Source organism: Anser cygnoides, chromosome 18 (assembly GCF_040182565.1).
Source record: "Anser cygnoides isolate HZ-2024a breed goose chromosome 18, Taihu_goose_T2T_genome, whole genome shotgun sequence".
Lineage (NCBI taxonomy): Eukaryota > Metazoa > Chordata > Aves > Anseriformes > Anatidae > Anser > Anser cygnoides.
Genome location: NC_089890.1, coordinates 10,872,286 through 11,015,476, shown reverse-complemented (window position 1 = coordinate 11,015,476; position 143,191 = coordinate 10,872,286). Strand labels below are relative to the sequence as shown.

At 49.0% G+C, this 143,191-nt stretch overlaps 2 protein-coding genes and 3 long non-coding RNA genes across 8 annotated transcripts; all 5 read right to left on the bottom strand.

The window, feature by feature from the left end:
- Positions 1 to 45,328: 45,328 nt before the first annotated feature.
- On the bottom strand, positions 45,329 to 65,466 carry LOC106046829 (uncharacterized). Of its 3 annotated transcripts, none has more exons than XR_010825767.1 (5): positions 62,986 to 65,466; positions 59,135 to 59,404; positions 58,116 to 58,219; positions 56,307 to 56,404; positions 45,329 to 45,721 (listed from the first exon to the last, which is right to left on the bottom strand). It is a non-coding gene; the product is annotated as an uncharacterized lncRNA (long non-coding RNA). The 3 variants fall into 3 exon arrangements; XR_007167092.2 differs by lacking the exon at positions 45,329 to 45,721 and adding an exon at positions 49,499 to 51,631; XR_007167091.2 differs by lacking the exon at positions 45,329 to 45,721 and having other exon boundaries at positions 52,603 to 56,404; positions 62,986 to 65,464.
- Positions 65,467 to 74,891: 9,425 nt separating this feature from the next.
- On the bottom strand, positions 74,892 to 92,527 carry LOC106046830 (uncharacterized). Of its 2 annotated transcripts, none has more exons than XR_001213458.3 (4): positions 91,718 to 92,527; positions 78,071 to 78,138; positions 77,478 to 77,715; positions 74,892 to 76,666 (listed from the first exon to the last, which is right to left on the bottom strand). It is a non-coding gene; the product is annotated as an uncharacterized lncRNA (long non-coding RNA). The 2 variants fall into 2 exon arrangements; XR_010825788.1 differs by having other exon boundaries at positions 77,526 to 77,715; positions 91,718 to 92,524.
- A 5,340-nt stretch (positions 92,528 to 97,867) lies between these two features.
- Positions 97,868 to 104,577, bottom strand: LOC136786612 (uncharacterized). Its single transcript, XR_010825773.1, has 4 exons — positions 104,130 to 104,577; positions 99,009 to 103,677; positions 98,690 to 98,759; positions 97,868 to 98,327 (listed from the first exon to the last, which is right to left on the bottom strand). It is a non-coding gene; the product is annotated as an uncharacterized lncRNA (long non-coding RNA).
- A 975-nt stretch (positions 104,578 to 105,552) lies between these two features.
- Positions 105,553 to 114,233, bottom strand: MRM1 (mitochondrial rRNA methyltransferase 1). The gene is made up of 5 exons (XM_013198085.3): positions 113,242 to 114,233; positions 112,671 to 112,764; positions 110,669 to 110,789; positions 106,401 to 106,520; positions 105,553 to 106,278 (listed from the first exon to the last, which is right to left on the bottom strand). The coding sequence occupies exons 1-5, from the start codon at positions 114,039 to 114,041 to the stop codon at positions 106,235 to 106,237; spliced, it is 1,179 nt and encodes a 392-aa protein (XP_013053539.3). The 5' UTR covers positions 114,042 to 114,233; the 3' UTR covers positions 105,553 to 106,234.
- Positions 114,234 to 115,431: 1,198 nt separating this feature from the next.
- On the bottom strand, positions 115,432 to 141,452 carry DHRS11 (dehydrogenase/reductase 11). Its single transcript, XM_048074170.2, has 7 exons — positions 141,261 to 141,452; positions 128,327 to 128,536; positions 121,885 to 121,979; positions 121,225 to 121,354; positions 120,449 to 120,541; positions 119,545 to 119,610; positions 115,432 to 118,519 (listed from the first exon to the last, which is right to left on the bottom strand). Exons 1-7 carry the CDS (start codon positions 141,390 to 141,392, stop codon positions 118,478 to 118,480), a joined length of 768 nt encoding a protein of 255 aa, XP_047930127.1. The 5' UTR covers positions 141,393 to 141,452; the 3' UTR covers positions 115,432 to 118,477.
- Positions 141,453 to 143,191: the final 1,739 nt, after the last annotated feature.

The window sequence follows — 143,191 nt, the reverse complement described above, 5'->3', positions numbered from 1 at the left end:
TGCTTTTGGAGGTCTATTAAAACTGACAGTCACCTTAAGAAAATCAAGGGAGAGAGTACTGCTTTTTTTTTAAAAAAAAAAAACAACTTTGTTTCCTAGGTGTCATTTTGCAATAGTACAGTTATATGAATGTATTTCTCTGTTGTGAAATTAACCAAAGTGCTCAAAAATTCCTCTGGTGCACAGTAAGCTGGAGGTGCTGGGCCTCCACGCTGCTGTGCCCTGCGATCTGGCTGCAGAGGAGGCTTATCGGCCAGCTGATAACTTTTCATTCATCCCTATAATCCATTCCTGACCCCAAAGCTTGTATTGGAGGCTGCAGATATCCAGGAAAGCCCCCCAAATAAACGCACACATGCAAAGTAAATCCCTATCTCGATGGCACAGGGGAAGCAGGTGCAGGGCATGCGGCTCGTGGGCATCTCTTCTTCCTGGGTCCCCACACAGGTTTTGCTCTTGTGGCCCGGTGCAGCTCTGACACCCGCTTTTAAAACAAAAAAACCTCTGCCGAAATCGCTGTTACACCTGCTAGAATTTCACCCCGCAGCCTGATCTCTAACAGGCCTGTGACCAAACGAGCATTTATTACAGTTACGCTGTGACACCAGGCAGCAGCGGCGAGCTACGTGGAGCCTACAGAGTCTTAATGTAACATGTAGGGGGAAAACGGCCACAATATTAAATATGGACCATTTTGCCTTCTGCCTGGGATACAAAACAGGCTGGACTCGCCATCGGGCAGCGAGGGGCACCCACCAGAGGTGCTCTTTGTAGGTCAGGGAAAAGCAAACCCCAAACTTTCCCTCGGGGTGCAGCACCCTCGGGTGTCCCACGGGAGCCCCGTTCCCCTCACAGCACCCATTCTGCAGCCTGGACCCCCCCCCAGTCCCACACCAATGCTGAGAAGTGAGGGCAACGCAGGACGAGCTCAGTTGCTCAAAGGGCACAGCGTGACCACCCCTACCTGTTAAACTCCGGGGTTTGGAGCCGTGCGTTAAAATATGGGTGACACAAAGAACGGAGCCGTAGTAATTACACTCGCTAGGAAATGTTTTAACGCAGCTCAGATGTAACAGGAGCATCACTAAACCACTGGGTAAACATGTAGGCACGAACACACCCCTCCACTGCACGTTCATTCTTCATTCCAATGTATATTGCATGCATGAAGCTACTTTACCGCAAAGGTACGCTTTAAAATTGTTTATTAGCTGAAATTATTAAAAAAAAAAGCCTTGTATGAGCAATCTCTACCTGACGGGGCAGATCCTAAAGCTACACAAACCCTCCTGCAAAGTCACCGCAGACTTCGTGATAGAAATTCTAACTAAATGATTTAAATTTTCATTTTATTTTTTATTTTTTTTTAAAAAGCTTTCCCACTTCAGTTTATGTAGGCTTTTTTTTTTTTTTTTAAGAATATATCTTTCCCAAGATCATTTACAGGCCTTTTAAATAAAAATTAAATCTCTAACAGCTCCGAGGTCAGTGCTCGAACACTGACACCCATTAGCCCAGGGCTGCCACCGATGGCCCAGAGCCGTGCCCTTCCCAAAAGCTGGGCGAGGAAGCAGAAGCAGCTTTGGCCTCGCTTCCCTCCCGCACATCCCGCTCGCATTTCCCGTGCCTTTTGCTTCACAGATCCCGCTGAGTAGCCAAGCTTTCCCGCTGCACGGTTTGCCGAGGTATTTCTATTTTCGGCGAAGATGGATGGTCTATTTTGAGTTTAGTTATTGCATATGGGATTTCTTCTTCTTGTTGCCTTTTCCAGAGACTTTCCCCTGGCAGACTTTTGTCCGCGTTTCTGCGGAGGAGCCCCTGGAGAAGGAGCATCCCGAGGAGGCTGCGGGCGCCTCGTTAGCATAATCGCCCTATCTGCCACGAGTGGGCTGGGAGGCAGGAGGGGGACGGAGCAGACTTGCCATTATCTCTGCTCTTTTTGCACCTTCTTTTCAGTCTCTCTCTTTTTCCCCTTACCAGCTTTGCTCCCGTCTATGAAAAATCAGCAAATAAAAAGTTACATTAACCCCACCCTGACCTCTCCGACATAATACACTGTGGGCTGATGGGCTGCCTTTGGAGCTTCGTTGAAAAGCTGTCATTCTTCGGCATCCCAAGTACAGCCTAGGGAGCATTTACTGGATAATTAATATATTAAATGCATGAAAAATAGTTACACAGGTTCCCCCCCCGCCTTGGAAATCCTTCTCCCCCCACACACATATACTGCCATCTTTTTCAGGGAAAGAAGGGACGCAAAAAAAGAAAGGAAAAAAGATAGATACAGCATGCGTACCATCAATATAAAAGCATCCCCTGAATAGCCATCATAAAAACTGTTCATAATTTTATAGCTTCATTCGTGCTGGAGCACCATAAAGGCAGGCCATATTTTTTACACTCAGGATGCCTCATAAAAAAAAAAAGAGAAAAGGAAGGAAGGAAAGTTGGCATGGGAGACATGGAAGCACAACGCAGAAGCCATCAGCTCACCTGAGGACAAGAGCTCAGGAGAAAGTGGGTTGAGTTTGTCCTCTCTGACCTGTGAGGTTCTGAATCCCGGCAAGGCCATTGGAATAATTATTAATTGGGATGTCTTTATCTTTTTTCTTCCTTTTTTTTTTTTTTTTTTTTGCTGACTGCATATTTGCCTTTTAAAAGGATGACGGAAGGCCAGGAAGGCAGCCCTACCCTCCACCCGTGTCCTTCACCTTTAAGGGGGCCAGCAGCGGTGCTGGTGCTCTGAGCCCCCCTCCCCTTTTCCTCCACCTCCCCAAATGCAAAATTCATGAGCTGGAGCACGGATTAACAAATAAATTATAATGAAGGCAAATGGGCAGCAATAAAAAATAATAATAATAAAAAAGGAGGCCTCACCTTCACGTGACAGAGGCTGAGCAATATAACAAACCAGCTCATTTATTTTCAACCAAAGTCTGCTCGGGAAGGTAGGTTTTTTAAAGCATTTTATCCTTTATTTCCTGTAATATATTTGGACAAGGTAGCTGTAAATCTGAGGCAAGAGGAGAAATCAAAGAGTGGCAGGAGGAGATGGGGGTCGAAGGGAAAGAAGCGGCGTTGGTTTGTGGATATGGCCCCTGAGCCTTTGTGATCCGGGGATTTAGAGCGCTCACCTACACACGGTCCTGCCTCCGTGCAACTCCACTGCTGCTGCTGCAGCCACCTCCGGGAGCTCGAGACATGCCTTTGTTATAGATGCCTGTGCACGGTTTTAAGCGTGATGTGTACAACAGGAGCGACGTCCCTTAGAAGTTCACGCACTAGCCTTGTTACCCAGCGGATGTCCTAGAGCCCAGGGAAACCATTACAGAAATCAGGTGTCATGTCTGTTAAAGCAGAACATGCAGGTTTTAGAGAAGCCCTGGCAAAGCCATTCTCCCTGCTCTCACAGCTCTTTTCTCCTCCGGTGACATAGACCCAGAGCTATACATCACGAAAAGAATGCTTTTCGACCACAGGAAAACTTCAAAGAAAAGTTCATTTTCAGGAAAAGGCCAAAATTTTGTGTTTCATTTAAAAACATCTAATTTCCTGCAAAGAAGCATTTAAAAAAACCCTTTGATATTTGGTCCCAAGCTCTGTTTTCTGATTAAAGAAGGTTTAAGAGGACTGAAAGAAAAGGAAAGGAAGAGATATTCACTGTTTCGGTGCCTTCCTTCAACCAAGCCTGACCCCACAGCTTAGGTGCCAAGAGGGCACCAACAGCCCTGCGTCTGCAGCTCTTTGCAAAAATACCTGTTGCTTCTGCCTCTACAGAGGCTTTTTTCCTGCCTCAACCATGAAAGCATCTTCCAAGAGGCAGCTGGGAGGGTCTGCAGGGCACGTTAACCCATGACCAGCATCACTTGCTGATAGCCAGCTTCCCCTCAAGGCCACGTTTGTCAGCAAACCCATCTCTACTAACCCCATGCGCTCGGAAATTTAAACTAATTACAGTCCAGAGCAATTTCACTGATTTCCCTACATCTGTTTGAAGTCCACATAGGTTTCACTTGGGAAAGCCTGACCATCCCCAGAAAGCAATCCAGTGCTTGCAGGGCTCCCCAAAAGCTGCGGGGAACATGCCTGGTTTGCCAACCCCGGTGTGGCTGGGCCACATCATTTACACTTGGGGCTCCCAAGCACCAGAAGAAGAGGTCTGAAGAAGAGGTCCAATCCCAGGTTCTCCACGAGGACCCCAACCCACGCCCGAGGAGCAGCCACCTCTCTCAGCCGGGGCGCTGCACCCACCGGGGGGAACCCCGCCATCTGCGTGCGGTGCCGGGCGGGCAATAACGCACGGCTAGCTGCAAAGCAAGCGCCAGCGCTGCCTCATTTGTCTCTTTCATGTTTATTCATGGCGAACTCTGACAGAGGGATACGGCTCCATTCGGGAGTTGTCAGCAGGTGGCCTAATAGTGAGAATTAGTGAGGCACACAGCAACGAGACATACTGGGGCTGCCTAATGCTGCCGATATTAATGCACGCTTCAGAAATGAATAAAGCTTCTTCGAGGGGAAAAAATAACAATAATAAGAGGATGAAGAGGAATAGGAGGAACCAGGGGGGAGCCCAATATGCTGTGCTAAACTTGGCCAACGCTCAGTTATCGAAGAGGTGTCCTCCTTCCGCGTGGGTGCCAGCCTCAGTCCCACGTGCACAGACGACTACCAACCACAAGTGGAAAAGAGAAGCATTTGGCTATCAAACAACCACGGATCTCACATGGGCAGAGGCTGAGAAGGACCTTCTTCCCACTCCAGACCTCTGAGCATCACCATCCTCCCTCCCCCTCCTCCCTTTCTGCGCAGACGGCCTCGAGCCAAGCAAAACGGTTGGCCCCAGGTCTCTGCCAACGCCATCTCCTGAGGCTTTCACTGCACTGGGGAACCTGGCTCACTACCCCTGTGCTTTTGGTGCAATTTCAGCACACGGTCTGCATCTGGAAGCAGTTAACCCTTCAAGAAGAAAAACAAAATTGTCACCTAATAGTGGTAAGTTTCCTTTGCTGCATCAGCTCTTTTCAGTCTCTTTCACCTGTTCTTTCAAAATCAGGGTCCTAATTTTGCAACCTGCTCCCTAGCTCTGCGGTCCCAAAAGCAAAACGGAAAGATGAAGATGCAACACAGAGAGCTGAACAGCATTCAGCTTTCACATAGAACAGGAGCCAAAGGTACACACAACCATAAGGGGGTCCCCCCAAAGGTCCTTTTTCAGATTTAGCCATGTCACATAACTTTCAAAAATGATGGCAGAAGCCGACAGCCTGCTCTGAGAAGCAGCACGTCTCAGTAGACAATTTCCTTATCCCTTTCCTCCTACGCACACGTCCCCAGTAATCCTGGACATGACTCTAGCCACATGGATTTAGAAACAGGGACCCCGGAAAAAATCAGAGGATCAAATCACGCCCCTGTAAAACCCACTATAAAAAAAACAGTTCCAGCAAGTGCAGGATTAGGCCGTAGTAGCAGCTTCCTCCTTCCCCCTCAACACGCCTGTGACACTCGCATTAGCATTGCTGGCAGCTCTGAACGTGGGGAGAAAAATGAGCGCTGCCCTCCCATGTCCCCTGCCCACGGCAGGCCGCTGCCTCCAGCCACTGCAGCCCGGCGAGAAGCACAAATAACGGCAGGAAAATTTTATTTCTTCTGCCTGCAATTTGTTCCCATTAGAAATTTTAATTCTGTTTTCCCCCCACAGACTTTCATCTCTTTAAATGCTAGAGATGTGTACAAGTTGAAGAAAATACCTTGTCCTCGCACTGCTGTTTCCTGCTAACAGGAGTGGCACACGTGCATCCCGCACCCGTCCGTGCGATGCCAAACAATTCCTGCACCGCACTGCACACCCATCCGACTGCACACCGTTTTTATGAATTAGCTACCAAGCTGTTTATTTTTCCTTTTGCACTTCCTTTGGATTTTAAATAGCTCCCACACCTGGTCAGAGGGAGATTCGGGTAAAATACTGAAAAAGCACCAACTAATTTGAAAAAATATTTAAGAAACTCCAAGTTCCCCGCCATTTTTTTTTTTTTTTTTTTTTTTTTTTACTATCCTCTGCTCCATAATTACATTGCACTGCCTGATATTTTCATGGAACATTAACTGAAGTCAGGTGACTGCCCCCTTACAGTCTACGCCTATCCGTTACCCATAAGACCCCCATGGACCTTGACATTATTAATAGTCCTATTCATTAAGTATTACTCTTGTAGAATGAGTAGCATAATATTGGCCTGGAGATAGGAACAGGCAGAAGGAATAAGTCAAATTAATTTTCCGCAGCAAACGCCCCGATTCTGTAAATGACATTCTATACTGTTAGCATTTTAAATGTGACACAAATGGCAGGAGATACAATTTGAAAGCAAAATAGTAGAAGACATGGCTCAGGGTGTAATGTGCTGCATAAAAATCCAATAACATCAGTTACATGAAGGAAGGGAATGAACCAACCCGACGGAGGGTTTTAATTTGCATTTGTTTAAAATGGCAGGTAAGGGAGCAAGAGGAAGGCTGCAGCTTCCTCCCCTTCCGCCCAAGACGCGGTGCAGAGCTGCGGAGCGCTGAGCTCCTCTCCAAGCCCTCAAGCACGCTCGTGCCTCCTACCAGCCCCACGTGCCACCGCCACGACAGGCTGAACGTGGCCAAGGGGAAATTACAGGCAGGCCCAGCAGAAAGGCGCAGTGAAAACCCAGGAAAAGCGTGCAAGCTCAGCCTGCCGCGTCTTGAGTCCCTTCAGGCACCTGGGCTTTAACTCCAGCCCAGGAGAGAGGATGGGAAGAGCCAGAGGAGGACAAACAGCCACAGGACAGTGAATGGTCGTAGGATTGGAAGCCCGAGGACATGGCCTGGTCTCGCTGAGCACCACCAGAGATCTGCTCCGAACTGATGTGTTTGATCTACAGCCCCTCATCCAGGAAAAAACAGAATCACGCGTCCCACCTCGACCAGATTTCTCCCATGTCAAAGCTGCCAACGCCGCCTTTAGGGGCGGACAAAAAGGCCGGCTCCCAGCTGCAGCATCTTTCTGTATCTAGACGGAGCGGGCCAACTTTAAATCTTGATTTAAGTCAAGCAAGTCAGGCTTTTGGGGAGGTCAAACCCAGAACTAGAGGCAAAATTAATGAGAAAAGGTCACCAAGCTTTCCAGTAGTTCAAATGGAGATCTCAAATCTAAAGACCTTAACGCCTGCCCAAAAGATGGATGGGACTGAAATTGAACATACTTCTGAATTCTGTGCTTTCAGCTTTTTTTTTTTTTTTTAATATTTAATTGCATCTACCTGAGGGAGGCACAAGGATTTCTGTCTCCAAGTTATGTATTTTTCTTCATTCTTTGTTGTTGTTTCCTTCCTTACAAAGATCACCATAGACCACTAGACAGGAGAGATCTGATCAGGAAAACAAAAATAAATGGAAAGTCTGACCTCCATTAGTTTTATTTAGGGTAAAGCACTGCACTGTAGCTTATTTATTAACAACATAAAAAGACATTGCCTATAGAACACAGAATAAATACACATAATTTCCCCAGAAAGAGCACTGAGTTGTCTTCCTGAGGGGAAAAAACTATCACTTAATTGAAGCAAGAAATGTTCAATCCAATAATCTATAATTAGATATTTTATGGAATATGTTACCTAGAGATGTTTATTTATAAAATGTTTCTATCAATAATAAGTTGTTGGGAGGGGGGAGAGGAGGTCCCTTCCCTGGTTGACGTGATGACCGTTTATGTTCGAGGGAATTTCAGGCAGTAAAGCTCCTCCTGCAGCTCACCGCATGGTGTACGCAAGTATCAGACAGGGCTGAAGTCCAGAGAATCCAAGTTTCTAACCACAGAAAGGCGAACGCTTGCGATCACCTCAAGATACCGAGTTATGAAACGGGTTTCTAGGACAAGGACTGAAAGCAGGCAAGGCCATCTGAGAAATGCCACTGGAGCCATAACCTGTGATATTCCCACTTCAAAGCCATCAGACCATTAAGAGACTTCCTTTCATGCTCACCTACTCCCAGAACACACTGAAAATTTCACGTTCAATGTAGATGTGAGCAAATATTTGAACGTGGTTCTCGTCAAATCAGCAGGACTTCAGAGACAAGGAAAGGGAAGGTGCCTCTGAGGAAGAGTCCCACCAAACTTATGGACCTGAACGACACACACGAGCCTCCTCTCACACCTCCTGAGTGCTGTTTTTCCTCCAGAGAAATTATTTCTGTTGGCTGCCACCCTACTGCAGTTCTTATTACAAAGGCAATTTACCCTCTTCCCTTTAATTTGGGCTTGCTCCACGGTGTTCACTGCTACAGCTACTTCTACGGCATGGAGAATTGTAAATTGTGTTTGAAACTACAGAGCACAGAATAAAGCAAGGGACTGAAGCAGTAAAAAGAAGAAAACACCAAATCTAGGGCTATAGGAAAAAGCTACTTCATCAAGGTACCAATATTTGGAAGGGAATATACATGTCAGATGAAATACAGGAGATAATTAAAACATATCCCACACAAGACTGTAGTATGGCATAAAAATACCTGGGCAGAACTGTCAGTGTGTTCCAAAAAGATCATACTTAATCAGACTTCGTACCATCTCTAAGCAGCGTTAACACTGTTAGCAAGTCACGACTAGCAAAGCAGTCTAGAAAAATCAAATTTGCACAGATTATTCAGAACTGGAGACAGCAGTAGTAGGTGCTCATGTCCTTTTTTTTTTTTTGGTCTTATAAACACACTTTGAAAGTGCTGGTGCATGGTGTACCATTTGTAGTTACTTGAGCAGAGCCTTTGATGTGCTGGGCTCACCCTGGACACCATCCACAGGGACACCGGTGCACGGCCAGCGAGAACAAAGCCCCACGGCCGAGGCACTGCTGAAAGCACCGGGGCTGCCCTCGCCATCGGCCTCCCCAGCAGGATGAACAGTCTGACACCTCGAGTCATCTGTGACTTCTGTTTGGGAACGCAACGTGGCATGTGTGGGGTCCCAGCGAGGTGGCACTGAGTTATATGGTGAACAAAACGTGGAGATCTTCGCTTGTTACGAAGAACAAACACACAGCCCTTGGTCCGAGTCCACCACGAAGTGCAGAGAGCAAGGGGAACACACCAAGCACAGGACAGGGACCTGAACTAGCACGGACACAAGGACCAAGAAGGCCATTTTCCAGACAAACACTCTTTGCCAGCCTCAGAAGAGCCCACCTGCAGCAATCCTCCATACCCAGGGGCTGTTGGCCCCCAGCCCCGCCGAGGTCCTGCTCAGCCCCGCGCCCTCCCAGCCACCGCCGAGCGAGGTCTCCGCCACCTCGGATCCATCCGTGGTGTTTACACTTGGCTCCCTCGCTCTGTGACGAGCACGAAATGGGGGGAAAATTATAATAATATCACAAATGAAATTGAATGAGTAACAACATTTTCCAAGAACAGAATAAATACAGTTGGTGGCGCCTTTTTTTTTTTTTCCAATTTAGTATTGTTTAATATGCATTTAATCAACCCATTCAGTATTATAGAGTCTATGTACCGTGACACCCTCCTATGCCACAGAGGAAGCATTCATAGGCCATTAGGCTAAAGTAATATGTATGAGGAACCACTTTTCCCCAGGGTGTAGTAACTATTTTTGCTCCCCAGTCGTCCCCATTAAATCATTAAACCTCATGACTATGCTTTCTGAACTCTACCCTGATCTTTAAAAAGCAGAACATTAAAGGGCAACTGTCACCCTCCATTGCACAGGCCTTGTGTTTTATATATTCAAAGCATTAAGCCTTTTGTCAGTCTATACATCATAAGCACTGGAAGACTGTATGCGCAAACAGGAAATGTTTATAACTGATGTCCCTTTTATAGTGGATGTGCGAATGGGCAGGATAAAAAAGCTGAGGCTCGGCTATTTTATGGAAACCGAAGCAACGTGATTTTCCCCAGCTGCTCGCAATAAAACCATCTTCGTTACTTATCTTTATGTGGCCAGTTGCAGGAGGAACGAGGAGCTCAGCGCGGGCTGAGTTGGAGGTCCGGGAGTCACGAGGGGTTGCCAACTTTGGACTCGCTGATCTCATCGTTCTCCAGTTCACAGCAAAAGTTTAATTAAGAGAACTGTGGTAGAAAGGACATCTGGGAGAAGGTGGGGTTGGACTCACACAGATCCTGCCAGCTCCCAAACACCCCTACAAGCAGAGCTATCACTGCTCAAGTGCACCTGTAACCTGGGGAGGAGCAGGACTTTAGTAAAGACTTAAGGGAAGATCTCCTTGACCACATCTGACAACATTAGCGTCCACCCATCCTGAAGGCTTTATCCGAAAGACCTCTCCAGGTAAGCTGCTTCGCCACCTCCACTTTGCTCCTGCTGAAACCAGGGGCTGCAGGTACCAGAACAGGAGAGGCCCTACCCGAAATCCCACAGCGGCTGCCCCCGGACACTGCAGAGCTTCGGCAGAACTTTTAGCGCTGAAAAAGGGCAGGCATAAAACTGCCCCTAGGAAAGGTTTGGGTACAGGTATGGAGGCAGACTACAGAAAACCAAAAATCAGCAGATACCTTTCAAAAGTAGGGAAAAAAAAGATCAAAATAAACATCAAGGTCAGGTGAGAGGCAAGGGAGGAAAATGCTTGTACGTTCTCAGGGTTTTATTCCATCGGCACCACCGCGCAGCTCCACAACCTGCCTCAGCGCATCCCCCAGCACCGCGCACCCTCCCCGTCCCCGGCGTCTGAGGACACTTCCCAGCTACCCGCAGATCCCTTGTAAAACAACGGGGAATGCGAGGTTAACACGACTTAGAGAGCGATAGTGTAGCTTGCAAAATGTCAGAGCTTTCATCCCGTATGTTAACTTCCCAGCCAGTGGTATCAATCTGCAGCAAAACACAGTTATTTCATCATGACATTAGTTCACCTTTAAAGGCATATGGTAAAGCCTGCTTTGTGGCTTGCAGCAGATGAGCTTCCTATAATTACAATTTGAACTGTTCCACAGGCAGCTCTGTAGATAGCGGATCAGTGATTAAAGTTGAAATCACAGGGTAAGTAGTTCTGTGACACCGTGAGTCACAACAATCATCAAAGACTCAACTCTCTGGTTTCTGATGAAGTGGAGATAGTGCAGTGATTCAAGTAGGGGACTGAGACTCAAGTGCTGCTACTTGGAGGCAGGAAAAGAGCAGACACATTCTTGAGGAAGATACTCAGTGCGTGCTATTGACTGGCCCCAAGCAAATCTTTAACCCTGCGTCTCCGCGAGAGCATGACTGTGCATCTCATTGCGGCGGGCCCCCGGTGTCACACCTGAGGATCACAGGCTGCGGTTAAACATTCTGCTCACCGATCCCTCCTTTGATTTGAGGAATAATGCATGCAGGGCACAGGGCTGCCGCGGCACCGCCAGGGCTCGGTGACAGGCTGGGGCGTGCGTTTGTTTTTCCCTGCAGAGCTTTCTTGCTCCCTCACTATCCCGTCGGCACGAGGCACGGAAGGGAAAGAGATGTGCACTCACACTGCTGTACCCCGTGCTGACCCCCAGCAGAAGAAAAGGGCTTTTTTTTTTTTTTAAAGCACAAGCAGCCAGCCTCTGGTCTAGTCTGCCTGGCAATGCTGAGAAAAACCCTGCTGCTGCCTCTCCTGGAAGAGAGCAGGCAAAAATATTCCCTTCCCCTACTGCATCTCCATTAAATTTTGGTGAAGTCGATGCTGAGAATTTTGGCCCAGAAAACTCAGTGGGTGGAAACTTGTAACAAACAACAGAATTACCACTGCCAAAAGAGCCACGCAAGGAAGGAGTCAGCTTCCCTCCAGCAGAGCACCAGCTCACTCATGTGCAGGAGGATGCACTACAGCACGTAGGAGGTACTGCATCTCGGATTCCTTTCACTATATTCGCTCCTTGCCAGACACCCAACATGCCCACTTTGGTAGTGTGCAAACGCAGCTGCTGAGGAACTTCACCGTTTTCCCCCATTTTCCAGACACGTGGGGACTTCCAGACACGGCCCCGCCACCGGCTGCACGGTGCCCACGGGCAGGAGGGGCTCAGGGGCTGCTGCAGGTAAGCACCCACCGGAGGACTCCAGCACCCTGCCAGGTCTTCTCGTGCTTTCCAGGTCAAATTCTGCAGCCAGCTCGCATCTCTGCACGCACCAGGGCAGATATTTTGAGGGAACTGTTTTCTTTACACTTTAAAGATGAAAGACATTTTGGAGGGAAGAGGGAAGGGTGGCGAGGGGAGCTGCAAAGCCACGAGCTGCTCTCCGCTCCACGAAGATCGTATCACAGCCGCTGGCCCCCTGCCACAGCCTGCTTGAGCATTAACCCCAGACAGTGACTGATGGGTGCCCACAGCGCCAGCTGCAGAAACCTGCCCAGGAGGGTGGGAGACGGCCTCCGAGCACAGCTCGAGTCTCTCTGCTAGGAGCAGGGAGGCAACCACCCACAGCCCCAGCTGGACAAGCCTGATCTCTGCACAGTGCTTTTGGGGGGAGGCAGGAATGGGGTGCACAGCACCGGTCCAGGTCAGCACCGGATCATCTGAAGGAGGCGTGCAGGTGTGGCAGCTCCGCCCAGCTTCCACACGTCACCAGCAGATGCACAGAGCTCACCGGCTTGCGTCTTCCACAGGTCATCAGTAAAAGTAATGCTGAAGGTAAGGAAGTGTCTGTGCTGTACGCTGGGATGGTGAGAGGCCAACAAACACAGGTAAGAGGAAAGAGGAGAAGGCAAAGTGCCTAACATCTGTCCGGCCCCCAAGCAGATGGGGATCAGCACCCATCAGCTGACAAGGAAGCCCCGGTCATAACGCACCTCAGCAAGGCAGTGCCGTGCTGAGGACCTGAGGCCATCCAACACAGACCAAAAGCAAAGCCTGGGTGCAGGGATCTGAGCTCCTGAGGATTTTACCACGAGGTTTGCTCCTAATTTCATAGCGCTCACTTTCAGAGGATAAACTGAGGCATCAACTTGCCTCGGAAAAGGACGAAAAGATATTTCACTGCAGGGCATTTGGGAGCAAATATTCAAAGAAGAGAGTTTCAAAACCAAAGGTTTTGAAAAACCTACCTATTTGCTCAAGCAATGAGAGGAAAGAGCTCTTCTCCCTTGTTGTCACCACTGAATTTCTCAGCAGGCTTTGGTGTCCTGCAAGATGCCCACAACCCGTGGGCCCGGCCAGATGCCGACGGCCCCACAGCACCCTACCCTCTGCCGGAACACGCCGCCAGCAGCGCCGGGCAGGGAAGGGTTAAGGCCTCCAGCAGCGCAGCACCAAGGTCCTTCCCTTCCCAAGGCTGTGGGAACAATGCTGCTATCCGTCTATATTTGCCCTTTGCCCCGGGATCATTTATGACTTATTCTTCACCTCTGATGACCACGGCAGCAAGCTTTCAATCTCTCGCTCCCTCGCCTGAAGCGAGAGCTCTCCCTCCCCCCCCCCCCCTTAAAACCCCATCATTTGCAATTAAAAGCGACTGCCAGGAGGAGGCCGCAAGCCCGTCTGCCCTTGCCCCTTTGTGCCCTTCGCCTTGCACAGACCGCACTTCTGGCATGATATCACGGAGGGGACAGGGACGTGGCGGTGGTCTGCTGGACCAGGATGGGAGCAGGGGAAAAAAAAAGCCTTGCTAGTCTACAGCTCGAGTCTATGCTTAGAGAAAGGGAACAAACTTGGGTGACCTTTTCCCTCCTGGGCTGTGCAGTAAGAAGGGATAGAGCTGTGATCCCATAGAGCCGTGACCCAAAACAAGCCTCGCTTCCACCACTCGGCCTCCTGTCCCCAGCCCCTGGCCTTCACGCGCTGCCTTACGGCACAAGCTCCGTGTGCTCAGCCCCCTGCAGGCACCAGCAGCACCCTGTGAGCAGCATCACCGGCGGGGTCAGGGACCCAGCCCACATCAGTGGGGCTGCGAAGCTTTGGCCATCACCTTCCCCCCCCTCCAGGTTCACACTAGGGCAGGGATGGAGTTGCCAACCACACCACACAGCAAAGGAGAGAGTTATTTCCGTACAATTATCCGGGCCTTCAAAGGGAAAGGAGCGAACCGCGGTTTGTAACGCTGCTGCCTTGGAAGAGGATGGCTGCGGTCACCACAGGCCGGTAACTCGGCCACTTGCCCTAAAACCAGAGCCCCACCAGGCAGAGCAGCAGGGCGGTAAGTCACGCCTGGCTGCACTGCGAGCACAATCCCGATGCCCAGCCACAGACCTGGGAGAAAAAGCACACAGGGGCTTCTCCAGAGAGCTGGCATGGTTTTTTTTTTTTTTTTTTTTTTTTGAGACATAGCTTAACTTATTTCATAGCCAAAGAAGTTCCTTGAAGTTCTCTCCCACTTCACAAAAAAACTGATGTAAGCACACAATCGTAATCATGAAGGTAAAGACAGAAGCCTTGCGCTTGTACCCTGTTCTGGGACGTTTCTGTCAGGACCTCAAGCATCTACCAACTGAGAAGGCAATACAGAAGTGCCCAGGAGTGAAACAGTCCAAGAGTTTCCACAGCTAATGTTAACACTGAAGCCTAAAATACAGGCTTAACATTTTCCTCGAATCTGCAGTGAAGTGTTTTATGGCCAACGTTTCAAAGCCTTGGACCTCAGCCACAGCAGCTCCGGACATCCGACGCCTCCCGAAGGTAAGAGGTTGCCAGCACTTTGCAGACAGGAGGAAGAGGAAGGTTAACCCACGATCTGTTCATCTCCTTTCACAGCATTAGGACTTGCACGGCTGAGAACTTTGCATTATTTGCAGTTATTCTCGAGGGCCCAGTAAGGACAGGAATTGCAGCACCTCGCTGGTCTGTTTGCCAGGACCAACGTCACGCTATAGCATGTGTGCAGCTTGAAGGCTTCACCAGCCCCCAGAGCAAACAAAAAACCCGAGGTGTACAGTGAGATCAGATTATCATCTTCCATTTCTCATGGTAATGAGGATACGGTGACTTGAGTTTTTTTTAGTGCCCACAACACTGCCTTTTTAGTGTTTGTTTTTCAAGGACCAAGGTCGATGAACTACATCAGTTCTCCTGCTGCTTCTTAGGCACAACCTCCCTGCCAACAGCTCCTAGTCCTGCTGGCCAAAACCAAAGCAAGCACTGCTTCCCTCCCTCACCCAGATTTTTGGGAACACAAGCCATGGACAAGCTTCTGCTCTTCAGGGCCCCAATCCTGTTAACCCCACAAACCCACCCTGAATTCATTTAAACCCATACAGGAGCAAGGGATGAGTCAAGAAGTCAGACTTCAAAATACTTTTAAAAAAACAAAGGCAAGAAATAGACGCACAATGAATTTGAGATACTCAATAGTGCCTTATAATGGGTATTTAAAAAAAAATCAGTAAATTTACATAACTGAGCAACACTAAGAGCCCCTTTTTATCCACATAGCTGGGCAGGGGATAGGAGAGGGAAGCCGGGCTGCAGGGATGCTGGAGACAGTCACTTTGCTTCCCCAGTGAGAATTCATGCATGCGATGCACCAGCACTCAGCTCCTCCTCTTCCCGTCTTACACTTGCATGCTCCTTGCAGTTGGTGAGCATCTGAGAATTCCAGCTCTGTAAACACAAAGGGGCTTGCAGGACTGCTCCAGCCTCACAGATTTCTAGCTGGTATTTTTCCCTCACAAGCCAAGTCTTATCTCCTCCAGCTCAGAGCACTGGAAGTTGCAAAGTAAAGTTTTTTCCCCTCAAAGCAAAAAAAGATGCTGCTATTTTCTGCTATTTTTTTAAAAAGCCAGTTCCCTCAGCTTTAACTAGCTAATTTTCCTGCAGAAACAGTACATTTCTTTTAAGTGTTAATTTTTCTTCCTCTATTTGCACTTCACAGCATGCAGTGACACGTCAGGCGCTGAGGAACAAGCCTCTGCCACTTTTCCTGAGATGACAAATCTTCCTGGTGCAGAAGACCTTAATGCATCCGTGAATTCAGCTCTATTTGGGCATTTTGCAGGAAGAAGCTTTTTCTAACGATGCAATTTTCACTAATGTAATTCATCTTGTTTTAACCTTTTCCCTCTTCATATGGGATTACCAAGGAAACATCTTGCTTTGGAGTCTTGCAAGGAGCTTTTCATCTGAACCACGACCCGTGATTCCCAACAACAGGTTGGTCAGCCCAGTTCTTGCTTGTTTTGTTTCCCAAACCCGAGACGTGCTGTTTGGAAAGAGGTTGTTTGTTCTAAAATACCCACCTAGAAAGTCATTTGTTTTCATCAGAGCTGTTCAAGTGAAACTTGTGGAAAATTCCCAGGCAACAGGCGGGTTGGTTTCTGCCTGCAACACCAGAAATAACCAGAGAAAGAGGGGCCCTGGTGGGAAGCACAACCATTCGTCTATAGGAGAGAAGCAAAAATCCCAAGTCAAGGTGAAAAGAGATGCCTGAAGTCTGGAAAGTGACAGCAAAAATCTCACAAGCCACTTTAACTTCAAAGCCCACTACAATTTCACCAAGTGTGCGATTCACCCTTGTTAGACAAGTGCTGCAGTCCATGGATTCGCACACTGCACACGCAGCCCACTCGGCAGGAGATCTCAGCTCAGAAGTCCCTAACAAGTAACCCCGCCATTAGCCTCACCCCCCGAACCTCAGATCCACTTCCAAAATACAGCTGCCCCCTCCTGCCAGCTCAGACAAACAGTATCCAGAGCTTCAGCACAGGTCTCAGACTGCAAAACCAGGCTTCGCTTTTTCCCCTCCCTGACCCGTCTCCTACTTGCCTGACCCTAAAATTCTCCAGCTGTACATGCCCAAAGCCTCACTGCCTCACATGCTGATAGGAGCGCTTTCCAAGGCCCCTCCGTACAGCAAGCCTTCCCCCCTAAGGAAATCAGCACTCCGGCAGGCAGCGGGTTTGGCAGAGCAGTACTGCATGGGGCTCTTACCTCTGTTTCCATCACCCACCCCAAGGAGACCCCCATCCCCAGCTCCCCTCCCTCCTGGTGCAGGAGGCTTTTTGCAACTGGATCGTGAAGGCAACTTCGCTTCCCCGCGCCACAGTTTGCTGAGTGTGAACATTCGCTTGCTTCCCCTCCGTGCCGCTGACAACTGTTAATTTCGTCACATCAGCCACTTCTGTGGGTTTAACTTTGCTCCCCTGCTCCAGCCGTTGCAGCTCGATAATAAATCAGGAGTCTGGAGGCTTCCCGTGGAACACAAAGGCCTTTATGGTGCATGTGAAGACGGGAGGCTTTACATTTTTAAGTAGGACTTCGTGACATTCATGAGGGGTAATAAAAAAATTTACATTTTGACTTTCAGGAAAAAATGTGGTGGTGGTGGAGGAAAAATACCGTTCTTCTAGCTTGCTCAGGACGCGCGACATGCCTCAGAGCTCCCTGAGAAGGTCATATTGGACTTCTGAGCCATCATCTCAGCTCTGCCAGGCAAAAAATGGTTCGCAACTTTCCCTGAGGATGCTGAGAGCCGACCTTGCAGGCAATGCCAGGTTTAACTTGAAGATCTCCCTCTGCTAGGTCTCCTTTTGTAATTTATGGGTCCCAGAACAGGGAGGACAGTAGGACTTACCCTCCAAGGCCAAGGTCTCACAGGCCAAGGCCATCCAGCAGGCAAATGGCCTATCCCACAGGATCCCATGAGCTTATACTGCCACGGCTGCGGTCTTATGAGGGACCAACTCCTTAGGAGGACGCAGGACAAAGCGTTCCTGTACCGGCTCCAGCAACACCGGGGCCCAAAGCTGACATATGCCTGCCCATTAGCCACGAGGCAGCATTTCCTTCAGCTTCCTCCTAGGATCCGTGTCAGCCTTGGCATCCCGAAGGGCACACGATTCCCTGCGTCACGCTGCAGCAGCCTAAGGGCACAGGGCCCGCACAGATGGCAGCAAAAAAACCCCGAAACGCGCCCGCGGCACGAAGGAGCACGGACAGACGGACACCTCCTATCCGCAGTGCTCCGAGAGAAGGGAATGCTTCACTGAAGGGGAGAAAATAACACAGCAGAAGCCTCTCCCCGGTCACCAGCTCGTGCAAAATGGGGCAGCTGGTTCCTTGTTCCCGCTAAAAGGAGCCTAAATGTGTGCTCAGGTGCAGCGCTGCGAGGGCGCTGAGGCTGGCAGCACCACCGCTCCCCGCGGCGAGGGCTGGCTGCCGCGGGCACCGCACGGCCGGGCGCTGCCGAGGTGCCAGCGGGGCCGTCACGAGGCAGGAGATGGCCCGGTGGGGAGGGCAGGGGCTGGAGCAGGCTGGGACCAAGGCGTGCGTGCCTAAAAACCCTCCCCGTACAGCCAGGCTTTTGGGGAGGCTCTCCTGTAAAAGGAAAGCTGCCGTTCAGGAGGCGCAGCACACGGTCCAAACCCAACGTTTTCCGCAGATTATCTCTTCCTGTCGCTCCCCTTCTGGACCCGGCTCGAGCCTCGCAAATGCCAAGGGTCCTCGCAGCGTGCACAGGCAATCTGTCCTTTAATGAACTCTGCCAGCTCGTGCTAAAGATGCAGAGCGTCCCTCGGAGCAAGGCAGGGGAAGAGAGGCAGCAGCCTCCTTTCGCCCTGTGGATGATAACCTCACACGCGTATTATTTCCCACCATAATCCTACTGTTTTTAATTAGTGCACTGTAAAAGGAAGAAGCACCACATCTCCGAGGGGAAAAGGAGGAGGGAAGAGGGGAGGAAAAAAAATCAGCACAGAGGATTCTGTCCAACTTTTCCAAAAGCTTAATAGATTTTTAAATGGGGTTATTAACACCACCTATGAATTATTTTAGGGACCTAATTATAAAAAACAAAACCCAGTTAATTAGGTTTCCTGAACTCACCCTGACACAGGTGAAACAAGATCTCTAAATGCGAGAGGACTGAAGAGTGAATCCCTGCACACCCCAAATCAATGAGCATTATTGCCGAGCCAAGCCAACAATTACACCTTTAATTGGCAGCACCCCACCACAGCACTTCTCATGCCCATCACAGCAGCCCCAGCCCAGCAAAGCGGCCCTGGGGGGCTCCAAGGGGGGGGTCCCACATATCCCCAGCCAGCCAAGTGCTGAGGAGCGAGCCATTTAAACCCCGCAAACACAGGCAGCGTCCTCTGTTGGAAGCTGCTGCAGGAAATTTGGGGAGAGTAAGCACAGCCTGAGAGCGAAGGTAGTAGGAGAAAGGAATCCTGCTTTATGTCAAAAAAATCCCCTTTGCATGTAGGAGCTAGAGTTTCTCTGCTCAAAGCTGACAGAACAGGCAGCAGGAAAGCAGCCTGCGCTGGGCACTTGGGTAACACTCCCAAGAAATCTGAGCCCAGAGGGGTCACGAAGCCCAGGACCTGCAGAGGTGAGCGCTCGAGGTGATGGCTGCCCACGGATCATGTGTCAGGCAGGTAACATTTCACCCCCTCTTTTTACCTGAAGTGGGTTTCCGAAGTACACGCCACAGGCAGAAGTGCCATCTCTCCAGCACTGACACACTGCATCTCGCCCCACATGGGGGAAGGTGACAAATGAAGTAACCCCATGACAGTGGGAGAACACAGGTGGTACACATTGCATTAAAGTAAAATGAGGGGAAGAGCTTATATTCTTCTACCCACATACATAGGCTAAATCAAAAAAAATCCTCAAGGCAAAAAATATCCAGTAACGTACAGTCATTCAGCTCTCACCAACAGATCACTCAAACATTCCCCTTGAAGCCAAAGGAACAAGCAGGGAAACAGGAGGCTTGGCCTGGCAGCAGGGAAGCGACACCTGCCTGATCCCAAACCGGAGCGAGTGGGCTCACAGCAGGCTCCAGGGCTAAGGGCTTTTTCCTCATGAAACGCCTGTTTTAAAAGCTTGCAGGATGACACATCCCAAGAACCACACTCCATATTTAAGTGCCGATAGCCAGATATCGGACCAGAAACACATCTGGTCCTTATGAGAGGCGATTTAAAGAACTGAGACCTCTTCTGCCACATGCCATTTTCCTTCTGTAAAAAAATCCTACTTTAGGCCACCTCATTTAAAAACACATTTCAAGAAAGCTGTCGTTAGCAGACCACATGATTTTACAAGTGTAAGAGCATTGTTGTTAGTTCCTATTCCTTTACAGTTCTATTAAGAGTTGATTCCTATCTAATTGTGACTTTATCCTAGAGCCACGATTTGATGTGACAACAAAGAACACCTGAAACCAAAACAACTGCTTGTGGACGCACAAATTTACAAATTCACCATTTGTATTTTTAATTAAACCCCGGTCTTCGCATCCTTATAAGCACTCCCTAAAGCCCCTCCAGAAGCACTCGTGCCCCCCTCGGCGCAGGGTGCCAGGGCAGCAGCTCCGCTCCCAGGCACCGCACACTTTGCGCTGCTCTCAGCCTGATGAAGAGTGGCAGCGGAAAGAGGAGCAGAGGTTGGCTCGTGTATGAGCTTATCTCCACCAGCGCTGGGCAAAAGCAAAAACACCCTTCACCGGTGATGTTATTAAGCTCTTGTCAAGCTACCAGCGCTTCCCGGCGAGTGCTGCTGCACCTCTCTGTACTTTAAGGAGAAGGGGGGGGATCGTTCAGAAGCAGCAGCCCGGCACCGCACGGCCCCCGCCCCCCCATTCTTTGCCATGCCAATTAATCTGAACCCGACTGTCACCTTGACACCCATCGGAGGCTCTCGGATCCAGAAATAAACCGATCAAATATGCAATAAGCGGTCAAGCAGTGTCCCCCACAGGCAAAGCGAGAGTGGGCTGTTTGTAAGAGACGCTCAGCAGCCACGAGGCTCTCTCCTTTCTCAGATCTGAAAGGGAGTTCTCTTCACCTTCACAACGTCACAGCAACTGAATTTAGCTTAAGAAAACACACCACATTAAGTGAGAGACCTAATGGTAGTGTACTTGTCCATTTTTTAAATTAAATGATGTTCATTAAAGGAACATCACCTCCCCATAATTAATTTTGCTTTGAGAAGGAAAGGCAAAAAGCTACAGACAATTAATGTACCATGCAAGCTCTGGTGGATGCTCCGTATATTCTCTCGCTACGACCACCCCTCCTCCATAACAGCAGCACTGCTCATCTCCCTTCCCCTTCCAAAGGCAAGGGCTGAGTTTTTGGCAGGGAGGCTGCACAATAACACAGCAGACCCCAGCTGCTTCCCCCAGCTTTCTCAGGCCAGGAGCGTTTCAGTAGGGTTACACATTCGTGTCCTGATATCTGCATATTCTCCTCTCCCCAAACTCAGAGCCAAGACGATGTAGCACTGCTGAAGACATCCCAAAAATGAAAAAAATGGGGCAGTGATCGGCCTTCACAGTCACATCCTTCCTGCCCCGGAATGAATAAAAATATCGGGTTGCAATGCAGTTGTGTCCAGGCAGGCTGGCAGGGAAGAGGGTGCACTCGGTTCTGTTTTGCTGCTGTGTGCATTTTTCAGAAGATTTAGGTCTGACAGAAGGAGCAAGAGCACGTGGCTGATGAGCCAAAAATAAGAAGGTAATCACAAATAAAATGAGATTATTCCTCAACTGTGAATCAGTAGCTAGCACTTCCTACAGGCCAGCACGCACAAGACAGTGACACATGTAAGGTCGTAGAGTGATAAAATCAATAATTCCCCAAGCAGGGAAGAAGAGCCTAGTGGTTTCAGCAAATGACACAAATTAGCCCTCTCTCCACAGCTCTTTTGGAAGTCCTCAGGAACGAAACCCTCCTCACCCCAGGAAGGTAACAGGATCCATCTCCGTGCCTCTGCCCCTCCCTGTATAAGAGCAGGGAGAGGGATGCTGCTCAGAGGTGTTTACTTCTATCAAGTGGCAAGCTGATTGCAGCTGCTGGATAAAAACAGTCATTTTGTGAACTGCACAGAAGAATTCTGCCGACAACTTCAAATCAGCCCGATTTGATTAAACTAACAAACTCATCTGGAGACACCTACAGATTTGCCACTGCTTTACCAAGCCAAACTTTTACCTGCTTGCCCTCTAAGCACATAGGTGTTAGCTAACAAGCATAGCTAGACTTGAGCAATTAAATTAAATCACATTTAAAAACCACTTTTAGTTAAATTGGCCTCATGCTGTATGGAAATCAGGCCCAAGGCTGCGAAGCTTCGAGCCCTTGTCACAAACAAACTCACTTCCAGAGCCCTGCACAGCACCGAACCACATGCACGGAGGGTTCCCGCAGGTGAGCAGCAGGAAGGCGTCCTCCCTGCAGGGCTGAAGCTCTCACACGCGCGTGTCACCCACACTCGGATGGAGGTCGGAGCAGGCTGACATCTTTCACGTTTTTCCACATCACACCACATTGCCAGCACAGCAGCCCCACAGCTTAACCTGGGGCTGGTGGGCAGGGTGACGGCTCTGTTCTGCCTCTTCTGCATGAAGTTTTCCCTTCTCTCTGCATAGAAAATAGGAGTTCACAGTGCTTAAATAGCTGGCCTGGTGTGTGAATCCTCCCTATGACTGCCAACACAAGTCCTCCTGCATTAACAGCTGGAACACCACTAAAACTCACTCCCGGCTAACTCCTCCTTCAGGTTTCTGCTCTTGGAAGGCTCATGGGGGTCTCCAGGTTTTTGGTCTTACTGAAAACATTACCTTCGATTAGGTGTAAGGAATTGCACAGCAGATTTAACTCAGATGCAAAGAGTAAGGCCCAGGGAACTCAGCCAACTGCAAGAACACCCACTGCTCCTGAGCCCAAACATTCCTGGAAAAGCCAGGAGGAGCACAAGGTCCCTGGACATTCACAGAGCTGCCACGGTGGAAGCTCTGCAGCAGACAAACCTGTGGCTGGATCCCTCATCACTCATCTTGAGACGACATGCTAGAGAGGCAGTTTCACTTCTCTTAATGCTTCTGCACAACTCAGGCCACTTTCTAAGTCTAAGCAAGACCTCAGTAGAGCCTAGAGAGCTTCTCTCCTTCTGGCAGTGACAGGCCCAGCTCTTCCCTCCGCAGAAGGATGCTGAGGAGCTAATCCCTCTCCTTTATGCACATCAAAACAGGCCTTTCGGATAGCTGCATCTCTGAAAGACTGTTTGCGTAATGTATGAAGACTAACTTGGACTCATGAATATTTGATTTAATATACATTTATTTCCCCTAAAGGAAGATACATTTTATTTAATACTGATTGCAGTTCTTATTACCTTCCTAAACCCAGCACACCACTCAGCATTCCAATTACGCCAGAACGCTGCAGTTATGGCTGAGAAAGCACTTTCATTACAAGCTTCTGTTTTTAGACACTTGTAAAACTCCCACCATTACACACTTCCCCCTACCTCTCCTACAAAACAGCTCTTCTAGCTGAAGATGCTCGAGCTGCTTCTGAGGCCAGAGTCAGATGTAAACCTGGGCATATCGGAACCTCCTTTCGTACAGATTTAAATGCACGACTGAGCACATATCCGACAACAGCAGAAGTATCCTATTAAAAAATTAGGAAATCAAAGGAAAAATAAAACCTCTCTAAGTTCACATTGTGATAACTGCTTTAAGTAATTTTAAATCTGTATCAACTTTAAGTCAGCCATGCAACAAGGTGTGGTACAAGTAACCCTAAATACAGGGATACAAAATCTGTAAGCCCCCTATGGTTGCTGACACTTGTTGGAAACACTGGACATTAACCTGAAGGATGAACTTTAAAGACTTGTTTTTACTGAGTACAGAGCGGTGGGTTGGTATTGCTTTGGTTTTCCAAGTACTTAAGCAAATCTGCATTAGTACAAAAATTACTGCAGAACAAAGCTGACAGTTTGGCCTCCCACTCAATTCCCTGGTTTCTTCTGACTTTGCAAATTCACTAGTTCCTTACACAAAGCAAGATCTGCATTTAATAAAAACACTAAAGCATACCTTTGAGAGAAGTCCTTTTCCAGTTCATACACTGAAGCAGAAGGGCAGAAGCTCACAGCCCTCCTTAGGTCACACTGCACATTGGTTTTTCTTGGAGCAGATGGAAGGTGGGTGAAGAATGCTGTGCTGCTTACTCAGTCTATGTAGATGATCTGCGTATGTATTTATTTTGTGCTTCCTTTCAGCATTATCCAATACCATTTTATGACTGCATTGCTCTGGCAGGAGGTCTTCCCAACACCTGAAGGGAAGCTGCACTTAAGCCATCACTGCCAAGCGATCCCAGCTGGTCTGAGGCCACCCACACACCTTATCCCAAGCCAGGGATCCGGCCTGTAACCTCAGTGCAAAGTCATACAGAAGAAACAGAAATCCAACAGCTCATATATTTTTCCCCACAAAGCTTTGTGTTGAAGAAATCCCTCCTCTCTCAGGAGATCAATTGCGTTTATGGAGCAGAGTTACTGCTAAAGAAGAGGCAACACTTCTCGAGTGACATTTTGCTTAGCATCTTTATGTCCCTGGGTGGGGTGCTGAGCACTCAGACCTGCACAGCGGCCTCCCAGCATCACCTCGCTGATTTAGGGCAGCCCCAGACTTGAGAAAAATACTTCCCACCTGTTATCTTCATGACTGCAGTCAATCTTGGCAGCCAACATTTGGAAGAGTTGGTTGGCTGGTTTTACAGCTTAAATGGTGCTAAAAAGAAATAGCAGAGGTCATTCTACTTCCTTTCACCCAAAGTGTTACAAAGCGCTTTATAACCTATCCTCCAGTTTAGGCTTGGAGAGTCCCTTCATCAGCTGCTGAAATGCAGCTATGTCTGCGGCAAAAAAAGCCACTCAAACACCTTGAAATACTCAGTGCTACTCATCCGAGTGAAATGCCCACATGCATTTAGACAGGAGAAAAGCAATTAATGCTATTAAACCCTGACCAGTAGTGAATAAACCCCAACCAACTATCCCAGCAAAGCGTGCCGGGGAATTTTCCGCGGTCCGTGAGCGGTGAGGGACCACATCCAGCACTGCTCTGCTGCACTGCGGGCAGGACAGGGGTGAATAGGAAGTCTGATTACCTGTACCAAAGCTCAGGAAAGCCAGGCAGACCCGAGGCAGCAGAACAGCACTTATTTACCTAACCAAAACCCGCAGCACCGCACCCGTCCCAGCATGGAGTCTGGTTACAAGCTGCAGGCAGATAAACCTCTCTCATCCCTAAGCCGGTGTTTTGGACACCTCCTCTCAAAGGAACTGAAGCGTGCAGGCCAAGATTTTGCTCAATAGACAAGCACAAGCCCTTTGCACTTGCACAGCGCCTTTCATCCCGGTGCTTCATAGAGCTTCAACAAACATAGATCAAATCTCCTCCACCCCTCTCCTGGAGAGCCACAAATCTCTCCATTTTACAGGCCAGAGGACCAAAGCACAGAGGGATTTAAGGCTAAATCCCACCAGCTTCGAGCAACTGAGCTCTTTTCCCCCCACCCAGGCCCGGGGTGCAAAGCCCCCCCGCCCCTGGGAGAAGGATCAGGCCCCCGGCCCCTGAGGCCAGCCCCAAGCCCTGGGTGAGGGCTCCCTCTCCTGTCCCAAGGGGCTGAGACCTCCTTCTTGCACCAAAGCCTCCCGTGGGTTGCACCCCACAAGGTGTGCACGCAGCTCCACAGGGCGATGCAGACTGGTAAGCACCCAAGGCCATATGAAAAGCGAAGGGTAACCGCGGAGCAGCGCGGATGATCAGGTGCTGGATTAGGAAACTCTCTGCAGCCACTCAGTTCCCAGCCCGGGGGACCCCTGAGATTCATCAGACAACGTGTAAGGAAGGAGGTCCTCAAAATAGCCATTTGCGAAGGTCAGGAAGGCCATGGTGAAGCGTCAGCAGGTGCCAGATCATTTGGGTTCCAGAATCAGAACCTGTGGCACTGCTTTGGCTCGGCAAGCCATTCAGAGGATAAGGCTAGTGCTTCCTCGCAGTCTTTTTCCTACCACAGCTGCTCCTTTGCAGCACGCACAAAAAACCTTTGATTCCTCGAGGTTTGTCTTACACATTTGTCTGGCAGGGGGAGGAGGGCAGCGTGGGGCAAGACAAGCTTGCTTCCTCGAACAAGCCCTGCTGTTAATGTGAAGCCCCCGTCCCTGCTCCAGCCCCAAGCACAGGTGCTCCCTGCCTCTGGGCTCCTCCTATCACACCGTTATTAATCTTTCCGGCCCGTGTATATTCATTAGATAAACACTGAAACTGATGTTGTTTATTGTCTGCTCTGTACACATCACAACCCTGGGAAGACAAGATGAATTTGACAGCTAATGTAAAAATTACAGCAGGCAATATATCTTAGATTTGGGTGGAACACCAAGATGAGAGTTAATCAATAAAATCCTAACTTAGGTATTGTATGAAATGGCACTTCATTCATTATTAGGAGTTGGTGTAAAGCATGATTTACTGGTTTGATATATTGGCCCTTCACCTCAGGGACCTATTTTCAAATCCAGTCCAATCCAAAGTGACTAAAGATCCCTCTAAGCCTGCGGGCTTTGAAAGGATACTGTTGCCAGAAATTTATGTGAGCTTGCTTATAATACAGAGTTGGTAGGCCAAGGAATGGCACATGGATGCTGGAAGGGTTAACCCTAAAATCAGCACATTCACTGAACATCAGCCACTTCCCTTAAAAACCATGAATTAAAAGTAAACAAATGCGAGCGTTTTTCTCTCCTCGTGGATTTTTCCCAATCCCTTGGCAGCACGTGCTGTGTCACAGCTCAGACTTTCCTTCTCCATTTCCTTTTTCTTACCTTCTTCAAGTTCCAGGAGGAGTTATGTGTGGTTTTGTAGACCTCAACATGAAAAGCAGCTTCTAGCCCCTAAAGGAAGATGCGAGCATTACAAAACCCAATGGGATACGACATCTCGGGCGCTGCCAAAAGCAGCTGCCCCAGAGGGTCACCACTTCCCAAAGGAGTCAGATTTACACCAAACGGTGCCTGCCCAGCATTAAATCCCAGTGCCAGGGATAAGCTCTGACATGGCACTGTGTTCTCCCAAACACCACAGATCTCACGAAAACCATAAAAGTCATGAGAATCAGTTCTTCATTTATAATATTTGCATCAGCTACATTTTAAGTTACCAGTTAAAATACTTCTAACACAAAGTTGTTTTTTTTCTTTCCCCTTATTAAATAGAAATAAAGCTCGATATTTGCAGTGCTTCATTTTGGGGGGAAGTGAGAGAAAGGGGGAACAAACCACATAGCTGAAACAACTGGCACTCCTCAAGGTATTAGGTATTAAGCTCCATTGGATTCTCCCAGTATTTTCAAAGCCATACAGACAAGCACCAATTGCTACAACAGCTCCTGCGTCAGTTGTATTTGAAGCCTTCTCCATGTAAATAAGACTTGGCTCCTACAACACAAATTTTATATTTCTCCCCCAAAACAGAACTATCAGAGCAGCTTTGCTGTGGAGCTTCTCTGCTCCCTGCCACTGCAAGACAGACAGTGAGGTACCCCAGTTAGAGAGATCCCAAGCATCCTTGAAGTATTCACGTTGTTTTTTTTTCCCTGCAAAATCCCTACAGTTTTTGCATCAAGGTGTTGCACCCCTACGCACAGCAATCTGTGCATAATATTTCAAGAAAAAAACTTTAATAATTCATAGAGAAAACACACGACAGCGCAGCCCATCCTTCCTGCTCAAAAGGCACAGAAACCAGTGGTTTGCTCCCCTGCTGTCTTTTTACAATCAATTGCTCCATGAGACCTTGTACAAAAGACCTGGCTCAGGTGTCCTATGAATCTGGTAGCCATCACAGCCCAGTAAACCTGAATGAGAAGTGGAATGATTTAGATGCTAATGACTGACAGAGTGATATCTGCCTGTGCAATTGGCAGCCACGCAGGAATAGCAGCGAGCATACTCAGGTCTTGGCTGTGCAGGAAGAAGAGAAAGATCCCTTATCACATTTTATAAGTTTGCATTTATAGGACAAATAAAACGGAGCATTTTTAAAACCAGGAAGCATTTCAGAGAACAGATTCCCTCCCCCATATAAAAATCACAGCTAGAATTCAACTTTAAATACTTTTCTAGCTAGGAAAAAAAAAATCAATTGAACTGATTACCTTGTTGAGTACCAGTGAAGATTTTAGTTGTCTATGTAATTGCACTTTTTCCTTGCTGGCTTTTAAACATAAAAGGAAAGTGACTTTACTGCTGTAGTAAAACCATGGGCTCCAGTCAAAATCAACAACGCAGAGTATTAACCCCCTCCACGCTGTTTCAATTCCACAAGAACCTTTCCAAGTTTTCCTGCTCAAAAGCTCAGGGGCAAATTCATCTCACGTGCCTTAAAGACAACACTTTTTATTCTTTTCCAAAAACCAACAGCTCATTCTGCCAGGCTCCTAAGATGACACAGTAAAGGGCCCAGTTACTGCTCATCGCCATCACGCTGCTGTCAAATGGTCATTTCTTTCTTGTGATTCAGCATTCCTTTGCGTACTGATGAGCTCTTCTTTGCTGCTTTTTATCTCCAGCAGCACGGCATCAAGAGCTACTGGGACCTGCATTTGGAGTACACTTGTGTACATTGAGTCTGAAAGGTGGATGTTGCCTACTGCATGGGCTGAAAGCTCTCAGACCCTACCGGCCTGCCACAGGGCATCCTACAGGCTGGCAGAGAAGGCAGCTCTCCCATCAGCTGGAGCTCCACACAGCCCTACCAGATTAGGTCCATACCAAAGGCTGAGACTTATTCGCCCCTTCTACCCCTCTTAATTAGAGGAAATTCCCAGGTTGGGACAGACTGTGCCAGTAGCAAGACCTGCCCTTGGCAGGCTCCAAAGGCTGCTGGCACCAGCACCCCCAGCACTCCCCCCCGCTCCAACACCACCATTCTGGCCAAGCTGGCCCACTGTGGACTCCCTCGGCCCCAGCTCACTGTACCAGCGTGCCTTCAATGCCAAAAGACCTTTCACACTGTCATCCACTCGTGAATAGCATTCCGCACATCTCTCTCCTGAGATCTATATACACTGCTCACCACTCACAGCAGACATTGTTGCAAGACAATCAGTTATTGGAACAAAAACACATTTCTGTAAACCAAACAGAGCTCAATGCTTCACCCCCCCCTCCTTGTTTAAAACCAGCACAAACTGCAATTATGGAAGTCGCCCTTGTGGGGTGTCTGCGAGTCCCATGTGTTCACCAGGTGGGGAGCAGGCCAGCAGGAGGCAGGGAGTGGGGCTAGAGACAGCTTCCCAAATAACCATCCAGGAGCTAGACAGGCTTTCCTCCGACAGACAAATAAGACTAAAATAGCAAGGAGCTCACCATTCAATAACACTCCTGGTCAGAATTGACTTGGCTTCTACTGTCCTGGATTCTCTAGACAGCAATTTATGTATTTCCCCTGCCACCTTAAATCACCACCGCTATTGCAACTCTTTCATTGTATCCCTGTTAGAAGGCACAGATGGGATTTATGTGCAAAGACGTGCTGAGGATGGCACGAGGGGAACAGCCTCAGCCCCCACCAGGCGAGGCAGGGGCCCACAGTCCACCTCACTTGTTAGATATTGCACCTTAAGACACTTCCATTGCTTTATGAACACCTAAACCCAGCTTGTGCCCCTCTCCGGACACTGCAGGAGGCAGCAGGGTAGGAAGGGCTGAAGCTGCCCTTTATTCTCTCTGGGGCTCCATATTTCCATTTCACTGCAGCAGTGACAGATCACACAGCTCCGAGGATCTCAGAGCTTGCTCTGGGACTGACAAGGAAGCACGGCAGACTTGCTAAACTGTTTACTCTCACCCCATAGCACAGGGCAGACGTGAAACCCAATCCACAAAGCGCTGGCTGGGCAGGAGATCAAAGGTGCACCTACAAAACAACCTAAGCATGTTTGTCTGGGCACTAAGCAGCAGTCATCCTTGCTTCTCCATTGGGCTGGTTCAAACCACCTAAAATATTAGGGAGATGCACCCTTTCCCAAAGCTATGGACCATTTCTCCTGTTTGCCTTCCAGATCACCGCAGCTGGCAGACCCACCAGCCAGCACCCAGAGGCTTGTAGCACACTGATGGGATTCACAGCCCAGATGTTCACGCACGAGCTCTGGCACCGTGCTTTCACAGGGCAGAGTGGATTCACTGAAAGTCTTCCTTTGGTAGAACAGAGTACACGAGGAACAGACAGGAGCACGTTGGGCTTTTTGTCCGAGCTCGCCCCACTGCCTGGTGCTTTGCCTGCTCTCAGACGGGAATTGGTAACAGCATTATTTGTGAAATGAGGCTTTGGGCCCATAGCCCAACTGTCCAGTTGGCATTAGAGAGAAACCAAAAAGCACCAACCTTCTCCTGCAAACTGGCCCGACGTCGATACACAGTGAACAAAAAACAAGAACAAAGAAAACCAATACTGACAAGCCTTTATCAATTAGTTCATCATTGCACAGAACTCCTTTAAACCAATGCTCATTAAAAAATACAGAATGAAAACACTTGGAAAACAACTGCCCTCAAGGATACATATACACATCAAATAAATAACCCTAAACCAAAGCAACTGAGATCCCAAAAACTATTTTCCAAGAAAATTAACCTTGGAAAAAAACGCTTCTATTTTGCATGCCAAAATTACATCTGATGTGCAATGCTATACACATGAACACACACAGACACAGTAATTTAATATCACATTCAGGAGGACTGAGAGTTCCTCTGTATTTGGAATAAGCTCTGTGTCCTGGCTATAGCAAGTCAAATAATGAATTTATAAGAGGAAGAGCAAGACCGAACAGTACGTATGTGCACACATTATCAAGCATCTTCAACACGTGGGTTTAAACAAAAAAACAATTCTCAGCTTAGTAAAAAGAACAAACAAACCAAATAAATTTAAACTAAAATATTGGATTGAAACCTATTCCAACAACTGCTTACACAATCATCCAACGCGCATTTAAAATGTGCTATTCACTTTGCATTAGCAGCAATCTGTTCTGACCCAGGCTTTGCAGGTAGGTCCCTCTCAAAAGCAGAAAACAGCCAAGCATGTTTTCTAAGCAATATCTAGCAACTTCCACATGTTTTATATGCCATGCAAGACCCTTTCACATTCCGTCTTCGGCAGAATCCTGCATGCAAGCCTTGTGCTGTCCTTACGCTGTATGTTTTTGCCCTCGTTCCGACTGAGGATTTAGCTCCTTGTTGTCAGAGGATGAATGTTTTTATTCTGTTTGCTCCCGGGCCAGTATCAAAAGCTCCCAGTATATGGGTTAACCAGATGATCCCTTAATACACAAAGGACCCCCAAACAGCTTAACCTTAACCCATCCGTAAAGATTCCACCCAGCCTGCTAATGCTGTCCTGAATCGTGTTCTCTATTATTACATCTGAAATCCGTTAAAATTTCACACAATTTCCTGCACAGCAGTGTATATAATAGTGCTGGGAGCCAATATGTTTCTATAATTGGGCCTGTAGTGGGGCAGAGTCCAAAGCAATTAATCCAGCCTCCTTCCTTGTTTGCGCCCATATAAAGCTGACAGGGTAGAGAGTAATTGGAAGTGAGCGGCCTCTATCCCCTACTTTAAATTAATATTTTCCTGTTCTGATTTAATTTCACCCGGTAACAGTGACACAAAGACACGCCATGTCAAGCACTAAGTAATCTGCAGCAGCTGCCTTAGGAGGAAACTTTTATTCATCAGTAATATACTGACCTGTATATCACTCCACATCCAGTACACAATATTCCTGTCAAACAGACAGCTGCATTTAACTCCGTATAATCAGCAGATACGGGAGAAAACTATATATATGGCATATATATAAGACTATATGTGTGCACAGAAGAAAAACAGACAAATTTAATTATGAAAAATTCAGCTTTGCAAAAGGGGAAAAAATTAAATGGCAAATAAAAAACATGCTAATCAGCAGAGCCAAGAATCCATGCAAATGAAAAGCCAGAAGTAATGGCCAAAACACCCAGGCCATTAAATCAAATCACTGAGAAAATAATGGCTAAACTCTCTCTTACTTGTAACACTCAATTTATGTAGTCAATATGGCTCTGAATGAATGAGTGAAGGTACTAAGAGCACAAATCTAAATTCAATATACATATCTTAGAAAAATCCCCAGCGCACGCATTCACACGCTGACAAGCCATATAAAGCGGGCATTGCTATTGCGTGCAGCACGGAGGCAAAAAAAGGCTTCATTTAGGATAATTCCTCATTTATATCAGACAAAATATCCAAATACGCATAGATTATTGTAACAAGCCCATGGCTGCCAAGGAATTTATGGGTGTCTGTGGCGAGCTGGAAACAGAAATTAACGGGGATAGACTCAGGACCCTTCTCCCCGTGGACATGAGCTGCTTCTCCTGGAGCTCACCTGGGACCACCCTCAGCTGTGATCTGTGCAAGGGCTGAGACGGGGGGGCACAGCTCCCAGGGCAGCAGAAAATGCCAGAGCTGGCTGCTCTTCAGCATATGGCATGCCCACATATAACAAAATACGCAATGTTTTTTGTTCCTCGATGGACAGACTGCTCGGACACGTGCCGAAGCAGGACCTCCCACCTGCAGCACCATTACTCCATGGAAGCGAGGTTTTTAGTTTCCAAGTAAATGGGGGGGGTGCCAGGTGTCACCCTCACATTTCTTTCTAGTCTCACTGAGTGAAGTTTGCAGAGGAATTTGAAGGCTACCATCTTTCAAACAGCCCAAACTGGAGATCACAGCTCACAAAGCAGCGCACAGCCTGGAGCAGACACATCCAGGTTTCAGCGATGCAGGAGGAGCAGCGTGAGGTTTACTTACACAGAAGTACAGTCTCAGGAGAATACCAAGACATGGCAGCTTAGCCCTCTGTGGATCAGCAGCTTATTTCCAGTTGCTTAAATTTTCTCCTCCTCTCTTGTTCTTGATTTTGCTGGATTTTCTTCCAGCTCGCTAGTATTACATTTTCATTTACAGGCAATATGCTTAGGCCAGAGATGATCACCAGCACTGGGGGCTAGAAATAGAGCTGACAGGTGCCTACCTCTAAGAAGTCCCCTGCATTACAGCACAGCTAAGCTGCCAGATGATCCCACAGCAGCAGCCGTACCCCCGAGAGCCCGCCTGTCTACCCTCTGGGAGCCGAGGCCACTGCCACATCACCACCAGCTATCGGGGTATAATCTCTTGCTTACAGAAATACATCCTGCTCTTGCATGCAAAGGGACTTTCAGAGAGCCCCAAAGCCCTGTGATCAGCTGCCTCCCCCCAAAAAAAAAACATCGCACCACTACAGCCCTGGCACAGGATTACCTCCACAGCTGCAGCACAGCTCCCACAAAAACTCCTAGGGCAGGGAACTTACCCCTAGAACCCCAAAAGCCATTGAATTCACAAAGCCCTGCAAAGTATAGTAGTATTTGGCCCTCAGCTGAGGACACCTGTGCTGGTGGCCATGTCACCAGTGTGTAAGGTGTTAATTCTGCAGGAGCATGAATGTTTGGTCCTGCATCTGGTTAGTTCTGCTGCAGCCTGTTTGTTACTGCTTCCATCACCTGCCAGTTCCATTTACGCCAGCTGAAATTTCTAAAATCTGAACTTTTTTGCACCAACATGAAGAAGTCTTTTCCGATTAATGCTTTAAACACAATAGCACAGCCCATAGCTCTGCAAAATAAGAAAATCACAGAGACCATCAAGAGGCAAGCTGGTTACTTATAGGAAAGCAAACCGAACAGTAACAGAAGTGCTGAGCTGACCCAAAATACACCCCCCTCACCCACCAAAAGCCCTGAAAGATAACCCAGAGGGGAGCAGCCGTCAGCACAACCCCCGCACAGGCTGGGCACCTCCGCACGTGGTGGCACCGAAGAAGTCCCACCAGGATGCTGCAGGAGCATCCTCCAGCAGGGAGCCGGGCTGGGGACACTGGGGCACGGTGCAGCAGCACTGCAAGGTGGCTCCTGAAAGCCTCCTGGCCCAGCACAGCGAGCCGAAGCACAAGGATCCTCTTTGTTTCCATAAAAACATGCACTGTCAATGCCAGCAATCTCTCTGACCTCATACACACCCGCTCTTGTTCAGCAGCTTGTCTCAGGACCACCCCAAAACAACCCTAGCCTTTTTAGGCTTGGTGGTGGCTTTTTCCCTCCCCTTAATTTTATTAAATTGTGCCATCAAAACCAGTAAACAGATCACACCAATTCTACTCCTTAGTCCCATTGATTTTAAGGCTGGATCACATTCAATTGTTTATTTACAGAAACTTTTCTTTTAAAAAAAATGCAAGTTATCTGTTCTTGCCCCAAGCTGCTGGGCAGCTTTATAACCAGCTGTTATCCCTCGCTCCCGAGGTGGCTGCAGTTACTGACAGAACAAATGATCCCTTTGTGCAGTTTTGCATAAATGTTTGTCAAGTGTCCCGGGCTTCTCTCACAATGCCGGCTATTAGGGAACAGAAGTAAAATTCCCAAGAGCAGAAGCGCATGTGGGGAGTTATCCACTTAGGCTAAAATCCTCATCAATATATTTTTTCTCTCCTGAGAGGCCCCATGCAAACAGGAGAATAAAGTCAGCAATAACCACGCGAGGGGTGGTTGCAGAGGAACGGGCGGGCGCAGAGAGCACTTGAGCAATGCTGCAGTGGCACCAACCTTCCCCGCCTGGCAAAAATGCTGGAGCCAGCATTAAAAAAAAAAAATTCAAAAGCTTTTGAGCATCAGCCTTGCAGCCAAGCACACCCAGCACACTTCGATTTTGATGTACAGTTTGAAACAAATCAATAGCAGTATAATAATACTCAGCACGCTGTGTAATTTTTATATCATTAGTTTTCATTTTCCGCTCCCCATGCATCAAAAAACTTACAACGGGCTCGTAAAGTTTATTTAGTATTCCATGAATTCCTAATCAGTTTCATTTCATAATGATTCAGAGCGGCCGTTGCCAGGGCCCCGGTGTCAAAAAATCGATAAAACCAACACACTTTTCCTGATGGCGGCTGCAAAAGGATCTATTGTAGGGGAATTATGATTTATGTCTGGGCTGCACCACGAGCAGCGGCAAGCGACAGCCTGGCTCAAGAGCTGAGATGTTCGCCAATAATGATTTATATGCATGCCTCTCCCTCCCCCAGCTCCCCTCGCACCACCACAGGCCCCATATGCCGCATCGCAGCGGCTCGGGCTCTCGCGTGCCTGGCTGCAGCTGGGTGCTGCAGGCACAGATCTGAGCACGGGGCAATCCTCAGGAGCCGCTGCTGGCCCCACGGCCTCGTCCGCAGGAGGAGGGAGCGTGGCGATGCCCCGTAACCCCCCCCCCCCCTCCCCGCTCCCCTTGTCCCCAGGCTCTCGTGACAATCTATTCCGCAGCGGCTCCAGATGAGCACAGGGCCGGTTCGATTTTCAGCCGGGCGCAGGAGGTGCCTATTTGTCTTGGGGCACCCATCCTGTCACGCCTGCCTGGGGTGGGGAGCACGGCACAAGCGGTCCAGGAGAGCCCACGCACAGCTGAGCATACGCGGACGTGTCCCAGAGGGTGAAGCAGGGTCTGCATGGGGACATGAGCACCGACCGCGTCCAGGTACCCCTGAAGTTAGGGACCTTTAAGGGAAAACCTTTCTGAAATGAAGCAACGCAGCCTGAGGGATGCTGTTATCCGCCTGTATTGCTCAATGTCCTTAAGACACAGGTATTCTGGGGTCAGGACAGTTATAACGAGTACTTTGGAAGTTGTGCCTATACCATAAGGAAGCTGGGACAGCACGGGGTTCTGCTTCATTTAATACGTTAATCAGCTTGCTGCCTCCCCACCAGGGACAGGGAAGGCCGGAGCAGAGGGTTTGAGGACAGGATGAGCAGGCACAGCTTGCTGTTGAAGTCCTGCTCACATGCTTCACCCAAACACCACCAAAAACTACTTCTACAGGCTCCACAACTGGCATGTTTTCCCTTTTAACTCAGCAAAAGGACCAGGACACGCAAGACTATTATCGTCAGCACCAGTTTGTAGCAGTGCCTGTATCAGTGATAAAAATGGTATTTTGGACACTGTGCAGTTACAGCCCGACACACAAATCCTGCCTGGTGCACCTGCACAGGAGTCAAGGCTCAGTTGGAGCTCTGGTGTTAGTTTCACATACTGGGGAAAGTAACTTTTATAAGCCACACACTCAGTGCCGTGCCTCCTCTGAAGACTAAAAGCAGAATGAGGTGCTTTAAAGTGAGCGTGTGAATATTAGAAATTGTGCGCTCTGGTTTTACAAGCATGCATTTAAATACAGGATGACAAAAGATTTGTGTGAAAAAAATACCTGAAAAAATCTCTTAAAATAACTAAGATTCACACTTAACTTGCTCATCACCTGCCTCTGGACCTTTGAGGCAAACATCACTTGGTCTCTCTATAAACACAGAGTTGGAAGGTTGGAAATTAAGCATTCAGCACAGGCTCTTCAGCAAGTCTCTAGTAAACAAAGGGGAAGTTTAAGTTGGAATTATGCCACTTGGTTAATAACAAGCAGTTATGATGAGATGATTCAATAGCTTGGGTGAAATGAAGGTCCCAGCGATAGTATTTCATCCCTTTATTTACATACATCGTGTTCACACACACACGCTCACGCTGTTTGCTGATTATTTCAGAGCAGCAAAGGTTGAGATCCCAGCTCCTCTTGGTCTCCCCCCTCCAGTACAAACAGGGGCTTTGTAAATTAAGAGCACATCACTAGGAAAGCACTCAGACACCCAAGGGTGCAGGTGTGTTTATCTGGGGAGGAACACTACAAAAGCATCGAGGGAGCACAGCATCCTCTAAAAGGAACGTGCTGGAAACCATTCTCCAGTTTTAGTACTCTCCGTACTCTTTGGCAGAACAGTTGACAGACATTTGCTACCAGCATGAAGCTGAATCTAACACCAGTAATTAGCCAACGGCTTTTTAAATTCATTTTTCTGAATCACGACAGATTTGTGTTTTTAAATTAAGTGGATGATTCACGGTGCTTTAGGGAAATCTCAGTGACACAGGAGGCTTTGTACGGCCGGTCAAGCCAAGAGCGAGTTCCACAACTTTCTCACCCACTGAACTCTGATTGCACAAGTCCAAAGGGAGGAGGAGAACTAGCACAGAGTTTAGAGGTGAGGAGCGGCGAGATGTGGCCTGCACTCAGAAGAAAAGGTAACCAAGAGGAGAAAGATGCATGAAGGGGTGAAAGCAGTGAGGACGAGGCTCCTGCATTTCACCAGAAGAGCTGCTTCGCAGCTACATGCTCCTGTTTCGCCCACGGTTCATTCATGCCTGCATTCAGGATGCTGAGCAGCAGCACGCCCGCAAAAGGCACAACTTCTCAACAAGACAACTTTCCCTGAGCGAAGGTGGAGCTGGACCGGCCGACAGCACATACCTGCATGTAAATGACTCCTGCGGAAGGTACAGGCCTACTTTTATCACCTCTGAATTTAGCCCAGGAATGACTGGATGGAGTCATTAAGACGTGTGATCTTATTTGCAAGGCATTTTTTAGAAAGACAAAAAGACCTGCATGGACAACGTAATTACATTTTGGTTAGCATAAGTTAGCAATTCCAGTACATTCACATTAAAAAGAAAATGGGGTTTTCTTCTTCCCTTCAAAAAAGTAGATGCTGCTTAGAAACGCACTTTTATTACATGGGGTGGGAAACCAGCTAAAATATTGAGATTTAAGGGAAAAAAATAATCATGGGTTTATGTTCCCAGGCTCCTGTGAATATTTTCAGCTTATTTCACCATATCATCGCGCAGTGGGCTCTGTTCGTGCTGCCAGAATGGATGTTCCATCATTTCTATAGTGGGCCTGTGTGACATTCATTAAGTGCAGCTACAAAGGGAGAGGGTTAAACAGCGCGGCCTCTTTTCTCTGATTTGGTCATACATCAGCAGGCGCTCCAGGTTAAATGCCCAGAATACCGCAGCAGATGGATAGGGAGAAGGAGAGCGGCAGATACTTCACCCCACACTACTTAACCCAGGGAAATGAGTCTCAGAGTCGGTGTCACGGTAAAATATGGAAGCTCACTCAGATAATGTGCAGTTGAGATTTTTTTCCCGAGCCTTTACAACTGGCTGCGCGTTAAGATACCACAGACCCCTTCCTGCAAACTGCCAGCTCACTCTAGCTGGAGTATCTATTTGTGTGTAATTTATCTTCATTGACTATCAAATAAGAATTTTAACCCATAGTACGGCAATATGAGCATTTCTTCTTTGACTCTAACTTCACCCCAAGCGAAGCCGTGCCCTGGGGAGTTCCTTTTTCCTTACCCAAAAGTCCTCGTTCACACACAGAGGAGCAGGGTAAGGGTGAAGACACTGCTAAAACAGCAAAACGCTTGGTACTGCCAGCATTAGTTTGTCCTACACAAGTAAAAGTAGTAATCCAGCTAATCAACACATGGAGACACTTGTGTTTGGTACACGAGCACACATGCACACGATCATAAGGCTATGCCAATAATTTACATTCTGACATGGAGAAATAACTATCGAATTGTAACCAGCGCCTTCCCTTTTCCCTTAATCATAAAGGAAAATCCAGAGCCCTGCAGCATCTATTGTGTTTTTTAATATCTCAGAAATAATTGCTAATCAAAGCCTCATGCGGTGGGGCCAGTAGGAAGTGGATACATGTCCTCAACACAAAATTTTCATGTGAGCTGAAGGAGTGGGAAGAGGCAGGGACACCTAATTTCCACCTCGCAATCCAACTCCATCTGATGAAAAAGATTGCCCAGCAGTCAAAAATCAAAGTCACACTGTCCTGGTGAGAGCCGGAACGGTGACAGGTCCTAGCATGCCGGGAGAGCAGGCATGCAAGCAAGTGAAAATTTGGTCTCCACTAGGTGTGGAAAGTCAATGTTATTTGTTTTTAAAGTTATTTTAGCAAACATGCAGTTTTTGTTCTCTTATCAAAACTGATTCAGTACACAGGGGTTCTACTATCTTATTAACCTTACCAAGTCTTTTCCATTATATTTTTAAAAAATGATTACTGTTCATTAGTGCCAGCTCTGTCACAAGAAATTCAGTCCCTTTATCCTCGATCTGCGGTGGTTACAAGTTTGTGATTTCTTCCGTTCTGGCAAATGAAAAATTTACACCGATCAAAAAACAGTTCTGTAGCAATTCCTTATCACTAAAATCTTTAACATCTAAAAGAATTTTTAAAGCCGAGTAACACAGAACACAATTAACAGCTTGCCTTGCTAATTAGGTAACTCCTTGCTAATGAGATAGCAATAAGCTGAGCAGCAGTCACATAATAGGAAAACAAGGTCTTCCCAGGCAGTTCGCTACTTCTGCCAACACAACCAGAAAGGCTTCTCCTTTCCAGCCAGCTCTTTTCCCCCCCTCTCGAAGACGCAGCTCAGGAGTGCTGAATGCAACGTTAACAGGAAGGCCGCGGTGTTCCCTGCCCTCCGTCCTGCTTCATGGCATCCCAGGAACGCTGCACAGTGCAACTTCGTCATCCCAGGCAGCCCCCAACTCAACATAAAGCACGGAGGTTGATCCAGACCTCACTCACATCCCTAACCTCACGGGCACGGGGCTGCCAGAATTTCAACATTCCCCACGCCCTGTCTCCCTATCAACACTTTTTGCCCCCGTACAGCCCAGCCTGCTGTAGCATTTGAGCCAGCAGTTCCTGCATCAAGCGCCAACTACGGCTGCTCTGCTACAGGAGCAGTTGGAAAACAGGAACAGTTCTCACCAGTGCTTGAAGAAAGCATCTTACCCTGAGAAGATATGATTTTAGGTCAACATTCAGTCTCAAACACACGCAAATAAATGTGTTGAATAAACATTTGATGGTGAGAGTTGGTCATTTCTTAATGAAACAGACTCAGGAAATTCATCTTAACTTAAGCTTGCTCTTAAAAACAAAAATAAATAAAAAAGACACATGCAGGTTTAAGCAGTAAACATGCAAGGGAAAAACAGCCAAAGAAAACCATTCAAAGCACGGGGACAAGCACAGTTCCTTGCTGCCACTGACAACTGCAATTCTAGTAAGGGTTGGAGTATTTAATTCCCATACATGTTTTTCTGCCAGGGATGAAAATCTTATATTGCTATTTAAGCTGGAGATAATTTCATAACTTAAATGATCTTGAAAAAGCATGCTTTAATGTAGAAACATCAGTACAAGTTAGTGCAAGCTGCCCCCTAACAGTGAAATTAAAGCAAGGGCTGGAGCCAGACCACTTGTGCCTTCTGCTGCCAATACCATGCTTGTGTCAAGGTAACTTATTTCCACGGAGGACCCAATACAGAATCAATAAAATCAGGCTTTGGTGGTGTTGAACTTTGCATTGTGTAACAATAGTTCAAATTGAATTTTAATTCTTTTAATTACAAAGACGCTCAGAGGCCACATCACAAGAGGATTTTGTTCGTCAAGGAAAAGGAAGCCACAACAGCAGCTGGCAAAAGATGTCAACATTAGATATTTGCACAAGTGTATAGAGATATTCCGGGCTTTATCCTTGACAGAGTAGCCAAAACCCAACTGTCTCTCAGAAAGGCAAGGTTGCGCTTTCTTTTTCAAGGGTTCTTTACAAATAATAGCTGTTCTCTCAAGAAAAAAAAAAAGAAACCCTTAAATTCCATTTATACCATCCTTAAAAGAAAAGGGAGGGAAGGAAAGGTTAGAGGATTAAACTTTGCAGATGCTTTGCACAGCCTAGCTAAAGATCTGGAAAGACCATCTCAACCTTTGATCCCTTTGGGGAAGGAAGCAGTTATTTGAGCAGGCTTTTTTCGGAACCCATGCTGTGGACATCTGTGCCAGCAGACCCTAATCAAGGCAGACCCATAGCGCTGGACCAATTTGTGTTCCAGGATTCAGACAGAAATATGAAATTCCTGATGGGATAACTAGCTACCTGTAGGGGCATGGATGAGTTTCCCGGACAGATTGTGAATATGAGTGACAGTTTAATCCAGGTTTTTTTCCATGCCTGTTTTTTAGTTGTTTTCTTTTCCTGTAAATCTAGGAGTCTCTTAAAGAGCAAGAATTTCAAAAGCATTACCCAGAATTTTGGTAGCTTCAGGAGGAAAACTACTAATTGGCTCTTCCAAACCTGGTCTCCACCTCCCCACACTCCCAATTTAAAGAAAGTCAAAAAAATTCTATGAAAGTTTCACAGGATTTGACAACCAAGAAAGAGACTGATGCAGTGAAGCCTACGGTTTAGTTTGCACATAATTCAAACAAAAAGCCTCCACGTACTCCTTTCCTTCCATTTCCTGAAGCCTCTGAGGCTTTCCAAGATCTGGCAACTGAAGCGATGCTGGGATGTCATTAATTGGCTCTGTGCTATAGAGCTCTACCAAGTCCTCAAAATCCCAGATTACAAGATCCAGCGAGACACTGAAACTTTTACAGTGGCACAAATTACGAGCACAAAGTAAATGGGCAAAGCAACTAATCCATACACCAACCAGCTGTTTCAATAACACTAACTAACACGGGGCTCTGGCACAAGGATAAATTTTGCCCTGAATTAACAAGAGCAATAGTAACTGGAGTCTTTGAGAGGCACTGTCAATATTTGCTCCACTTGTCATTGACAGAACACACAAATCCTGCAGCCCGAGTTTGGTGCATTTCAAACACTCACCGAGAGGCACTGAAGCAGGCTCTGCTCGGGGTGCTAATGCGATTAGCACCGCAGGACACCTGCCCAGGCAGTAACCCCCAGGGGTGGGACAATCCGCACCAGTAGGAGGGACAGGAGAAAAAAAAGGGAAGGGGAAGAAAACCCCGCTGCCATCACAAAGCATCCTGACTGAAGTGACAGCAGGCAGCAGAAGCAGCTATCTGGTATTAGAAGTAAATGCTTCATGAGCACAGGATTCTCCTGAGAGCACCCCTCTGATGAGGAACACTCAGCATTTTGCCAGTTAGTGTTACAAGAACCTTCGCAAGTTAGCCAAAACCCTTGTAGATGATATTTTTCCTTCCCCCACCCCAGTCCCGAGCCATTGGCACTGACAGGGAGGTTCAAAATCTGTGCTTTTAAAAACCAGTCTTCACACACTGATACTATCTGTGAGCTGTGCCTGTCAGACAGGGCATGCCACTGGACTTTGGAAGTCATGTCCTGGATATTTGCTTTCCTGGCTGGACACGGGGCACAGACAGCAACATTTCCCTGGCACAGTACTGAATTTCTCCCCAGTCCCTCTTCAGGAGGAAATAACTGTTGAATTTTTTTTTTTTTTTTAGCAGAATATAATACCTGAGGTGTGACTTGAAGTGGCCAAGTTCATGAGCAGGTGGCAGCCTACTTCCCTTGCAGAGAAATTACTTCTGATTTACTACATTCCATTTGCTATCCTCAATCATTGAGCCACACACCTGTCATTCATTTAGGGTGCAGGAAAAAGAAGCAGGCAACTTGCCACCCATCACCAAGACAAGATTTTAAAGGAGAACAAGCACAGGATTTGACAAGCAGCAGCTTAATCATCTCTTATTCTCCACCCTGGTGGTGGCCTTTCTGCACACATCAGGGAGACACCATGAAAGGAACCTCGAATAGGCACACGCTTTCTTGCTCCACTGCCACTTATTTTCTCTCCCACCTACAAATTCACCTCTGCATAGTTTCATTACTTTCAAGCAACCTGCCAGGCTCCGGAGCCAGCAGGTTCCTTTGGTCTCCGAAGGCAGAATTTAATATAGCCTGGGGCTTTTCTTCATAACACACACAGCCTCAGGACAGCTGTTAGCAGAGCTCCAGTGGGGACCAAGCTCCAGCTGTGCTATGCACTCAGATACAGCAGGAGTTTATCCCAGACAGCTGGAGATGCAGGAGCAGGTCTGTGACACAAACAACAGAGGTTCACGCAGACATCTCGAGCTGGCCTGGGTACCAGCGATGGCACAGAGCTGGTTTCCAGCCACACGTATTTCTACCTCCTGCTGCCCAGTGCTGTTCCTTCACATGTCCCCTCGCTGACACCTAGAACAGAGCTGAACAACTGCATGCTCCTGCACCATCACTGTATTTAACACAGCGCTGCTGCAGAAAGCTGTCCAAGTCCACAGAAACACCGCCTGAACCCCAGATGAGGAGTTCGATTTTATTAGAGCAGTCCAGGCCCACCTAATTCAGACAGCAATGAGCTTGCTGCCTGCTTTCCTACGTTACTTTTTTTCCCCTGAATCCTTCTGCTTTACTCTACATCAAGGAGGAAAAAAAAAAAGATAATTTCTTTCCTCCAGAGTTAATTCCCATACACTGCAATGAGAGAAATGCAATGTTCTGAGCAATAAAAGCTGGAAAGTGGAATTATTTTCTGCACCATTCAGATGGAAATGAAGCCTAGCCTCAATTCAGCCACCCACCTGGAGCCATGGTATGATCCTATAGATCTTTGGATCAATACTGCATCATAGCTACAAAACTAGACGGGGAAAAAGACGAGGCACAAAAATTAAGGAGTGTAAATTTTAACTAAATTAGTTCTGTAAAGGCTCCCCCCTCGCTGCCACTTCTTCGAAGAGGGTACAGCAGTCAGCTGGAGGATAGGAGTGCAGACAGCGGTTCGCTCCCTTTAAAAATAGCCGGTGTTTATTCTGACAGCCATTACGCCTCCCCTCAAACACACAAGATTATGTTGCATGTTTTCTGTTTGATTACGTGTGGAGGGAACAAGAGAGAGTGATACACCCTGTATTATTTCTTAACGATTCAGTAAGTCGCAGCATCTCCCCAGGAGGAGCTGGTTGCACAGCCTCCCCACCCGCTACTCACCCAGGCATTTTGTTGCAGGCTACCAGATGAGCTTCTGCCCACACGGCAGAGAGATGAAGAAGGCTGGGTTTTGTGTTTGTTTGCTATAATTTAGGACTGCCTTACATCACAGCGCATAGCTGAACACGACACGGGCAGAGGAGCACAGCTCAGAAACCACCTGAGCAACAAGCAGGCGCACAATTGTGTCCCATATATTTGTTCTGAGCTCTAAGGGGCTTCCCACCTGGAAAGTTCACCTTGCTATGCTTCTCCAGGGAACTTTTCCAGAGAAGACCACAGCCCCTAACCTAGAGGGGGCTCAAGGCCAGAGGCTGCTTCCAGACCTCAGACCCTTACAGACCACCCAGCGGCTGCTTTCCACCACGCAGAAGTACAATGCGCCAAACACAGCACACCACAAGCCTGCTATGCGTACCAGGGACGCTACAAAGCTACAACACCCCCCTCACCCACCACCCAGAGAAGCGAGCAGTAACACCTTACCTTCACCAGCCGAGCCACACGCGCAGGCTTCGCGGCAGGGCCTCAGGGCCAAAGCAGCAGCTCCGCGTGCTACCCAAGGCAGGCACAAAGCAGGCAATACCCCCACAAGCCTGGTGCAGACTGCCCCTCACCCTACCAGAGGGAAAATGCTCCCCCCAGCTCCTCGTTTATCCCCCCAGCCCCTCGCTAACCGCCTGCAGATGTGGGCCCTGGTGATGGCAAAGCGCAGGCAGGTGGGCTGCTGGGGGGGGCCCACCTCCCTGCCCTGCCCCTAGTGCTCGATTGAGGATCATCCTCGGGGTTTGGGCCGATGCCTTCATGGGAAACTTGTCTGGTCACCCAGATGTCGTCCCCTAGCTCTAACGTGAGACCAGCACGGTCTATAGTGCTGGAGTCCAGCCTGTATTTGTTACCTTTCGAGTCACTGATGTTCTTTGAGCAGGAGAGCAGTTCTTCAGTGTAGGGTTATCTCTTTTTGCTTTGTTTCCATTTGTTTGTTTAATCAGAAGTTTTACACGATCTTATCCGCTCATTATGCCCTCTGCTCCTTACGTCCAGTGAATTCTGCTTCCTTATGTCTCAAAAAAAAAAAATAATAAAAAAAAAAGCCCTTAAACCTCCTCCTACCTCCCAGGAAAAGCTGACAGGTGAAGATCCCTAATGTCCAAACTGCAGCTCAGGAGAGCCCACAAGACTTTTTTAGCTCTCGTTATTTCCTGAGTTATTTCATGACTGTGAATGCCCGCAGTTAATACAGCGCAACCCCGAGCCCAAACCCTGAGCTGTTGTACCCAGGGCAGCTGCCCCATGTCCCAGCTCTAACCAGCCCTGATCCCACAGTGAGCGCCACGCAGGCAGACTGCTGGCTTAAACAGGGCACAGAAGTTCATTCTCCTGGATTTCATTGCAGGTTCCTAATCAAGGGCAATATTTATAACCCTAGGTTTATTTCTGTGGTCTCCCCAAACACTTTAGCTAATAGAGATGAACCGTCCACTACCAGCTTATCTTTTCTCTTTATGCCAATATTTAATGCCTTCTTTCATCCACTTCAGTAATGAATCATCTGTTTTTGTATGATTAGGGTTATGAACAGCTCAGTACTTGTACAGTGGAACATTAGGGCAGGGATATAGATGCCCATAGGACAGAGATAAGGATTCATGAAAGAGGAGACTGGGCTGATTCGAGAGAACGTGTTTAAAAATGCATTAGTGAAGAGTAACAGAATGAAAATACTAGATGAATATTTTAAGTGGCCAAATATTAAAAGTGTATGTATATATATGTATATAGAGACATTCATGAAATGAAAGATGCTGGTCTTAATGTCCAACCAATCTTCAATTTGCATCTTTGATGGGATTTATCTGAACTTGGGGCATGATTCTGCAAGGTGCTGAGCCTGCTGGCTCAGGTCTGGAACAGATTTTAAGCACTAGTTTCACAACGGGTTTATTTATAAGAGGGAAGTACAGGATAAAGTATAGGATACACTTTCAGAGACTCCGGGGAGGCTTATCCTTGCCAGTGCCCAACAGCCAGGACTTGGCAGTATGAATCCAAGGTCTTCAGTGACTCAGGCTTAGACAAAGCCTCCTAAGTTCCCATGCCTGTAAGATACATACAACGTTATTTGCAAAACAACCAAAAACTGCACAGAAAAAAAAAAACCAACACAGAAACAAATGAGACTCCTTAAAAAATAAGTCACATTCTGCTGAAATAACCCTGAAACAATCAAATTAATTTTGATTGATATTATTTTTTATATTCCTGCACTTGCAAACATGCACATACATAGAGGTGGATAAAGCTTTCTCGAAAATGACAACAAAGGAAAGTTCAAAAAGTCCATAAAACAGGTATTACATCTCATTAAGTCTTGCACATTTTTTCGTAAGTGTTTGTAAAGCCTTTGAGAGGATTCAGTATCCGTACCAAAAAGGACGCAGTACTCTCCCATTATTAAACTGACCCAAAAGTAGGAGGAGGTTAAGTACTGCAAGAACCCAGCCCTAAGTGTACATCAGTCAAAATAAAAAATTAAAAAAATAAAAAATTGAACAATTATATGTGTTTGGATTCCTGTGTCCTGAGGTCTTCATTTCTTTGCAGGATAGCGTTTGAGCATGTGCTAAGATCCCTGAAGTCCTAACAGAACAGGCACATGACAGAGCGATGCGCTGGATCAGCTGCATTTCTGCATGTTTTTTCAATGACTGACTTCCTGTCAGAATGAGATTTTTAATGATGGGAAGAATTTATAACATTATCAAAATAACGGATGTGTCAGATAACTTGCAGGGTTGGACCTTTTTAAAAATCTTGGATGTAAAATAATACAGGTTGATTCACGGATGGCACTCGTGTCACTGCTGACAGCAGGAAACAAAATACATGGGGGCTCCCACCCAAGCTGCACACTGACTCAGCGCTACAATCAATCACAGTTTTGCTAAATATCCCCACCAAAGAAACCTCAACCACCTCCCATCAGCAGATCTATTGCTGGCTGCGGTGCCTCCTCCAACATGAGACAAGAGCAGCATGCTCATTACCAAAAGCATATACGGCTTTTGCAGGCTCAAAACATCTCACAAACACTTTTAATTAATTTTTCCAGCATGCGGGATGAGTAAACACACTATTGTTGATGCTGTCAGCTGTTTGATACATGTCCCAGACCTCTTTCAATTTCACTCAGAAATACTTTGACCTCTGTCAAAAATTCATTGACAATAAGGTCTCTCAAAGTAAATGTTTGCAGCAGCAACAAAAGAGGAGGTAATAGTATGCCTGCTATGCATACAAGAGGGATAATACTGGTTTAGATTTCTATGGTAATTTCTTCAGATACAGTATCAAGCTTTGGGGACTTTTTAACTGCTGAATTACTGTAATATTTCACATAAATCCTGAAATCTAGGTTCCAGACAAAAAAACTCATTAGATGTATTTTGTACCTAGCAAAAAGCTAACTCTTTATTTATTTATTTACCAGTACCGTGCTAGAAGGAAAGGGTGGCCAGCAATCTGTGAAATTATTGTTTGCTTCTAAATGTAGTTACCATAGCTGAGGACTTTATACTTGGCTAATGTCTGTGATCCTTATTAACATAAATATTGTAACAGGCGGGATGGAAGTCATACACAAGATAAGATCTTGTCTGTTCCTGGCGATATGATCTCAACACTAGTCAATTAAAACTGCTGGAGTATTTCGTAATCATTGTCATATCAAATTACCGCACTGATGCATACTTTAGGTAGGAAAAGTTATCACATTACCGCATGGGCGAAAGAAGGGCTAAAAGAATACCACAGCGGTAGTAGTTTATGGAGACATAAAAATTACTGTGGACAGTGTTATAGTTATTCTGAGGACCACTATAATTGTATAATAATTCTGTTTACACTTGTCCATCCTATTTTTCCTACATGAAGTTATATATGGAATGATTCTACAAGACTGTTCGAGGGACTACAATATAAACCTGGGAGACTGTCTTTCCTTCCTCTTACCAATGGCACTTTACAACGCACTCTTCTTTGCAGAGGCTGACTTTGGGTAGTCAATATAACATATTCCTATAAGACTGTCAGTAGGATTGGTAGGGTAATTTGCAGAGGTTTTGTGGATCTGCAAATTGAGAATCAGCCCTTGGAGAATTAAGGTTTCAAATTTAATTTTACGCTAATTCTAGGCATTTTTTGAAAAACGACAAGCTTGGTTTTACTACCTCATATACAACGTTATTTACTTCTCCTTGGGCTCTTTTTATTGTTTTGGGAGGATACCAAGCTAATGCAGCACTGCCCTAACTGCTTAGCTGCATCGAGCGAGGCCATCTGCATGCGGCGTGTCTGACAGCCAAGTGCTGCACTGCAGAGTTCACGTGCAAGGAAACCAGCATTTGGTGCTCAAAAGTGGCGAGGCCTGATTCTGCTCTTCCGTGCTGGTGGACATCAGCAGCAGTTCACGGAACACGCTATGAGAAAAGGGCGTGCGGGCACACAGCAAATGAGTCTCCAAAAAGATCCGCGATTCCTGTCAATCAATTCCCTTTATAACTCCCGGATTGTTCTCTGACGTCACTAATATTAATAGTTCATATTTTGATTGGCAGTATCTCGTAGAAAACCTAACTAATATCAAGGCCCCACTGTGCCAACACTAAGCTAGAGAAAGTTCTTGCCCCCAAAATCTCCAGTCTGAAACCTCGATAATGTCAAATGCAGAGACCATACACAATACATATATTCTTATTTGCCGAAATAAATGGCAGATTGTTTTCTTAAGAGGCAAACAAAAATAAATAAATAAATAAAAGGAGAGCACTTGTAGAAATGAGTAAGGTTTCACCTAGTGATAAAGGTAGTTATGCTCCAGTAATGAGGAGAAAGGGAACTTGCTATCAAGAATTAATGAGATCACAAAGAACAGGCAGGGGAAGTGAACGTTTTTAAAATGTCCCTGCTGAACACCAGGAATAATAGAGTGAGAAAAAATGGAGTAGATCCCTGTGGTAAAAACTATTAGAGGCGGCGAATTATAAAACTATTAACCAGAATGTAACTCCCAATTAAAAGATGATTTAACACTGGAATCTGATGGATGAATTTTGATTAAATGGAGAACTATTAGGAGCCCTGGGAAATGGACTTCTCCTGCCAGTTCTAAAAGTTAAAAGGCAGTTTGATATAAAAATTTATAAATTAAGGTTAATTACTTTAAATAACATGGCTGGAAGCAATAAAAAGAAATTTATAATATTCTCTGGAGTTTTAGGAAAATAATATAGATATCCGCACCTCTCAATGGAAAATCGAATTAGCGTCCCCAAGTACAGGTCGACAAAGACAAAGGCAAAATAAACTGGCTGACAAAGGGGCTGCGTGGGAAGCTGAACGACTCAGCCTTTGATCTGCCAGCAAACTCCTTGTCCAGTGCCACAGTGACGCTGCTCAGGGGGTTGTGCAAAGGCTGCTTCCCTTCAGCCTTCCAAACCCACGCTGCAAACCTACCGATGGATACCGGAGGTGTCCAAAGAGGCAGGCTGACTCTCCTGCCCATCAAGAAAGGTTTGGCTCTACAAGCAGGTAGGCAAAAATTGATATGAGGCGACCAAATCTCCATTATGATAGCAATGGGAGGGGAGACAGTAGCCCAAAGCAAGGTCAAACAGTCCCTCTCTCAAGGGCTCGTGGTTATTACTTACAAACCTTTAAATACCGTAAGAAAGCATTCAGCCTAAGCGGGGAACGGGCTTGTCCAGAGAGATGTTGTGGGTTACACAGAAACGTGGAGGGGGAGAGGGAGCACTGCAGCTCCCGGAGACCACAGGTGCCTGGTCCAGCCCAAGAGCTCTCAGATGCACAACAGGGGAGCTCAGGGAGATGGGTTACATTAAATTACACCAGCTCTCATGTAATGCACTTTAACGGGAAGAAAGAAGAGTGTTTGGGGAGCACGGCACTCGTTCAGCCTGAATTTCTTTTATCCTTTCAAGTGGATCCCATGGAGGAGGCGGGGAGCACAGGAGAAAAGCGTGAGCTCGTGTCACTCCGCACCAGCTGGCGGGGCCGGATCAATCCCCGAGGACAGGCAGCAGACGTGCGGGCTCCCCCTGCAACCATTGCCCAGTGGCACAGAGGAGGCAGAAAGCCTGGCGGGTTTCTGCAGATCCCAAAGGACTCCCAGGAAGCCGGAATCACCTGAGGAGGTGTCCTCCACTAACAGAAACGTCTCCTTGCCCCACTGTGACCCAGCTGGCAAGGGATCTTCCTCTGGGCATTGGCCACCCACCCGCCCCAGGCGAAGTCACACCAGCTCCCCCCACTCAGCCCCACCAGGATGCCGAGGAAGGCTCCCAAAACCGTTCCTTCACACGCACCCCAGTCACGCAGGCTCCCACAGGAGGCGTGGAGCGTGCTGCAGGCTGGCTCCATCCCGTTTGCTCCTGCAAATCCCTGCAGGCTGACCTCGAGAGTCCGAGCCAGGCCCCAGGCGCTTTCTGTCCCTCCCCTCTGTGAACACCCAGCCCTGGGGAAGGCCGTGGGGGAAGCAACCCTGCATCCCCCGTCTGCTGCTCGTCCAACAGGAGGTGCGCCTGCGGCCTGCTTGCTGCTCGGAGGCTCCTTCCTGCGCCCTCTGAACGTCTGTGCAGTTGTGTGCCCACCAAATCCTGCCCAGCTTCTCCCGCCGCCCCGCGTACCCACGCATGCCTGTGTCTGTCCACAGACACGTGCACAGATTCAGCTTCCTCCTGCCACCTTCCTCCCTCGGTGTCCCCAGGGGTTCACCGCTGCCACCCACTCCACCGAAGCCCAGGGTACCCCCACCGGCACCCAGCGGAACCCCCCTGCCCCCTGCGATTCCACCGTTCCACACCGTGATCAGAAAACCTCTCTGATAAGCGATCTCTTCTCTCGTCTGCGGCCCCTTTGAGTGCTGACCCTTGAAATTCCCGGCTCCTCCCTACCCTTCCCCACACACCCTGCTCCAGAGCCACCCCGGGCCCCTCCGTCCTTTGTCTTCCAGGTTTCCCTTCCCTGCCAGGGGACGAGCCGTGCTGCTCCTTTAAGGCTCGGTGCCTCTAAGTGATTACTCTTGGCTATCACTTTTTCTATATCAGACATGTCATGGTGAAGAATCTTCAACCTTGACTCTTACAGCTGCCCTAATTATAGGACATATTTTTGGTGCTGTGTCTTTATTCCTTTCCGTGCTGGCACTCTGACCCCGGTGCTTCCTCCGTCGCGCTTGTGTTAACAAGGTTGTCCATTCCACAGTTTCCTCACTCTGATTTGTAACTCGAAATTACCATATCTGGCTTTCACTCACTGACAACCGTCACTTTAAATAGGCCTTTTAAAGTTAATACGATGTCCATTCTAAAGTGGAGTATTACTTTTCAGTGATGTTAAATGAGCAATTTAAGGAGCTATAGGCTTTTCTTATAAGAAAAATTAAATTTTATCTGCTGCTTAATTTATGAATAGGGCCAACCCTAAACAAATCTGTCATAGGCTGCTGCCATCCTTAAAATAAAATCATAATACAAAAATAACTCTAGTTAATGGTGGTAAAATACAGAAGAAATACACAAATTATTCATAAAAAGAAGTCTAACACTTTTTAGAGCCTCAGGTACATGCTGCAGTGGGAACATACTCCTTCTCAGGTCTCATCAAGTGGAGCTACAGGATCAGTGGCCAAGAATATATATCAGTGACCAGGAAACGTCCGTATTTTGCACCAGGAGCTTCGTTGTCACATCACTGCCAAGTGGGAAACAGCCTTTGAAGCCACTCATTCGGTCGCCCAGGCGAGGCAGGAATCCTGGACATCCCGGCCAGGCAGCACGCACACAACCTGCCCCTGCCTGGGCAGCAGGGTGAAGGAGGGACTGGACGGAGATTGCTCACCTGAAGACGCCAGCAGCCTCCGAACTGGCTGTCCTGAAGCTCCGTCCTCTCCATCTCTTGCTCACTCATTCAGAAAGAAATTTGGACCTCACCTGCCAAGGACGTGAGAAGAGAGGATACCTCACAGACTAGAGTTTAGCTGATAAACGCTATCAGTGGCTCCTCGCTAAATGAAACGGTTTTGTACTTGTTAGTTCACACAAATTCAGGAAAGGATATCTAGACAAATGTATTTTTGCTGATATGGAGTTCAGCTACTGCTGGAAAAGGGCTATGTCCCACTCCGTCAGCCCCACAGATGATCGGTGAGGAGCCTGCCCAGCTCTCCTCCAAAGCCAGCAGCTTCATGGCCTGCTGAGAAGGAACAGGGCAATGATTCTCTGATGAAATCAGGGGAGCAGGAGCTCAGAGATCTGGCCTGTGTCCATGGTTCAGCACTCACTCCCTGCTGTGCCATGCTTTCTGACCAGGGTTTTCAGAGCAATGCTTGGCTGCCTGAGCTCCTCTGTAAGTCTCAGCTTCCACCCGTCCGCCTTCCACCATTTCCTAAGCAAGGTCATTTATCTCCCCGCTTCTTACTGGGTCACGAGACTACACTCCCTCCTGCTTGGCAAAGGATTTGAGAACGAACCTCCCTTGCTGCAGAAAGCCCACACACCTCCAGCCAGTTCAAGAAGCTCCAACCTGCCTGAGATTCCAGTGTTCATGTGGGATCAACATGCTGGGCCTAATGCTTTTCCCCTGGCTTCCGAAAGGTCAGAACAGCAGTGTATTGAATCTCTAAACATACTGATCACACAGCTCTGCTAGCTCACTAGAATCCATTAATATCCAAGATACTGGAAGGGAAAGGGAAAAAAACCTTCCTCCATGAACTTAAATCAATTAGCTGGGACTAAAAAATGTAGATTCTTGTGGAGGAATAAAAAATGGAAAACACCAGGCCTCATTATCCTGTCCCTGAAGTGCCAGAGGGTAAAATTATCTTTCATGATGATGTTCTTCATTGATTAGTCAAACATGTAGGAAATCATATTAAAGATTTGACACCTGATGTGGGATCAGAAGAGCTTTGTGCTACAACAGCACATGCAAATGTTGTGGCGAAGCTGTATGTGCTTTGGCCAAAGGAAAAGCATACATGAAGGGACGACAATGGTTTGGAAATATGGTGGGAAAATGAAAACTTGCAAAATTCCCCATGGAGTAATCTTGTAGGTTTTAATACAAGGTTCAAGGGAAAAAAAAAAACAGTTTCCACAGAAGGTACTTGAAGAAGCTGTTTAATAATTTCTGGATGATTTCCTCTTTGCTTTTTTTGTTAATTATCCTGTAGAGGCCTGTAACCAGAGGCTGATTAGATGCATTCAGGTTCAAAATAGGCAGAGTAAATTCTAGACAGCCATATGCAGAAATCAAGCACTCTCAAAGAGACATCTGTTGAGATTTATAGTTCTGTAGTAACTTCCCTATGGATTATAATAATAATAATAATAATAATAATAATAATAATAATAATAATTGGCTGAAATGAGAGAATCAGATCTACAGATGGATTGAACTAACATAACTTCAGAGAAGCCACGGTGACTTACATCACCTGAGACCAGGCTCTTGTCACCCAAACAGCCGAGCAGAAAAGGCTGATCACCTTGCTCTGGACCAAGCGTGAAATCCTGGCCTTGCTGAAATCCAGAGAGACGTCTTCATGGTCCCTACATCTGCAAACACTTCCACACTAAGCACCTGCCCCCTCCAGCGCTGCAGAAGGATTGTGAATGACTGCAGCTTGTCTCTGCCTTCAGCACCATGGTCAAAGAGGGCTTTGTCTTCAGCACCAGCTTGGCACCAGGTTAGAGGCACACCGGCCTCCGTACTGACAAAGCCATTTCGCTGAACTCCACAGCTATTAGAGGCCCAAATCAGGAAGGGCAATGATACAACGTTAGCTATTTAAGTAGTGCCACTGCCGTGGTGTGTGATCCTGACTGACTCGGGGCCAGAGACACAGTATTGCTACAGGATCTGATGTTTAGTATTTAGTCCTGCATACCAAACAGCCTGCAAGGGTGGCTTTTCTCTTGACTCTATATTGGTGGTGAGGATCATAATGTGTGCCTATATGATCAAAATGCTGACTGTCTTCAAAAACGGATAAACTATTAGATGAAAACAATGTATAAAATCATTGAAGGCCTATGCTCTTATCGGGCAACCATAATCAGCAGCCCAGGGATCTTCCAGCACTTTAGGGCTAATTTCTACGTCAGTGTTAAGTAAATTCCATGGCATGAATAACTGAATATATATATAACATGAATAAATTATGTGGTAGATTAGACTGCAGGATGCATAGCAAACATTACTTAAAGCGTTTTTAAAACTGCTGTACAAAGTGCACTATAGCGATAAAATAGAGCAACACCTAATTAATATGCACAAAAAAGCCCTATAGATAAATAATTTTAACCCCGTCCTTACCACTGATTCTTACGTGTGAATACATATCGGAATGAGCTAAGCAGAAAAATATCTTGGTTTTAAAATGAGGCTGCCAAAAGTCAAGCCCCTAACTGAAGAAACCCACCCATAAACAGGGCGATAGACTGAGGCTTCCCCATTCAAAACAGTTTTTCATTAGTCCAATGTTGTCATCACTGCCCCTATTCACCCAGCTCTCATAGCATCAAGCTCCTCACCTCAAGTTCCCTCTCCCTATTTATTTCCATTGCATTATGCATGTGAACATTTTTCTCCCTTCTGGACTATAGGAACAAAGAATTTTTACTCTTGGCCAAGACGCAGCAGATGATATGTCCCATTGCTCCATCTAATACTGTTGCCTACTTCTTCCCACCACCTATCCCGTGCTGTTCCTCCACAGAAGGAAGTGTGCTGTCCAAAGACGTGTGCTGCCTTCTGCGAGGTTCTCATCCAAGGCACTCTCAGTTCATCTTGCTGCCTTTCAAAAATGACTCTCCCTTTCTCCCATGGCTTTACGTCCACCTCGCTCTTGCTACTCAGACCCAATGCCCATCACAGGCCCTGGGCAGCTTTCTGTGCAGACACGGGGCAAGCAGCAGAGCAGTTTTCAAGATGCTTTACAGCCCCATGCTGCTGTATTCAGACTGGAACATTTGAACTCCAAACTGAGCAACTGAATTCACATCAAAATTGCTGCTGACAGTGTAACTAAATAAAAGACCTACTTTTCTAATCCCCGAGGCCAATACAAGAACAGTGGTGAAGAAATGGATATTCTTCATCCATCTGGCTGCAGTGATCACCATTAAATTTGAACATAAAGCTCAAAGGACCCATGGAGTGTCACCAAAATTCCTGGAGTGAGCTGTCAGATGGTAATAAATCACTTGCAAATGACTTTATGGGTGGAATCATAAACTGATTTTGAAGCAAAAGTTTTATGGAAAGTCACTGAATTTGGGGTGAATAAAAGTTTTGATTTCTTCCCTTCCTCTCTTTTTCCCCCCTCAGTCCAGGCCACCCCACGCCATCACACCAACAAATTAATCAAGTTTGAGTGCCCAACTTAAAACTTCTGGGGGAATGTCTATCTGTTTTGTCTGGATTTGCGGATGAACAGCATGTTCTGCAGAAGATCATGACTTCCTGATGATGCTTGTGTCAACCCCAAGCCAGGGGTGACCTAACAGCAAGAGAAAAGCAGGCTAAATCTGCAGAAGATGATTTTATGGGCACAAAGTTAAAGAGAACCCCTGACAAGAAGCCAATACAGCTCATGCACTTCCCCAGACTATTTAGACAAATGGCCCACACAATATAGTCCCACTGGCAGCTCCATGAGTAGTGGGGTAGCAGGAGGCAAGTACAGTATCCATATATTCACAGGTACCTCTAATGTACACAAAAATATATAATAAGTATCAGCAGTCTTCATTAGAGTGCAACCAAGAATTATGGAGATCCTAACCTTGCAAGCCGAATAAATTATTGCCAGAGGATTATTATGTATTCTAACAATATCTAATGTACCTCTTTGTCTCTCATAAATTACAGGGCATCGTGTGACTCCTAGAATATACTTCATCTCATGCATAGCCACTATGTAGTCGTTTTTTTTTTCTTCCAAATACACACAATAGAGACTCTAATCAGCATGATCTTGCATAGAGATTTTAATAGCCGAGAAAAGCGTACTTGTAGTCACACGTTCTTGGGCCTGGTGTAACTATTTCAATTACCAAAGCAAATGACCACAATTTAAATGTGCTGATAAAGGGGAAGCTCATTTGCACTGTGTATATAAGAATATCATTATTAGCTACATACACCTCCATTCACAGTTGCATAGGAATTTTACCAGTGCGCAAAGTATCTCCACCTAGTGCGTGCTATGGTAGTGTGGCTGTGATTGTTTGAATTTCTGCCTTTTGTGAAAAAAATTGGCACCTGCTTCTACATTGACTTGTCCGTTGTGGACTTAACAATGGCTCCCAACAGAGAGTCATCAAACTCAGTTCACTCCAGCAACCAAAAAAAAAAAAAACCCTTGTATTTTGGTACCTTCCACTTACAAATGAGTAGAGATGGCACCTAAAAAAATTTCGGTCCTGGTACTCTGTGTGCGTTAGCACCAGCAAAGCTAGTGGATTTACATCAAGAAATAGCTGGCCTTCAGATGATCTTGAAATTAACAGAACATGGTGCATTTGTCCTTCTTTGCAGAGTGCTTTTGTCCACATCCTGGCAACACAGGAATTGTCTATTACTTTCCAACAGACTTACCCACGTATTGGATGCCTGCTTCAAGGTTTTTAAAAGGCTGGATGCACCAACAGGCACCACACAGTTAGAAAGTTCTGTACCCCACCACCAACTCTTTTCTGTTGGGAAATACATGAAAAATACATTTAGTACTGCGCTGTATTAAACTGCAAAGAAAGCTATAATTACTTTTTAAAATCCCATTCCGTTTACAAGGCCACAAGGACGATTGTTTTGCATTATTCTCTCAAATGTTTCTTGTTTCGGGCTCCTTTTACCACTTAGACTGGCACATACACACACACTAACACCCTCTTTTAATATGAAGAGTCCAAGGATATTGTGCTTGAGACTTCATGGACTGTATTTTAAATATATATTAACAAGATGACGGATACCTGGAGTAGACCAGTCAGGGAAAGCAAACGAAGACAAGAAATATTCTCAGGGTGTTATTGATTAACTGTTTTTCAGAACAGAGGGAATCATTTTTAACTGGTTTAAACTATGATGGACTCAAGTGGAAAATGCAAGCAGAGTTAGCAAGGAGCATAATTGACTGGGCATGGAACTAAGTAACCTCTCAGCACGCTGGAAGTGGTGGAGCGAGGGGGGTGACAGCCGGGGCTGCTCCGGACCCAGAGCCCTTTCTTCCCAAAGTGAACTCTGCCAGCAGCCAAAGACGACAACGACAACAAGTAAAGGGAGGGGGGAAGAAAAAGGGAAAAAAAAAAAAAAAAAAGGGTCCAGCCACTCAGTTACATGATCTAAATTCTAATCAAACATCATTTAAAGCATGTTTTATTTCAGCCTCTGGAGAGATAGTCCCTCCTGACTCCTCACCATGGCAACCGGTGTCTCATTTCAGAAGTGTCATGCCACATTATCATCTTGCCGGCTCACACACTCCTGCCTGACAAGTTCTCTCTGCCCCTTGTGACAACCGTTCCAGGCTTATGCTGTTTATTTTTGGTGTCAGGCTGGCCCTGGCAGATTGAAAGGCAACCTCAACCCCTTGAACAACAAGCACCACACCCCACTTGGTGATAAGAGATGATTTGAGAAGATATTTGCTTACATGTGTATAAGCAATTTGCCGTATGATGAAGCCCCAGTGTGTCTGTGTGAATGCACGCATATGTATATGTGTGCAAAGGGGAAGGAATTGCAGAAGCGTAACGTTTCATGAGAAAGCAAACAATTCATTTCAGATCCCAGGTAGTAGGTTTCAATCATCCGATCCTGTTATACACACAAACAATATGAAATATAGGCCAAAAAGGCATCATAGGAGCTCTCTCCTAAGAGAAATGAAAGCAAAGCTAGACATTGTCTCTGCAAAATACCCTCATGGCGTCCCTGCAGAGTGCTGCAAGACACAGCAGCAAAAGCACTCCGTGGAAGGAATGGAAACAAAACATAATAATTTGATAAGGAAACATGCTAGAGAGATGCTTTGGGTCAGATTCATTTCTGCTATTGTAGTACCAATTTGGAACAACAACGTTGTTGTCAACGAATTACTTGGGATTGTCTGCAATCAGAATTACAGAAGCTCCACTCATATTCAAGTAACAGATTGGGTTCATCACAGAGACAACTTCCTTTTAACTATGTTTTTTTGCAGCCCCTACATAAGTATGAATAAGTCTACAGCTAAGGTCCCTTAGTGTAAGTGCAATAGTAATTATAAAAAAGTATGTATTACATTTGCTTTTAATAGTAAACATAAGAATATAGCAATTTTTTTATTTTTTTTGGTATTTATTTGGCTGGCAGTGGCAGTAGAGCAGTGCTTCATTCCATTCAGAGTTAGGAACATTTTCCTACCTCCCCATCCAAGCAGGTAGAGAACAAGTTGTTCCTGGATGAATTGTTCTGTTGTTACCTATCATTAAGCCAGGAGGTAAGCTGCAAGGAGTCAGATACCATGTCTAGGTAGCAAAAGCACAAAGAAGAAATGAAGGAATAGGTGTCGGCAGTGCAGAGATCAACACAGATTTCATATTTACTATCCAGACTAGTATCTGTAGCCTGTGACAGAAGGTGGTTCAGGATCCACCCTGGAAAAAGCGCATTAAACAGAGAGAACATTCCTCTTAGTTAAAACGTCAGGAGTCACCAAAAATGATTTTTTTTGAAAAAGTTGCAGCTATGCTGAGACGTATGGAATCCTAGTCTCATGTTAATCGATAACTGATTTTCCAATTATCATTTTCATGGACAATAATCAATTTGAATGTTGCTAACCAAATTAATAGAATCTGATTTTCACAACAGCCACACAGACCCAACAGAATGTGTCACTCAGCGCTGTCACAGCACCACAAACACCAGTATCATAAAATGTGTACATTATTATCACCAGAGAGGCAAAAGAGTAGTAACACTGAAATATCGGCCAGTAGCTTGGGAACATTTTACTTAAAGCAAGAAAAGCAGTGTTAAATGCAATATATATGATAAAGGGCTTATATATTTCAGGTCATCTGCAGATATTGGAGTTCCCAACCACGCGTTTAATGGGGAAAACAGAGTACCGTCCTCTGATAAGCAGCCAAAAAGGACTGATTTCTACTAACTTCATTGTGATATTGTCACACAAGTGATCAGGAAGCTGGTTACTGACAGCATGCCTCAAATACAATTGCTGCAGCAATCTCTCTTTTCTGCTTAACGCAGGTCATCAAACCTCTGTACCAATTTCTCTGTGGCTATGTCTATCCCAACATAGGTGGGCTCCTCCAGCAACGATCACCAGGCTGTAATATCTACAAAGTTATTGATTGAAAGACTGATTTTAAAGTCATAAAACAGAAGAGTATAAAACCCCAAAGTTCGGACAATACCTGTTCAAGACAGCCATCACACCAACAGGCAGCAATGGTCCCTAAGAGACACAGCAGCTGGAGACTGGTCCTGGTAACAACGGCCATGGGGGGATATCACAGGCAGGTCCATGACTACTTTTGGCAGTGCTGAGCGTTGTGGGCAATGCTGGTCTCAGCCATGCCTCTCAAAGTGTTCTCACCTTTTCAGAGCTGTGTGGTGAGAAAGGAGCCCAGGATGGAAGAAATGAACGCGGTTGGAAGAGGGACAGTCCGAAGTCTGGCACAGCACTGCAAAACAAAACAAGGTACAACAGCATTTGAAAGATGGCTGTGAGATTTGTCAAACTGAGCCAGTTCAAAGCAGAGCTTCTCCATTACACACGTGGCACTAGGGATAAAAACAGGTAACATGGGCAACTTGTGGACAATCTCTTGCCTCTAGCAAAGGCTATAAAATTCATCCAGTAGGTGACTCAAAGACTGAATGTCAGATGGAGCTGGGCATACAAATTCTCCTGAAAAAGTGAGGCATGCCAACATCAAATAGCTGCATGCCTACTGTTGTGCAATTAATTTAGTTCACAGGCATATCTCCATGTACTGCTTTAGCCCTGGGAAACAGATATGTGTGCGCTTTACCATGGAGTTCACACAGGTTACAATGTAAACAAAATTTGACCCATTATCTTTTATGTTATCTCACAGAAAGATTCATAAACTGGGCAAAAACACACAATTAACTCAGATGCAATCTTTGATCAAATAGGGAGCTAATTGGAAAAAACAGCTTTCATTAAAAACAAACAAACAAAGCAATATGTTCATTTAATTTTAATCCATTTTCTAGTAACTGTATCATAGAAAGACAGAGGCTTACAATAGCAAGGCATCTGTAAACAAAATATGATAATCCCAAGACACACTAATGGCATTTTACAGAGCTGGTAAGAAGAGAGCATGTACATTTTTAAAACTATAAAATGGGGAGAATTAACATTGATTATGGAGCGGCAATGAAACTCCAGAGTTGCAAGTCCCATAAAAAGCTATAAACATGGCAAATGCTACTGGAAGTCTTTCCAGAAAAGAGAAAAGGAAAACAAGGGGAATATTTCACAACACAGAAACAGCATCCAGGGTAAGAAGGTAAGGAGTGATGCCTATATGGCTGCAAATATATATATATATATATATATGTACACGTTGCTACTACCACATAACCCAGCCTGGAAGACTTCCATTCCCAAATGCCCGAGTATCTACAAACCCCTTCACAGGTGTAAAAAAATCCAACTGGCACACAATGACTGCAGTGCTGAAATGCTGAAAGAGAACTCGCATTGCCTATACGGTCCATCTACTCATCTCTGCCACTACTTTTTTGTACCACCTTTTATACTCCATTAAAGCAAACCACTGATGTTCTTCAGCAAACAAATATAGTCCTAGGAAAGGACTCGAAGTCTGGCAGGAATTCAGCTTTGTCATGCAAATCCCAGATTTTCATCTTACATTTGCAGTTGCTCGTGCATATCTATATATCCATCTGTATACCTATCTTCATAAAAACCTAACTGCAACAAAATAAACGATAATAATTCTCCTATTTCACTCTTTCCACTATTCTCCACCAGAAAGCTGGTAATAAAACAACAAGCTCTCTAAAGTAGACATTACCAACCCAGGCCATGCAAACAAACACTTCACCATTTTATAATCTCACATGTCGAATGAACATCATCGTTCCCTTCGGTGCCTTAAAATATCAGGTCCATAAAATTACTAAAAGGCAGAGCAGCAATGCTGCCTACCACTAGCGCTGCCTAGAACAGACAAGGAAGCTAACACTGCCTTCTTTTTTCCTCTGAAAATCCTCTTCCCTCTGCAGGTCCAGGCAATGTTCCCTCTGTAGTCTCCCTAACTGAATGGCTGCCTTTTGACTTTTCACATTTGGTATGTCAGTTCTCTTTTTTTCCCCCCCTCAAAGTCAAAGACGGCTGCTCAATGTATCCGTGACTCTAGTCCCCTCCTAGCTACCCACGAAGATACAACCACACCTACCTACGAGAAATGCTGTTTGCAAGTAAAGTCTGAAGCCTCCAAGCTACATCTCTATCACCCTCACTTGTTTGTGGCGCTGAATTTGCAAAGCAGCGTTTATTGTGTGAAGTGCTTGCAGAGGTAACAGGCAAGCGAGGCCCACCTTCTATGTGAGCTTCGCTGGCAGAAAATCTGTCTGGAAACTGGGGTCAGCATCTCCCCAGCACGGAAGCAGAGTGCTTAGAGCAGAAATTGGTGGCAAGAGGCAACCTCAAGCCCTGAGCCATTTAGTGTGGATGCAGCTGTGCCTCCCTGCCTTTCTGCAAAAACAGGATGCCAGCATTTCCCTAACTCTCAGCAGCACAGAGAGGCTAAACAAGAGATAGTGTGGGCCACTGAATATGGAAATTAAAGTGAGAGTAATCCCTTATATAGTCTGGTCTGTCCACTGCTGTAGTTGTTTTTAAATAATAGCATACACAGCAACTGGCTTTTCCAGGAAACGTATAAGACTTTCAAGCTTTATTCTTTCAGAGCAGTGCTAAAAAAAAAAAAAAAAAAAAAAAAAAAAAAGATTATCATATTTTTTTTAAACAAAAGGACCGTCACTGATTAAAAATAGAAAATGAAAATGTGAGCATAGCCGCTATGGGCTCTCCTTGGTGCAGAATGCCAGATTTATGACAAGTGTATAATTTTGCAGACTAATAAGATCAAGTTGGTGGCAAAAGAGGAAGGGGGGAACTGAAATCAAGTCTGAGCTTTGGGGAGAGAATGAAGGAGCCTAGTGAAAATGCTGATATTTACTTACTGTAAATGTTGAGCCTATAAAACGTTCCCTCACACAGCAGCCTAAAGTGCCAGGCAGACAACAACAATAGCATGCTTGAATGAAGTTATATATTGTTTTGTGAAAGCGGCAGCTCACAGCAGAACTGAGATTAATAACAACCGCAGCTTTTGTGGTGTAAGTTACAAGAGCACACCAACACTTTCTGATAGCATTCAGCCTGGCAAAGCGATAGCTACAGCGCTAGGGCTGCTATTTACATGAATGTATCATCTCTGGTTTTGTTTGTGGGTTGTCTTTTTTTTTTTTTTCAAACCAAAGTGAAGAGGGAATGAATTTCAGGGGTGCTGCCTGATCAACAACAAACGCTCCAGTTCCTCTGAGACAAAGGAATTCAACTCGCAGATAAAATCTCTTGCAAACCTCTGTGTTGATAGCAGGTATTTGCAAGGAAGCCGGGGCACCTGTGCAGATGAATTTCTTGCAAGACTTCTGCCTCACAAAGCCACCAGGGACTGCCGGGCTCCCAGCGCAGAACCTCTAGCCATATTTACTTGGGGGCGTGAGTTTTTATAGACATTTGTGCAGCTTTGTGGAACATGTGAGGGGTCAACACCTCCCTGTCGGGGTGCCCTGGGCCTGGGGCCGTTTCGAGGCGAGGACCCTCACCCCGGTGTCGGACGCCTCCTTCCCCCCCGGCCACCAGGGCGGCAGGGCCGCGCTGCCCCCGCCGTCGGGCTGCTTCGTTAATTGTTGTTTGTGTGTTTATTTAATGAGGTGTGGAGCAGCCTCTAGTGGCGGACGGCAGGCAGCGGCTCAACCACAAGCGGGCCGGCTGGGCTGAGGCGCTGCCGGGGGTTTCTTGGCGGTGAGCGGGAGCTGAGGGGCCGAGGCCGCCCCGGCAGCCTGCGGCTTGCTTCAGCCGCGACGCCCCCGCGGGTCTCTGCCCTTGTGCTCCCTCACCGCCTCACGGGGCCCCAATTCCCGGCACAAACAGAGCGAAACCCCCCCAAAACGCTCACTCTGCCCGAGGCCTTACCTGAGGAGGCTTCGGCCCGGGTTAGGCTCTCCCGCTGTGGGTGCTGCCCCGGCTGGGAGGGAGGCAACCCTCCCGCTGGCTTCCAAGGGGACCTGTTTCTTCTTCTTTTCCTTGTTTCCATCCATCTGAGGCACAAATTAATCAGTCCTGGAGATGGGGGTGAGGGTGTCTACCGAACAACACAGCTGGAGGCAGCTGTCTCCTCACCAGCATGGCCTGAGGAGGTCGAGGTGCACCCTCTCACGGGCAGTAGAAGCCTTACTGTGGAACTGTACTGGGAGGGGAAAAAATATCAAAACCCAAAAAATTTCCTTTTGGTTCCCTTTCCCCTTTATTTATGCCCCTAAACTCTGCCCAGAAGCCCGCTGAGCTCAGAGGATGGGCCACACATCCCCCTGGACCAGCACCCCGCCGGCAGCCACTCGCCCAAGTGTCAATTTCCTCCTGCTTTTAACCACTGGCAAGTCGGATTCACCATGTCTGGCGGTAACCACCTAGACTGCACTCACCTACTACAGGGATGCTCGGAGCTTTAGTTAATTAGAATGTGTGAATCAAACATCGTTAATTGAATCTTGTTGCAGAAACACAGAATATTGCCTGGCCAGTGCTGGGGCTGGACTCACACTCACTGGTTCCCCAGTCAGGCTAGGGGCCCTCAAATCCTTGCAGCATTTGTTCCCTTCCTCTTGTGTCTGAACTGTGCTTCCTTCAGTTAAATTCACCTCCGTAATCACTTTATCTTGTGTCCTGCAGATCCTCCAACATCGCACCATCTCCCAGCTCACACCCAGCACCACAGAAACCAATGCATCCTCACAAGTACCCAGGAGCTCAGAGCTCAACCAGGCACTTGCATGTCCCACATTTGCACTTTTACTCCAGATTACACGTCTGTACTGTGTTACATCCAACTTTTCCTGCCACTGCAGAAGTTACATCTTTTGGCTCTTCCTGGCTTATGATTTGCACGAACTCCTCAGAAAGCCTCTGTCGGTTTCCTTCTCCTTTTATTGGCACAGCTTCCAATTTTTGAATCTTTGATGGTTTTCCTTAATTGAACTCATAACTTCTCCTAAGTATTTCTCTACTGCAACCCCAGATTAAGACACACATTGGCCTCCCAGCCATGAAAGGTACTTTCCTCTGTACACCTTTAGTTCCTGGACAGCTTCCTTAGACCTCTGGACTTGCCATTTGCAGGAACCTCTCCATTACTGGTCTTCAGAGAGGTTCCCATTTCCTGCAACAGTTTTCCTGCTTTTTGCTGACTCTGCTGAAAGTCTTGAAAGGGGGCTGACATGGACCACATGCTTTCAGGGTCTTTCAGTGCTCTAATTTCTTCATCACCTCTGCTCAGTTTCCTTCAATATTTCTTCTTTATGCAAAAGGAAATTTATCTTTCATGCTGGCATCTGCCCTGCCATCTGCCTTTGTGACAATGAAGGCAAAACTGTCAGTGATTTTTTTTTTTTTTTACACAATGTCTATCAATAAATAACCCTCAGCAGCTTTTAGAGTCTTTCCATTGCTGATCTATTATTCCTTTGGCCCATGCAACATTCCTTGTTATTTATTATAACCTTTTTCACAGTCTTCCCTTTATTTCCCACCACTGATTGTCTTGTCACTTCTTCTGCTCATTGCTTCATTCTGCTCTTGCAGTTTCAGGACCAAATGTTGGCACATCCTTTTACCTCCACACAGGCAGGGCTGCAGGAGCTCTCAGGAAGACAACCAGCCTCTTAAAATGGGAGAATTTTAAGGGTGGCAAAACTCAGACAATTTATATTCTACAAGTATATGGCACATAAGAGGGAAGGCAGCAAAAACCTTGTGCTGATTGTGAATGTCACTGGCCATTTCATAATAAATGTAGGTTTTACACTACAATATCATATAATACGTTACCTCTTGAATACCTACCCTTGTATATTTTCCATTTCTTTCCCTTTTATTCTGATTTTCTTGAAACTTTTTGCTTGTTTTTCCCAACCAAGACAAAATTCTCTATTCCCTTTCCTGAAACTCAGTTTATTTTTTGTGACAGTGGTCACAGACTGTGATTACTGATTCTAGTCAGCATAAAGTACCAACCAGAATGAAACCACAACCGTGGGTTTTAGTTTATATACAATGCACACTGTGAGGGCTCTGAAAATTTCTGCACCTTCATAACTAATGTTCTAGTCTATCTCAGCAGAGCTCCACGAGGAAAAGATTTGGCTCTACGAATTTGCAATTAGGTACCTAAGAGAATAAATCAGTTCTTTTACCAAGGAACAAAGATTGTCCTGAACTATGTAAACAAGATCCCTCTTTTAAGGGCAATTTCAGTTTTTTTCTAGCCCAAACTTCCAGTGAGATCTTCTTCGTTACACATATACACGCCCCTATTTTTTTTTTCCTTTTTAGAGATGACTAAGGGTCATCTCTAGTTTTTAATAGTTGTGACCACCTTAGCTCCTACAAAAGCAAGTGCTAAAAAGCCACAGCCCTAGGGTCAAAGTAGAAATGCTCTTTATTTATAGGGAGCACATTTAACTGTCATGCAGTTCCTGCCCATTTTTTGTCACCATTATTAATCGGGTACTCTAGTCACCCCTACCTCTATATATGCTCAGCTTTTGAGGGATTAGCAGCACCACCCTGAACACTTCATGGGACAAGGGAACCAATAAAAAGGCATTCATGAAAATGACCATTTCAAGGGAGATAAAATATCATTATGTGAAATGGATTTGCTGGCACTCCTCACCAAATTTAGCACCTATTAAATTATAGAAACCATTATTCCTCTTATACAGAAAAGTCTGAAACTTTCTCTAAGAGATATATTTTATTATTTTAAGTGGGGCTTAAATGTATTTTTTCCTTGTGATAAATTTCTACGTATGATTTTTCTTAGAGATAAAACAGGTTCTCGTTCTACTCATTTTATTGATCAAAGAGGATAATACTTCCCTTTTCCTACGGTGTAGGAATAGTTCCCTCCTGGAATGAAGTGTTTTGGAATTTTAACAAGCTGTGTTTTCACATCACAAGCCTTTAGTCGGGAAACGTTGCCAATACTTAACCATAGTAAATGCTACAGCTTACTTTATTAATAGGGAAGCGTATGTGAAGAAAACCAAGTGCTTTAACGTTAAAAAATAGTGCTACGCCTCCCAAACATGATACATCTAAATCCTCTCCCTGTGCTTTACTACTGCATTTTCTAAACTGCCTTCTCAGTGGGTTTGTCCACTGTGCCACTAAGGCATTCAGTGCAGGATGGCCTGTCTGGAGTTGTAGGAAAGGGGCTTTTTTTCCCTTCATCGGGCAAGCGCTCTGGGAAGACCGGAGGTTGCGGAAGCAGAAGTGTTCCGCCGGTCTCTAATCAAACTTCCCCTGGCCGGGTGCGAGAGGCCAAACTAATTAAACAGAACATCAACCCCCGAGGGAGTCAAGTGTTGGAAGAAAGTTGCCTGGAGAAAGAGGAGTGGGTTGGGAAAGCAGGTGCCTCGCAAGGGATGGAAACGTGACCTTGCAGGACAAAACTGAAATGTGCTCGCAGGAATACCTTTTGCAGACACCTAAAGGGAGCCGGTGCCAAAGACCTGCGGCAGATGTTGTTATAAACTTACACAGATGGGGAGCAGAAACACGAGAAAGACTGGTCCTGTTTGATCACCAAGCGTTGAAAAAGCGAAAGAGCGGACGCACCTCTGCAAACAATTTCTTTCCTCTTCCTTTTTAACATTAAGAAACTTTGAAGCACCTGCGGTGGGAAACAAAAGGTTAATTAAAAAGAACCCCCATCTTTGCACTAAACTGATTGCTGGGACTCCTGCCAGCCTGGGAAGGTTAAAGAGCTCAAGCATGCGTGGGCTGCGGGGGGAATGGCTAAAATTTACAGCTAGCTCCCTGGAAAGTCACAGTTCAGCTGTTCTCCCCAAGCAGGTGCTCATGGGAGCGGGCCTGTCCCTTTCAAAGCGTGAAGATTGATGAAGCCTTCGCTCTCACCAACTGTAAATATACAACCAGCCTTGTCAGAGCAGGTTTGTAACATCACTTGCTGACAGCGAGAAATTTTTTTTAACCTCCTAAACACACACACACACACGCCTACCCCACACAGGCTCTCACACACGCACATAAAAGTACTGAAAAAATAGGCTTTTTCCCAGGAAACAGAGAAAAGCCAATAAATAAAATGATGGGAAAGGCATTTATGTTTTCCCTGCCCGGAGAGGCAATAGACAGAGGACATACACGGGGTGATTTCATCCTGTCCTAGCAAACAAGCAACATCTTCCTTGGGCTGTGCAGTTTATGGCCAAGCCCTGCACGGCAGCTCAGGCGCTTCTGCAAAAGCGGCAGCACAGGAGCCTGGCGAGCTTAAATCAACGGGGCTGTGTGCTGCCAGGCACCCCTCCGTGGAGATGCAGAACAAGCGATTGTAAGAGAAGATACTGCTAAAATAACCATTTTACACTGCCCTAGTGCCTGCTTTCTGAGGACTTCATAACGTGTTATAGATAGAAATTACTCACTCTTTGCAGCCGCACAGTAGGATCTTTATAAAGTTGGACACAAGTGTCTTCAGGTTGGGATTTTCAAAGTCTTGGAGCATCCCTCACCAAGGGAACACAAGCTGCCCGCAGGGGCAGGCAGATTCCTGGGGAACCAGGGACATGAGGAGAGAGCCAAGTGGCACAGCAAAGCACAGGGACCCGTACCTGGGGGCTCAGCCACGGGACCTCCCTTTCTGCTTTTATTTTCATGTACGGTATAAATCCAAGCACTCTTCTCCCGTAATCAATGGGTTACCTCCTTGAAGACACCAGAGCAGAGATGAATCCTCAGAGGGTGTTTGCACCTTCATGGTGAGCTCAGGATGCGGATTTTGTGCCTGGTTAGCTGGGCAAATGCCCGACCAGCACCCCCAGCAAGGTGCCTCCAAGCACCGCCCTTGGCGCTGCCTACGAGGACTGAGAAAAGGCACGGTGTACGATGGAGCAATCCACGGCAGAGCCAAAGCAGCAGGGGAGAGGTGGCTGCTTCTCTGCCGAAGAAAGTATTTTGACTAATAACACTAAAGAGTCACAGGCAAATCTAGCAGGAAAAAATAGCATTTGCAAGGCTTACCCAAAGCCCATGGAAACCAGACAGACTATGAATGGGCTCCTGGCTTCAGCGACTGAACTCCTTGGATGATTGGAAGCAGAATTAATATTCTTGTATGAGTTTATTGTGCTGCCCCAGAATTCATTTTTAGCATTGCAGTCATCTTAACTAAAATAATTCTGCAGCATCCTTTTCTCTTTTCTTTCCCAAGGAAATTCATTCCATGGTATCGTCTCTCTAAGGCAAAATTTCAGGGTAATAGAAAATGTTTAGCCTAATTTTTTAAAATTGTGAAGTTTGATATCCCCTTTGCAGCATGGAGGGATTAAATTGGTTATTTTAGGAAATGTCAGCCCATTCTGACTACCCAAAAATTTTACCTTGGAAATTCATCAGCTTTTGATTGGTGGCTTCTTTGTTTGTCTGGTGGGGGTTTTGTTTTTGCTCCACTGCTTCTGTCTCGCTACTTTCTTCTGCTTATTATTAATAGAATGGCACAAGACTCCCCTTCCCTTGGACTCAGTGATGTACCCCCCGTGCTCTTAGACAAAAACAGGCCTTGGATAATATCCTCAAAATTTCAAAAAGCCCTCTGGTTATTTCTTTCTGCAAGGCAAAGAATTTTCTACATCTAACATAAAGCTCCAACAGACCCCGCTTGCACATAGACTCGTCCAAGATAAATTTTGTTTGCATTTCCTTCAAGATACTAAAAGAATGAACACACCTACAAAAAAAAAATCATGCAACTCACTCAGTGTTTGCAAACTGTCACATTCTTCCCTTTGCTTGTATTACATCCTGTCTCTCAAATTCTTTGACTGACGTGGCTGTTTGAATTGCTAACGCTCCGTGATGAAGACTGTCACTGCCATTTCTACCGTGTTTACCCAGTGCCTCTCACAGAGGGGTTCCCTGCCTGGCACAGTCCCTCACACTATGCTATATGCTAATAAATAATAAGGAAAAAAAAGGTACTTCCTTCTTTTCAGCAGCAGCAATCTAACAGTCCTGATGAATAAGCCAGGGACTGGGAATGTTTCCAGAAGCTGTAAGGAAAAAAGAAGTAATTTATTGCAGGTGCTAAAAATACATCATACACCTGTGAATACAGGTGACCATCACTGCTCAAGTGACTGGTGCTGTCCTTGGAGGGAAAAGACCACGAAGGTCCCTTTCTACTGCAGTGAACGGCAAACAGCAAAGTCCTCCCTGAGCTTCAGGAGGGGCAGGCGCTGGCACATGCTTGAATTTTACTCCACAGCAGAGCTGGAAAGCAAAGGTGGCGTGAAATACAATGACATTTTCTCAATAAAACTCTTTTTGGGCTGGGGCTCTCCCTCCGGGGGGCAGGCAGGGCTTTGGGGGGGGGGGGCACACACCCCGTTCCTTCCATGCACATATAAAATGAACCCAGCTCTGTCAGCATCACAGTTCCCCAAGTTTCCAGAGCGCTCAGTCAAGCCACATTCATGGGTTATTCACAGATCCTCGCATGTTCCTCTCAGGAACCTAAATGGATCAAGGTGTTTTTTTTTTTAAGGCTAATAGGGCAGCTCCACTTTCCATCAGTGTAGGATTAGGCCAAACAACTTGTTTTCATTTGCTTGTTTATTTTTCCCAAGAGGGTGATCAGAACATCTTCTCCCATGCCCTCCTTCTGCTCCCAATTCATATTTTGTATGGCAAAGAGGAGGAACTCGAAACCATGCCTGCTCAGCCCCCGTTCTCCCAGCCCTCCCATCCCACCCAGTGAAGCACACAGCATTACAAACTCCAGCAGCTGGGAGCATCTGATTATTTTTATGGAAATTTGCTCCAAGTTCAGAAGTGGATCAATGGCAATTTCTCAAGCTGGCTCCATTTTGAGAACCAAAATTGACTTCTGGAGAAGCTGCTTGATTTCCCAGCTCTCCCCCACCAGAAAACAGATTATTTCATAGGATGGGGGTGATATAATTCAACTCCAAATAGGTTCTGGGCCTATTAGACCCAAATATAAAACTCACCGAGGCTCCAAGGAAAACAGAATTGCTCTGTGCTTTACTCTTCCTTGTCGGCCCTTTACTCCCATCTCTGTCTGGTGTAAATCTATTTGCCTATAGTCAATGCGCCACACTGATGTAAATGGCAGCTCACAGCATAACACAGGAGAGACTTATTTTCTGCAATTTAGTTTGCGTGTGCCTTTTCCGAGCTCCCCAGTTTGCCCTATTTCCATTACCCGGCCGTGCCACCTCTTTGCTTTCTATATTGCCTCGCTGTCTGCCCATCTCTCTCCTTGTTCTCCTTTCCTTTTTTTTTGCACTCAAAAATACTTTACTTCTACTTTAAAGGTCTTTCACTTGTCAGTCCCCCTCTTTCCCTGCCCTGGCCCTGCACCAGGACCACATCAGCCCCAACATCTCTGCACCAAGTGCCCTCCTGGCCGGGGAGCTCCAGACCCTTCTTCCCTGGGGGGGCTGAGCTGAACCGGCCCCCCCAGGAGGCACACAGCCCTGGGTACACACTGCCAAAGCTTTTCTCAGTCTTTTCCCCCTCCCACAGCCCCACGCTTTTTTGGCACTGGCTTATTCCGGAGGAACCCGACTCACCTTTCTCTGCTTAGTCCCACACCCCCTACCCTTTAGGAGGAGTTTTAACTGACCGTTCTGCTCATAAAGGTAGCGCGTTGTTAGAACTGCATTTTTACAGGCTGTGAAGTGTGTCAGCGGAGGGCATTCTGCACTGGGCGGGCGCAGGAGGATAAACGAGGCTCAGCTGCCAGCCAGCATCTCCCCAGCCCTTGCCCACGCCTGCAGCCACCGCCGCGTGCTGCCCCCGAGGAATTTGGCAGCAGCGCTGTGCTACCGGAGTGACGGGCAGGGGATGGACGAAGAAGATGGATGGAAGAAGAACGAACCCAGTGACCAGAGCAGTCTGATGTGGTAAAATTGACACCATGTGGTCTGCCTGCAACGGGGCAAGCGGTACCCCGATGGCACGGGATGGTGGCCAGGCACCAGGCATGCACAGCAAGGTCACCCTGCCCAGGCTGGGGAGGGCAGCGCAACCTTTTCCATCTGTTTTGAAGGGGAAATTCTGACTTTCTCTTCTTCCCTGCCTTTCCTCTCAGCCTGGCCCCTCTCGGGAGCGGGATCTGCCTGCAGAACACGTTGTGCTGCAGGAGAGCCGGCAGGAGCTTTGTTTGTTCTTGCCACGGCTCTGTTGAACAGACGCTTACGTGAACCACGCTTCTTTCATGCTCCATCACACAGCTCCGGGGCTGAGGCCCCTTCCTAGGGCCAGGTGATGGAAGGAGCACTGCCCTTCTCTAGGGCTTCACTTACCACTTTAAAGGATCTTGGGGGGCACCGGAGGTACCAAAAATTCACACTGTTAATGCAAATGCCTGGCTTCAGGTTAGCACAGTGCAGCGCTTTCTGCAGGGCCTCCATAAAGAGGCTTTTAATTTAGCCCTAATAGGGAAGTTATTGTATGTTAAATAAATACTAATTGATTATTTAATATATATGCATTGAGGGTTAACTGCTATGTAATGAGCTCCTCTCCATTAGTGGGGCTGCTAAACGTCAATTAATATGGGTTTTATAATCAATTGATATTTAACACGCCCTAACTTCCCTGTTTAGACTTAATGGGTCAGCATTTCTGAAGTGGCCAATGCCAATAGTTTCTTTTAAAAATGAAAAAATATTTGTTGGAAGATTTACAACGGGACGGAAAGTTGTGAATCTATTAAAAGCTCAGCAAATCCGCTCCGCAGAACTGGACACCGCGGGGCGAGTGGGTCTGAAGCCCAGCCCTGCACATAGCCGAGACCTCTGGGACAGGCAGAGGGAGCCAGCTGCCCTGAACATCTGGGGGACTTGGACTTTTTTCTATAGCGAGCTTCCCAGAAAGATGCTCTATACCATTATATTCTCTCCTTACTCAGAACATTAGGCAGTAGATGGCATACAGCTGGGTTTGGCCCCCTTATGATCCTGCATCAGCTGGTTTTAATGTCCCATTGCACTGAGGTGCACGCTGGAGATGCAATAGGCAGTGCTCTATTTGGAATTGACTGTCAGATAAATATGAGGGACATGATTTTCAAGGATGACCAGGGGACTTAGACACACAGCTTCTATTTATTTTAATAAGCATCGTGTCCCTAAATCTCCCAACTGCCTTTTTAAACACCTAATGGCTTAGACTTTATTCCTTTTGCCTCTCCTCCCCAAACACACACAAATAAATCACATGCAAGCTGTTTCCTGGTGTACGTCAGGGAGAAAACAAGGAAGTTTCTAATGAAAGGAATGATCATAATGCATTTACAACCATTATCTAACACTATTTCTTGCCTAATTTCCTTACTGGCAGCTTTCAGACAGTTTTCATGATGTGGCAGAGTTTAGCTCAGCACGCCAAAAATTCAGGCTGGAAGAGATTGTACATGGAACTGCAGGATCTTTTCCCATCTGAGAGGATCCTCTTTGGGTTTGCCCTCTCATCTGCCCATGAGAGGTACGTGGCTGATCCTGAAGCTAAACACTGCCTCTGAGCGCTGCCGTATTGCAATCAGCGGGGCTGGGTGCAGGATGATGGGGTCCCACCTCAGTATTCTCACTCCGGTATGCAACAGCACTCATTAAAGGCAACTCCATCACTTTGCCCTTGCGGAAAGCAGCTCGTCTTGCCCACGCTGAAAACGGGTCAGTTCATACAGATCTGACAGATACTAACATCACAGCCCAAATCCTAGTCTAGACGAGGTCCCCATCTCCCGCAATTACGTAGGATTTGTAAAACCCGTGGATGTTATAAGTAATAAAAGGCACTACCCAGAGCAGGTGAAAGCAGGGAAATACCTTCTCTCACTGCGTCTGTACAGCGCTAAGACAATGGAGCTCAAAGCATCATTGCAGCTCACAGGCAGTGTTATGATGCAGATAATAAAGATGAAGGAAGAACAAAGAGGAATATGTGGCCAGCTCGTGGTTTGAAGTCTACAGGCTGATTTATGTCATCCGAGGATCTGGCCCAGTTAGATCTAATTTTAACATCCTTGACAAATTCCCTTTAACAGCAAACTGTCAAAAGGGAACCTTCTCTCCTCCCCTCATCCTTCCATCTCCATGAGCTGTTCCCTGTGACAACACTGTTCTCAAGCAGTAATTGGCAGTATCATTCCATTATCACTTATTCTTAAGGCCTGAGGATTTCATTCCTTGCAATTTTCCTGTTGTACAAATTCATGTCTATTAGTTTAACACATGTGCACGTGCATGCGTTCATCCCCTCTGTGTGTGGGTGCATGTGTGTGTGTGTCTGGGGAGGAAAACGGTACTTAAACCTGAAAGGGCCATTGTCTTATAAGCCATCCTAAGGAAGGAAAAGAGCTAATTACTGGTGACATGTAGTTATGACTTGCAGGAGGAGGTGCCTCTGGCGTCTACAGCAAACAGTCTAAATTCTCCTTATAAGCATTTTAAATGGATGATGATCCTAATGAACTTAATAGCATCGCTATCCAAGGACAGCATCAACTCATTGCTATCCTATATTTTGCAGAAATAGCTTCTCTTTAAACACTGTGCCCCTGCTTTGAACAGTAATGGTTTTTAAAAGTGTCTTAGCACACAAAGGCAAAATCTTTTTTGAAACAGGGTGGAATTGGTTGGTGATTATCACTGAAAAGCTGGCAGCCACCAGCTAACCTTCTAACAATGAAATATGGGAATTTACCTTCATGCTTCAATGCTTGCTATTCAGCTGTCTACCAGGGTCTAAATCAATGATTCTACACCCTCCACTCAAGGTTTCTCTTTCAAATGCTGCAGATATGACCTTAAGTTCATCATCTAAACAATGCAGTTCACGTTTAATTTCATTAATCTAAGATCTTCCATAAAATTGCAATATGGCACCATACCTTTCAAGTACCTTCATTAAAATCCATGTTATTTCTAAATCCTATGCATATCTATGAGGTCATACGGTGTTTTATTAAAATGGATTTTTGAATGGCTCGGCTCTTTTATCACCAATTGTCATAAGGTAGTTTACAATAAAAAATAAAATAAAAAAACTCTCATTGTGTAGGTGATGAACAGATCAGTTATTTCTACAAGTTACCCCATTTCCTAATTTTTACCCTCTTTCTGAGGATTTTACAATTGGAGGGAAGAGAACGAAATTACGAAATCCTCCTTGTCCATGTATTTTCTGCTACTTACTATGCCTAGTGCAGTTACCTTTTTGAAATGCACCATGTCATTCAGATCCAAGGGACATTATTTCCAAGATTTGCCCTCGCATGTCTGCGTGGCACCATGTTCTCAAACTGCACAATGGATTTTTTTTGCTATTCTTGGAATAATATATTGACAAAAGTTTCTCTTTTCTACTGCATTCCTTTCCCTATCTCTTGTCTATTTTATAGATTATTTGGTATTGTAACAACACTTTGCAAGGCTGGTTAGGAGCAGGGACCTCATGACAGTAGATGCCAAGAGCACAAAGGAGAGATCCTGCCCCCAAAAGCCCAGCACTCTCTATCCATATAGCTAGAAATATTTAAGGGAAAGAATTTTCTTCTTTATTTTGTGCTTGCAGCCAGCAAACACAATTTCTGCAGGAAAGTTCTTACATAATTCAGGCTTATGCGCATAATAATAATAGCAGCAATGCAAAACAAATAGATTAATCATCTCCCTAATAAGTGCACATCGAGCTGGGCTCTGTCGCCCGGACTCTGCAGAGGCCCCGAGCACGGCTGCCCTCCCGCACCCAGGGCGCCCGTGGGCTCCGGACCCTGCTCTTGCCAGGATGAATTCCAGGCTCAGGACCGACTCCGTGCTGCCAACCCCTCAGCTCAAAACAATGGTGAGCAGAAATCCTGGTGCATCGCGGAGTCTCAGGACTCCCTGTCCACTTCAGAGCTCGGGTATATGGGCAAAAATCCCAGCCTTGCTTCAACTCCCCAGGCTCCACTGCAACTTGGGCTGCTGCCGTCAGTAAAGGCTGCACGTCTGGAGCCTGCCGAAGTCACTGAGAGCCTCCCCGTCTATAGACACTTGGGTTAGACCTCATACTTTAATTCGTTGCAAGTGAGACCGCATTGGAGCAACCATTGCTCCCTCTGTAATTAAACTTGCCACGTAACCATAAGTTCAGCACCCACTCTACTGATCTCTCCTCGAAAAAAATCCCCCCATGGGTTAATGCTCAACAAAACCCTGGCAAAACCTCACGCAAACATCCAAGTATTTAAGTTTTTCCCAAAGGTGCAGGGAACACAAATGATGATATCTGTGCCCAAGGAAAAATAATGTTCCACGGTGTTTCCAGCTCCTAAGCAAAATATTAAGCAGCCTGGAGAGACAAAGCTGTCCCGTGGTCCTGCCCTCATCCTCGGCACTGTTTTACTGAGGCTCCAGCAGCAGGCACAGACACACTGCTATTGAGATGTCATTTGTGACAAACCTTCCACAGTTAATATTGGTTGATGACTTCAACCTCGCCTTCCTTCATCCTTCCATAAAAACGTACCCGGGCTGCAGTACGGCGCTCACAGTGCAGCATTACTCTGAAGAAGCAATTACAGCGAGCAGAGCAAGGAACTAAAGACAGGTCACCTAAATGAACTGGGGGAAAAGTACATGAGAAAACAAGAAAATGTCTTCATCACTTTTCAGGCTTCAAATTGGAAAAACAGGGATCAATACAGCAGAACTTCATTTAATGGTGTGAAAAACAATCCGCCCCACGCCAGGCAGGAATCACTTATTGCCAAACAAACAGGCCAATTAGCGCCGGGCCGGCACGGGGCGCAGCCATTCCTCCGGCCTCGGCTGCCCTGGCACGGGTGAGAGGGACGAAGCCGCCGGCGGAGGTTGCTCTGAGGCCACGCAGCCAAAAAAAAAATTTTTTTTTTTTAAGTGAACCATGCAGCAGGAGCTGTCTGTTTTTTCTCCCTTCATTTTTCTCCCTATTCAGTGTAATGATCGGAGGGGCTCCATGCAGCTGATGCGCAGAGGGAGGTGGGGACGCGACGTCTCCCTGCGGGCTGGTGTTCATCCAGAGCCTCTCCGCCTGCCTCCGGCATGGTGGGAACAAGAACGATGCCACCGAGCTGTGGCTTCGTGCTGCCCGCGGTGCAGGGGATGTGCAGGGCCACGCTCGCCATGAGAAGCAGGATGAGGCCACCCTGAGGGCTGCCTCATCCCCTAAAGCCCCCCCAGCTCCCCTTTACGGGGCACGCACAGCCCCAAAACCCTGCCTGAGGCAACGCCAACCACTGCTGCTCTTGGCCCAACGTGGCCTTCGGGCTTTTGGCAACGGAGCCCAGCACCGTCCTCGGTCAGCTCGTCCTGCTGAACAAAGTTTATCTCCCTGAGTACAGAGATGGCAGCTCCTCGCTGCAGCGTGCCGCTCCGGATGCCGTACCTGAGCACAAACACCAGCCACGCGGGGGTTTTATTGCCTCTGCTGTCATCGCCGCCGCCAGCATATTAAACAGATTAATAGAAGCGATGCGGAGGGAGTATAAAACATGCCAGTCTTCACCACGGGCCGAGTGCCACTGAAACGCAGAGAGGCTGGAGCTGACATTTGCAGAAGTAACGTCGTGTTATTAAAACAAATTTGGCATGAGGGGAAAATATGTTTGCTTTGCACTTAATAACTGCTACGAGAGCATATTCAAAATCAAATATTTGCAAGGCTGAACATTAGGGTTTTCTCCTCCCCCTTGCCAGTCAAAACCAGTCCTTGTGGCACTGAGCCACAAGGCTGGTATTTTAAACACAAATACAGAGTGGACACCAGGTCTAAACCCCAAACCTAGCTTTGAACTGATATTTGTCTTCCAAAAAATAATCAACCCCAAAAACACGTGGCCACAGTCTCTGGATGCGTCCACAGAAAACTGCTATGCATTGCAATTTTTCTCTCACTTTTCTTCCCTTCTCCCGAAACATTGGTTGTATTTTCTCCCTTTATTTATTGGAGTGCTAAATGGATTATTTCAGTAATAAATCAGGCCCTTTCATTACATTTTTTAAGGTGTTGTCACTGTTATGAAGTACAGTGTGCCATCAAAATTAAGCTCAGATTGCATTACCACCTATTTTATAGATAGAGAATGACTTGATGGATTTTTTTTCCAGCACCCCAAGCACGGGGTGTCTTTCCTTCAAAGAACAACTGGCTCCCCACATTCACAAGCTAGAACACTGCATTCAGATATCCCTCAGATACCTTCGTATTACATCTCAAAACAGAGGGATGACATTTCTTTTAGCCCAAGCTAGATATTTGTGTAAATGCAAGGAGCTGCTAACAGGTGAGGGAGCGCTCGAGCAGGATCACCTGTGTGCCTGGCTCCTCCTCACCTGCCAGCTATAAATCTGGAGCCATTCGGCTGGAGTCAGTGCCATTACCTTCCTGCAGGATTGCCTAAGTGGGACTGGAGCGAGGCAGCCTTCGGCTTTGCTGCATTTGTAGCAGAGGCTGCTGAGCAGGGTGCTGATTTCCAGGGTCATTTCTGCTTGACTTCAGCTGAGCAAGAGCCGATTTTCCTCGCCTCCTCCCAGTGAGCATGTGGAGCCTGTTTCGCTGGTCTTCTGTACCCTGCAAGGGACAAATAGCATTACTCGGGCTAAATTTCCAAGCAAGTCTCCGTATGCAAGGCCTTTATACGTACACTTTTCTAACTGGGACCGTGCCGAGGTGCTCAGCCCAGGAGGCAGCGCAGGTGGCCACGACTTCCAGGCACACGGGTTAGGTGCTTGCTGCCCTGCTGCTGTGCACAGCTGGGTTTAAGCAATAGGTGGCAAGTCAGGAACGACTTTCTCCTGAATTTCCAAAGCACAGAGCTTTTCTGCGCTCCCACTCTGTGCCTTCCCTTTAAATTTGCAGCAGCATTTTTTGTCAGGACTTTTAGAAACCAGAATGTCCCCGAGGAAATGAATAAGGAATGCCTCACCTGCGCATGACACGGCCCTCTCCAACCTCTGCTCTGCTTGCTCCATCTTCCAACCCTCCTGGCACAAACTGGGAGCAATCCAAAGAAATTAGTGACATTACCCTCTGCCAGCCGGCTGACACTTATGTTCCAATCTTCAGGAAAGTGACTGCAAATCTGCGGTCACGTCTGCCTAGTGCTACAAAAGTAATTTCAGAAAACTAGCTGCTGCGCATTACGGGCGACACTCTGAAAGCCATGCGTGTCCGTGACCGCTGCCGCATCCCGTGACAGCACTGCAGAGCATTTCATTCGTCTTCCCCAGCAGCAAGACGACAGACTGAAACCTTACATATTATTGAAACCTTCTCCCCCCCCACCCCGGCCGCCCCGCTGGGGACAGCCCCGCTCTCAGCCCTGGGCACCACAGCTCCCCACCAGCCCTGGCCATGAGCACGGCGCTGCCAGGAGGTGCAGGCTGGAGCCAGGCCTCTCCACTGCCAAAAGCTGCTGATTTCCCCCCATTTTCAGGTGTCTGTTGCTCATCACTTGGTGCATAGCAAGCGTGTCCGGCGCCACGCCACCTCTGCTCGCAGCCCCCAACTTTGAGCGTCCATTGCAGACCCAGCGCGGGGCCGAGCTGCTCAAGGAGTTAAATGTATTAAGCAATTTACAATTAATATAGAACTCATTCCAGAGATATCTACTAGAGAGTACAACAGGGCAATTAACCCACTAATACACTAGGCTATTACATCGCTATGTCTCTTATTTTAGCCTGAGGTGATTTGAAACGCATTGGATTAAAGGATATTACAGGAGATAGCATGAAAAATAGCTTAATGTAATGAGCCATCCCGTGATGTCTGCTATTAAAGATGATTTGCAGTTGAAAACTACAACATACAGTAGTTCAGCCATTTAGAAACACGAGTGTCTTTAACCCTTTTCTGGCCCACGTCCCTTGGAGGGATCGGTGCAAGGGTCCCTCCTCTCCCCCCACCTCCCCTGCCTTTATCCGAGGATTATCAAATGCACCTTATTAAAGCACAATGGTGTCACTGGGAGATTGGTGCCTGAGGTTGATAGAAAACCAGTAATCTGCTAATAACTTTTAAAAATAGATCCCCGAGAGAGTAAATAGGCTCAGGCCGAGGGAGGCTATTTGACTGGCGACACGTTGGTGAAATGGGAACTTGTAACAAATTCCTATCCTAGCCTTAGGCCCGTCATATCAGTTCAGACGGTAGCTCAGACAGAGCCGAGAAACAAAAGCACCTTATCTTAAAATCTCTAATGGTACGGCTTAGCAGGGGAACAGCAGCACCCGGGCGGGCGAGGAGGGCCCTGCAGCTCCCAGGGGTCCCTGCCCATGGACACACCGACCTCCTGCAAAGCTCCGGCATGCTCGCTGCACGAGAGCCCAAACAAAACTGACACTTATTTGAAAAAAAAAAAAAAAAAGTCCCATGTGGCCCATTAAAGACATTCTGGGCAGTTGGGGAAAAGTTGTAAATACACTGCCATGTAAATACCCTGCCTGCCATCATACCCTGCTGCGTCCCGCTTTGCGACCAGGCTCTCACCTCGCCTGCTTCAGGCAGCCTCTCTCCAACGGCACCACTTCGTAAGGTGCTCTTTACATGAGAAATGTCTCCAGGGGAGTCAACGCAAAGAGGCTTGCTAACACAGGCCCTGGGATTTAAAAGGTGGGTGCTGATTCCCACAGAAATCACGAGGAGGACGATCACTTGTTTCATTGTCGTTCCTCCTTGGAAAAAACTATTAACAGTGGGGAAAAAATTGAATAAAAGAAAGAAAAATAAAGGAAAAAAAATGCTCTCAGGAGAGTCTCCTGGGCCTGAACTGAGACCCGTCTCCACCAAGGTGGCCACAGAGGACAAAAAGCCCTCCCCCAGCCACCCCCCCTGCGGCCATCGGCAGGGACGCCGGGCAGAGGGCGACGTGCCACCAGCCCGCGGCGCTGGCAGGGAGGACGTGGCGGGGCCTCTTTCTAATCAAAGACCTTGTCACTGTCACTTTGGTGCTAGCAGACGCCAGGGACAATCACCAGGACCCCACGCCGTGGAGATGCGTTGCTAACAGGCGGCGTTCCTTGCCGTCTGGCCCTGTGCTGACGCTTCCCTTTTCGCTTTACTCCGCATCCCAAGCGGCGCGGGGAGCTGTCATCTCTCGTTTCCATCCCGAGGAGCGAGCGGCTGGGGAGAAGGGGAGAGGATGACCAGGTCTCTCTGACCTTTTCTCCTTCAATTTCGTTCCTCTCCTCGGCGAGGAGAAGGTGGCAATCACGCTAGGTGGAACCGACAAACTCATCTCCGCGTCGCTCCCCCGCGCACACAATCGCCGTGTCACTCGGCATCAGGGACGCGCAGGCGGTGACGGGATTAGGGGCCCGTGATGGCCCTAATCTGGGCGCAGGTTTAAGCCTTCCTGCTGCAAACCATGCTCCGGCAGTGCTGGCTGGGGCTGCCTGTTCCCGTGCGAGGACTGGTTACACAAAGAGCAGTGGTTGGAGGTGCAGCACCTGGATTTTTCCCTTCCGAGCGGGATCTGGGTCTCCCTGCACCTACAGAAATCCCCCACAAGGCAGGAGGCATTTGCAGCTCCTGAGCTCACCGAGTGCTTCATGCCACTTTGGGAAGGAAACCAGAAATATCTCAGGGTTATACCATGGCGATGGGGAAACCGAGGCACAGACAAACACTGGGGCTGTCCATAGCCATGGCCATTAGGGAACCGAGCACCCAGGTGCCAGCCCCACTCCCCTCTGGGGCACATGCAGGCGGGTGAGGATGGTGCGCCCAGCAGCACCCTCTGCTATGGGGGACACATCCCGTGCCACCCCAAAGGCTGCTCCCACAGGAGCCGGCCGATAACCCGCAGGGCGAAGGCAGGAGATGGCAGTGGGGTACTCACGGGAGCGGGCACAGAGGTCCTGCAGAAATGGGAGCCAGACCGGGGCACTGCCAGCGTGTTGACGGACAGAACAAGTCATTAATATTCCTGATTAATAGGAATAAACTGGCCAGACAGGAGGACTTTGCAGCAGGGCTGGCATCTATTCACCGGGGCTTTGCAGGCCACCTCCAAGCCCGACTTTTCAGCTCTCCTCTGCCTCTCGGTGCTGCTCGGGGTGATCGATTTGGCTGTCCCAATACCGACACCTCGGGCTGGGACCAGCAACGCCGGGGGCGCCTCGCGGTGACGTGAGGCTTGCAGGCACACTGATTTGTGGGGAGAATGGTTTCTGGTAAATTAGAGATAGCACATGAAGGGGGATTTTTCTAAACTGTTCTCAGCCTGCGAAGAACAGAGCACAACACAAAACCATTGGAGAGAAGAACAAAGAACAGATACAGTGTCATTTTAGTCAATTGTAACCAGTTCTAGGTGAGATGCCACTTTGCAGGACGACGTATTCCCCGTCGGTACGATGCACGCCAGCTGAGTGCTCCTGAGACTTGAATGGAAACACACAGGAAGGCAAAGGGGGAGTGGAAAGAAGCAGGGGAGAGGTTTCATGCGGAGAGAGCTTTCTACAAGAAAACTCCCTTTTTGGAGGGTAGGAGAGATATTAGTTGGTAACAGCGAGAGCATAGATTTTTGCACTCCTATAAATCATTATTACTGGAATGTCCCCGAGGGGATGAGAAGAATGAATCAGTTACACACATACACACACACAATGCCAAACTTTCTCCCTATTTTTTTTTTTTCCTCAAAAGAGAAAAGGAAACAAAGACAGGAGAAAGGTAGAGAGGGAGAGAGAACAAAAGCAAAAGCAAAAGGAGGAAAAGAAAGGGAAGAATGGGAAGAAGGGAATGAATGAACTTTGGAAGCAATTTATAATTCCTTTCACCTACATCATGAATTGAACATGCAAAAAAAAAAAAGAGGAAGGAAGGAGGGAAAATATTCCGCCCAGCATGCAGATTATCATTTGAAAAGATTCTGTTGCCATGTTTTTGTCCCTGGGTGATGAAAATGAAATTGTCTGATGTGTGCGCCGTGTTAGATTTACCTTTGCAGGGTTCACCCACAATCAGTAGAGAGGGGTCATGCCACAATATGTCATCTCACAGCTCCATCACACCAACTCCAATTTATACGAGGAGGTATTATGCATTTCAAAGGAACCCCCTGCGCGTGGCTCTTGTTACTGATCTATATCACAGCTCAGCTGAGGGAAGATTAGTTCTGCTGCAAGGGCAACGAGACTTATTTGTTTATGATTATATCCTCCTTAAAGACGCACCATTCCTTTTTTTAATGTCTAATTTAAAGTGTGCATTAAAGGGGCTGGGGAGGGGGGTGGGAAGTAAAAGGTGAGAGAATTCTGTACTCTCCCACAAGGAAACCTAATAGTCTTAGTCTCCCATGCATCCTGCTCATTAAAAAAAAAAAAAAAAGAAAAAAAACTCCATTTAAATGCAAATTTCAGTTTTAGCTGGGGACTCCCCCAAAAGCTTCCCTTGGAAGCACCAGGGAAATAGGATTCAGAAACCTAAAATGGCTGACAGCGGTTGCACGCCGCAGAAAACGCTTCCCCCCGAAGCCCCCTCCCCAGCCCCGGCCCCGCAGCCCGGGCAGCCTGGGCGCAGCAGCGCTTAGCGCCGCTCTGCGCGCCTCGCTTGTTTTACCTCGGGCAAACACCACCCCAGCGAGCTAAAACTGATAATATTAGCCTTTCAACTCCTGCTCGCTGTTGCTTTAATCAACGTTTTCCCAGAAAGTCGACGGGTTTGTCCCCGATAAAGGCTCTGGCGGATTTAATGAGGCCGTCGAGCGCGGCAGAGCCCGGGAAGCGCCACGCCACTGAGCGATGCTCCCTGCGTGCCCCGAGCAAGGCTTGGGTTTTGGGGGGCTCCAGCTCACGGCACGTGCCCAGGAGCAGCCAGCACTGAGGGAAGATGCTCTTTGGCTTTGGGGAGGCCGCATCGAGAAATTCCTGGAAAGTTGTAGCAGCGGGGAGGGGGATTTGTCTGATGGGACGTGACACAGAAGGAAGCAGGGTGGCACCACGCGGTCCCACACGTGGCTGTGGGGACACCAAAGCCAGCTCCTGTGGGACCACATGCCACAAGGTCAAGGCAAAGGCTTCAGTCCAAGGCACGTAGGGCAAAACACAACGTGCACACTGCCATCACTAGAAAATCATAACCGGGGTCTTCTAAGGAAAAAAACTGAGTAACTTGGCATGAGGGACTCGTGACCATTCCTGCTACCACAGCCGGCTGCTGTCCCTTTGCTGGGACACCAAACGTGGATCACAAAGTCCTCCTTATTCTCAGAGACCAAGAGCAGACAACTGATAATTGCTGAGGATTTATTAAGGTGGAAGCGTCCCCTGGCTGTGCGTAATTTCATTTCCCCCTCTAAAAGGGCGCTTTGCAGGAGGAGCAGGATAGGGACAGGGTGCGTGGGCACACTGCAGAGCAGGCTGGCTCTCACCAGCTGCAGCTAAGCACACACCCCTCCAGAGCCCAGAAACAGGGATGTGGCCGTCCCTTAAATTGGGGGAAAACACGGATTTTTTTTGATTGCAGCAGTGGAAAGGAGTTTGAGGTCCCAGCCCCATGCCTGCTGTCAGCATTGGACTGGAGAGGTGCAGCAGGGGTGGCACAGGTACCTCGAGCTTCTCCTGAGGTTTTATTGAAGCTTTTTTGCAAAACTTTGGAGTTACCAAATCAACGTGGAGCCAGAGCATCAAAGCTGCCATTGCCTTGCCTTCAAATTACTGCGGGCTGCTTCAATTAGATGTGCAAGGCTGAAAGCGATGCCTGTCCCCCTTTGCCGTGCCCTCGGCGCACTGGAACAATAGATGAATGGATAAACGTATATGGAAGAAAATGAGCATATTAATTACGGGTGGAATTGGCTCATATTTCACTCTAAGTGTACTGTGCTTTCACACAGAGCTGCACCTCGTGGGGGCTTTGGATGCTCAGTGTCACGGTGAGCACGGGGCGGTGGCACCCAGCAGGGTCCCCCCCAGGGGGCTCTGCCCTGTCCCAGCCCTGCTCGCCGGGAACGTCGCCACCAGCCCCTTGGTGTTGTCCAGCCCCAAGCACTAATGCCAGAAGCCAGGCTGGGGAAGGAGTGCTCCAGCAGTTCAGACCCAAAGCGTTAAATATTTTCTGCTTAAGTGCAAAATCTTTATCGCACGGCTCGTTAAGTCTCTTCGCATGCCAGCCCATGGCTGGAGAAGGAAAACCCAGGATGCTGAGGGCCAGTCACAGGTCCCCCAAAATCCACAGCTCTCCACGACCCCGCGGGCACCAGGCTCCCATGGCACAAGCAGTGCAGCCACCCTGGCCTCACCACGCCGCCGAGCCCACTAGCGCCAGCTCTTGGCACCCACCCGGGGCTCAGAGGGTACCCCCCACAGGAAGGGACCCTCTTCACCCCCCCCCCCCCCCTTCCCTGCCACTTTCTCCCTTGTTCTTCGTAAAACCACACTCATTTCACTACTTTGAAAGCTCGTAATATGATGGGTGAAAACAATTAAACGAAATAGACTGGTAATACCCATGGGAAAACATTTTTTGATATGATATTACAATCTTGTTTCAAAATTGGATTTTGCCAAGAGGAAATACAGTTTATTATAAAACACATTTTCTTTTAATTTAATTATATAATCTTTGGCTTCAGAGGAGGGATGCTTAAATCAGACCCATTTAATTTTCAAGTGTATTCACCCATCACCTAGGGCAAATTGGTTTAAATTAGTAGGTGACTATATAAGTTCTAGATGTGTGTCAGACAAAAATTTATCTGCAAACTCTGTATAAAAGCCCATCTACATCAGCAGCACAGCAGCAGAAATTACAGGGGAAGAACAGACAAGTACCTGAAGAGCAGTATTCACTCTGATTTCAATGATAGCCACGACAAAAAAACAGATCTGAGATTTTTCTTTTATTTTTTATTTTTTTTTATCTTGGTTAATGTTTTGCCAGATCAGTTCATCACACTGCATGTCTGCACTATGCCAATAAAAACTGATGACCTGCAGTTAGTTTCTACCAGGTGCATTAAATTCCCATAACGTGAACAGATCTTGCTAAGTCTACCATAGCCTCTTCTTTTGCAGAGATTACATTTCCAACCTAATGACAAGAGCGGTTTGTTCAGACACCGCAGTCGCTGAACTCTTCCTCCGATCCATCACAGTGACCCAGCGCACGCTGCTGCCTGCGTGCTCGCAAGGCTGCTCAAGATGGACAGTGCTACGAGAGGCAAATCAAACAAGTCTCTTCCCATCCCATGATATTTTTTCCCCAAAAAGGATTTCCAGAAGCTGAGGGTGAGCTCCCCAGAACTGCATGGGAAGGGGCTGCCCCTCTGTGAGCTGTGCCACCCGCTCCTGCCACCGTCCATCCACGCTGCCCGGCCACCAGCACGGGACAGCCAAAAAGCCACCTCCCAGTAACGGCGCTCTCCATCACCTGGGAGAACGATCATGCTGCTCATGATCATCTGGGACTCAACATTAAGAAGTGACCCCCAAAACTGCCTCAGTTACATGTTATCACTGTGCACACACGGCTCTCAGAGCCCAACACCTGCGTTTCACCGCCGCTCGCCGTGGGGCGGGAGGAGCACTTGCAAAGACAAGGGAGGAAATTCCCCAGTGAAGGGAAAATACTGCAGTGCAGTCAAGGCTGACTCGGCCAGAACACTACGGTAATAGTAAGTAATAACAGGTAGGAGTCGGAGGGTGTTTTTCACTGCAGATCCTGCGCCTGGCCCACCTCACCACCAGCACCGCTCAGCCCCAGCAGGGCTCTGCCATGCAAGTGCCCATTTGTAAACCCGTGGCACAGCAGCACTCTGCACGGGCTCCAGACCCTGCACGAGAGCCCAGCAGGTTTGTACACCGCCCGAAATCCCCAGCCTTGCTCACAAAGCGACGAGCACCCCTCCTTCTGCACCCTCCGGCACAACCAGCCCCACAGCGTGCACCACCACCAGTACGGGCAGCCTGGTGCCACGAGGCACGCACACAGCAGAGGCTGGGCCAGACACCCTGCCACCATCAGAAGAAAAAAAGAAAAAAAAAGGCAATAACAAACATCGGGCAATTTGGTTATTATAATTCTTGCAAGGCTGCTTGGTTTTCAACAAGCAGCAAGGAAACGTATATCATGGTTCTTGTGCCAGGCAGAGTGCGCAGGTCACTGTGAGAGGAAAAAACTGCGAAGCTTCCCACAGCTGCGGCACCGGGACCATTGCTGCAGGTGTGTAGGCTGTCTATGTGCATAAATAAACACACAAATATATATAAATATAAATGTGTATATTCATGCACATAAATAAATGTATATATATATGTATATATCACTGTAGCATCAGTACGGGAAATTCTGAAAAGATTATTCAAACGAATTGGAAGTGTTGCTTAAAGGCAAATTATCATTATTTTTACGTAGTTATTATAATTTAAGAATTATTGTAACTAAAATCCATCAAAATATTGTTGGTAAAAATATATATATATATATATTTTTTTCTAAATCTATATATAGATGACAAATTCAGACTCCCCCAGGCCAAGCTCTAAGTGCCTCCCTCACAGCTGCACACAACCCTGGCACCTTCCCTCTGGCACGGGCTCCCCACCCAGCCTCCCGCACACCCCCCAGCGGGGCAGACGCTGTTGGGTGCCCCCAAATCGCCCCCAGCACCGCCCTGCGGGTCCCAGCGAGCTGTGGCCACTGGAGGGGATGGCAGCAGCTCCGGGCAGTGCTCTCAGCTGGCAGCACCACGTGGGTGCTTGGGCATGCTCGCCCAACACGTGGCTGCACGGCCATCACGGCAATATAGGGGCGAATAAATACATATAACAACAAACTAGTACACATTATGATTTCAACAGGTGTTGGCACCTGCCTCCTTCTGGGTCCTCGATGCCAGGAGAGCACCGGGGCCATCCCAGTGTGCAGCACCCGCAGCACCCGAGCCCAGCGGCTGCCAGGACGCGGCTGCGCTCCCCACCAAGTGTTACGAAAACATATGATCTCAGCCACGGCTGGTGAATAAACATTACAGGAGGCTGTTTCAGATCTTTGTAGTAGCAAATCTCAGCACTTAACTAGTAATGCAATAAGTCCTATCAAGAGCACGCTGAAAGGTGGAATAAATTTCCCGGAGAACAATGCTGGTGATGTATGCATATGACCAACGCACAATAAAACTGTAGAATGGGAAGAAAAAAATGCATACAGTCAATACAATAAAATCAGCACAAATATAGGCTGTGTAAGCAAATAAATCTAACAATCCAAATATTTTACAGCATGCTCACATGCAGAACATTTTTCCCCCCAGAAATCTTAGGGTAAAAAAAAAAAATAGACTGCTTTGCATCTTAGTGCATTGTAAAGGCATCAGCGGCTGTCTGCACAAATTACCATTCATCTAGGCGTTGTTGTGGAAATTTTCAAGGGATTTGCAGTAATTATATGACAAAATGCTTGCAAATCTCACTCATTGCTGAATAGAAACACACGGGTCAAAGATTGAACACTCTCAGCTTGGTAATTTGTAAATGTCAATCAGGCTGGGGGCCACGGGAGGCACACGGGCGGAAGCAGTGAAAGGCAGAGCTATTCCGTAGCAACCAGAAAAAGCCTTTTCAGTACAGATTATAAAAGGCACAGGATAGTTTTACTTTCCAGCTTTTTTTTTTTTTTTTTAAACAAACTGATCACCTTGCACCAAGAGGAGGAGGAAGAAGGGGGAGAGCTAGGAGGAGGGAAGTAAAGAAAGGAAGGAAAAACAGTTTAAATAAAACTGGTGAGATTAAATTAACTGATACATACATTCGCAGAGGTAGATCGTTTGCTCTGTAATAAATATGGACTCCTATCTTCCCTTCTCCAAGACAGCAAGGAAAGCAAAATAAAATTAAAAGATATAACAATAAAAATTATAAATGCATTGCGGTCCCGCAAACCAGCAGCCTGTAATGAAGGCGGCTTGGAGTTGGGGAGCGCGTTATCAGCCCGGATCGTAAATAGGGCGAAGGAGGCGCGGTGAGGGTCGGATGCCACCGGGCCCCCAGCTGGGGATGGGGGCTGCACATCGTACTGGCCTTTTTTGGGAAGCCAGCTCCATCGTCTCCCATTTTCCCCAAAGTGGGATTTGGCAATGAATTGTTTTAAACTATGCAAAAAAAAAATAATAATCCCAGCACTTCCCACTCCGCAGGGAATATGTAAGCGACCCGATTTGCCTCCAGGAGAAGCATCTTCCCCTCCTTGAGGGCCGTTCCAGGCATGACCACAGCCCAGGCTCTGTGCACTGGGAATTTGTGGCACTTGCCCTCAGGGGTGTCCCCTTTTTCAATGACAACACAAGCAGCATTTTTGTTTAAAAATGTTGATGTCTCATGCTGGTTGCCTTTTTTTTTTAAAAAAAAAAAAAAGAAAGGGGGTAAAAAAAAGGAATAAGATGCTGCTATTTTTGTCCTAGAGACTACAGTTTTTTGAAAAAACACACCTTGGAACAACTGCAATCATCCAGCAAATCCTTCAGGCCTCGGCCTCCCTGCGGGAGCATAGACTGCAGCCGAGGAAAACTCGGCACAATTCTGTGGACACCAAACCCAAGCTGCCAAGACACACCTTTGCTCCAAATGCAAGACCTCCCTACCTCTGGGAAGCAACGGCTGCTTTAACCAGCTCAGAAAAATAACAAATCTCCCTAACCCTGCCACGGACATAAGGGGTTGGGGAGTACCCAGGAGGGTAAGAAACGCGGTCCAGCTGCCAGCACACCTTGCTGGGCAGGAGACTTTGCTCCAGATACACTGAGAGCCAAGAACAGCTTATTTTGTGTAACATTAAACCTAAATAGATGCTTCTCTCTTGCTGCTGGTACAGGCCAGCACCAAAGCACACCAGGACCGAGGCCTCGCCGTGCACCCGGAGCAGGGCCGCCTTCCCCTGGCACCGCCGGGAGCTCTGCCCGCAGCCTCTTTAATGAATCCCAGAAAAATTATGAAGTACCATAAAGCCACAAGTATCATAAAAAGTATAATAAAATTGAGAAAAGCTATTAAGTTATAAATACAACCAATACATGCAACATCACTCAGATGGCAGAAACTAGCCATAAAATAAAGTCATTTTAAACCATCATCCTCCAAGTTACCAAGTCTCTTAATTCACAAGTCACACTTCCCTTTATGGCATCCAGTCCTATTGTCTGTACCGAGAGCTGGGTAACATTTATCTCCCTGTACTGGTTAAATGTACACGTGCCCCTACATATGAGGTAGGACAGAGGACTTCGTTCCCTGCCTTGGCACCTCTCGTGGCCTCTCCACGAGCAGCCGTGCAGGTCTCCTTGTAGTCCCTACGCAACATCCAATTTCACCAGTGCCCTGAGTATCTGGCACAATGCAGGAAACTCCTTCGGAGTTATTGCACCACATGAAAATGTAGAAAAAAAGGGGCTGGTGCCTAGGGAAGCAATGGGGCACTTGGCACCTCACTATCCATGCACACCATGGTGCCACATAATCCAGCTCCAGAGGCTTCGACTATTTAAGACCAAAGTTATCCGGACATACCAGTGTCCATCTACAACTAGAGATGCACCAGCAAATTGCTTAGTAAGAGGTGCATTACTCTCAGACATACACAGAGCAACTGCAGAACTAGAGGCTTACAGAGCAAACATATTTCCTTTTACTCACTCTGAATTTAAGGCTGTTTTTTTCATATCAAGCTCCCAATCGCTGTGAAAAATCCTCCTGTCTTTATTTGCTCCCAAGGTCCTGTATGTTATGAATATTCATTGAAATAATTAAATACGCTGTTCACAGCCCATTGTGTTTACTGTTAGCCCAGTAAAAAACAAACAGGTTAATGGTGATCTTTAATACGGGAATTTAATATTATTCCACCTATATATTGGCTAAAAGTTTAGCTTCTGCTTTAAGCTTCATCAATTTTCTGAGAATAAGTAACCACCATAAAAGCTCGTGCTGGGCCGTAAGTCAGAGGTACAGGCCTCTATGTATTTGTCTTGTGCGCTATTTTTGCTGAATTCTCATTTCAGTTTTGGCTACAGCATTAGGGAAAGAAAAACATAGAGGGGGGCAAACATCACACCTCCGAATTATGGATGCGATGGAGCACTTGGGGCAGGGAGGTGGGCCAGGGAGGAGCGCTCCGACAGCGGAAACGACCTGAAAAATCTCGTTACGATCCAGCAGTCGTTAGAAAAATGTATTTACCAAGGATTGTGTCGCGGTGGGAGAGCCCCTTTGAGAATCCTGCTGTTCGCATGGCACCGGGAGGAAGGGGCTCCCCGGGACGGGCACCCACCCGCAGCTCCCCTCGTAATTAACGCTGCCGCACGAGGATGCGATCGCTGACCACTGACTGCTTGAAGAGGGCTGTCCAAGACAGATCAGGGAGGTCAATGAGGATAACAGATGTTAATCACACCATTTATTGGCAATAAGCCTCTGCTGGGCACTGCTAAGGGTGAAGGAGCCAGCCCCCCACCCGTGGGGTGCCCAGCTGGGGGCTCCCCAGTCTGCCCCAGCCCCTGCAACCCAGCTGGAAAGAGCACCTCGGGGCTGGGAAGGATCCACACAGCAAGCAGCCAGATACACTGCTAAAATAAATAAAATAAAAGGAAAAGGAAAAATAAAAAAGGAGGGGACGCATACGCTGCTACTGCTTATCTACAGCTTCTCGTGATCAGACAGAGTCGACTTGGCTGGAGACTTTCACTGGGTCCTGAGCATTAGAGAAATATTATTCTCTGAATTACCTGAAGTTTTATTTAATGCAATGAAAGCTCGTTTTAGATGAGAATTAGTCCTGAAATGGATGACTATTAAGAAACGCTCGATGATGTATTGCTCACCCCTGTGAACTAATGAACTCGCAAATATCTGGCGGTGAAATGCAGGGGGAGGGGGCCGGGGGAGCGTGCAATGCCTTTCCGTCTGAGAGGTGGGTAATAGGACAAACAGTTGAGAAAATGTCTAATTTAACACCGAAATTAGTGGAGCTCTCATAATTTATACCTGCAAAGCAGCTACTCCTTCAAGAGAGCTTAAATATTTTCAACAGCCCGAGTGTAAGCGAAGTTACACCTTTTGCTAAACTGCTCAGAGGAGAGGAAAAACTAAAACCAAACCAAGAAATGCCCCTACATCAGAGAAACAGAGCACAAACCACAGGTGTTACCGCTCTTACAGGGCTTTACAAAGGCATTTTCTATTAAAATGTCTGTTCCCATCATTTAATGAGACTTTATTCTCAGGGTCCCTGATTGCCTTAACCACAGGGGCTACTGGCAATTTTAAGAAATGACATTAGCTGTTTTTCAGTTTATTTCCTCCCAAATCTTTGCACGTTTTTAGTAAAGTGAAGCAATTCAGAGCAAGGAGAGGAGAGCAGCAGGAGCTGGGATCAGAGGTTCCCTGGCACACACCCCTTTGCCAGAACAGAAAAAGAAAAGGAAAAAGCAGTAAAACAAAATCAGTCACAAGGGGACCAGACCCAGCTCCTGCCATACAGCAGCAAACACCCAATTCCCTTCAAAACGGCAGAAAACGAAGCAAATTAAGGAGTTAATCTGCATTTCAGGCTATTAAAAAACTGCTGCCATCCTTACCTGCAACACCATCGGGAGGGAGCTGGGGCTCCCCTGCAGGGGAGCTCTGCCAAATTTATAACTGGGAGCACCTGAGCTGCCTCCGAAGCTCTCACTGACAAATTAAGGGACAAAATCACTTATAAATCATCGGTTTCTGGGTGGTTGTATTCAACTCCGCAACGTTGCTCAGCAAAAGCCCCTCAGCAGCAGGCGGGGCAGCTCTTCAGCAAGTTCCCTTGAACATTTTTCCCCAAGTAGGAGGAACGACTGACCTCGTCTCCAGGGGGGAGCAGGTGTAAGGGGGGAGCAGCCAGGCCCCCACACGTGAAGCTGCACTTTTGGGGGTTTTGGCCCAGAACTGATGAGTTTGGGGCTGGGACACCCCTTCCCACCTGTGGGGACAAACAGAGAAGTTCAGGCATCCAAGAGGGGTGATGTAAATGTCTAGCTCTGGGATAACCCACCAACACACAGCAGCGTGTGGCTGTGAGATACAGCCCAGGAAAAAAATAAATACGCCCCACAATGAGGCCGGATCTGTATTTTTGTACTTTTTGAGGTTAGTTTTTCCGCACAGGGTGCTGGGTGCCAGCCTCGGCCATTGGCGAGCAGGGGCTTTGCCAGCCTCTCTGAGATTCCTTACGGTGAGCCTTGTGAGAATCACACGTGGGAAAAGCAAAACAATGCAGAAAAGGCTATTACCACTAATACAGCCTTTTGTGTGACAGATAACAACATATTTATAGACATATGTGGCTGCGCAAACAAAAGTACTTCTAAAAAGATCTGAAAGAAAATGACTCTCTGACTTTTCAACTTCATCTGCAATCATGAGAAACCATCCATTTCAGACAGTAACCAGAACGCCTTTCTTTCCTTTTTTAAGCACCAGCCAAGCACCAACCAAGCAATGAGTATGGGTAAAAACGAAGGTCCCAAAAATTATACGCAAAGTGTCATTTTTATTAATGCCAGCACTGAGGCGTCAGCACCAAACACCCTTTTTTTAGCCCAACAGTGCAGATTAAATGCGGTGGAGAATGGGCGCCAGGTGCCTTTTCAAAGCAAGAGGCTTTTCTGGGAGTAAAAAAAAGCATTTGTTGTTTGAGGCATTAACCTCCAGCCTTGCTCCCCTGCCCAAGGACTTTACCTTTCTGCCCGGCCCGATCTCACCTTTCCCTGTTAACGCTGGGCACCCGTCTGCGCCGCCCTCGGCCCATCTCTGCGTTGCAGCACCCCCAGGGGCTGACGCGTACGTGCTGTACGTTGGGTTCCCCACCCCCAGAGCATGGGTGAAGGAGGAGAAACGCCACGACTGACACCCCGTCCCCTTTTAGTTTGGTGAGACAGCAACCCCTCCTCTCACCACCTCAGCTAAGGAGCTGACCGGTGCACATTTAGGGATCCGCAGCAGTGCCAGTTCCCCGTCCCCAAAACCGGACCCTCATGAACTAACGAAGGAATGACCAAAAAATGTTATTTTTTCCCCCATTTTCTCAGCACCCCACCTTGCTGCAGCCCCGTTCCCAGCCCGTGCCTCTCAGGTGCATGCGGAGGGGCCGAGCAGAGCCGGCCGCTGGCCCCTTGCCCACAGCCTCCCGCAGCAGGGGAAGCAAAGTGGGGTTCCTGGCACGCTCCCCATTTAATTTCACTGTTGTTGCCCCCCACATGTTGGTTTTTCTCCCTGTTTTGGGACATTTTGTGGTTCTGGAGGGCTGCAGGGCCCCAGGCTCAGCTCGCGGGTGCCTGTGCCCGGTCTCAGAGCTCCACCTCGCGCCACAGGGAGGGGGAAGGAGGAAAAAGAGGAGAAAAAAAAATTAAAACATATTAAAGGTGTTAATAAGCGACTTATTTAAACGGAGTATCACATATTGAACATTAATCACCTTGCAGTAAAAGTGTAATTAAGGAGTCACTCTGCCTTCTGGGGAAGGCTCGCTTGGAAGCCGAGAGAAAATGGTCTCTTTATTAACGCAAATTATTTTATTTGGCTAAAGGTAATAATTCTAAGTGAGGTCAACGGGACTTGTGCACACGCGAGCGGCACCGGGGCCCGGCCACCGTTTCCATGGTGACTGAGCCAAGTTCGTCCTCGGCACGGCGATGGCTTCGCTCCCGAGCCGTGCCGGGCCAAGCTGAGCCGTGCCGTGCCGTGCCGAGCCGTGCCTCGCCATGCCAAGCCACTCGGGGTTGTTCCTCAGGAGCCCAGCACCCCGGCCAGGCCTGGCACAAGCAGCCCCTTGCCGCATTTCCCCAGGGCTTCTCCTGGCTCCCGGTGCAGCTTTTTGGCTGTCCTGGCCCAGCGCCCCCCAGGAGGGCTGCAGCACGCCGCAGAGAGCCCACCTGCGAGCACCCGGTGCCTGCAGTGAGCAGGGACCAGCGAACATACGGACCAAATTCCATAAAACCCAGCTCTGAGAAGTGCTGCAGCAAACCTCGGAGCCAGCCTGGGCTGCGCAGCCGTTTCCCCACGCGCCTCCCCGTGCTGGGAGAGCCCGTGCGTTATTCTGCCTCCCGCGGATTATCGTCTGAACGCGGCGGTGATTTATCTGTCTCCCACGTCATGTCAGTCCTTTATGTACAGTGTTATATGCAGAGCGCGGCATTAACATTTTACTATTATTCTTACCTTTCAATGCAAAAAGATAAGCGTGTAAATCTCGGCGGTGTCAGCAGCGCCGACGTGGTGCCGCAGGTGGGCGGCGCGGTGCTCAGCACCACGGATCCCCACCGCCGAGCTCCGCGGGCTGCTGGGCTGATACCAGCTGTACCAGGAGCAGCCCCAAAACCTCCTGGGAACCAGGGAAAGCCCTAAGGCACACACACACCCACAGAGCAAAACCCTCCCCGTAAGCAGGGCCTCCAAGGTGCCTGCACTGCTGAACAGATGCCAAAACCACGCGAAAACCGTCCGCTGGGCACCACTCGGATGGAAGTAATCAAGGCATCCTCAGCGCCAGCGCTGCCCCACACCACCCAAAGCCCCGTGAGATGGGGGGTGCCCACCCCAGCCACGCCACCCCATAAATCAGAAGCCCTTAACATGGTCGTACCCCCCCCCCCCCCCAAGCGTCCTCACACCGGCTCCTGCGTTGCCCGGCCGTAAACCACCTCGGTACCACGCCAGACGGAGCCACAAACAGCCTCGCCGCAAGTTACGGCTGGTCCCACGTAACTTATTAACACCTAGTCAAGATTAATCAAGCAGGGAAAGCTAAAGCAGGTCCCTAATTAGTTGCTGATGATAACTATATTTGTCATCCTCTCCCAATTAGTCTACTGTACATTTTGGAGTTTAATTGCACCTTGTTCTTCATTTAAATGTCATCATGTGCATATATTCTCCTCATTCTTTAGTAGATTTGAGAAAAATTTGACATTAAATATAGATTATCTTTAGATTTCCATAATTAACACAACTGAACTGTCTTCAGCCTAAGTATTTCTCCTTACACGATAAATCTGGCCGCTCCCTTGGAAGTCTGCGCTGCCGGCGCTCCTGCTGCTGGCGGGCGTCCCCCTCGCACCGGTGACACCGGGGCCACGCATCGGTGACAGTGACGGCCACCATCGGGACGTGGCCTGGGGGGGGGTCTCCTCCCCACTTGCACCCGCGCTGCTAGCTCCAGGGGAACACAGGGAGCCAAGGGGGGACATGCACCAGTGCCCTGCCTGCGGAGGACATGGAAATGCAGCAGAGGCTTGCCGGCAGTCCCCGCATTCCCATTTCCCCACCCCACCTGCGAGGGATGGACCCAGCTGCAGGAGAAGCGGATGAACGGATGCCTGCCCTTCACCGGCACGGGGCCGCAGCAAAGCCTGGGGACGGGAGAAAGCCGCTACAGCCCCCCCCCAGCCCAGCTCATCCCAACGCTGCCCTGCTTACAGGAGCTGCTCTGCCACGGCGGTGCCGGCACGCTGAGCGAAGTCGGGTTTAGTGAGAAGAAAGAGGAGGGGAAGGGGAAAAGCCATAAAGAAAACTGCACAGTCCTACCTGTCCCTTAAGGTGAGGTGCATCGCACAGAGCGTCCCTATTCCTAGTCATAGCAAAAAAAAAACCTATGTCTGTCCATATATCTCCTAGCCGCTCCAGGCTCAGCGTGTCCGGCGAGGCTCCAGCCTCTCACTACCACGGGAGGAGGCTGCCGCCAAATGAGAGGAGGGGTAGGAGAGGAGAAGGGAAAAGTGGGGAAAAAAAATAAAAAATAATAATCAAGGAGTAGTCAAAAAGTGTATTAGAAGCAAATTTGGAGGGAAATCAATGGCATGTAATTAGATTTGATTTTTCTTCACGTTTTGTTTGGCTGGGGGTTATGTATAGACTCTGTGTGAGCGGCGAGGAGAGATTAAAGCACGGAGAACAGGTGCCGGATCACGAGCCGGTGGCCACCAAAGCATGACAGCTCCATCACCGCTGTCAGGCAGCACAGCAAATAAACATATAAATAAATAACGGGGAAGCATGCTGGGAGGAGACGGGCATTTGCTCATTTGCTGTTTGAGCTGCTCCCCCTGTCCTGCCCGCAGCGGGAGGGGACGTGCAGCAAAGCGGGACGTGCCGGGCATGGCTGGGGGCACCCAGCGTGAGCCCTGCCACTCGCAGCTCTGGCCATGTCCCCAGCCCGTGTCCCCGCGGCAGGGGATGCTCCTGTGCTCTCCCCGGGTGTTTTAGTCCTGCTCTGGCCATCAGGGCAAGCTTGGTGCGGGTGCACATCCCTGGAAAGAGAAATGAACCCACTCATATCAACTCAACCCCGTCTCCCAGCGGCATCACTGTGTGCCTTTATAAACACAGTTGTGCTCGTTCGAGGTTTTATTTCTCCTCATCTAAACGGGGTGAGCTTTGCATCGCGTTTGGCAGTCGGTGCTGGAACGCTGGCCATGCCACGGCCGCACACTCACAGTCCCAGAGCCTCCAGGCAAAGGCAGAGCCCAAGTGGCTGCTTCCCGCCCACTGTCCTCACATCCAAAAAAACCCACAGTGATTGTAAACTGCAGTGTTCCCACACAGCTGGGTGGCCTGAGAGCACGTGGAAAAGCTGTTTTTTTATCCCTGAAACCTGCCCACAGATAGGCACTGCAGCCCTTACAGCAGCATGTGTTGGGGCATAGCTTAGGGAAACAGGCACGGGCTGTAGGGATGCAGGAGGGGAACGCCTGAAGGGCCGGGCTCTGCTGGGAGCACAGATGCAGCCGCACACGTGCCCAGCTCATGTGCATTATATACGTGTGTGTGTGGATACGTACAGGGATGGCACCTCGCGAGGGCCAGGTGGGTGCCAGCAGGGGCCCGGCTGGCGGTGGCAGTGCCAGCAGAGCTCCCTGTCCTCACAAATGAGGGGCTTTTTTTTTTTTTTTTTTAACGCTCCCCTTTACCCTTTAACCTTGAAACTTAACCTAAAAGCTGGGCTGCTGTCCACATGACTTACCCAAATAAAAGGCATCCCTAATTAGCAGCACCCTCCGCTCCTCCACGCTCCAGGCCACGCTGCATCAGCGGACACCCCCGCCTGATGAGCAGTTATTGAACACGCGAACGGCAATCAACACTAATTAAACACTCAGCTGTTGAGAGGAGACAATGTTTATCAAAAAAAAAAATGCAAGAGGAGGGGAGTGCATCTTCTGTTTTCTATAATTAGTTAGCAATATTCCCCAGGCGGTCGCAGCAATCGAACTCGGGTGTGCTCACATCTGCTGGGCACACACACAAAGGCTGCCCCGACGCTCGCCGAAACGCGGGGTGGGGAATCACTGAGGGATGCGGGGGCATGTGTGGGATGAGAGAGCACCCATGGGGCTGGGGGGGGGGGGGGGGCTCAGCCCAGCCCCGCTGCAGCAGGGAGCCCCAAAACCCATGGGCAGGGCAGAGCAGCCCTTTGTCCAAGGGCTGCCAGTGCCCGTCCTATAAATCCAAGCTGATATCACCACCTCTATCCGCTGCCTGCAGGGCCCACAGGCATCACAACAGAACTGGGTTTGCCAAAACAAAACAAAAAAAAAAAGAAAGAAAAGAAAACTTCAGGAACTGGTCTGCTGTTGCTGCATGGGCAACCCCCAGGAGCAGTGCTGTGGGCCTGTGGTGTCCGCTCCTACAAAGTGCCTGCCCCCCTACAATGTTCTTGCTGCCGTCGTCACTGCTCGCAGGCATCCCTCAGCACTCCCACATTCCTCTGTGCACGCGCAGCCAGACACGAGTGGCCTTTCTGAAGGCTGTGCTACTTTATTAGCAGCTCCTCTTTGCAAGCCCTGTACATAATTCGATATTAATGACAATTCGCCGCGTGGCGCCGTCCCCATGCGGGGAGGATGCTCGGGGGATGCTCGGCCCCCGGGGTGCCCCCGCCGTGCCCCCAGCACCGGCCCCATCGATCAATCGGCGCAGCCGTGGGGCTGGGAGCAGGGCTGGCACATGTTGGTGGGGGAGAATGAACAGAAACCACGTTTAATGCCAAGCCAAACTCAAACATGTGGGAGCAAGCAGGGGGGTGGTCAGAAAAATCTTTTATTGTCTTGCAGATGGTCGATAACAGCAGCTAAAGCAGGTGCCAGGCCTGGGGAGGAGCAGCGCCTTGGGATGCAGGCCCGTCCTGCAGCACATCTGCATCTGCACCTCACCCCACGGCACCTGACGGCAATAACACACACCTGCTTCAGTAATAAAACACGCTTGGAAGAAGCAGATTAAAGCCGGGTGGGCGCTGTGGGCTCCCACCCCATGCACACGCTGAGGAAGAGCCCAAAGGCAAGGCCGAGGCCTGCGGACAGGGCCCTCACTGCCCGCCTGGCACCCAGCGTTCCCCAAATCCCCCCCAAACTCTTCCTGCCCCTCCTGGCACCCCCGGAGGTTTGCAGAGGGGACATCACGGCTCCGGCTTCGCTTTCCAACTCGCTGGGCCCGTGGCACCCATGGCAGGGATTTATGTAAGCGGGCTGCAGGAATAAGCCCCGTGCCCTCACACTGCGCTGTGATCTATCCTAAATACCTACAATATTTCTGGTAGTAAACAATCTCCAAGACTCATTTCTTAGAGCAGCAGCAGATGGTCAAGAGCATTTCCTGAAATTGAATATTATAATGAATTTAGGATCGAAAAAATTTACATAATAATCTGTTTTAGATTCTGATAGTGAAGAAACCTACACAGAAACTGCTTCTTTTCAGCTATTCGAATTAAAGTATAAATCTTCAAGTACTTTAATTATAAACAAACTCTTTGCCATTCCAGACCCATGAAAGAAATTGAAAAATGAACTACCCAGTGAAGCTCAAGGCCACACGGCAGGCTCGGTCCATCCGCCAGCTTACCTCTCGCAACCCAGGCCTGGGCTCCGCGCACAGTGGCTGCAGCGAGACGGCCGCGGCCCTGCCTGGCGCGCCTGGCTTGAGCGGGGACGTGACAAATCCTCTCCCAGGTCTGCACCCTGGGGTGGGATGGGGTGAGGTGGGACAGGTCCATGCTGCCTACAGGCCAGCTGTGCCCAGGTTTGGTGAAGGAGCATCCTGCGGGGCAGGCACAGAGGATGTCCCCGTGCCTTCCCCTCTGCCCGCGGTGACGCGGCAGCACCCATGCTGCTGGTGCTGAGCCCCTCCCGGGGCCACCTCCCTCCCCGTTGTGGCACCTAGCACAGCCCCGGGACCAGAACCAGTCACTGCCAGGCCCAGCGTCCTGGTCCGGATGCTGACGGGCACCCCTGGAAGCAGGGCTGCGTCCAAAGGGCAGCGAATACAGCGGTGGTGCTCAGATCCCTGAGCATTGCTGCGGGGGCACCTACGGACACAGGCGGCCAGAGGCACCAGGTGACGACAGGGATGTCCCTGTCCTCCCGCAGCTGTTGGGCCATGGGAGTATTTCACCTGACAGCCCGGGGCTGAGGCTGCAGAGGGCTTTCCCTTTTAGAAAAGCAAATATTTAGTCTAGATAAAAAAACCCCGAGAGCGTTTTCCCCAGGTAATACTAGTAACTAAAATAATCACATTCACTTTGCTGGTTTAATTTTATATTTCCATTTCTACCTTATCTTTTTTCTGCAAGCATCATTAAACCACACCATAACAAAAATACATGAACTGTTATTCTTTCAAGAGAAGCCATAAACCACCTCAAAGCTTTTCAAGTTTATTCTTATCTCGTACATCTTCCTCTGGTTCTTTTTTTTTTTTTTTTCCCCCCTTCATGCATTTCAGAAAGGTAGTTTTTCCTAATGTTAAGAATAGTTGCATTGAAAATGAGATGCTGCCTCTGAAAAACCCCTCTGGAGGATTAAATAAGTAAAATATAGCCAGAAAATAAACTGGAACCTCATTAAAATAATTTTGCAAGAAGGAATCCTACCTTACAATAGCTTTTCAATATCACTTAGAAAATTCTTAGAGTCATATATATATGTTCTTAATTCAGGACCTTCCATTAAAAAAGACATTACAGAGGGAACTGAAAGGCCATTTAGTACCCTTGTTTATATAAAAATGCATATTAGGCACAGATGCAATCTCAAGCAAAAGACTTGTGATATGGTTTGAACAAGCTGCGCTGCGCCGGAAGGTGCTAATGAGGGCTGGCAAAGCTGCGAAGGCGCCGGCAGACACCGCCACCTCCTCTCTTCCACCACGCAACCAAAACCCACCGGTCTTGGGGCAGGACCCGGGACAGAGCTCAGCATCGTTGGGAACTGCAGGGTCCGGTCCTCAGATCTCCAGGGAAAAGAGCTGAGCTAACACTTACGGAGTGCAGGAGAAACACTGCTGATTTTGCAGCTTCTAAAACAGGCCAGAAAATAAATAAATAAATAAATAAAATTGGCAGGTTTAACTTTGCATCAAGCCAGAGCACATTGTTACATTTTTAAATATATCAAACTATTGATCATAAGCAAGCCAATTACTTGTGTGCATAGCTAAAGGCGTGCAGCGAGCACATCTGAGCCCTCACTGCATCCACCCGTCCATTCTGCACCGACTGGGCAAAAACCTCCCAGCCTCCAGCAGCCGGATCGCGAGCACCCCACGGACACAGCCCACGAGGGATGCTGCCACGGGCTCCAGCGGCATTCCCAGTGGCCTGGTCAGCATCGTTTTGGCGTGCCTGCTTGCACATACGAAATGCATTCAGCACAAACAACTTCGTAACAGCATGATGCGCTGGGAGATGCAATTAAACACAAATAGCATCCAGCTGCAACGAGCACGCAATGCACATCTTTTATCTCTAAATTTAGGTACCCGTGTTCGGCAGTGACATCCGTTTCGGGGCTGAAGCCGGTCACCACTATTTTAGTGCTAACGAGAACCTTGTGTACCTGCAGAGCATCTCCCACCTGAGGATCCCAATACCCGGACAAACATTTTATCTCCAGAGGCTTCAGGAAAGACGGGTAAGCATAATTATTCCCCCAGCCCACTGAAAACACAAGAAGAATTTCTTCAGCTACCCCCAAAACCTCCAGCAGTTTTAATTGGACCACAAGATAACTTCAATCACCCTAAGGCTGAAGCCCAAGTGAGGTTAAAGCATCTTCCCTCAAAGCAAAATAACTCCTCCAGCTCCTATTCAAAAAAAAAACCAAACCCAACACCCCGCAGTCACGATAATACAGGCGCACAGCCCCAGACGTGCACGCATCACGCACGGCACAGCCCCTGCAAAAACGCCGCTGCAGTAAACCAAGCCTCATCATACACAATATTTGGGTCGCAAGTTTTATAGGGAATAAATATCACACTTCAATTTCATGGTAACTTAGGAGGGTTGACTGGCAAATACCATGGCTTTTACATGGTTCTACCAATTACGGAGCAATTACATGTAACCTAGATCTGGAGGACATACAGTAGAGATATAATGTATTCCTCTCCGTGTCAAAAAGAAAGAGGCAGTTAATAGAAAACACTCTTTTTAAAAAAAAAAAAATTATAAAACTCTCCTATTAGAATCCACAATATTCCTGGATGACGTTATTAAAACTCCACATCAATCTCCAACCCAACGCAAAGACTGCCATCCCATTAACACATCAGTTGTGGGACGATCAATAAAAATTTACTTTAAACTGTGCCATATGTCGCCTCCAACAAAGTTTTATTATTCAGATTCATCAGTTTGTACCTCAACCCCCGTGCAATTAAATCCCATTTAGCAGTACTGACCTCCTGATTTGAACCTGTCATTCCTACAGCTGGTTTGGAGTTTAACAGCACTTTTAAGTAATGAAAGCAAAATGTCTGCGAGCTGGTGGTGGAGCACGGCGAGCCCTCCGCCGGGAGCCCTCGCCGCGCCTCTGCCGCCGGCACAGCTCTCGCGCCAAAACAGGGTGAGGGGAAAAAAAAAATTAAAAAAAAAAAAAAAAGAGCGCAGGCACATTTTAACATGTTGTAGCATATTTGTAAACATCGTTAATCACGGATTAGCAGATGGTAATGTTAATTGCACCTGTGGAAGTAACAAGACCTCAAGGTTGATTACATTTACAAACTCCGATCATCGCTGCGGCGCGGCTGGAGGATTCCCCGCCGCACCCGGAGGGGCCGCGTGCCCAGGCTGAGCCCTCGCGCCCGACTTTCAGCACAGCCTCGTTATAAAGCTGGTGCAGAAAAATGGGACAATTAATGCTGGCAGAGACCCGCGCTCGTCGGGTGGGCACAGGGCTGAAGAATAAAAGGGATGGTGCCAGAGCTGCTTTAAAAAAATAACAAACCCACAACTTTCTTGAAAGCAGCTGCAAATGAGAACGAGAAGCCCTGGAGCAGCCAAATCGATCTCATTCGATCCGAGGCGGCGCAAGCACCGGGCACGAGCACGGGGCAGCCCCGGCCATGGCACGGCGCCGATCATGGCACAGAGAAAATAGCGGTTCTCTGCCCAAAAACACTGCCAGCCCCTCTCAAGAAGCCTCGTTAGGAGCCAGTTGAGGATTTTATGGAATGATTTGGTTTTTGTCATATTAATAATCTGAGCACAAAACCTAAATTTGGGGCATTAGCTGAGCTTCTCCAAGCCTGTTCTCCCTCGAGTTGATTTTGGGGGATGAAAAGATTTGTGCTCGCCTGGTCTGAGATTAAGACAGGCGCAGAGCGCATCTTCTGAGCTAGCAAGGACAAATATTTTGCCACTGTGCTTAGAGACACTTTGATTATTGAGAAATCATTTTGGAAGGGCAATTACTAAATTTTAAAATCAATTTGGTAAATATGCTTCTGAGAGGAATCCATGACAAGCAGCAGGGAGGGAAGAATTGACTTTCAAATTACACACACACACTTTATTCATATCTAAATATCAAAGAGACTCTATGTACAAACAGAAGTAATCAGGAAGCATGTTTTGATCTTGCTGATGTACACAAAAAATGACAATTAATGTCCTCCTTTATGATATAAAGCCGGGAGTTTTTTTACAGTTACATTACAGGGACGATTATGGTCGAGCTTAAGGCTAAAAATAATGAAAGACTATAAAAACTACATTTTAACGTTTAAAAATATCCAGGAAATTAACTGGAGAAGCAGGCAATGATCCAATTAATGGATCGCATTTATTAGATCGGGGGCAAATCACGCAGCAGAAAGCTCCATCTCAAAAGGTGCCACTCTGCAGAGGTCCCCGTGCTCCTCCCGGCAGTGCGAGGCCTCAGGCGTGCTGGGTCCGCAGCAGGATGCGGCGCAGGCAGGGGGAGAGGTGTCGGCTGTGCCAGAAGCCGAGCCCACGTCCGTGAGCTGGGCACCAGCGACGCAAAGCAGGGCCAAAAGTTAATGCTGAGGGAGACGTGCTGAATGCACTACAGTGAACGGCGGAGATGTCCAGGGTGGGATTTACTGCACTCGCAATGACGCCCATGGAGCAGCAGTCAGGCACGAAGTCTGAGCCCCAGCCCTATTTGTGCACTCAGATCCCAATTTCCCTTCCCCTGCACCAGCAGCAGATGTAACGCGTCCCCCAGCGCACTCCCTTGATGTGCCAACGGTGCTGGCAGACAAACTCCTGTTAAAAATAACCATAAAGCACCACAGCCTGTTAAAATGCAAACCTCACACAGCCCCCGGTAAGCCCGGCCTGACGCTCCAGAGCCCCAGCAAGGTGCTGCGCAGCCGGCGGCTGCACGGGGCAATTTGGGGGGAGTCGCTGCCACTGCAGCAATGGATGCTGAGCCACCAGAGGAGCGACTGCAGGGATTCTGATCCATCCTGCCTGCGAGGCCTGGGAATGCAAAAAGCCACTCGTTGGCACGTTTAAAACAGGACCGGGCAGACCTCTGGAAACTGCTCCCAGAGGAAAACCGATCACAGTGCAGGGGGACGGAGAGACCCGGCCAGGCCCCTGACCCAGGGCTCCTGGCAATGTCCCCACGCTCGCCCCACTGACGGAGCCAGCATGGACATCAAGGTCTCGAAGTTTTTTGGGTTCAGAAAAGTACCTGCTCCATCGTTACTCACCTGCCTCCTCATTAGGGGAGTAAACCGGCATGGCTACGCGTGGTCTGAGGGTGCACGGCTTTCCCAAACCCAAGCAAACTTAATGAAGTGCCTCATTAAAGTACTGCATAAAGAAATTATTATTTTTTTTTAAATGGAGAAACTGCAGTTTGTATGAAATCAGAAAAATAAAATCTATAGATACTTATCTATAGATTAAGAATAGAGTGAAGGCTTTATCCCCATCCCTGCTGCTCAGAAGGAAGGACTCAGCTAGCCCCAAGTGCTGAACCCGTCTTGCGAAAAATGAGCAAATCTAAGCCACGGGCACCCTCTGCTGGGGCAGACACGGCTGCATGGTCAGCGCCAGCGGGGAAGGCTTGCCAGCAGCCTCGCAGGCCCCTTGCCTTTTCATTTCAGCATTTAAAAAAAAAAAAAAAAAAAAGATACATTCAGCCCATAAAGCAAGCGCTACACACCTGCCCGGCAGCAGTCCATCAGATGTTTTGCTGCTGTTCGGTGAACACTTTCAGACTCAGGCACCGAAGCGCGGCTCGCACTGCAGCAGGCATTTTTTGGGGACTTTGGCTTCTGTCCTTTTGCACAGGAGAGGCCGAAGGGGCAGCCACAGCTCCGGATATGTGCAGCCACGCACCAGGCACCCTCTCCAGCTGCAGCGACAGAAGCGAGCGCTCGACACCCCTGAACGGCAGAAGGTTTCAGCGCGAAGCTGAGCAGGATCCTACCTGCAGGCCAGCCCCTGGCTGGGCGATGCTCCGCGTTTCTCCTAGGCCAGGGAAGTCCCCAGAGCTGCTGCAGCAGCAGAGCGACGTCTCCTGTCCCAGCCCTTGTCCTGTCCCAGCCCTGCAGCCACCACCGCAGCCAGTGCCCTCGGCAAGGCCAGCCAGCCTCTCCCAGGGACACAGCTGAAAAACCCCCACATCCACAGACCGGTTTACAGACTTCATTTAGCTCAAAGGAAAGTCCTAATTAGTCACTCTGAGTGATTTACTTGTTCATTTGGAAGGGGGGAGGGGGGAGACTAAGCTGAATTGTTTGAAATTATCCCTAAAGGGCACTGTAAATTAAGTGTTAATGAGGAATCCTATGCAAAGGGCCACAGTAGCTAAATAAAATAATTAAGGTGCTAAGCGATAACATTCATTTGGTTCTCAATAATTTAGCCAGCCTGGTTTTCAACCAGGATATTTGCAAATGAAACCACCGACACCACTCTCCCCGAACCCACGATGCCATCAGTGGGGACTGTGGTGCTGGGGCAGCTCAGCGTCCAGCTGGATCAGGCCCACCGTGGAAAGAAAAATTCCCCAAATGAAGAGAACAAGCTCCTGAACCCCGTTCCCACCTGAAGGAAGCGCCCCGTTCCACTAATCACACCCAGGGTTTATGTATGACACAAAAAGGATTGATTCGAGTCTCCAAGAAATCTTTACAGAGGCTTTATTTCAATGGGCTACATTTTTCCCCACTACAGCTCTTTCGAACAGGTCATGTCCATCCTTGGCGCGGCCACAGACTTGTTACAATCAAATACAACACGCTGTACTTCAGACGTTCAAGCAGCAATACGTAACAGGGAAACTGCCTCGTGAATAAATTGCTATCGAGTAGTCCAAAACCAAACCTGTTTGTCGTCAGCACCCTCCTGGCAGCTAAGGGGGGGGTGCCAACCAAGAACTGGCTCGAAGCTGCAGCCCAAAATCCTCACCGCACCCTGAGCAATGTAAGTCCCCTTGCAACAAGCAAGACTCGCAGCCAACACTGGCTATTTTATTGCAAAAAATGAAGGATTTGGCTGTCTGCTTTTAAAACCTAGCTTTGTCTCCCCTTCCTGACAACCTTTCCCCTGAGGGTGGGAGGTGTTACCTACTGCACGAAGGCATCTGACTCCAGCACTGAGCCAGGGCTCTGGTGGTATTGTGCATCAGCCAAAATACAGGTCGGGCCAACGGGGCTCTCCCTGTACGTTGTAGAGATGGTGAAAAGCCTGGAAAGAGCAGTTCCACATCCTCTCTGACAGAAAGCAGCCATGAAACGCCAAGCGGCTTCCCTCCGCCAAAGGTCCAGGCTGGATGACCTCCACCACGTGCCACAGGAAAAATCAGTCACTGCCTCAGCTTTTGGCTGCAGATGGAGTGCAGGAGAATACCTGTAGGAAAGTAAAAAAAATAATATTTTAAGAAAAGAAAATCATTCTGAGAGCCTAGATATTTGAGATTTTTAAATACAGCAATTTGGCCTGCTGCCCTTGTGCATTTGAAGTATTTTTACCAGTAGCCACAGAGACGTTCAGCGACTCGATCCCTGGGTGAAGCGCTCTGCCAGGGGGAATGGCCAGCATCCGATGGCACAAGAGCTGCGTCTCCAGGGAAAGTCCGTCGCCTTCATTACCTGCAGAACACAGACACTGCTCAGGTCAGCTCACAGCCGCTGCCACGTTCCTTCTTCCCTGTCACGAGTACAGGTCTTGCTAATGCTCTCTCACCACTCAATAACCTCATCAACTCCCACCGAGCAACGGCCAAGAAATACCAGAGGTGAGACGGGCACCGTCCCTGCCACCCCTTCCTGGCCCCCTCCAACCTCCCTGGACCTGCTCTCCAGTACCTGCAGTGTTCTCAGTACCCTCACAACACCCCTGCACACCCAGTGAATCACAGAGACTTGCAGCTCGAGCGCAAGGACCCCCCACGCGAGCACCCACCGTGCCAGCGGGCAGCTGCCCACGCACACGGGCTGCTGCCAGAGGCACGAAGCAGACAAGGCCACCGGCCTGCTGTGGCACAGCAAATCCCACGTCCCTATCGACAGTGACAGGCTCAGCCTTTTCAGCACAGAGTACCACCAGCTGGGTGCAACTTGTGAATGCAGACAGTTTAACCAGAGGCTTCAATTGATTAGTTGTTAAACCATCCAACAGCCCTGATATGTTTGGGCTGATACACTGGTGAAACAGAGTTGAAATCTATCCCAGGTCATTAGTAGTTGTTTGACTCACACTGTCACAAAGGGAAATGGAAAGGGAGAGGCTTTAAACAATCCTATGTGCAGACAAGTGAAAATGCAGAAGACCACAGACCTCCCAGCCCGCTCAGCTCCCCAAAGACTTCTTCCACATTCATTATTTAGAGCTACACAGACAGCTCCACGGCTGCAGGCATACCTGGCTCATTTCAAAGACGTGCTCGCCCTCTAACAAACCAGGCTCAGCATGCTGGATGCCAAACATTCCCCTTCGACAGCCAGACCCCGGGGCCCAGCTGAACCCCAGACTCACCCAGGGCGGCACCACAGGGCACACGCTGCCCGCAGGGGCTTCTGCACACTACGTGTGCGAGCAGCGCTGACACCACGGCCTCGCTCAGCTCACCTCCACTCATCTGAGGTTTAACAGCATCACAGATGCTTTAGGCACTGTCCCTGCCACTGGAGACTCGCTCCTCCATAAGGCAAATGAGCTCCTTGCTGGGCTGAGTTGCCACAAAGTTCCTCCCTTGGTGTCTGCTTACGGCTCTTCCCCAGCAGGTCCCGTGCCCGGTCCTCTACGTATTTATCTGTGAGACCTCCTCCGGCACGACACAGGGAGTGCCGTTATTGCCACGTCACAGACTGGACGCTGAGGCCCAGTCTCACGCTTTGCTGGCTGATCTAACAGGCAAGATGCACTCTGTGTAAGGAAAAGCATGCATTTGGTAATGCACCTGGCATCACCTTCCCATATAAAATAAGCAAGAGCACCCTTTCACTGGGGTGAAGGAACCTTCAGAAAAACAAAATCCCATCCTACCCGTTCTTTTCTTGCTGCTTTAAGCCAGCAGAGCAGCCAAGGCACGGCCGAGGGATCCGAGGCAACCTGGGTGGCCTGGGTGACACAGGGGACCAAAGCCAGGGCTCCCACAGCCTGACCTGCCTTCATCACTAGGCTGTGGCTCTCTAGGGATGCTCCAAGGAAATAAAAATATATACATTAACCTACTTCTGCCTGATTCAACACAGGAAAGTTTTAGATCTTACAGCACTATTTGTCTCCTGAGCCTCTCAAAATCACATTCTCACGGGGCTCTCCAACTGGGACAGCAGCTATTAGCAGAGGTGCCACAGTTCCTGGAGCAATCCCCTCCTCTCCCTGATAAGGGCCTTACGATTCCTAATAAAGGCAGCAATTTTGCTTCCAGCTTTTATAAAGCTTTTTATGGCTCTAGCTGCTTAAAATAATTAGGACCTATAAATTCAGTGCAAAAAGACTTGCACAGACTGCGACACGGGGGAGGGAGCATCGACTAAATCAGACAGAACCCTAGTTTATACTGGTGAACAAAACGCTTCCCACTTCAGACCTTTGGCTTCGATCTCATAGTTTTGTCTCCCAGTGACAGTCCACCTGGCATTGTCCCTCTTAATTATTCGGTAATGCTTGTCCCCATGTAGTACTGCAGTACTGCCCAGGATTTGGTCTGGTGCTCAAAGGAGCCTGCAATGATAATGCACCAACCCTCGCCTTCACACTCCGACTTGCCGTATGGGATCAGACTCACGCTCCTAACGCTCCCGCTCCTCCAAGCCACACAACACACTTTGCACCACAGCGCATGAAAGCCTCTGAGCTTGGCTGAAACGACAGGAGTTTCCCTGCCCCTCCTGCAATTCACGCCAGGGTAGCAACCGCAGTTTTTGGCGCAGGATGCCCAAGGGCAGGCAGAAGGGGCTGTGCTGAGGAAGGTGCGCGACGAGCAGCTTGATAAAACCAGCAGTTCCACGAACAGCCTTAAAACCCAAGCTGAAGACTGGATGCGTAAGAAGAACAAACTACCCAGCAACTCTTCTTCCCTGGACACCTAAGTGCTCCCAACCTGTCCCCGTTCACACAAGGCTTCCAGTCCGAAGGGCACCCAGCTCCCCAGCCACCTCAGGCAACGACTCTAGCGCAGACAACACTAACCTGGGCTGTCCAAACCATTCTCTTCCAAGCCAGCGACGATGCCAGGGGGGTGAATTCAAGTCTGCAAATGCTTAACTTACAAGACAATCTATGCAATGCTCGCTACCATTCTAATATATCTTTGCTGCTCTCTATTTGTGGCTGCAGGTACGCTACATATTCAGATCTAGGATGTTTCTTCAAACAGCCCCAGCATCAGACAACTGTAATGTTCAATTTTCTTTTCAGTGAAGAGTTAGTGCTCAGCAGAGAGTTGAAATCATTACTGCTGCAAGGTCTGGGAGCTCTCCTTATGCATCTACCCATCAGCCTCCAATCTCCCTTGACAAAAGGATATTTGGACTTTTTCCTGGAGAAATCTCTCATAATTCAAGGTAATGACACCACTGCCACTTTCACCCCCTTCCTTTCTCTTGGTGTTGCCGCTGTTTCTGGGATGCATTTCTTCGTGGTCCATCAGCATCGCTGCCAGCCTCCCCATCCCCTTTATAATATAGCTTCACACATCTTGTAGAGATGCCAGATTTGCTGCATTGTCTTGTCAGTATTTCTAGGAGTTCAATAAACATTTTAATTAAAGGAATGTCTTCTGAGCCAAGAAAACCGCAGCACGGGGCAGGATTACAGCCCCTTGATGGCTCGTCGCCAGCACGACACCACTTCCAAGTGTAAAAGCTCAAACCAGCTTCGTGCCAGGTGACAGACACAAAGCGGGGACCAAGGGATGGCCACACAAGGGTGCCTAGAGCAGCACTCCTGGGTGAATTCCTCTCTCTGGCTGCCACAGGGTCATCACTCCCCTTCTCTTCACCTTCTGGCAGGCTACACAACCCAAACTCTGCCTACAAAAGACAGCACCCTTTGCAAGTTTCACAGCACACAGGTCGGGCAGGGAGGAGGTTAAACCCACCCTTCCTACCTGCGCTGCAGTGGCCAGCAGTTCCTGCCTTCTCACAGGCATACAAAAGCAGCCACAGACTGATCTCGGCGGTGGTCTCTGCCACAAAGCCCGGCCTTTTGTTCAGACCATCCCCAACATCATCTCCTCATCTCCAGACCTGAGCACAGAGACATGTTCCTGCCCTTTAAAGAGAAATCACGACAGAGCAAAGACACAGGACGGCTCACCATCGCAGCCTCAGAACAGCAAAAGCAGAAATGTACCTCCCAGGTCTCTCTCACCCAGGCCTGAGGTTCACCAACACGGAAAATCCAGGTCCAGGACCCCACAACAGGACCAACGGCACCGCAGAACGCAATGCAAAACAACGTGCTGTGGTTGCACTGACCCAGTCCTGTCCTGCTACTGAGAACTGCCACGTAGTCCCTCTGCAGTTATTAAACTCCCTGTTCATCTGCACAAACTGTTTTGTTCTTTACAGTTCCTACTGGGAAACTTCCAGGCCCCCCCCTTCTTCTTGGCCTCTGTTTTATTTGCCCACAGATCATGCTGATGCTTCTTGCTCAGCTTTTCTTTTCCAGACCAAAGCGGAACAGGATGTAACAGACCTGAAACTAGCTTAGGGGATGAAATGCTACCCTGATCAGCTCCTCACACACGCACTTCCACCAAGCCCAAAGCTCTGCCAATTGACAATACCTATTACTATGATAGTGGGTTTATTCCACCGAAATTCCAAGCAACTGATGACAGGAACATTTTCCACCTCTTCAGGCTTGCTCACCGTTCCCACAACTTCCCAGCCTTCTGCAGCTTTAGCCTGAGAACAGGAAAGGAAATACATGTTAAAAACAACAGCAACTTTTCAAGCTTAAAAAGAAAGTAAGATATGTACATAACCATATAAATGTTTCGGACTTCCAGTTAAGCTGACTGGCCTTTTGACATCCCTTGAATTTTTACCACCAAAGTCCTACTAGTACCAGGACATGAACCCTGAATGAAGAAAATGAGCAAAACAAACCAAAACCAGGTTATTTTCCTTCTGTTGTTTGTTCCAGTTTATCAAGCAAACAAAAAGCAGCTGAAAAGCCTTTTCTGCCAGTACAACAGCTCTAGGAGGGTTTTTGGCAGAAAAGCATACAGGAAGAGTAGCGTTAAACAAATCAGCATAATGCTAATGAACAGAGCAATGTGGCACAAGTTCTCAAGCGCAGCCTCAGCCATCAGAAGCCCCCAGAAACGTTTTCAAACACAACTACACGTTTTTCAACCTGGATGCCAAAAATCAGCTCATATAAAAAGCAGGGCACTCAACACTCAGTGCTTCGCATAAGCAGAGAACCAGCCTTCCCTCCCTCACCCTAGTCAAAAGAACCTTAATTATTTGTCTTAGAAATCCATTTTAACAATAAAAGAGCTGCTGCTTCTTGCCAGCTTCATTTCCTGTGAAGCTGGCGCTTTTTACATTAAGTTCTATCAAATTTACACCAGCCAGGCAATGCCAAGGGTGAGGCCGGTGAATCTGGGTCCAATTAAATGAACTGCTGCAATGGCTCCAAATGTTAATAATTCAGGCTTTACAGTAACAAAGTGATTCTTCCAGCTGTTTCAATTAAATATCAATGTACTTTATGCGCCTTTCATTTCATCATCCTCTAGAGCTCCGACTGCCACACACCTCCTGTACAGCTGAACACCGGTTTTCTAGCACCAAGTGGGAAGAGTCCAGGCTTACCCCTGCGTGGAACCTGACAAGCTCCTCCTCAAAGGGACAGAGGCACACAGCTACCCCAAGAGTGCAGACCAGGTGCCTCTGTCCCTCTACGGATCCAAAGCTTCTGCCCTCCCACACCTTGCTGGACCCTCCAGCCCCACCGCTGCACCGATCTGGGGCATCCCACGCAAACAGGGGAAGGCAGAGGTGAGCCTGCGGCTCCTCGCTCCCTGGCCAGACTCACCCAGCCACATGCAGGCATGCAGGGCAGCATTCAGCTGGTTCCCAGCCCGGCCAGGGCACAGGGCACCTCCACAAGAAGTCAGGGCAGTTGTGCGGCGCTGTAACAGGGATGGACTCACACTGCCAATTCAAGGCAACTCTCCTGTGTTTGTTTCAGCTCAAATCACATTTTCGCATGTGCATTCCCCTTTTGCATTCTGCAAAGGCCCTTATTTCACCTCGCAGCATAGGTACAGGCAAAAAAAAATAAAAAGCTTTCCAGCAGCTCACATCCAGCCCTGATTTCTCCTTGCTCCCCTGCTCTAAAGGCTGCCCAATGCTGCCATCGTGTGCCAGGCTCTGGGACACTGCCTCTGTGTGCACTGGGAAAGACCTGCTGCAGGCAGCAGCCCCAGCCCTGGTCCCCACGGACAGACAGGGAGACAGACCCCATCTTACCGAGTCGCAGGACAGACCTGCTGCTACCCTGCCAGCACCATCCTCCGGAAAGGACCCACAACACAGAGCAGCCATCCCACCCGACCCGACACAACCAGACTGCGGGTGCACAGCCATCAGAGAGGTCCTACAGCACAGACCACCGGCAGCGAACAGGAACGCAGAGCAGGAGAACAGAACGCTGCAAATATTTGAGTCCTCTTTCTGTACCTCCTTTCTGTTCGGCACATGCAATATTTGAGGTTTCCCGTATATATGCTACGCTAAAATACTGGAAGGAAAAAAAAACGTGGATCATTCTACCTTCAAAAAGCTCCGGAGATCATCTGTGCTGTAGACGTCAAAGACTTCCATAGCTCCAGAGCTAGCTTTGCTCACTGTCGGAGTCAAGGGGCAGCTGCAAGGGAAAAAAAGAAAGGAAAAGTTTCATATGATAGCAAAAGAGGAAAACCAGGAGGATTTTTGCTTCTGTATTTCCTTCTCTTGCCTGTGCAGCAGGCAATTCCATCTAGCCTGCAAAAGATCTCGTTCGCTATACGGATGTATTTTCCTATAGAGAATAGGAGGGCTCAAAAATTAACCCAAGAGATAAGTTGCAGCAGTTCTGTGCACGGCTGGACAATTAAAACACAAAATTGGTTTTTTAAAAGAGGTACCCAGGGAGGTTCTCTACCAGCCTGGAACACGACATCCCGGAGCCTCCCTGCAGAGCGCAACGCAGAGCAGTAACTGCCCAAATCCACTTCTCAAGCTCAGTCTTAGAAAGCCCTCTAAAGAAGCTGCTGAGCAATGCAGGCTTGAAAGCTCTTCGGGATCCAGCAGGAAAAGAAAGAGAAAACCCAAGCACCGAAGAAGCAGACAACCAAGCCCGTACCTGTTCCTCTGGCTGGTCACCACTCTGTCCACCCCCAAGAAGTAGGCAGAGCGCAACAGCGCGCCCAGGTTCATGGGATCCTGGATCTGCTCCAGCACCAGCCAAACCAGCTGTCGGTTCGGGCTCTCTTCATCCCCCAAATCGGGCTTCTCAGCTTCCTCCAAACTCTTGAAGCGGAGAGGGGTGGCCTCTAAACAAACCCCCTGGTGGACCCGACCCCTGCACAGCGCATCCAGCTCTCTCCTCCCGACGCGGTGCACAGGCACCCCCCGGGCTGAGGCCTGAAGGACAAACTCGCTCATGACGAGCCGCTGAGAGCCGGCGCTCTCCTTGAGGAACAACCTGAACGGGTCCCTTCTCGACTGCGAGAGGGCCAGGGCACAGGGCGCGATGCCGAACAGGATCTCCGAGCCTCTCGTCCTCTCGATGGGCAGCGGCTTCCCTTCCAGCCTCCTCCTGGGCTTTGGGAAATCGCTCCCCAGCCAGCCCCGGCCCCCCTGCCCTGCTGCCGCAGCCCCCCTGGGTCCCCTCTCGCAAGCTTTAGACCCCGGCCGGCTCTGGGGGTCCGGACCCACGCGTGTCCGTGGGGAGCCGCAGGCGTCGCCCCCTGCCTCAGCCACCCCTCGCAGGGCCGCAGCTGGAAGCTGAGCGCCTGGGGAAGGCCCTTGCCCACCACCCACCAGCCGGCAGGGCCACGGGGGCCGCCTGTCCCGCGTGGGGCCGTGCCCCCCCGCCCCGAGCCGGGCAGCGGGCGCCAGCCTGGCGGCCCCCCGGCGGAGGGCCCTCAGCGCTTGCTCCATGGCCGCCCACAGGGCGAGCGCTGCGTGGGGTGGGGGGTAAAAAACACGGGAGCCAGCCCCAGAGGCAGCGCGGGCGGCGTGGGCACGGGGAGGAACCCCACACAGCGCCACACCGCCCGGGGAAGGGCCGCGGGCACGCGTGGGCCCGGCCCCGCCGCTTCCGTGCAGGCGGCGGGCGGCGGAGCGGCCCCGCACCACAGCGCCGCGGGGCGGCCGGCGGGGGCACCGTGGCCGGGCCCGCCCCCTGACAGGGCCGTAATTAAGGCACGGAGCCGTTCCTCTCATTAACGCCTCTCATTAGGGCGGCCCGCAGCCGGCCCGGGCCGCAGCCTGGTGCCGCCGCAGCCTCGCTGGCCCCGGGCCGTTTCTCTCAGGGCCCGCTGCTAAAGGTTGAAAGGCCCATGGAAGCCGGCCCAGGGGCAGCCGATCAGCTGGAAATTCACGTTCCCTGGGCGAAATCCTGGCCTATTTCCCCCCTGACACAGTAACTGCAGCACGCTTTTCTTGACAGGGATAAGAAACGGCTCCAGCAGCGCATCTTGGGGCCCCGCTTCGGCCTGGAACTTCACACCAGGCCGCTGACGCACAAAACACAGCTCTTAAATCTCTTACCGATTAAGAGATATTAACTAAAATCATCTTTTTCCTGTTGTCTTCCAAAGCCAAGCGCACTCGTTCTTCCCACACCCAAAATGAGAGCTGAGATCGGTCACCAGAGATCACCATGTGCCAGAGAACATTTCCTAGAGATGCAGCAATTTTGTCGTAACTGATGACATTTATTATGTGACAAACAAGGAAAACACAAGATTAGGAAAAAAAAACCAAACACGCTTTTAATGCTACAAATGCTCTCTACCTGTTTACAAGGTATCCAAAACATCTGCCTCAAATCCAGCAAGGCAGCCACAGTTCAGCTATTCACTACTTGCAAAAACATTTTATTTTAATGAGAGCAAACCTGAGCGCAGGCACGTGCCTCTGCACTTGGACAAGCTGAAAGGGAACTGGGAAGCAAAAAATGCCTTCATTTAACAACAGCAACAATCCATCCTGCTTCAAAGCGAGCACAGGAGATGGAAAAAGTTCAATATCCAAGTCTGCGTAGCAATAGCAGCTCACCCCTTGCATAGTTTAGCAGCCTACCTGGGGATTTCAGCAAACCTCTGCGGAGTACAGCTTCATTTGAACATGGATGGGCTAGTTCAACCTCCACAGGTTATCCATGAGACAACTGGATGCTATTCTGCTCTAGAAAGCAATTACAGATTTTCCCCTGTGAAGAACCAAATTCGCATGTTTCTGTTTGAAATCTTCACAAAAGAAAGGTTTAGCTGTGAACAGTAAAAAGGATGTTATGTCTTAACACAAAAACTATGTACAACAAAAGAACCACAGTGTGCCTCTTTTTATTCTTTATTTTACAGTTCACAATTAGAAACCTACCGATAAATTACACAGTTCACCCTCTTGTTTGGGGTTTTTGAATGCCTTGGAGTCATGTTGCCAATCCCATCTCACCCCAGGAAGATGGCTCAAGGTGCTGCCAGGTTACATGAGGCAGAGCAGCCAAGCGACCCCTGCCAAACCCCTCCGTGGGCTGTGCTTCGTGTGGGAAAGCAGCCAAAGGCAGGAAAGTTACCTGGCAGCAGGAATTATCCCCCCCCATAACTCATTAGAAATGGAAATATATACTGGATATCATTTCAAGGATGAGAGGTTGTTTTATAGACTTGCAAATGTTACAAATATTCATGGGGAAAAAAATAACTTCTAGGGCTGCAGGTCAGCCAGGTTGTGTTTGCAGGGAGTGACTGCACAGACCGGCCCTTTTTCAAAGCCTACATCTTAGGCAATTCTCTCTGAAGCCTCCTTTTACTGAGCAGAAAGGTAAGTCAGGTCCCTGCCTCAGCTATGCATTTCAACATCAGCTTAACTTCGCACACAGTTAGAGCCACCAATTCCGACACTTCACTACTGCTTCCCACACCCTTGCTCATTTCACAAGTTCCTGATTTTCTTGACTTTCGGCCCTCAACTCCCAGTTCAGCCACCTTCTCTCTTCAAGAGATGGCACACTCTGCACAGTGCACGTGCTGAATTCAAACAGGCTCCTGCAAAAGAAACCTTACGGAAAACACACAGAGTTTTCGTATTACGTCTAGCTGAACGTCACAGGGGTGTTATAGAAAGCACAACTGTGCTTGGACCTTCGTTACCCAAGTGCCTCTGAATTGAGCACCACGGTGGCACGGAGACTGACGAGCTTTTCCAGCTGGCACAGGCTCTCTCCGCTGCAGTGAGCATCGCTGGCTGTGTGCAGACCTGGACTGGCTCTGCTCCTTGCAGGACGTGATCTAACTCAGTGCCGTGGGTGAAAGCCAGCTCTGTGCAAAGAACCCACACAAAGCCACTGCCTCGGCAAAGTGGAGGAGGTCAGTGCATTAGAGCAGCGCAAGACTTTGCCACAGGGCACGAATTTCGCTCAGAGTAAATTAAAAGGCCAAATCCAGAGACAAGGTTATGTGTACTTGCTAGGAGAAACTGGTGACAGATGATGAAGGGATAGAACACACCACAAGCGTGTATTTATAAACAGAAGAAAAAAAGGGACAAATTGCCTTTGTTTTTACAATTACCAAGGAATGTTCTACCGGTTCTCTCCTTGTACCCTTCTACAGTTGCTCACCTTTGGCACAAGGAATTCTATGTATCACAAGATTCATTAATAATAATACTTCATATCAACACTCAGCACTTACATAGCGCTCCTCATATTCAAAGTGCTTTACAAAACAGTTTGTGAGTCCTCACAACACCCCTGTGAGGTAGGTAAGTATTATTATCCCCATTTTGCAGATGGGTAAACTGAGGCAGAGAGGTAACGTGACTCGCCCAAGGTTACATAGGGAGTTGAAATTCTTGATGTAGTGGCCCTATTCTGGTCTCCCTTATGGTGGTATAACACAGATGAACTCCCACAGAGCTACACTGGCATAAGCAAAACAGTCCAAACCAAGTTTCTCTGGTTCTCAGTCCTCCGCTCACATCAACTGACCAGACCTGCTCCACCTAAAATTACAGGTTCGCCTTCCAAAACACTACGGGAAATTCAGAGCACAGCAGGCACAAGTCTGCAATCTTAAGGCAACACGTACATTAACAGCTCCATAGCTCTATATCGAGGTGGACTACACGCAGGTGTGCTTCTGCCACACTGTAAGAGTAAATAAAACAGCCCAAGTGGTGTCCAGCTCTGCATGTATCAGCTATGGGGCTGATTCCCTCCTCTCCCAAGTCGGAGTAAACCCAGAGCAAAACAGTGGGGCTGCACCAGCATAGAACTAGTATAAGATCTGAACCAGACCTTTTACCTTCTGCTTTGTAGGCAAATGCCCCTACTACTATGTTTTCATTTCGGACAGCTTCAGCACGGTGCATTTCACTCTCTCTCTCCGAGTTTGTATCTCTGCATATGAACAAAATTCCAACATTTCCAACTCAACAGTGATCAGCATCAGCGTTTAAACAGCACCATACATCTTTCTAAGACCAATCAACATTTCCAAAAAAGTGTCAATGCATGCAAATATCAAACATACAAAAAAACATCAAGAGTGCTGGGAGATGATACCAAGGATAGAGGTGATCACAAGACAGCACATTTAATTTTTATTAAAAATACCAAACAACTCACTCTTACTGTATCTATGCCACTTAGATGATCATTCTAACCTGCAAAAATACAGGTACTTTTCCCCGAACTATTTACCTACCTACCTATAAAGAAAGAATGAAAGAAATATCAAGCACACACATTTATACCTCCTCAAACTTAGCAGGCACAATTCATATGAATGGAAAAGGAGGGTCTGGGGAGGCAGGGTGAGGTCATATATTTGCTTTAGGGCACTGGGATATGAAAGAAGAAAATATCACATGCATCATTACCAAATAAGCATCAAACTGATAAGAAGAAAACCCAAAATTAAATGGATTCATGTATAACATCCACTGAAAATCTCAAACCCTAACCACATGGAAGCTGGCAAACACCTTGTGCTGCTTCCCCTATGTCCAGACACAGCATCACCAAATAAGATCAAACAAACCTTGAAAAGAAAGCAAAAAGAAGAAGAAACCAGTCTGGAGACAATCTTCCACAAACCACTTCCCTGCATTATTTTCAAATACATTTTACTCTTCAGCAGCTTCAGAAAGGAGTGGGGGTGAAAGAGACCCACTACTATATATATATATATTTAAAACTGGCTCAGCACCAGCACCAGCTCAGAGAGAGGGAGAGAAAAATAATTCTTCAAACACAATCCTTGGTACTTGAATAAAACATTGCTAGCCAGCTGACGAAACCCTACATTGCCAGAGGGTTCCAAGTGGAGTGGATACACGGTGCTGCTCACAGTCTTCCTCATTTGCTATGATATCTGCTCCGTGGGCCTCATCTGTATATCTCCAATCTGGAAGAGACCAAGGCATGGTTTTACTGCAGCACTGAAGTCCAATTTAAACCTTTCACCAGGTTCTTGCATGCTCTACTAGTACAGTGGTAAGCTGCACACAGAGGAAGCTCCTGTGACTAGAAATAAGCCTGTCTGAGATATTAGAAAGAAATAAAAGTAAATGGGACTTCTTTAGCAGAAGGTATAAAAGTACAGATAAGCACAGAAAAGAGTGTAAGATGACATTGAACCATAAGAGTTTGTAATCAAGCCTTAAGTTTGGTCCTGCTTAAGGAGGATCAAGCAGAAGCACTGCTTGTAGGCACCTCTCCGCATCAGCGGGAGATTTTATCCTCTTAAGGCAAGAAAGCCAGCTTGCATTAGAGCCAGGACACCCAAGGTGCTGGGCCACCAGACTGATCCCATGTCAAGATGGTTGCACCTTGCTCTGAAGGAGCAGAGTTCACATCAGGGATTTGCTAAACCTCCCGTGATCAAAGTTTGCTTTTGCGACAGCAACTTACGTGTGGACTCAGCCAACATCCTAAACTTTGACACCATTCCTCCATCCTCCTGGCTCCAGCTCAAAGCTGCTCATTATCTTGTTTCACTGGAGGGAAGTCCCTCTGGCAGCACGAGCACCTTGCACCACCCTTGAGGAGCACTTGGCAGGATCCAGCCCAACACATTATTTGGCAACTGGCAGAACATAACCCAGCTGCAATACTACCAGCAAATCCCAGATGGCACTGTGTGGAAGGGCAAGACATGCCCATATCCCTCCCATTCCTCCTGCTTTAGTCCTGCTCTGCAGTCAGAGCAGCTTTTGATGGATGCAGAGAGGTGTGAGCAGCCTGAGCAGCACAATCCCAAAGCTGCCATAAGGGAACTGTAAACAAACGTGATCACTGCTAATCCCCAGCTCCACTAAGCACGCAGCTGATAGCGCAGCTGCAACACTGATTAGCAAATGCCAGGGCAGCAGTTACCCTTTCCTCCTTCAGCTACCCGCAGCAGAGTCCTCCAAGCCAACCACAGCTTACCTGTACATGAGGTGGGGCACTGAGGACATATATGACAGCGTTAGCCATATCTTCAGCTTTGAGACACTGGGAAGACATGAAAGAAATTCTTAGACAAAGGGCACCTTAGGAGAAGTTAATCAGAAGACCGCTCCTTTCCTAACCATCAATAACAAGTTTCAAAGGTGTCACTAGGGCATTTCAAAAAGATGCAAGCGAGCAGGAAAAAAGTAATCCATTAAAAATTTAACAAAGTAAGTGTCTGATGCTGATACTTTCCTTTTGCTGTGAATAATCTTTCTGCAAAATGCTTTGAGGTGTCTGTTAGAACTAAGATCCTGAAGTGCTGGGCAGAAAAACAGAGATGGAGACAATACCTCTCTCCAGAACTGAGAGGACATTTTTCAGGTGTCTCTGTAGAATTAGGCTAAGGCAAAGTGCAAATGAGCAGCTCCTTGGCAGAAAAGAGGAGACACCATGAAGACGAGTACAAGAGCTGCTCTGACTCACAGCCTGGCTAAGCATCTTGCAAAACTATTGGCACAGTAATTCTGCCAGGTCAGGCATCTTTATCAAAAATTATCAGAGAAGCACCAGAAATCCTGTGCTAGCCACTTGCAAGAAACACGCACACACTTCTTCTTGCCCATCCTTGTGTAGGCACATTTGCTTACTACAACTTCTCTTCAATAAAGAAGTCCACAAAGAATACAGGGAGCGAGAAACTGAACCTGAATGAAAACGTGCGTAGTGTGCAATTATCAGTGCAATATCTGAGGTCTGGCACTTGACTTTGAGGATGCTGACTATTCTGGAAAACACTATACACTCTGCATAACTAAATCCTTGTGTGATTAGCCAGGAGAGAAATTGTTAAACTACGATCAGAGCCACTTCCCTCTGTTTTCATTTCTCCATGTCCTACCCGAATGCTCTCATAGGTTGCAGCAGCTCTCTCGGGGTCATTATCGTGAAGTTTAAAAGCAAATCCTGTTTCTACCAGTCCTGGAGATATACACTGGAAAAGAGCAGAGCACATCCTAATAGGATTTGTAATTCCCCTTCAGTGAAAGAATAAAAAAACAAAGGAGAGAAAAGATTTTAGCACTGAAAAAGCCAAAACACCCAAGCCTCTTCTACTGTGCTCCTTATCCACCCTTTTTCTAGGGGAATAGTTTAAGAGAGCAGACATTGCCTTAATGATTGCTGTGGCAGGTTCCTCTGGGAAACTGCTGATGGATGCTTTCCTCCTCATAACCCAAAGGGATGTAGAGGCAGAGAAAACAATGGAAAAGCTTGCAATATAAACTAACTTGTGGACAAATCGCTTCTGAGATGCAAGCTCTGAATGAGAGCAAACAGCTCCAGCTGACTGCCCCCCTCTGCCACCGTCACGAGTCCCACACGCTGCCCTGACAAGCAGCTGCCCACTTCATGCACCCCAATAGTTTATTCTCTGACACAGCCCATTGCTGCTGCACCTTCTGCCCCATTGCCTTTCTCTGACAGGGAAACGGAGGCGTGGAGCCCACTGGGTGATCAGAGACAGGTGGCACAGGGCTGGAACATTCACAGTGTGCTGAGTGCTATTTCTGCATTTCCTCATCTGTTTTCCAAAGGAAAAATCCCCATAAAACTTACCAGCTCCCTACCACCCACAAAACAAACCAGCAGAGAGGAAGAAAGCCCCGCAGTACTCACTGTAGCTCGTATATGAGTCTTTGCTTCTCTGAGTTCTTGCCTCAGCCCCTCTGTGAGTGCTGTAACCGCGTACTTGGTGGCGCTGTAAAAATGCACCACCGACTGTGGCACAACGCTGTGACCATTCATGCTGAGGAGAGAGCAGAAAGGAAAGTGCTGAGATGTGGGAGGCAGGCAGTGTCCTGAGAAGGAACCAACAGGATGGTCGAACCACCATAATGTGCACGGGAGGAGATGTTAACGTGGTGGCTACGTGAGGAATTCCCCTCTCCCACACCCCTCTGAGGAGATGCACACCTCCAGAGGCTCCTCGCGACACAGCTCTTTTCTGGAGCTGGTGAAGGAGTTTCAATCTTCAACTTTACAGCAAATGATTGCCATTGCCCTGGTTTGGTCTTTGTTGTATTTAAATCAGCAGAGGTTAAAAAAGGGGGGTGGAAAACCAACCATCACATCGTATAACGGTGGACTTGGCAGTGCTAGGTTAAAGGTTGGACCAGATGATCTTAGAGGCCTTTTCCAATCTAAATGATTCTAGGATTCTGGGATCACAATCCTTGGAAACTCCCTGCTCTTGGGTATCCACTGGCCCACCATGAAAGGTGAAAGCTCCTCCGCTCAAATCCCACCTGGCTGATCCCACATTCCCCCCTCGCGTACCTGTTAATGTTAATAATATGCCCGTCATCGATGTTCCTCTCCTTCATGGACTGATAGGCCTCTCGGGTGCAGATGCTCACAGCCATCACGTTGACCTGAGGGAAGAGAGAAGGGAAGGCGACTCAGGCCAGCAGCCCGGCCTGGCACCTCGGAGCCTCCCTGCACACACACAGCCATGGTCCCCACACAGTCCCCACGCAGCCCGGTGGTGGTGAGCTGGGACAAGGCCACACGCAGGATGGCTGCTGCTGAACCAAGGTGCTCCACGGAGCCCGGCCCTCCCCACAGAGCCCGACATGAGTTTAAAGCCCCTCTCACAGCTCACAGGACCCGACGCGTGGCAATTCCTGTTAATGCCAACAGAGGGAAATGCACATACACGCACCGCCCGCCCGCGTTGCGCTGCGACCAGGGCTGCAGCGACAGGGGGTTTGGGCAGGGGAGGCGCAGAGGTGCGGTTTTGTGAGGCAGGCCTTGGCCTCTGACAAAAATAAATGGACGTAATTGTTTTATGGGCAAGCGTGAGGGCTGAGTCCAAGGTAAGAGACACCAAAACTCGCTTCCCCACAGTCAGCACTCTGTCGAGGGAACAAAGATGTCTGGCACAGCACGGAGCACACGGGGGTTTGGAGAGCCCATGGGACACCAGCAGCAGGTAATTAGGTCAGCTAGTTAACGAGGAAATCCCCAGATACTGCCTGTCAGAGAGCCAGGCACTCACAGGCACCTCAGACCACATGGCCAGCAATGAGCTTCCCATGCACAAATGAATCCAAAGATCACAGCGTGCCATGGGACGGCCGGAGGGGGCAAGGAACCCCAGAGAGATGAGAGCCACCAATCTGTCATGCTGCTCGCTGACATCTTCCTCAGCCCTAACTGGATAAGCCGAGGAAGGAAGGACAAGGTAATTAATCGAGTCCTTTATCACGTAATCCAGAGCTTTCCAAGCACTTGCTCTTTGGACCAGCACTGCCCAGCGCACCGTGGTTCAGTTAAACTCAGTCGTATCGCCTCTGCAAGGTGCCACCTTTAACGCACTGATGCCTCGAGCATTTGCTGCCATAAAATGCAGATTCAAAGTTTCCAGGAAGACAGAGATGTGGAAATTCCCCCAACTGGAGTACAACAGCACAAAGCACCCACAGGCGTGTGCGAGACCGACAAGCATGTCATCTTGAGCAATGAACACTGCTGCTGAGTTTACAGTGCTTTAGATTTGGAAGAGCACCTGAAAGGTGGAAAGTATTTGCTGAAGCCCTCTAGGAAGGATGCAACCATTTCAACACCAGACACACTGGCAGGTTCCACCTAAAGGCATGTCACTTTTTAACCAGGTGAGCAGGCCAGACAAGTTTAAAAACACCACTGTGAGCTAAATATCCAGGAAGAACTAAGTTTCTGATGAATCAGAAGTCAGGTGCAACTATAAGTGGGAGAAGGAGCAGGAGCAAGGTCATGCGGACAGCAAACAACTGACTACCATCTCTGTAAAACTCAGAAACAGCAGTTGGGTAGGCTAGCTAGAACTTGGCAGCACAAACGGACATGCAGCCACGTGAGGAACATCAGTTTGGAGACTAGAAAGTAAAAGGCAGAAGGGGATGGGTTTTAGCGACGTAATTACTGAGCAGCACACTCCAAGGATGAGTGGGGTCAGCTGAAGGATCTCCCAGTCACTGCTTTTGTCTTGGCCATTATTTCCTATTAATAGAAGCCATGCCTATGGGTTTTGGCATAGATAAAAAGCATTCTTATCTGATGTTATCACAGAGTACCCAGGCAACACAGTAAGTAAAGTCATCACCCTATTCCAAGTGCACTTTGGTTGAGCGCACAGTCACTGTTGGATATCTCAGCCATCGTACCTGGAACTAGAGAGATAAATTCCCTGGCACCAGGTTGAAGATTTACCTTGGCTGTGCAAGGAAGAAACTTAGCAGACATGTCAGCAGAACTGCACAACCACCTCAGCACTGGAGCGAAGCCCAGACCAGGTAGAGCACTTGAAATCTTTGGGATTTCACAGTAAAAGTCAAGAAAAGCGGGAGTGACCTGCTCCAATCTCATACACCAACTGAGTGAGGAGCCAGTCCTTTCACATAGGAATCTTGGCAACTTTAAGTATTTAAAAAACAAAACAAAACAAAACAAAACAAAAAACAACTTCATGACAAGGAATATCTTGCTTTCTTCCCTGCCTGAAAAAGCACTGAGCCCACCAGGCACTGCGTTTTTGTTGCAGAGCTGCTGCCCAGCTCCACAGGCCACTAGAGGGTAACATCAGCCTAAAGCCAGGACTGAGCCGGGCTCCATCGCTGTGACTCACGCTGAGCAATACTTCCTTGCGTGGGTAGCGTTACAACATTTTGACAACTACAGGCAAAGCAAGATGCTAATCAACAGCCACATGGGAAAGTCCAGAGCCTGTGTGCGATAAGACACCCTGGTAAAGCAAAACAACTGGCTGGAAGGCAGCTGAACTGGGATTCTTCACTGTCTTTTCCCAGTAGCACCCACAGGATTTTGGGATCCCTATTTCACTTCAAAACACAGAGCAGGTACCCAGGAACCTAAAAACATGTCTGGAAAGACAGCAAGACTTAGGGCTACACCACTTCTAGAAACAATATAAAGGCCATTGCTACAAATATCCACGCAAGACATTTTTCAGCACTTGTTCCTATTTTAAGAACAAAAGGTTCAAAGGTCTCTTAGCAAAGATGGCCAGTACATCTGTGCTCCACGTTTGCACAGCATGCTGCGCAAAGCAGCAGGTCCGTGACTGCGGCATGCGTGCGCTAATGCAACAGAAACAATGAAGGCACATTTTCTAGTAATTAATGAGTTCCAATTGCCAGGTTGGAAGAACATAAAGGATCCTGTTCCTGGAAGTGCTGAGCATTTCATTTCCCAGAATCAGGCTTTTTTAAGGCATCAAAATGAGTATTCCTGCTCCTAATCACCAAATAAAAATGCAGTTTACTGAAAACATATTCATACACAGATGGTATACAGAAGCAAGAAGGAGAGAGCCTCACTGGTCAAAGAATAATGCCAAGAAGAATCAAACCCAGTTAGTGTTTACAGGAGCAAAGGGATGTGTGCCGCGGTCCTTTGTGCCTGGAACAGCGCAAGTGGAAAGTTCAGCTTGAATTCCTGGCTGTAAAGGTCAGTAGGTAAAACATGAAGGAGCTGCTCAGAGCCCAGAGCCCGCAGTCAGTGTGTACACAGCACCCGGCCCCGGCTACTCCCGCGGGGATTGCGGGCGGCCGGAGGACTTTGCTCCAGCCTCACATAGAGCAAATCTTGCAAACGAATGCAAAGAAAAGAGGGGGAAGCTGTGAACCAAAAGAAGGGCTTACAGCCTGCCCGAGATAAAATGCTTCCTCACTCATGCACACCGAATTTCCTAGCTGACAGCACTGGGCTCAGCACCGCTGTAAAGCAGCGGAGATGCAGTTCCTAACCGGAGACCTCTGCAGCCCTGGGAGAACAAGCTCCTGTAGATTTCTCCCTTGAGAGCAAATACCAGACAATAAGGAACTGGAACGTTAAAAAAGAGGAGGAATAAGTAAATGAAAACATGACTTGACCTGTTTGAGGTATAGCAAGAAAATTTATGGAATGGGCATACTGAGAGAGGAGCCTGGAAAAAGACAGCCAGCCTCAAAGCTCATAAAAAATGCATGGAAACAAAAATCGATTTACCAAAAAGAAAAAAATGCCTTTAATTTAAAGCCCTAATGCCTCTCAGATCAATACATCGACGACTGTTTAGAAACTTTTCCTGTCTTGCAGCCCAGTGGAACGCTGAAAACTCTCCAGCCGCACCCCAAAACAAGCTGCTCGCCGGCACCTTTCTCCAGGCTGCCTTTGGAAGAAGCCTCCCTGCTCCCGCTCGGCTCTGCAAAGCCCAGTGGCCCGTGAAAGGCGCTGGCAACCTTCCCCCGTCCTGACCCCGAGAGCTTCAGAGCATGGAGAAGAAATGGACGTGGCGAGTGCTTCCCTGGGGCTGGTGTGCGCGGCGGGGAGCGCTGTCGGTGCCGATCCCTCCCCCAGACCCTGCTGCCCCACAGCCCCGGCACGCTTGGGAGCGAGACTGTCAAGCAAGGAGGTTGCTGCCACAAAACTGGATGCTCACAGCGAATGGAAAAACCCACAGCTATTTCCAGTGTTTGCAAGCAGGCTGAAAAACAAAGCCCATGCTTGGCAGGGCTGCCTAGGCTGAGGTGGGTCATCACGCGTTCGGTTCTGGGGTGTCCCAGGGCTTCACTTTTGCATTAAAAGCACAAGCATTATTCAGACAATTACACACAAGCCAAGTGCAAACCTACCAGCTGCTGGGAAACTGGTGAGGAAAAAAAATAAATCTGCCTGTATATGAAGGCGGCTTAGGTGTCTCAGTCTGTTCCCAATGCCACAACAGCAAGAGCATTTTTACCAAGCAAATGAGAACAGACACACAGCAGCACAGATCACCTCTGGGAATAAAACATGCCCCCAGCCTGGTTTCCTAACCCTGCCCTTGCGGATCAACGGCCCTGCCACTCCTCCCACCCCATCCGTCATCCCGAAGCAGCTCCAAAGCGTGCGTGCAGCAGCGACAACAAGGAGGGTGACCCCACAGGCTCCCGAACCCCGCTCTGGCCGCTGCAAACACCAACACAGATCGTTTCCCGTTTCAAAATCCTGCTCCCCAAAATCAGGGGAAGATGAGACCAAGGGAGCACTGAGACCTGAGCAGCCAGGGAATAGAGCATGAAGAAGAGAAGGCAGTGGGTAAAAGCCACATCCCCCTAGAGCCTGCTGCCTCAGAGAGGACAAAAGGTCAGAAGAACAAAGAAAAAGGAGCACGACGGATAGGCAGCAGCACACAGAGGCGCCCACACAAGCCACGATGACAGAGACCAGGACAAGGAGCTTACAAGGTGCAGGTGACCCACGGGCCCAGGCTTGTAGCAAGACAATGCCCTGCTTTGTACCAGCCTGGGCTCAGCTACACTTCACTTAATTTTCTTTAAAGGCTCCATGGCAACTGGAAGAGGGAGATGCGGCGGTGCCGTGACCCGGGCTGGGCAACCCACAAAAGCCCGGCCGGGCAGACAAAGCCGAGCAGAGCTTGCTTTGGCTGCAGTCACAGCAGCGAGCAGAGCAGCCAAAACCCTAACGAGAACTTAATTAGCCAGGATGTGGCAGCTCTCACCCTGGCAGCAGGAGTCTGAGGCCTCGACGTGCCTGCCTGGCTTGCTTTGCACAGCCCCTGGAGCCGCTGCTGCGTACGGAGCCACCGGGCGCCACGGGGCCTACAGACGCAGGCCGACTGCTGCCAGGCGCAGCGGGCCCCAGGCCTGTAACTTGTAGCAGCTTTTCAAACATTTTTTTCTTCACTAGGACAAGCTCACACAGCTGCAGGAGGTGCCACAAAGATGCCATGGTTTACTGAAAGGCATGGGTTCAAATCCTGCCCCTATGAGGGTGCTTTCACGCAAAAATGTAGAGCACACAAGGGGAAAATCACCTTCGTGAAATGCTGCTGCTTCAGCAGCTCCCCTGCCAGAGCTGCAGCACGGCCAGCACGAGAGGACCATGGCAAGGGCAGGTGAACTTCCATGGTCCCACAGCCATGGGTGTCAGTGCTGCGTGCCAGAAGTTGCCAAGTCCCAAAACGACGCACAGCAGCACCTCAGGACAGCAGCACCCTGGGGGAAGTGCTGCTTGTGACCGGCCTGAGCCATCTGCACAGCCTCGCTGTTGGGCAGATGAAATTGGCTCCTTCACATCGAGCTCTAACCAGATTATGGGCAGAAAATGAAGCTTCAAAGCCAAAAGCATTACAGCTTTTTAAGCCAAAAAGAACCTGACCATTTTAAAACCCACTGCTAAAACTAACAGGATTAGCTGCAAAAGCCAGCATTTGGTATTCAATTTCCTATTTTAAGGAAGAAAAAAAAAAGTGAGGCTCATCACCTTTCAGAAAGACATAGAACTAAAGAAAAAATGCTACTGAAGGTATTGAACGTTTTCATGCTCCAGGGTGAAGGCACGAGGCTCAGCAGTGCATGATGCCTTTCCACTTCCTGAGCAGCCGACCCAAAGCCAGGTCGGAGCCAGATGGGAAGTGAGCCCTCAGCTCCACACACAAAATAAATAGATGGGCACACTGGTGCTGGTGGCCAGAATAAATAAAAATCTATGTAACACAGGCAAGCTGAGCGCAGTTTAGACAAATAGGAAGCCAGTGGAAAAGCTCTCCCTCATCTCATGATTTCCACAGTTAAGACTGATTTGAAAAAAACAAATAAAAACGTGGAAAGTTTTCTCTGGTCCCTTTGTCATCTTTCTCGCAGGTGGCTGTAACTCGAGGGCCCAGCCTCAAGAAACCCAGCCAAGGCAGAGGCTGCCTGAGCCCAGCTGCCGCCCTCCCCGCGGCACTACTCACGTCTATCATCGTCCGCCAGCCCTCCGTCCTCCCCGAGAGCAGGGGCTCCGGGCGAGCCAGCCCCGCGTTGTTGATGCACACGTCAACTCCCTGATGAAGGGTCTTGATGGCGGAGAACATGGACAGGATCTCCTCTTCGTTGGAGAGATCGCACTTGTAGGGGATGAGGGTCCCAGGATAGCCGGCGCTCTGGCATTCAGCTGCCAATTTCTGAGGGAGAGAGAAAGGAAGACAAGAGCCATCAGCCTTCTCTCCTCGGGGACATGCCCAGGAGACCAGCGCTGCTTCTCGTTGTTCCTGCCTGTAGGTACCACTACCACCACGTATTGCACGAGAGCAGCACCAAAGGATTGCGACGACACCGAGGCACAGTGTTCGCGGCGTGTCCGAGCACACTCGGGGACGGCCGCTAAGAGCCCAACAGTGCAAGGGGAGCAACAAGAACACGTTCACCCCTGCCACCTCTGAAGGCTGCAAGCCAGACACGAAGCAAGCTCCAAAGCCCGACACGAGCCCTCCCTCGGCCTTTGCTGGGCACAGCTCCCCTGCCACGCTGCACCGTGCTGCAGGAGGCGCGGGGTGGCTGAGAGCCCAAGACCGGTGGCTGCTTGTGCGTGGCATTTTGGGCGACACCACACCGCGACAGATGCCTTTGGACAGCCTGGCATCCGGGCAGAGCTTCCGCCACATCACCGGGGAATTCATGCTGGCGTTGGGACTTTGAACTGTCTAGCCCTGACTGTGCAAACACGTGCTTAAGTAGCACCCATGCCTCAGCAGCAGAGCCCCATCTGCTATAAATGGTTGCTTGTGTAACACAATTTTGCACTGACTTCAATTTTTTAACCTTTTTCTTTTAAAGAAGGAGCAGGCTCGTGCTTGTCTATCACCCTGAGCCACACAGGTCGAGCTGAGCAGGCGCTGGCACAACACAAACAAATATTGCTGTGGCACCGGGCGGGGAGCAGCCAACGTGCTGAAAGCCTGCCACGCTGCTGCGGGGATAAAGGACGTGGCAATCGCATGCCTTACAATTCCTCATTAGCCATTACCAACAATTATTCCCAGCCTCCAGATCTTTTATCAGACTAGACGATATAAAGCATAAGAAAGGCCAAGAGCTGCTGCTGGCCGTGTGTGTTAATGATGCGGCAGCCACCGCACCGAAGTCTCTGGAGGATGCCCTTTACCCCCTGATGCTAATAAGAAGCAGCATCTCATCTCTGATGTGTCATATTAGAGACGGTGACAGCTTCCAGCGCGAGGCGGGAGCCACGTGATGTCTGGGTTCTGCGGAGAGATGGGCTCTGGCTACAAACGTCCACCAAATCACTCAAACCGCATCGCCCGCAGCAGCTTCACCAATGTGACATTTCAGCGGGTGCAATAAAGCTCGCGTCCTGTCAGAGGCAGCTCGCCGGCTCCTCCCCGCATACCAAGGTGATTGCAACCCGCAGCAAAAAGCAGGAGCAAGGCCCAGCGGAGGAGAGCCCTGGCTGGAAGCAAAAGGCAGCGGGGCAGCGATCGCGCACCCACGGGATCCCAAATGCCCGGCCCCAGCCGTGCTCGATCACATCCGCACCACGGCACAGCCCAACTCAGCCACAATGGGGCCAGGGGGAGCCAGGGCACCCGCTGCAGCACCCCTGAGCACCCAAAAAACCACCGTGAAGCCCGTGCTCGACTCGTTTGCTTGCTGCGAGGCACGGCATCGGCTGCCCGGGCGGCCCAGCCCCTCCTGGCGTCTGGCGCCGCAGGGAGAGGCGCGGAGCGATGCCCACGTTTTGTTGGAGGAGGCACACGACGAAACCTGCCCCTCCATCTGCACCGACACACGCGGGAGCCCGCACACGGCTCGCCCACAAAAGCAAGAGGGACAGAGGAGCGCAGCGAAGGCGTCTGCCTCCTGGGGAGAGCTGCGCCCCGTCCCTTTCAGCAGCTGCCGCAGGGGCAGAAGACCCAGCCCCAGCTGGCGACTTGGTCGGATGCCACCAAGTCCAAAAACGGGGAAAAAACACCTGAAGACGTGAACTGACTCTCAAATCTAAATCATAAGATGCGTTCCTGGTCCCAGCCCTTACTTTTGGGCTTTTTTTGGTGTCCAACTGTCTCCTCCCCAAGCCGTACAGACAGCAGGGCCGAGCACCCTGGGACAGGAACACACAAGCCAGGACCTCCAAATCCCCCCTCAGTGCCCACAGTGCGTTCACTCTCGTTGCTCTGAGGCAAGGAGCTCTGTTCAGTATGGGATTTTCACCCTAAGACCACAGCAGAGGCGGTGCACGGCCCTGAACAGCAAGTTAAGCTCCTCGGGTTCGCCTCCCGGGGCTCTCGGCAGCAGACCCCAGGTCTCCACGGGTCCCGGACCACAAACCGAGAGCAGGCGGAGCCTGAAGGCCTGGCCCAGCAGCTGCTCTCCTTTCTGGGCACCGAAAGCATCGCAGCGACACGGGAATTGTTATCGCTGTCACAGCACCAAGCGGGGAGACGTGCTAGCTGAGCGCCGAGATCAATACATCCCCACAGCACCGTGCTCTCCAGAGGGCTCCGCTGGGGCTGAGCGAGGCAATATTTCTGCCCGACGGAGAACAAAGGCGCCCCCGGGACCGAATCGCGCCTCTCTGCGCCCTCCCGGGGGCGGTTTCACTGTGCGGTACGTGCAATCCTGTTGACCACGTGCCGATAATGTTTGAAAGATACCTGCTTTTTAAAAGATCAAAGCACACGTTTGAGGAAACGGTTTGGGAGAAATCCGCAAGAGCGGCATTTAGGAAATTAAAAGCGGTACGAAGGGCTGCGGGAAGATGCTGAACCGCCCTGGGGATGGATGCTCCCGCAAAGACACGGGCAGGAAATCGGGCAAGGCTGCCCTCAGCCCTGTTCTTCATAACCTGGCACGGAGGTGACGGCTTCAGGGCTGCCCAAACTGGAGCACCCCACGGAGAGCCATCCCGCCGGTATGTGCTCGTGGAGCACCGTGGCTCAGGTCTGGCACTCGTGAAAATCTTCGTGGTACACCACGAGGGATTCGGGTGAATCTCCCAAGAGGACGTGAGCCGGGTGGGGGCTAGCTGGAAGGAAGAAGGGCCCATGGGCACGGACAGGACACTTCACATCCGTTCCCACGTTCAGCTCCCACTTCCCACCATTTGACACGGCTCCGTCTGTGCAGTCCAGCTCCTCGATGGAGGCGGGTGGCTCCAAACGCCATGGGCTGACACACAGGACAAGGGGGGCAGTGACACGAGGGGTGCTCTGGCCAGCAGCGGCCACCGTGGTGGAGCTGCCCACCCGCTCTCCTTAGCTTACGGCCTAGATGCACCAAGAGCAAGCTCTGTCTTGCTCAGAGACGGGCTCCTCTGCCACAGCTGACCAGAGAAATGCACCCACAAATACCTCCCGAGATCCTGCTTTTCCTGTCTGGTTTCTCACCGCCTCAACCGGGAAGCAGCACGGATCCTTTCATCTCAGGCTACCCTTGTGCTAACAAATTCTCTTTGAAAACGAAGCGCCGAACACCGCTGACACCCAGGCTGAGCTGAACGTGCTGCACACATCTCTAGATAAAGCCAGAGTCGTCGCAGGCTCTTCAAAGAAACATCAGCTGCGGGCAAGTTTGCAAAAGGAGGCTTATGTAAAGTAACTCTCTGAATTAGGGAGCCTGCAATATTTTTCCAGAGCATCAGTTAAGTCCCTCAGTTAATGTTCGTTCCCCTTACAGGAAACCAGATGCTCGAGGAGAAGAACAAAGCAAAAAGCTGCTTTTCCAGGTTTCATGAGCAACTCGAGTGAGCACGTATTGCACCAACAGAGACGAGAGCAGGTGCACCTCCGGCCGCTGGAGATGAAGGCGTGAAACGAGACCCAAGCAGCTCTGTACCTCACCGTTATCACGGGATGCTTGCAAACGGCCAGCCAGCTGCCCAGAGCTACCAGGTTAAGCCAGGAGAATACAACGTAAGGAAAAAATAATTACGCTGTAGGTTAAAACGTTTAACCTAGAGCCACGTATTGCCATGGACACAACCCCTTCCCCCTGGTGCGCTGCCCTGGATGAGCACAGCTCCGTGGCACCCAGGGAAGGGCAGCTTTCCACTACGGGCAGCCAAACTTGCCAGCAAGAAACAGCGAGCCGAGACAGCAAGGCACGCACCGGACGCACAGCCCAGGAGGTGCCCCTTGCCCAAACACCAATTTTTCCATTGACACCGCTGCGATTTATCTCAGTTTACAGCAGTGTTCAGTGAACAAATGAGCAAATGGGGAAAAAACCACCAAACACCTACATAGAGGTGAGACAAGGAAGAATACTCGATCGTTATGTTTACCATGTATTATTTAGTTGTCTGATTTTAAAGGCCTGAAGGGATGCCTCATGTTTATGGGATGTTTTCCAAACGTTAAGAATAAGTCCACGCTCCCAAGGAAGGGTTAATGCTCCTTGTGCACGAGACACTCGCAAAGGGCACAGCACCACGCATTTAGATTCAGCCCTGGTAAAGCGGTTTTACAAAACTAATTGATATCAACATTTAAGGGGACTCTTAAGGGGAGGAAAAAAAGAAAAGAGTCACGTAGGGCTTTACTTGGCCAACCATCCTATTAACTTCGGACACATTTAGTACGGAGAGATTAAAGCCAGCAGAAGCCATTAGGTAATTTTTAATCTGACCTGCCATTCATCACAGGTACTTGCATCCCACTGACTTAGCTTACGCTTAAATACATCGCTGCACCCAGAAACCAACTGGAAAGGAACTAAAGTCACCCCAGTTACTTTCGTTGTCCGAAGGAAACGAAGGAAGAAAAAAAGCCTGACAAACAGCATCACAGCTGTGAAAGAAAACTGGGGGCTTACCGATCCTTTCATTTTACTGATTGGCAAGTTTGAAGCTTCTTTTAATTAAGTTTTAATACCAGTGCAACAGCACAGAGGAAGAGATACACAGTGAACACAGCACTAGGCTGGGGTTCGTTCTAGCAGCTTCCACAGCGTGTTCAGAGACCGTGGGCAAGATTCAGAGCTCAGTTTCCTTGCCTGTGAAATGGAGATAATCACAGCGAGCCCCTTCCGAGAGCAGCCAGGCACCTGGGGCTTTTTGCTTGCATATGATTATTGCTTCGGATTTCTTCGAGCTCCTTTTGTGTGGCTTCAGGTCCCCAGACAGGGCCTCCACAGGAGTCTGAAAGGAGTTTCCAAATGAATAAAATGGTAAAGTGATTCTCCTTCCCTCTCGCGAGCTTTAAATCAATGCTTTTACTCACTGTTCGCAAATCGCTGCCCCTCAGCTCAGATCCTTTTCTGCTCCAAAACAAGGCCCAACGGTGGGGAGAGGAGAGCGTGGAAAATAAGGTTTAAGTGGAAAAGCAAAGCGCAGTACTCAGCTGGGGGCACCAATGTGAGAACCTAGTAGGAAGGAGGAAGCATCACCCCCATTTTCAGAGCATTTACCTGAAGTGCATCTGAAGCACTGACTGCCTACCGTGCCCGACAGCGACGTCGCACCTCGGCGTTGCCACCACAGCTCCATCTCACACCGGCTGCCACCCAGGCTCTGCAGCTGGGTCCCGAAAATCAGCGTGGTGCCTGCCCTTCACCTGCGCAACCAGCCTTCCCCGCAGACTCCAAAGGTGCCAGCGTCATCTCACATGGGGAGCATGGCCCAAGAAGTCATTCAGCTGGTTTTATCCCAGGAATTTAAGCCAGGCTCCCTGGTAAACGCATGCCTGGTTGCACAGCCACGTCTTCATGGCGCTGTAACCGTCCTCCCAGAGCGCTCAAGAGTCTCACTGCTTTCTTTCCGAGCCCTCTCTGCTCCCTGCACTTTTCAGTAGTTAAACATTCAAGACGTTTTTTCTAGCTCACTTAATTTTAAATTTCTAGTGTGATACACGCAAGCCACATCGCTCCATTCACGCTGCCCTGAGCGCCCCCGCTACCTTAAGGCACTCCAACAACTGCTCCTCACGTCGAGACCGAGGGCACGGCTTTTGGGGGCTTGCTGAGATCATGCTGTTGAGGGCTGGAGCGGGGGAGGAGGAAAGGCACTGATTCCACGACAACAACTCATTAGAGCAATATTTCTTGCTTATTCCAAGGTATAATGATCCCAAAACAAGCACCATAGGTGCCTGCCCGCCTTTCAGCTCCCAGATGTGTGAAGTGCGTTCCCACGCGGCTGAGAACGTGGGCGCCCTCCTTCCCCAGGGAGCTCCCCAAGGTTGATGCTGCTGCACTGCAGCCACCCATGTCACGCTGCCAGGCCCTGGCTGCTCGGCCCAGAGGGCTGCGGGGACAGGGGGGACACGGCTGCGCTGCCCCCGGGCACCCCAGGCCCCCGCACCGCCAGCCTGACAGCACCGCCTGCATCGCCGCCGGTGGAGCACTTATTTCCAAGGCAACCTGCACGCACGCACGGCCGCGAGACCGGCAGACAGCGGCACGTGCCTCCGTGCCTCCTCCCGTGCAAGCCATCACACCTCCACTACGCTTAGGGAGTCGGGTTTGGGTTTTAATTAAATCGAACTGCACCGAATCTTGCAGCAGAGGTTTATATATCGAGTGATACCCTGAACATCTCAGGCGTGATCGAGGTCCGTGGAAGCCATCACCACGTACCCACCCCAAATAGCGCCTGATGCAACCGAATACATCACTGTGCTTTGTGTGTAAGACGTGGGAGCACTCACAAGGACAGCAGGGATCCGTCCCCAGCTCACCTGGGGGCTTTCCTCATTCCCAGCCCCATGACCCTGCCTGTTGGGTGCACAAGTGGCACCAGACACCCCACAGGTGAGCTCCAAGCTCCTCATGCAGGGAACCAGACCAGGAAAACCTGAGCATCCCTCACTCCTTTGCGAGGAAAATGGCCAGTGAACATCCCACAGCCCAGCCCAAGCACACAAGGGGTGGATGGCAGCGGGGCTGGCAAACAGCCGGCACTGCCTGGGAAGCGACGTGCCAGCGGCACGGCCCCGCTGCGGGGTCACGAGATCAGCCTTCCCCCTCAGCACCCCGCGGCGCAGACCCGATTTCTTCTTCAGAGCTCCCAGACGGGCAGGGCTGGAGGTTTTCCCACACTCTCCCCCGGCGCCAGCCACATGGCAGCAAACGCCGAGCGCTGCCGCTGCGAGGGCAGGGAAAGAGCCGCGAGCCCGCGCCTTTATCTGTCTCATCGGCTCCTGCTCCGCGCCCATGTAATCCCAAACGAATCCTCTTCTGAAAAGAAAGATTAACACAAAGCAGCAGGCCTTCCCTCGCAGGCTCGCCAATATCCCCCCGGTAGCAGAATTCGGGTGACAGGTCCTGAATTTTAAAGCACTCCAGATTTACGGCCCAGAGGCTTGGGCGCGCCGTGGCGCAGACGTGCCCGGTGAGAGCAACGCCTACAGCACAGCCCCGACCGTGGGCGCCGTGACGGAGCGCCCGCGTGGGCACTGACGTGACGCCGGCCGCATCCACGGCAGCGCTAATCCCCAGCTAAGCCGCCAGCCCCAGCAGAGCCACGGCTGATTTGCACGAGTGTAAATGGAGAGAAAAGTCTGGCTAGAGGAGGCGAAACGCAGGTCCCACGCGCTTCTGCAGCCACCCTGATCCCATTTTACACAACAAGGCCCTTCTGAAGCACACCTGGGGGAAGGAGGACAAACAGAAGCAGGCCTAAAGCAACCCTTCCCCCCCACACCTCAGCCTCAAGGATGAGGAAAGCCACCGGGACAGCCAAGCGTTTGTTCCCGCTGCGCAGGGCAGCAATTATGGCATCCCTTTCATATTTATCAGGAAAGGGTCCGGTCAGGGACAAGTGGCAATAAAAGTACCTCGGAGGCCTTGAGTACCCGGCATCACGAAAACAAGGCCTTCCAGAGGCCAAGGAAATCCTGAAGGTCATACGTTTACAAGTAGGCTGTGCCTTGGGATTATCCCGCCTGGAACTGCTCCTGCTGCCTTAAAAATAATTAATAGGGCTCCCTCGCAGCCCAGCAGCCTCGCAAGCGGCGTGCCATGACGGTGACTGAGGCAGGCACGCCGCCGGAGCGAACCTCTCCCTCTCCGTCCGAGGCGGGTTCAGCAGGGCCCCAGGGAAGACAAGAAGGTCCCCGAGGAGGTTTGGGACGCGCGGCTGCGCCTCCCCGTCCCACAGGGCCCCAGCTCTGCTCCAAGAAGAGCAGCGATCCCTTCGGAGGCCGGACTGCACGAATGCGCAATCGATGGCTCAGCTTATCAGGGGCTATTTCTTGAGCAAGACCTAACCTTGACGAGGCAGTCCCTGGTTATAAACGCTACCTTTGATCGATAACTGTCACAAATGCATTAGAATTAATCAGTTAAACCTTGTAATTTAAGCAACATTTATTGCTTCCTGCACAGCTGTATCTCCTCCTCACCCCAACAACAACAAAAAAATACCCAATGCCCATTAATAAATCTCTCCAAGGCTCTCCGAAACAGGTCGTTGCTTGAGGAGCCTTCATCTCCCCTGCTCTCCGAGGGCAGGAGACGGGAGGGAAGAGCCAGGTAGTGCCGGGGAGCGGGGTTCCCCCACTGAAACTATAAACTATTAAAAAGGAAAAAATTAAATTAAAAAAAAAATATATGGTGCTCTGATAATGGGGCCAGAGGGAGAGCTCCTGCCAGCGCTTTTGCCCTTTTCTACAAGCGTATAAATGCATGAAATTAAATTTTACTATTAAAATCCAGCTGGTGCAACTCACGCAGGCAGAAACACAACGCGACGTCCTGTAACCAGAGGGATCGTCAAAGCCTGGGTTTTCCACGAGGAGCGCGTCACCAGGCGTTGTCTGCAAACTTTTTGGGAACAGCACGCTGGTTTAGAAACACCTCTCCTCGCACAAAGCCCCCTCCCACCCACCGACAACAAACCCTCGGAGGCTGGGAGACCCCTCACAGCAAGGACATAAGGCGGCACCCGAGGGGATTTCCTCGGAAAAACGAGGCCACAGGGCGGCACGTGGCCCGACGGCACGCGGGGTTTCCTTCCTGTGGCACCGCTCCTTCCTGCCCACCGCCACAAGCTCTCCTGGCAGGGACACCTCGAACCTTCCTGAGCTCCAGAAGCAACGGAGTGTGTCCGAAGCTCCTCGTGAGCTTCCCCCACCCAGGTGAAGAAGACAGCAAACTAAAACTTCTAAAACTTAACTGAAAACTGAAGCCCAGCGAGCCTCCTGCACGCTCGAACCCAAGGGACCGGTGACCGGGACCCGTGAAGGTGATTGTTGGGTGGGGGCGGCTGCCACCAGAGCTTGGCCTTGTAGACTACAAAAAACCCTCTTTGCTAATTCACTGAAGCTCACTCCTGACTTGAAACACACGCGGATACCCAAAGAGAAGATAACGCTCGGGAAGGGCAGATGCCAAAACGTATTCGACAGCTGCTGGCACCTCCGGGCTTCTCACTTAGAGCAAGCTTTCAACCCAGATTATCTTCTGGCACGCAAGAGTAAAATAAAGCCATTTTAATTATACTTGGTTCCTCTACGTCTGACTACAGCACACGAGGCACCGCTGGGCAGCCCCCCGAGCAGCCCAGGAGGGCACAAGGAGCCGGGCACAACGCGCTGCTGGGGGGGACCCGCTCGGGGAGCGCCGCGAGCCAGGCTGCAGGAGGGTCAGCACCGGGCCGAAAACGCTCGGGCACAGCCGGACGCGACCGCAGAGGGGACACCTGGCTGCCGGGGCGAGCTTTTGCCATGCCTGCACCTACGACGATGTGACAGAAGAAAAGTCAGAGCCAGCTCTGAGGGGAGAGGACACGGCGCAGCACCGCGGTCGGCTGGAGCTCCAGCTCAGCCATCACACGTGGGGAGGGAAAGGGAGAAAATCCTGCAGCTTTTGTGAGCCGTTACCATTTTTATTTCAGAAGAGCCCTGGGCTCATGACACAGGCTCAACACCAAAACCACAACTTTGCAATTCCCTCATTATCGTGCCTCCAGTCCTTATCTGATTTTCCAAGAGATTAAGAAATCTTGACATAGTATTTATTGCCCGAGTTAAACTCCTCACAAGACAACGTACTCTTTCGGTCGTTTACAGTAGGTTATAAAACCACCACAGAGTGGTTCCAGCTACCTTGCCTTAAAATGGATGACTCCAGTGCCTAACCTTAACGAAAACATAGGCTCCGTGCTACAAAGCGAGCACCGTAACACTGTTTTTATACTGTGCTGTTTGCCCTATTTCCATCTCTAGATGCCTTGATTTGTTTTTTGGGTTCACTCCTCTGCACATCACCATTCACAGTGGTATTTAGCGAATTATTCGATTTTAATAGAGCAAAAAGATTTGCCCTGCAGCAGCCACTGCCAAGATGCTTCAACCTCTCCTTTGTCCGCATCCCCTCTCTACCTGAGCAAGGCCTCAGAAAATCAGACGGCAGAGGTGGCAGACGGGCATTTTGGGGGTAGAGCCGGTTATAGGACAGCTGACCACCCCAACGACAGGCCGGCAGCCTGAACCTTCCCGTTTCCCTCCGAGCACAGTGCCCCGTCAGGACGGCTGCCTACAGCCACGTCCAAAGTCCCAAGTCCCAGCGTGGGCTCAATAGTCTGCGGCCTGAATATCTTTGAGGAAAAAAGGAAAAAAGAAAAGCTGAAGCTCATGGAGGAAAGCTCGGTTACCGCGAGGAAGCCTGCCCCAAAGGCCCGGCAGGACGCAGCAGGCAGCCTCTGCCCCGGCACAGGCACCAGTCCGAGGGATGGACCCGTTCCCAGAGCGACCTTGAGCCACCCCGAGCTCCACCACCTTCCCTTCCCCGGGCCAGCAGCATCTCTGGGACTTTCTTCCTCTTTAAGGAAACATGCTTCACAATAAATAAAACCAGAATAGCAACAGAGCAAAACACAGTCCAGACACCTACCAAAACAAACGACTGTGTGCTGCAAACACAATTTGGTCCTCAGAGAGCCTGGGAGAAAGAACCAAGCAGGGACAAACATTAGCGGCATTGTTTAACTCAAGTTTCTGAAGGATGACAGTAACAAGAGCCGCGGAGATAGCGAGCAGTCAGCAGCGCTCGGTACGGCCACATACCGCAGCAACCCGGACGGATCGCCTGCTACACGGCCGTGTTGTGTGCGGACCCAAATACAGAGGCAAGGCCTTTAGAAGAGCCCCCTTTTTCTTAAATATATATCATATTTTTTGCCAGGAAAGTTTCAGAAAGAAAGGTTTTCAGAACATGGCTGTAGTATAGAATGAAAAAGCAAATTTCATCAATTTTCATCATCAAATTTTTTGGGATCTCTTGAAATGTTTCCCTTAGATTGGAATGCCCTAACCGGGCTGGGAAACGAAGGCAGTAGAGAAGAGACACGCGGTGCAGTTGCCCGGTGGAGGCCGGGCCCTCAGCCTCCCCGCACACAGAGCAGGAGGGAGGCCAGGGCTGCCCAGAGCAGCCCCATGGAAGAGATTAACGGGGTCCTGGGAGCAGGGAGACGCTGCAAACGGCTTGTGAGAGAAGAATGGGATGAATGGCGAATCCTTCACCAGCCTCCGTGAGGCTACAGCAGCCTCCACACAGCAGGGTACGAAAGGGCAGGAGCTCTGTAAGGCACAGCACCAAGGCGCTGCGAAAGCCCAAATAGAAGCAAGCCCCAAAGACCAGTTAAATCAGTTATACCGGCCAGTTTTCTGCCCCCTGCAAGCGGCATCTTTCTGACTGATGGTGAAGAATGGGAAAAAGTTTTGTTTCTTCCGAGCTTCCCTTTTTTTAACCCCGCTTCTCAGCAGCACCAACGCCAACTTTGTTCCCGGGAGTTTTTGCACAATTTATTGGTGGTGTGGTGAGCAGTGCCCTGAGTCCTTATTGCCCTTGCTAAGGGAATAAAAGCAGGGGACGTTCGTAAAGATCGCCCGCGCTGTCAGCAGGCTCCGAGCAGCCGGGCAGGCTGCGTGGCTTTATGCTGACTCCGGCTTTTCTCCTCCCGCAGAGGCTCAGCTTTCGCTCTCATGGTCTCATCCAGCTCCACGCTAGTCAAGATCTGAGTTTCCCACGTAACGCAAACAAGCGAAAGGAAAAATAAAAACGAAACAAAACTCAGCACTTTCCTACGCCACATAAAGTAGGAAAACAAACAAAAAAAGGAGCCCAGGCTTGCTCGCCTCGCTGCCCACTTGTGCAAGCACCTGCTGGGGAAGGGAAGCCCCAGATGCTGGTGCCCAAGGGCGCAGCGGCACCGGCTCGCTGCAGTGCCACCAGCCCGGTACTCCACGGGAACGGGAGGTGCTGCTCGACAAGTCCGCACCCCCGGCGTCGGATGAGGAAAATCTCAGCCCTGGGAAAATCTCAGCCTCGTTAAAAGAGAAGCGAGGTTTCGCTGGGCCGTGGGGAAGCGCAGCCGAAGGCAAGCAGAGGACGCCACCACAAAAGCTGTTGCTTTTCTGCACCTTTATGCCTAAGCCAACGCGGCGAGGTCTTAGACTTAGTTCTGGGGACGTTTGCTGAAGGAATAAAAACCACGCCAGGGACTGCAATCTCATTTTGGCATTGACCCACAGGCGCTGGACCTCCGGGCCGGCCGCGTTGGGGCCGAAGGCAGGTGGGAGCCCCCAGCAGCGGGCAGGTCAGCCCCCGCTCCTCGGAGCCCCGGCTCCGGGAACAAAACCTGGGGCAGCCCCGCACCACGAGGACGGCCGAATAACCCCCCCCAGCCCCACGACCTGCATTGGGCAGGAGCCGCCCCCCGGGGGACCCCCTTCGCCCGCCGCCCCCAGCCCTTCCCCACGCCCCCCGGCGGCGAGGCCTCGCGGGGCAGCCGCCCCCCGTGGGCCCTGCGCTAGGCGGTGCCCGGCACGGAGCCGGGGGGGGGGGTTAAACAGGAGGCCTCCCGCGACCGAGAAACCCCCGGGGGAGGCTCGTGGGGACCCCCCCCCCACAATCCCGGTGCCCGGTGCCGCCGCCCCCCGGTGCCGGTACCTCGATCTTGTCGACGCTGCGGGCGCAGCCCACCACCTTCATGCCGTGCTGCACCAGCGCCCGCGCCACGGCCGCGCCGATGCCCACCGAGGCGCCGGTGACCAGCGCCACGCGCCCGGCCCAGCGCTCCATGGCCACGGCCCGGCCCGGCCCGGCCCGGCCCGGCCCCGCCGCCGCGCACAATGCGCCGCCCGCCGCGCCTCGGCCACGCCCACCGACACGCCCCCACGGCAGGCCACGCCCCCTCGCTATGCCCCGCCCCCTTGCCATAAGCCACGCCCACCTCCGATAAACCACGCCCACGTGCCCCGTAGGCCACGCCCCCTCCGTGGACCCGAGGGGTGGTAGGGGGGTTATTTACCGAATTTCGGAGTTTTGGGCATCAAAAAGGCAGCGTGGCGGGGCCGGGGCCGCACAGCTGAGCTGGGGTGAGGGGGAGGGATGGCGGCCCCTGCTCCGGAGCAGCCGCGCTGCTCTCCACGGGCAGTCCCGGCGGGCAAAGCCGCCTTCGAACGTGGTTCCTCGCCCTTCCTTCCCCCCCCTGCCCTGCACTGCTGGGTGGCTTCGTGTGAACCGTCAGCTCCGCCGGAACAAAGGAGAGCGTTATTAAATGTCTCATTCCTAAGTACCACCCCCCCTCCTCAAAAGAGGGTTATGCACCCCATCGCTGGAAATTTAAAAAAAAAAAAAGAAAAAAATGAGGGAAGAAAACCCCACACAGGTGTTTAGGGTTCTTTAGCCTCTGCAAAAGATAAAGCAGCACTTTGCGCCTCCCCCATTTAGGCCCCTGCTAACGCCGAGCCGGCCACACGCCGAAGCAGCTCAGGTACTCGCTTCTTTCCTCCAGCCCGTGACCGTGAGCACCAAGTTGCTCGAGGGGGCTGTGGGACCGTGGCATTTAAAACAAATCGCTTCATCGCTCCAGCTGCTGGCAAAGCACAGAGCAACAACCAGCCCACGTGGAAGCGATAGCGTCAGCGCTCACCAAGGCCAGGCAGCCTGTGAACCAAGCCTTCGCACGAGCACAAGCACAACACAGGCAGCTGGTTCAGCTCGTTCAGGTTAAAGGCATTTAATGGTAGCTGACAAACTGTGTACTCGACTAAGGAGAGCCAACGTGATAAGGACCCCCCTTCCTCACCTTGAAAAAAGGAAGAAGTTCCCATCTTTAAATGCTTGAAACACGACAGCAAACGTTTGCAAGCAGCCAAGTACATTTTCATTCTGAATCTGGACAACAGAGCACGGGCTGCTTCAGAGGAAGCTGAAGGTTCCTTCTGATGAAGCTGGATTTCACACTTTAAATCAGGACTCAGAAAAAAGTATGTGCGTGTTCTTCATTACTCTCAATAAGTCACCTCTCAGGGTTCACTGGTAAGAGCCCTAGGCAAATTAGGCATCTACAAGCAGCGCGACTCCTTCCAGCACGAGCATCTGAAGCACGAAGTAACGCCAAGAAAACAAACCTCTCTCCATCAGAAACACCGAAGAACCACGGTACAAATAAATAAATCTGCTTATAGCCTCCAAAAAGGTTTTTCCTGTTAAATTATTGAACGGCTTGGGTTGGGGGTGACCTTAAAGCCCACCCAGATCCATATGGGCTGGCACAAGGAATAGCCGCCCTCTCTAGACACTTACTGCTACATAGCAGCTTTTAGGTGCAACTGCCACGGGAGCCAGCACACGGGCCGAATTTGGACGCTTACCATGCACAACTGTATCAGCACCTCCAGTCTATTCAGTATCAGGTTTTAAATCGCCTTTATTTTTGTTTTTAGTCTCCCACATTCCAAATCATCCTCTTACAATCAAGTCATTCCATTAGATACCGTATTTGTAAGAACAAGATTTGGTTTAAGGGGTATTTGTGTAAAAGCACTCGTGTTCTGTCCTCCTAACAGAGCTCCTTATTTCATTAAGAAAACATC

Bases quoted from the DNA above. Each gene is read 5' to 3' on its own strand.
- MRM1 (XM_013198085.3), bottom strand. From the start codon at position 114,041: ATGGAGCAAGCGCTGAGGGCCCTCCGCCGGGGGGCCGCCAGGCTGGCG. The intron at 106,521-110,668 runs GTATTGTCAATT...TGTGTTCTGCAG, and splicing joins ACCCACTATCATAGTAATAG to GTAATGAAGGCGACGGACTT. The intron at 106,279-106,400 runs GTAAAAATACTT...ACTTTCCTACAG, and splicing joins GAACGTCTCTGTGGCTACTG to GTATTCTCCTGCACTCCATC.
- DHRS11 (XM_048074170.2), bottom strand. From the start codon at position 141,392: ATGGAGCGCTGGGCCGGGCGCGTGGCGCTGGTCACCGGCGCCTCGGTG. The intron at 121,355-121,884 runs GTACGCGAGGGG...CTCTCTCCTCAG, and splicing joins CATATTATTAACATTAACAG to CATGAATGGTCACAGCGTTG. The intron at 118,520-119,544 runs GTAAGCTGTGGT...GGTCTCTTCCAG, and splicing joins GTGCCCCACCTCATGTACAG to ATTGGAGATATACAGATGAG.